The sequence below is a fragment of the Salmo trutta genome, chromosome 31 (genome assembly GCF_901001165.1).
Source record: "Salmo trutta chromosome 31, fSalTru1.1, whole genome shotgun sequence".
Classification (NCBI taxonomy): domain Eukaryota; kingdom Metazoa; phylum Chordata; class Actinopteri; order Salmoniformes; family Salmonidae; genus Salmo; species Salmo trutta.
In genome coordinates, this window is record NC_042987.1 from 4926090 (window position 1) to 5058131 (window position 132042).

Genomic DNA, 132042 nt, shown 5'->3' on the forward strand with positions numbered 1-132042 from the left:
TCCTTAGATATCGTGCACCAGCTGTTGTTTACATAAATGCATAGGCCCCCGCCCTGTGTCTTACCAGAGGCCGCTGTTCTGTCCTGCCGATAAGAGTGTATAACCCGCCAGCTGTATGTTCTTAATGTCGTCATTCAGCCACGACTCGGTGAAACATAATATATTACAGTTTTTAATGTCACATTTATTTTCCAGGGATTGAACGTTAGCTAGCAGGATGGACGGCAAGGGCAGATTAGCCACTCGTCACCTGATGCTCACAAGGCACCCTGATCTCTTTCCGCGAAGTCTCCGTTTCGTTCTCCAGCGATTAATGGGGATCTGGGCCTGGTCCGGTGTCTGTATTATATCCCTCACGTCCGACTCATTGAAGAAGAACTCTTGGTCCAGTTTGAGGTGAGCAATCTCAGTTCTGATGTCCAGAATCTCTTTTCGGTCATAAGAGACGGTAGCAGCAACATTATGTACAAAACAAGTTACAAACAATGCAAAAAAACAAACAAAGTAGCATGGTTGGTTAAGAGCCGATAAGATGGCAGCCTTCCCCTTCATCCATGCTACTGTTCTTTGATGAAGAGAGCCATCACAGTGCTCTCTTCATCAAAGAACAGTAGCATGGATGAAGTGAACTTCTTTCCTCCGTCCACCATACAGACGTTAAACGGATTTCCCAAGTAGCATTCACCCAAAACCCTGACTCCAACCAAAAACAAGTCTAGTGGTTTCCTATTTTCCAACATAGCTTTACTTCTCTTGTTTCCCTTTTTCTTCACCACTGTAAGCCACTCATTCTCACTTTCTGTACTCTTAGTTTTACTCGACTCACTAGCAGTTTCAATCAAAACCTCAGTTTCCGCCATCTTCCATCCACAGCCAGTACGCAAAAATGTACTGTACACCCAGTGACAAGTTATGGAAAGTGTATGAATATGTAGCCCTCTGCAAAACATGTGTGATACATGACAATGAGGGGCAATAATTTCAATAAATAGTTAAATGTTGCTGTTGTTGTGATAGACACCAAGACAGCGACAGGAGTCACATTCAGACACTGGCAATGTTCCTTCTAATTTGCCTGCATGAGCGGGTGTGCAGCCCCCCCACGGACTGTCGCAAAGATGCGCGAGATTGCACTTCACTCAAATTTCTACAGTTTTCCTGTTTAGTTAACACTATCAATGTTTCACTCTACTGTGGGAAATGTGATCAAATCAACGCAATATTAGCCACTTTCAATGTGATATACCAAAACAAAACGAACTATGCAAGATGGCAGAGCACATTGGAGTAAGATTCTATTGCATTGACAGGCACGACTCAGACCCGTACTCTACACAAACCGGTGCACCATAACCAATCAGAGCTGCAGTAGGCCTACGTATATGCATAGCCATAGCCATATATGGATCTGTGCCATTTACTTTGAACTGGGAAACAAATATGGCGGAAGTGGACGATGAAGTGGATTCTGAATCCAACAGCAGTAGAATCAAGGAGAATTGGAGAATTGTCCAAAAGAATGGAAAATGGAGCAAAGTAGTGTACAGTGATGAGAATGACCCTTCGTATCTAGTAGGAGTATGGTTTGTTAATGAGGAGCAGCTGAGCAGAGTACCAATCTGGAAGAAACAATTTGAGTTATCCAAACTGGTGGAGAAAATACTGGGTAAGATGAAAGCTGTGAAGATCACGAGAGCCGGGCTTGTTTAGAATGTTTTATGCAGCTGAAGTCGGAAGTTAACATAGACGTTAGCCAAATACATTTAAACTCAGTTTTTCACAATTCCTGACATTTAATCCTAGTAACAATTCCTTGTCTTAGGTCAGTTAGGATCACCACTTTATTTTAAGAATGTGAAATGTCAGAATAATTGTTGAGAGAATGATTTATTTCAGCTTTTATTTCTTTCATCACATTCCCAGTGGGTCAGAAGGTTACATACACTCAATTAGTGTTTGGTAGCATTGCCTTTAAATTGTTTGACTTGGGTCAAACGTTTCGGGTAGCCTTCCACAAGCTTCCTGACAAAACTGGTGTAACTGACTCAGGTTTGTAGGCCTCCTTGCTTGCACAAGCTTTTTCTGTTCTGCACACAAATTTCCCATAGGATTGAGGTCAGGGCTTTATGATGGCCACTCCAATACCTTGACTTTGTTGTCCTTAAGCCAAGGTTTTGCTTCCTGACTGATGTCTTGAGATGTTGCTTCAATATATCCACATCATTTTCCTACCTTATGATACCATCTATCTTGTGAAGTGCACTAGTCCCTCCTGCAGCAAAGCACCCCCACAACATGATGCTGCCACCCCAGTGCTGGTGATGGTCATTATGGCCAAACAGTTCTATTTTTGTTTCATCAGACCAGAGGACATTTCTCCAAAAAGTACGATCTTTGTCCCCACGTGCAGTTGCAAACCGTATTCTGGCTTTTTTATGGCAGTTTTGGAGCAGTGGCTTCTTCCTTGCTGAGCGGCCTTTCGGGTTATGTTGATATAGGACTCGTTTTACTGTGGATATAGATACTTTTGTACCTGTTTCCTCCAGCATCTTCACAAGGTCCTTTGCTGTTTTTCTGGGATTGGCCTGCACTTTTCGCACCAAAGTACGTTCATCTCTGGGAGACAGAACACGTCTCCTTCCTGAGCGGTATGACGGCTGCGTGGTCCCATGGTGTTTATACTTAGTATTGTTTGTAGAAATGAACGTGGTACCTTCAGGCGTTTGGATATTGCTCCCAAGGATGAACCAGAGTTGTGGAGGTCTACAATTTTTTTCTGAGGTTTTGGCTGATTTCTTTTGATTTTCCAATAATGTCAAGCAAAGAGGCACTGAGTTTGAAGGTAGGCCTTGAAATACATCCACAGGTACACCTCCAATTGACACACACACTCTCATTCAAATAAACACATACAAGAACACACACATACATGTAATAGTGCCAGACATGCACACAAACATATACAGTTGGCATTGCTGTTATGATTTTAGTTGTCCTTGATGTCCTCTGTTTTTTATTTATTGTTTTGTAGTTTTTTAATATTTATTTTTTTCATTGATGTTTGCTGTTTTCTTCTGTCTTTTTCTTTAGTGTTGAATTCAATGTTGAATGTTTATCCTTTTAAGCTTGGAAAAGAGACACTAAAACCCAGACTTGGACCACACACCCTCTCCACCGAATAGCAGGGTAGTGATTGCTTCACAATGCTTGCAGTTAGCCACTGATTCCTTCCAAACCACTCATTGTTGAATTTGCGATTTCCAACTTCTTGTGTAATGTTTATATCCAATGGCTGATGAGCACTGATACGTTTTATCTATAATTTCTCTTCATTAATTATCTTCATATGACAAGGATTAAAAAGGACTTGCCAGTACATTGTCGACTTGATTTAATATGATGACTGCTAGCATGCTAGCTAAGATCAGTCCAATCAAAGCTGCTGTAGTTATAATTTGATTTGACATCATTTTATCTGTGGCCAACGACCTTGAGCCTTCTTGGATGAGCACTTCTAATATAACTCTATGGCAGCACCCAAGGGGCTTGAATTTTCGACCCTTAGATTTGGTGGTGACGTAGTGTGCCCATGAGTGACAGAACACTGAGCCAATCACAGCGCAACTAGAGAACATTACCCCTATCCTCCTTATTTTCCACTGGCTGCCCCACCACCACAGAAAGCACTGAGCTAGGCTGAAACACCTACATTTTGGAGCTGCCTTATGCAAGAAAGCAAAAAAGAGACTAAGTTTGTATGTGGCTTTATAAACTACATTTTTTTAAAACAATGTTTGCAAGCTGATATGTGACACGTATCAATGCCAGAATAACATGCAAAACAGGCATCCCCCACCCCAAAAATAAGTCTAGTAAGCAACACAGTTCTGGGCGTGGCTGGTGCTGAATCGAGGTGAACGCTTTGCTCCATGATGGATCGCATAGCTGTCCATTTGTGCGCTCTGTTCACAACGGTCTATTCCTAGGCAGCGAGTGAGTTTCAAGTTTGTGAGTTTCAAGTTTGGGGAAGCTTACAATTTATCCTACCATTTCTACCGATCTGCGTGATAGTTATGATTTTCCTATGCACATTTCCATGGAACAGTTTAATTTCAATAATCACGTTTTTGTTTCTCAAAATCATTTTCATGTGGTTAATGATACAAATCAGAATTAAAATGATAAAAATCTAGAAGTAAAAATTTCACTGATGCGAGAGCACCAGCCTCTGCCATATGGACCACCACATTGATTCACCGTAAGCCATTGTTGGCTAAAGAAATGAGCCCATGGAACTAAGACAAATCTTAGGCCAATGTAGCAGTAGGCCTATAACTTCCGTTGTCAACTAAGTAAAAATACACGAAGTTGACAAATTAAAACAGAAAATATCCTGATGAAAATGCAGGTTATTTCAGTCACATTGATCTCATTACTCCGCCTGCCTCCCTCTTTCTATCGCTATCGCAAGTGAAGTGCAACATTGTATCAAGTCAATCAACTGGGTCTGTATACTGTATATGAAGGTCAGGTCTGAAGCTGTTGTAGCCTATTCTGTGCCCTCAGAGTTTACCACACCAGCTTGGGACCGACACAGCTGTTTTTGCGCAAAGGGAAACGTGTTCAGGTTTCCACCTGATATATGGGATCCTCAGAGCATGAGATTTTGCTCTTTCACACCGAGGCCTGCTGATCATCGAGGAGGAGTGTTGGAAAGAGGAACTACTGTGAGGAACTATTATCATTCACATGGAATACAAAAAAATGATTTTGTTGACTTATTGTGTGAGTTGAAGAAAAATTCAACTTTAAAGTTTATTAGTGGTGGTGATACGTGCAGCAGGCCAGTTAGTCTACTTGCATGCGTGCTCATGTGCGTGCACCCCGTCAACATTAGGAGGACAGAGAAACCAGACACGTTTATTGCTCACATGGAGTGCTCCAAACAAAATACAATGACAAAATAAACAAATTATGGTAGGAAATACACCAAAACTTGTTTCTCACAAGTGTAGCAGGTTGTGAACCAACTTTCCACTCAGAGAATGAGAACATAAATGACTGTAGGCCTAATTAATCCATGCATGAACAGAAATGTATGTAACCAAATGATGGGGATTAACGGTAAATGTACTACTGGTGACAAATGTAATGGGGAGTTGATCAAAATAAAGAATCAATGGGCAAACAATTAGTACAATAAAACACTGAATCTGCAAGAATTGGCGAGAGACAGCTGAGCACATTAAGGAGAGTTAACTGGAAAGAGACATGCCAATATCCTCCCCTTGTTCTTATCTCTGTTAGCCACCTAGCTTACATTAGCATTAGCCACCTAGCCACCTAGCTAACGTTAGCGTTTGCCACCTAGCTAACGTTAGCCACAACAAATTGGAATTCGTAACACTGCCTAAAAAAATAAAGGGAACACTTAAACAACACAATGTAACTCCAAGTCAATCACACTTCTGTGAAATCAAACTGTCCACTTAGGAAGCAACACTGATTGACAATAAATTTCACATGCTGTTGTGCAAACGGAATAGACAACAGGTGGAAATTATAGGCAATAAGCAAGACACCCCCAATAAAGGAGTGGTTCTGCAGGTAGAGACCACATACCACTTCTCAGTTCCTATGCTTCCTGGCTGATGTTTTGGTCACTTTTGAATGCTGGCGGTGCTTTCACTCTAGTGGTAGCATGAGACGGAGTCTACAACCCACACAAGTGGCTCAGGTAGTGCAGCTCATCCAGGATGGCACATCAATGCGAGCTGTGGCAAGAAGGTTTGCTGTGTCTGTCAGCGTAGTGTCCAGAGCATGGAGGCGCTACCAGGAGACAGGCCAGTACATCAGGAGACGTGGAGGAGGTTGTAGGAGGGCAACAACCCAGCAGCAGGACCGCTACCTCCGCCTTTGTGCAAGGAGGAGCACTGCCAGAGCCCTGCAAAATGACCTCCAACAGGCCACAAATGTGCATGTGTCTGCTCAAACGGTCAGAAACAGACTCCATGAGGGTGGTATGAGGGCCCGACGTCCACAGGTGGGGGTTGTGCTTACAGCCCAACACCGTGCAGGACGTTTGGCATTTGCCAGAGAACACCAAGATTGGCAAATTCGCCACTGGTGCCCTGTGCTCTTCACAGATGAAAGCAGGTTCACACTGAGCACATGTGACAGACGTGACAGAGTCTGGAGACGCCGTGGAGAACGTTCTGCTGCCTGCAACATCCTCCAGCATGACCGGTTTGGCGGTGGGTCAGTCATGGTGTGGGGTGGCATTTCTTTGGGGGGCCGCACAGCCCTCCATGTGCTCGCCAGAGGTAGCTTTTCTGCCATTAGGTACCGAGATGAGATCCTCAGACCCCTTGTGAGACCATATGCTGGTGCGGTTGGCCCTGGGTTCCTACTAATGCAAGACAATGCTAGACCTCATGTGGCTGGAGTGTGTCAGCAGTTCCTGCAAGAGGAAGGCATTGATGCTATGGACTGGCCCGCCCGTTCCCCAGACATGAATCCAATTGAGCACATCTGGGACATCATGTCTCGCTCCATCCACCAACGCCACGTTGCATCATAGACTGTCCAGGAGTTGGCGGATGCTTTAGTCCAGGTCTGGGAGGAGATCCCTCAGGAGACCATCCGCCACCTCATCAGGAGCATGCCCAGGCATTGTAGGGAGGTCATACAGGCACGTGGAGGCCACACACACTACTGAGCCTAATTTTGACTTGTTTTAAGGACATTACATCAAAGTTGGATCAGCCTGTAGTGTGGTTTTCCACTTTAATTTTGAGTGTGACTCCAAATCCAGACCTCCATGGGTTGATAAATTGGATTTCCATTGATTATTTTTGTGTGATTTTGTTGTCAGCACATTCAACTATGTAAAGAAAAAAGTATTTCATAAGGTTATTTCTTTCATTCAGATCTAGGATGTGTTGTTTAAGTGTTCCCTTTATTTTTTTGAGCAGTGTACATTTTGCAAATTCGTAACATACGGTATGAATTGCAATTTGTAACATATTGTACAAATTGCAATTCGTAACATATCATACGAAATGTTTGATGGACATCTATAAATGAATACATACCATACAAAACGTAACATATCATACGAAATGTATGATGGACATCTATAAATTAATACATACCATACAAAACGTAACATATCATACGAAATGTATGATGGACATCTATAAATTAATACATACCATACGAAATGTAACATATCATACTAATTGGAGTGTTTCAGATTTACATTTACTACATCATGTCTACCCATGAGTACAGATTGCAGCTGCGAGGTTTGACCGCATGGGACTGACTGCTTTCTGGCATCTGTTGAGTGAGTTCTGGAACGCTGCCCGATGTGCCTTACTGCGCAATCCCTTCATACAGCTGCAGGGAATATATGTCCAGCACTGTGCGCTCTGCGCTTCCACACGCACAGTCCACTATGGAACAGAAAGGGGATGACTGGCACAGGACCGAAGGAAAAAGAAGACACCACAAGTCCCAGGATGACGGGTTACAGGAGCGAGATGCTTTATATTCTGGAGAAGCCCCAGATGCGAGGCGAAGAGGAGCGGCTTCGAACTTTTGAAAACTGGCGGAGGGACACACCAGTCACCGCGGGGAACCTGGCCAGAGCGGGATTCTATTTTCTGGGGCCCGAGGATAAGGTCCAGTGCTTCTGTTGCGGAGGGATCCTGAGGTACTGGGTCCATGGGGACAGTCCGATCGTCGAACACAAGAGGCACTTCCCCACCTGTAGTTTTGTGCAGGGTAGAGCTGTTGGGAATATCCCGCTGTTTGTCGTTTCCGGGTCCCCTTCTGACTCCGTGGACGGCCAGCTGTTGAGCCAGCTCCAGAGGATGACCGTGGACGACCAGGGAACGGCCGGGCAGGCTGTCTACCCTGAGATGGAGTTAGAGGAATCCCGGCTCACCACCTTCCACAACTGGCCCATGGGTGCTGCGGTCCAGCCCGATATTCTGGCGAGGGCAGGATTCTTCTACACAGGTACGCAATAGTCATTGTTGATGGTGACAGTGTGTGTTGTGAATTGTTTCTGAATTTCTGAACTTTTCTGAATTATGTTGGGTACGTTTAAAAACTTACTTCTTGCTTTTGGTTACCTGTAAAGTCCCATTAATGTTTGTTGAAGCTTTGCTTTTGGATAAAGTTAAGCACACCTTGGCAATTACGCATTTGCTATTTTATATTCAGAAATAGCAGGGTAGTGGAACAGTGGTCACTACGAGTTTCCAGTCTTTGTGTGTGAGTTCATGTGACAATAGTGACGCTGAGTCATGTATTTGTGGACAGAAAAAGCTGGACAGGACTCGGACTGCGTAAAGGAGAAAATACCATCGCTGTAATGCTTAGACTGTTGTGGTATTTAAAGCTTTTGAAATTAAAGCGACTATGAGAGAGAATTAGAGAAACTACTTTTCCTTTGTTTGGAATTCAGTTTTGGAAATACAATAATACAATCCACATCCTCACAGCAGGAATGTTTTGGGTGTGTATCATTGTGAACATTTGTCTCATTGTGTTTGTGTACACATGGACAGCAAACACATACTGTTTTCTGTCTGTGTGTATTGTATGCATATGTGTGTATGTTTGTGTGGGTGTGAGTGTATTTGTATGTATATGTCCATGTGTTTGTTTATTTGTTTGTTTGTGTGTGTGTGTGAAAAAGAGAGCGAGGTAGAGGGAGGGAGAGAGGAAGAGAGAGAGAAAATGTGTTCCTTTAGTGTGTGTCTAATATTCAGGTAAACTCTTTGTGTCAGTGATAATGATACGTAAAGTGCTGTGATAATACTTGGTCTGTGTCCCTCACACTCCCAGGCCACGGTGACAACGTGAAATGCTTTTACTGTGACGGAGGGCTGAGGAACTGGGAACCTGGAGATGACCCCTGGCAGGAGCACGCCAAGTGGTTCCCACGGTAACACACAACAGCACCAACACACACAACCTGTACAAAGGCATTCTGTAATGCCTTTGACCCTGTGTCCACGGTGCGGCTGGGTCAATAGGCTACTTCTTTCTTTCCTCAGATGTGACTTCCTGATCCAGACGAGAGGACGTGACTATGTCAGCAATATCCAGGCTACCCACTTCCACAGAGAGACTGTGGTAACTACCTTTATCCCTCAGTGTTGTCCTTCACTCTCATACATTGATATACCAAAATTAAAAAATCATTTGCATATTCATAATGTGCCATCATAACCGTTGTGGTCGCTGCAGTGTGTTAGGGCACTTACAGAATAGATCCTGAGGGCGGATTTGTTTTCCAGGGTGGATCACAGACACCGGTGTCCCAAGAAATTACTTCAGAAAATGGTGAGTCCCAGAATACAAATTAAACATTGAAACTTACATTACATCCACTTCATTCTCTTGACCACCCACAAATGAAATTACAGGGTAATCCGCCCCATGTGTTAACCTGTGCTGAACAAACACAATAAATATGGATTGCCTTGGAAACGAATACGCTGCTTCCCCTTGGCTGCAGACTAAGAGGATGTAGTATTTCATAAGTGGGACCTTAATCATGTGAATGTAGCTGGATAATCACAAATACTGCTTGTTTCAGCTGTTTTAGAGAACAGGCAGAAGAACAGATGCATCCCTCAGTGGTGCTTTTCAATTTAGCTATTAGAGCATCATTGAAAAGTGAATTTCTTCCTGTGGATAAATGTGTGTCAGAGAGGTGATGTGGGGCCCTGGATCGCCTACTCTATCAAGTCACACACCCTGGGGTACTGCTCTCTCTACTGGGCTGTTTATCAAATGATAGAATGCTCACACTTGTCATCACATCCTTTTGCTGAATCTGCACTGCTATCCATCTTTTTTTTACAGGAGTGGGAAAAGGTAATTGCTTTTGCTTGAACACACATATCTCTTTAGGTTTTCTCATGGAGAGAGATTGCCTCGGTTAGAAATATTTTTTTTCAGCGCTATTTGTTTTCAGTGAAACTCTCTCTATATACACTGCTCAAAAAAAAGGGAACACTTAAACAACACATCCTAGATCTGAATGAAAGAAATAATCTTATGAAATACTTTTTTCTTTACATAGTTGAATGTGCTGACAACAAAATCACACAAAAATAATCAATGGAAATCCAATTTATCAACCCATGGAGGTCTGGATTTGGAGTCACACTCAAAATTAAAGTGGAAAACCACACTACAGGCTGATCCAACTTTGATGTAATGTCCTTAAAACAAGTCACAATGAGGCTCAGTAGTGTGTGTGGCCTCCACGTGCCTGTATGACCTCCCTACAACGCCTGGGCATGCTCCTGATGAGGTGGCGGATGGTCTCCTGAGGGATCTCCTCCCAGACCTGGACTAAAGCATCCGCCAACTCCTGGACAGTCTGTGGTGCAACGTGGCGTTGGTGGATGGAGCGAGACATGATGTCCCAGATGTGCTCAATTGGATTCAGGTCTGGGGAACGGGCGGGCCAGTCCATAGCATCAATGCCTTCCTCTTGCAGGAACTGCTGACACACTCCAGCCACATGAGGTCTAGCATTGTCTTGCATTAAGAGGAACCCAGGGCCAACCGCACCAGCATATGGTCTCACAAGGGGTCTGAGGATCTCATCTCGGTACCTAATGGCAGTCAGGCTACCTCTGGCGAGCACATGGAGGGCTGTGCGGCCCCCCAAAGAAATGCCACCCCACACCATGACTGACCCACCGTCAAACCGGTCATGCTGGAGGATGTTGCAGGCAGCAGAACGTTCTCCACGGCGTCTCCAGACTCTGTCACGTCTGTCACGTGCTCAGTGTGAACCTGCTTTCATCTGTGAAGAGCACAGGGCGCCAGTGGCGAATTTGCCAATCTTGGTGTTCTCTGGCAAATGCCAAACCTCCTGCACGGTGTTGGGCTGTAAGCACAACCCCCACCTGTGGACGTCGGGCCCTCATACCACCCTCATGGAGTCTGTTTCTGACCGTTTGAGCAGACACATGCACATTTGTGGCCTGTTGGAGGTCATTTTGCAGGGCTCTGGCAGTGCTCCTCCTTGCACAAAGGCGGAGGTAGTGGTCCTGCTGCTGGGTTGTTGCCCTCCTACGGCCTCCTCCACGTCTCCTGATGTACTGGCCTGTCTCCTGGTAGCACCTCCATGCTCTGGACACTACGCTGACAGACACAGCAAACCTTCTTGCCACAGCTCGCATTGGTGTGCCATCCTGGATGAGCTGCACTACCTGAGCCACTTGTGTGGGTTGTAGACTCCGTCTCATGCTACCACTAGAGTGAAAGCACCGCCAGCATTCAAAAGTGACCAAAACATCAACCAGGAAGCATAGGAACTGAGAAGTGGTCTGTGGTCTCCACCTGCAGAACCACTCCTTTATTGGGGGTGTCTTGCTTATTGCCTATAATTTCCACCTGTTGTCTATTCAATTTGCACAACAGCATGTGGAATTTATTGTCAATCAGTGTTGCTTCCTAAGTGGACAGTTTGATTTCACATAAGTGTGATTGACTTGGAGTTACATTGTGTTGTTTAAGTGTTCCCTTTATTTTTTTGAGCAGTATATATTACTCTATCTTTTTCCCCACTTCCCACCTAACACCTGTCTTCTTTTTTCTCTCCCCCACCCTCTATTCCTCTCTTCCCTCTTTCTTTTGATCCCTCTCCCGGCATCTCCTCCCCTCTGTCAGACGTGGTGGGTGGTCTGGGCACACCCTCAGTCATGCTGTCTCCTGTGGTCCAGACCGTGCTCCAGATGGGGTTTGAGGCTGGCCTGGTGGAGAGTCTGGTCCAGACCAAGTACCTGCTGACCGGCCAGCACTACACCTCCGTGTCTGACCTGGTCACTGACGTACTGGCTGCTGAGGAGGAGGACAGGACCAGGGGGCTGCAGAGCAGAGTCCAGGGTGAGGATGGTGATCATGGTAATGATTATATTAAGAATGATGGATTGGATTTACATAGAGCTTCCTGATGCTCAAAGCACATGGTAAGGCAATTACAGAAAAACTGCATAGTCACTTTCACGTGGAAACTTGTTTTTGGAACCCTTCGCATGTGATCACGTGTTCACATGTGTAGTTTCATGTTATCACATGTTGTTCTACATGTTGTCACGTTATCACATCAACTTCACATAAGATCACCTGTGATCACATTAAATCATGTTCTTGAAACACTTCACGTGATCACATGTGAAATTCATGTATTTTTTCCATATGGGTGGCAATGGGTTCTTTTAGATAGGGCAAATGTCTAGGGATTGACCCTTACAAACCCCTGTGAGCTATACCAAGGCAGGTGCTGCTAATATATACCCTGGTAGTGGATGAAGTACTTGTCTTGAGGTAGGGACCAGCAGATGGTTATGGGCTGGGTAGAGTCCAGGGACCCACAGAGCTGGGGTAAAGGCCATAACTTTAATAAACAGCCTAAACCTTTGTAATTACACTTTTACCCTAAAAATAGCCTGCTGAGACCAATGTTGGTATTTTCAACTCTGATGTTGACCACATTCATATTTTTACACAACCCTTTGATATTCTCGTGCATCTGAATTGATTGGATTGACACAGAGAAACAACAAATGGAGACTCTTGTTAACAATATAAATAGGTCATGTTACCGTGTGTAACCATGTGTCTCACCCTTGTTTACTGTTTGTGTTTTCTGTCCCATCAGAGCCGGTGGAGAGACAGGGGCCCAGTGCAGGAGGGGTCAGGACACAGACACCCATCAGAGAAAAAGGTCAGAGGTCATATTACACACACACACACACACACACACACACACACACACACACGTAAATTCATATTTGTATTTCAGCAGTGGGAGACCCCACCCCTGAGGAGCTCCTGCGTCAGCTGCAGGAGGAGCGGACATGTAAGGTGTGTATGGACAAGCTGGTATCCATCGTCTTCATCCCCTGTGGTCACCTGGTGGTGTGTAGCGACTGTGCTGCCAGCCTGCGTCACTGCCCCATCTGCAGAGCCACCATCAGAGGCAGCGTCCGAGCATTCATGTCCTGAGAGCCACATTCAAGTACAAGACCCTTGTGTGAGTCGGAGTGTGCATGTGTGTATATTTGTATGACAAGATTGCCCTAAAGTATACCTAATACACCAACACACAATATCCTTGTTTCACTTTTAGGCTTTTGTTTGCCTTTGACAAATGAAGAAAGATTCTACAACCCCTCGGGGCGGCTCATCTTTCTATAGGTGCTGTGAGAATTGTGTGAAAATGTCCCCTGTATTTTAGATGCCTGACAGACCCATTCTCCTAACCTCAACACTGCTCCGCTGTTGATTTGCCCTGCTTAAAATAACCTCCAAAATCAAAATGGCTTCTTTTTGGCTGGAATAGAAGAATATATTTATTTTTATACAGTAAACACATTTCCAATCTCATTATTGGTGTTTACAGAGATCAACTAGGAGAGCAAACGTATCAGTCCAACTGCACATCAGATTACAGTTAGTATTTGTACAAAATATGAATAATCCCTAAAACAAATGACCCAGAATCGGTTTATTAAAAGTACACATAATTTGGCCTCCCGAGTGGCGCAGCGGTCTTAAGCATCGCAGTGCTTAAGGCGTCACTACAGATCCGGGTTCGATCCTGGGATGTGTCGCAGCCGGCCGCGACCGGGAGACCCATGAGGTGGCACACAATTGGCCCAGCATCGTCCGGGTTAGGGGAGGGTTTGGCTGGCCGTGATGTCCTTGTCCCATCGCACTCTAGCGACTCTGGGCCGGGTGCATACACGCTGACACAGTCGCCGGTTGTACAGTGTTTCCTCCGACACATTGGTGCGGCTGGCTTCCGGGTTGGGCGAGCAGTGTGTCAAGAAGCAATGAGGCATGGCAGGGTCGTGTTTCGAAGGACGCATGGCTCTCGACCTTTGCCTCTCCCAAGTTGGTACGGGAGTTGCAGCGATGGGACAAGACTAACTATCAATTGGAAACCACAAAGTTGGGGAGAAAAAGTACATTTTTTTATTAACAAACTGCTATTTACACAATTGAACACAGCACAGGTTTGGACAAATATGATTACATAATTGAGTCACATGAAGAGGGCTACAGAGGACACAAAATAAAGAGAAATACAAAAAGCTTTCCCCCTCACTCTCCTATACAAAGAAAAACAATTATCTACAAAGTGGACTTTTTTTTCAGTGGTATCCATTACACGACCACAATAGGCTCTGACTAACTAATGCCAGGTATGGCTCTTCCATTCCCTGTTGCAGGGGCTGTATTGCATTGAAAGGAAAAAACTGTTCCTATAAATTAAGTTATTTTAGGTGTCTAAACATATTTTCTTTTATCAAGACAATGTGCAGTGTGTGTTCACTGTTGGTAATGATCCTGGTTACAGTTAATAAAGTGTATCTGGTCCTTTGTTCATAAGTATTGACAGGCAGCCATGGCTTGGTATTGATAAGCTTGGGGTTTATTCATTGGAGTGCAACAGAGTATTATAGATAGAAATGTAATGCATAGAGTTGGCATTATCTATGACAGAATGATGTCTATTGCACAATACATCTATATCTGAATCTTCTGTAACGTTGCACTGTCCTGAAATGTTACATTTACATCTCAAATTAAACCTTATTCCCTATATAGTGCACTACTTCAGGATATCATTTGGAACAAGGTCCATAGTTTACCATCATTATTTTTGCACCATCACTGAAGCCACTACCACTGTTCTGCAAAAGCATTCATATGAAGCCAATATCAGTTGAGAGACAGCTGTGATTTGAATATCATCAGCTCAGAAGCCTGTCTATCAAGCCCACAAGGGGATAAGGTGTGGATCAGGTACTGGAAACATGAGACCGAACCAAATTCCAGTCTTCATATGTGCTGTGTTCAAGGCTCTTTTGATTAAGTAGAAAACAAGCTTTGATTTAACAAGGGTATTCATCACATTCATGCCACAGCAGATTGCATCAAGACAAATGATGCAAATAAATGTAGAGGCTTCAGTTGGAACAAAGAAATACATTTGTTCTTCTGAACGGCGTCAAGTATAAGACTGAGTGGATAACATAGAGATAAAGAAGTATACAGTGAGATATAGGCATACACACATGCAGGGTAGTACACTGGACCTTCCTATGGGGTCCAGTAGGCCAATGGAACATAACCTAAATGGTTTATTATATCTTATCAATCAATAGTATGCCATGAAACCCTAAATGACAAAGCAGAGGGCTTTGTCCAGAACAGAAACCTATTCAGTACATGACTACATTCAACAGCAGGGGGCAGTAGTGGTACACAGGAAGATTAAGGCAGAAGGTGGACAGTCCAGGTAGATTAGGTGCTCTTAGGCACAGATCTAGGATCACTTGCCCCTTCTCAAATCTTAATGAGGGATGAAACACAAAACACACCTTAGATTAGTGTCTAGTGGCAACTCCATTCTACTCATAAATTGACACAGCCAAAGACCCTGGCAGTTACACACTCTGTAACAGAAAGTCCAAATACTCAAGAAATATCCCCCATCTTAAAGTTTGGACAAAATAGTTTATGTCTATTGGAATTGTGGGATAACTGCTCCCCAAACCCACAGAGACCCGAACATACAATAGATTATTACCGTATAATACAGAATATCCACGGTTATCATACAAAACCCATTCAAACATGCTATGGAAAAAAAACGATTAAAATGTATCACAGTTTAATCATCGATCTATAGATGGATTGATAGAGAAAACAAGTGGTGTACAGTACAGCTCGGTCTTCTTGCTTTGCTATATTTGTGCTACTTAAAACCATTTACACTCCATTCAATACCTTTGTATGCCATGGAGGGGAAATGTAGACAAACTACCTCTCATATCGCATACTATTTTGGATAAGAAGTACAGTTGGCCACAGTGTATGACTTATGATCAAACCCCTACCGTCACAGCAGTTGGAGGCAGTTGGGTTTTTGGACAGGGGCTTCAAGACACATCTAAATCCTGACACAAACCTCAAAGCTCCACACCAATAACTGTAAAACAATGGTTACAGATAAACAGTTTTTCCTTTCATTCCATCCCTCTCCACAGTTTTAAGATTCAGTCTACTGAAACACGGTATATCAAGACCAGTCACATCACTGTAAGTAAGACTAGATTAACAAAAACTTTGACTCAAACATTATTGCCTGTGTAATACCTTAAGCTATCTCTGTTATGAGGTTGTTGTTGTTTAGTTTGCATTTCAAAACCCTGACTCAAACTCATTTTCCATCTTGTGTTCTATGATTCTTTTTTTTTCTGGTTCTATTTTTGACTGAAGCCCCTGTAGGTTTGGTTGCTTTGTTTCCCTACCTCCCACCCCCGTCTCCCACTCCTTCCCCCCCTTCCCTCCCTACCTCTTACTGCTTTGCCTGTGTATTTATGTGCACAGATCCTGGCCTCAAGTAAACAGCAGAACACAATAGTTCATTCCATTCCACAGGCTTAACTGTAATTCAGCCTAAGAGTGAGGATCTGAGACCAAGCCATAAAAACACTCCAAACCACAAAGCCACAGACAGAGAGGCCTTTCAGACCAGAGAACAGGAGGAAGGCTGAACTGTCGGGTTCACACAAGTTTATATGTGTGTGTATATACATATATACAGTTCAAGTCAAAAATTTGGACACACCTACTGATTCCAGGGTTTTCCTTTATTTTTACAGTTTTGTACATTGTAGAATAATAGTGAAGACATCAAAACAATGAAATAACACATATGGAATCATGTAGTAACCAAAAAAAAGTGTTAAACAAATCAAAATCTATTTTATATTTGAGATTCTTCAAAGTAACTTTGCCTTGATGACAGCTTTGCACACTCTTGGCATTCTCTCAACCAGCTTCATGAGGTAGTCACCTGGAATGCATTTCAATTAACAGGTGAGCCTTTTTAAAAGTTAATTTGTGGAATTTCTTTCCTTCTTAATGAGTTTGAGCCAGTTGTGTTGTGACAAGGTAGGGGTGGTATACAGAAGATAGCTCTATTTGGTAAAAGACCAAGTCCATATTATGCCAAGAACAGCTCAAATAACCAAAGAGAAACGACAGTGGAGGTAGGTCAATCTGGAAAATGTCTATAACTTTTAGATTCTTCAAGTGCAGTCGCAAAATCCATCAAGCAATATGCTAAACTGGCTCTCACATGGACCGCCACAGGAAAGGAAGACCCAGAGTTACCTCTGCTGCAGAGGATAGGTTCATTAGAGTTAACTGCCTCAGAAATTTCAGCCCAAATAAATGCTTCACAGAGTTCAAGTAATAGACACATCTCAACATCAACTGTTCAGAGGAGACTGCGTGAATCAGGTCTTCATGGTTGAATTGCTGTAAATAAACCACTACTAAAGGACACCAATAAGAAGAAGAGACTTGCTTGGGCCAAGAATCACAAGCAATCGACATTAGACCGGTGGAAATCTGTCCTTTGGTCTGATGAGACCAAATTAGAGATTTTTGGTTCCAACCGCCATGTCTTTGTGAGATGCAGAGTAGGTGAATGGAATATCTCCACATGTGTGGTTTCCACCGTGAAGCATGGAGGAGGAGATGTGATGGTGCTTTGCTGGTGACACTGTCAGTGATTTATTTAGGATTCAAGGCACTCTTAACCAGCATGGCTACCACAGCATTCTGCAGCAATACGCCATCCCATCTGGTTGAAGCTTATTGGGACTATAATTTGTTTTTCAACAGGACAATGACCCAACACACCTCCAGGCTGTGTAAGGGCTATTTTACCAAGAAGCAGAGTGATGGAGTGGTGCATCAGATGACCTGGCCTCCAAGATCACCTGACCTCAACCCAATTGAGATGGTTTGGCATGAGTTGGACTGCAGAGTGATGGAAAAGCAGCTAACAAGTGCTCAGCATATGTGGGAACTCCTTCAAGACTGTTAGAAAAGCATTCCAGGTAAAGCTGGTTGAGAGAATGTGAGAGTGTGCAAAGCTGTCATCAAGGCAAAGGGTGGCTACTACATGATTCCATATGTGTTAATTCATAGCATCAATATTTTCACTATTATGCTGCAATGTAGAAAATAGTAAAAATAAAGAAAACCCCTCGAATGAGTAGGTGTCCAAACTTTTGACTGGTACTGTATATATAGCTATGATCTATAGATAGATCACTAGTTCTGATAGAACAATGGACAGAAATACAGCCATTGACAGCAGGTACTGTACGTCTCTGTTGTCGGATGCCGTTTGTAGTTCTAGATAAATAATTTATATTTGAGTACACAGTAAGAGATCAGGCCCATGTTACACTGTAATTACCCCTTCCTCTCCATCCCTCCCACTAACAACAGAACAGAACTGGGAAGTACAGTCATTATTAAGCAGAGCACCAGTAATGTACATGCTTAAAGTACTGAAGAGATGTAGAGAATCAGAGGAATGTCTGGCCTGCCCCAGTGAATTCTCGGACTGTTGTTGTGTCAGTCAGAGCAGCCACTTTGTTTCCATCGGAACCTGGAATGTTGTCTTCTGCCCTATTTACGTAGACCTGGAGGTGATAGAACACAGAAGACAGTGAGTGGGTGAGGAACACACATGATTTCCAGTACATTTACTATCTAGGCTTTATTTCCCTAGTGCTGGAGGAGGGGATTCCTTCTGTCTCATTTGCAACAGAGATGATGACGCTATCAGGAGAGATGTCCTGCAGGCTAATAACACTTCCATTTGGGCTAAGGGAAATTAAAAGACTGACGCCACTGCCCACATTGTTATTAAGTTTCCTGCATAATTGAATAGATCATTCCAATGGAAGCTGTGATGGTGGCTAAAAGGCAGAGAACCTCCAATCCATGGTATTTCTACAGGTAACTGCCAAAATAAAGGAAACACTTGACTAAATGAGGTACACAAAGTATTTTGAAAGCAGGTGCTTGCACACAGGTGTGGAATTTACATCCCATCATGCTTAGGGTCATGTATAAAATGCCCAGTTGCCCATTATTTAGGCTACCATGACTAGAAGAAGAGATCTCGGGGACTTAGAAAGAGGGGTGATTGTTGGGGCAAGTTTAGCAGGAGCTTCAGTGATGAAGACTGCTCAACTTGCTGATGTGTCATGATATGTCATGGCCGTCGCAGCCACCAGATCTCAACCCAATTGAACACCTATGGGAGATTCTGGAGTGGCACCTAAGGAAGCGTTTTCTACCACCATCAACAAAACACCTAATCATGGAATTTATCATGGAAGAATAGTGTTGCATCCATCCTATAGGGTTCCAGACACGGAGCGTTGAAGCTCGTCTGGCGGCTTGTGGTGGCCCTATTAAAAAATATGTTTCTGTTTCCTTTATTTGGCAGTTACCTGTATGTCTATATGCATAAATGCACACACACACACACGCGCACGCACGCACGCACGCACGCACGCACGCACGCACGCACGCACACACACACACACACACACACACACACACACACACACACACACACACACAATGACATGACAAACCTACACATTCCCCTAAGCCTTCAGACAAGATATAGCAGGTTTAATAGTGTTGTTTACTCTAGTCAGGCTTATTCCTTCTCCCACACAGCTAGCAGAACCAGAAAGAACGTTTATACGAGTCACAGAAGAATAGTCTGCCATGATACGGTTGTTATGTTCTTAATCCCAATAACAAAATCTGTACAATTCAAATATTTATGAATTTGATATTGGCTAATCTTTAATGAAAACACACTGGGTTGATGTGTTGAGGTATTGAAGTGTATGGTTAACTGGATCAGACAGGAACCCCAACTCTAGACTCCCACACACTAGCCTATTTCTCGTTCCCGTGTGGCTCAGTTGGTAGAGCCTGGTGTTTGCAACGCCAGGGTTGTGGGTTCGATTCCCACGGGGGACCAGTACGGGAAAAAAAATGTATGAAATGTATGAAATGTATGCATTCACTACTGTAAGTTGCTCTGGATAAGAGCGTCTGCTAAATGACTAAAATGTAAAAAAAAAATGTAAATATTTCACGCACCCAGAACGGGAGCCTAACTGGGCATACAGTAGCAGATGTGTTGGTGAGGAAAAAGTATTAACACTTACCAACATGTCCCAAATGACACCCTATTCCCTATAAACTTTTTTTGCCAGAGCCACATACCTTTATCACTGGCCAAAAGTAGTGTACTATATACAGTAGGAACATGTCCAAAGTTCTGTCCTGTTTTCTCTGGGACCATATAAAATACCCCTATGACATCACACCATGGAACCATTTATCTACTGTCATTTTTAATGACGTGCTTGTTAGGTGAAAACGGACTATTAGACAGGTGTAATTAAGGGCTTATTCCAATTAACACTGTGTTAACGAAGAATAAGTTACATCTTAATTAATCTCAAAGACTAGCCGCCGAGAAACAAAGTCACGCAAGAGAGAGTTCTCAGCACAATGGTAAAAGTCCTAGCTCAGAGAAACATGAGAAGAGCTATTAGAATACATAACACTGTATGTACTGCCTAGACTCCCTTTGTTAATATAATGAAAACTAAGACAAAAATAATAGCTGACACATACATAAAAAACACACAGACAAGAACAAATGCATACACACACACACACATACATAAAAAACACACAGACAAGAACAAATGCATACACACACACACACACACACACACACACACACACTACTTACAGGTACATGGGCTTTAAGAGGAGATGGGATGGTTTCTCATTGACATGGTAGAGAGGGAATGGGTCAAATCCACCAACAAAATCAACTGCAAACAAAAGGATCAAATGCTACAATGACAAATGAAATCAGAAGATAACAGACAGGCAGACATTGATAGGCAGAAATAAATAATAATAAAACAACATCCAATGACAAATATGGATTCACAAAATAAAAACAATATTGATTATGGCAAATGAAAGTAAAGAGAAAACAGCCCAATGCTACAAAACACAGAGTTAGACCTACAGTATGAGAGGGGTCAAGTGTTGGCATTCCAAATACATCCAACATCCAAAAATGAACTTTCCATATTTGTATAGACTATCTGAGGTAGCGGTACACTTCTGTGAGCCCAGGGCACGAGGCGAGAGTCAGGCAGCTGTCAAAATAAGCTCTTTATCGCTGAAAAACAGAGGGTGACCTTCACTAAGTGACAGACCAACTCTCTGTTTACTTACTCCGAAAAAAAGTACAGAGCGCTGCAAACAGTCAGAGAGAGGGAGAGAGAGAAATAGGGGAAAGGACTTTTAGACTTTTCACTGACACAGAGTCAATGAGATTAGGTTAAAGGAGTGTGTGTGAAAACAGCATGCACATGTATTATCACAATGGATATGTAAACACCGTAGAGGACAGGGTGCAGTGAAACTGGCTCGTTACAACAGGACAGTCATTTGGTGGTGGATCTTGAAGATAACTAATCCTGACAGAAGTGGTTCCACTTCAATAAAAACACACTGAGTAGTGGCCAGAAAACGGCTCCACTTGGAACAGTTGTTTTATGAGAGATTCAAATAGACAAATATAATATTTAAAGTAAATTGTAGGGACTAGAGTTCCTGATAGGGCAACTTATCTGTAGATAAACAATAAAGAGGAGTGACAAGCTAACATGTCCCTCTCCTCTGGCTCCATTCCGGCTCCTTGAGATTCTCAGTTTCCTCTCAGCCTCTTCCTGAGTTATCAGGAAGTGGCAGCTCCAGTAAGGTGATTGACACGAACAAAGGTTAAACACACACTTGATCTGGACAGCAAACACACACAGTTGGCCTGGACTTTTCTGTACCAGTGATTTTCTCATTGCAAACAGGCAGTGAGGGTTCCATCTCCTGCCTTGACAAGCCGTGCGAGGTAAAACACGGTTAGGAGATAATGATGGATATAATCTTCTCCACCCTTGACCTCCCACATAGCAGAACAGGAAGACACAGAGCGAGAGAAAGAAAAGGGAGAGAGAGAGATTGACACGCCTTGATCTGTTTCACCTGTCTTTGTGATTGTCTCCACCCACCTCCAGGTGTCTCCTGTTTTCCCCATTAGACCCCGGTGTATTTATCCCTGTTTCCTGTCTCTCTGTGCTAGTTCCTCTTGTTTTGCCAAGTCAACCAGCATTTCTCCTAGCTCCTATTTTCCCCCAGTCTCTGTTTTTTCCTAGCCCTCCTGGTTTTTGAACCTTGCCTGTCCTGATGCCGAATCCGCCTGCCTGACCACTCTGCCTGTCCTGACCTCGAGCCTGCCTATCGCCTGGTACTGTTTGGACTCTGACCTGGTTTATGAACTCTCGCCTGTCCTGACCTCGAGCCTGCCTATCTCCTGGTACTGTTTGGACTCTGACCTGGTTTATGAACTCTCGCCTGTCCTGACCTCAAGCCTGCCTATCCCCTGGTACTGTTTGGACTCTGACCTGGTTTATGAACTCTCACCTGTCCTGGCCTCGAGCCTGCCTATCTCCTGGTACTGTTTGGACTCTGACCTGGTTTATGAACTCTCGCCTGTCCTGACCTCGAACTTGCCTATCCCCTTGTACTGTTTGGACTCGGACCTGATCATTGAACCCCTGCCTGTTCTGACCTCGAGCCTGCCTATCCCCTTCTACTGTTTGGACTCTGACCTGTTCACTGAACTCCTGCCTGACCACTCTGCCTGTCCTGACCTCGAGCCTGCCTATCTCCTGGTACTGTTTGGACTCTGACCTGGTTTATGAACTCTCGCCTGTCCTGACCTCGAGCCTGCCTATCTCCTGGTACTGTTTGGACTCTGACCTGGTTTATGAACTCTCGCCTGTCCTGACCTGACCTGCCTTTTGCCTTTTGGTATAATAGATATTGGAGCTCAACCATCTGCCTCCTGTGTCTGCATTTGGGCCTCACCTTGTGCCCTTATACAGATAAAGAGTTGGGGAAGATTGAGAGAAATAGTGACTGGGAAAAATCACACTGTGCGAGACATGGGTTGTGATATAACTGTAATGTATTAATGTACCAAACTGAATATGGCAAAACTACAGCTGATGTTGTGCTGTTCCAGTGGTACATGTACTAACCTATGTTCCAGTGGTACATGTCCTAACCTATGTTCCAGTGGTACATGTACTAACCTATGTGGCAGTGTAGAGTAGTGGCCAGGAAATGTACGTTTTCATCGTATTAGAGAGGCAATTTCTCCCAGTGGAGTATATCTTTAAATCAAGTAAAGGTGCTCACCTTCTCCAAATTTAGTGTGGAGTGCAGCACAGTATTGAGAAATTAACTTATCCCAACGTTAAAGACTAGGTATTAAACCTGCGTTGTCCAAACCACTCAGATGTTATTCCACTGAGCTAAAGCCAAAGATTAGCTCTGGGAGCAAACACAAGTCTTCAGGTCTCAAGCAAGGTTACCCATCATGCAAGCAGCGTTGACTGAACCACCTTGACATGAAAGCATGCCAGATATGACAGGTATGTGGGTCAATGTGTTCATGTGGAGTAAATAACTACGCAGAGCAATATAAGGAGATTAGTTTCACTACGGAAGGGAAATGTTTAACGTCACAGGGGCTATTCTTAACTAACAGAGACAAAGACCATCTATCTGTCACAATAACATCCTACATTTTACATTTTAGTCATTTAGCAGACGCTCTTATCCAGAGCGACTTGCATACATTTCATACATCATTTTTTATTTTTTTGTACTGGCCCCCCGTGGGAATCGAACCCTCATCCTAAGAGAGGGGGAGGCAGACTGACAGCGTGGAAAAAGAAAAACAACAGGGAAAGAGAGGGATGGATGGGGAGCAAGAAAGAAGAGAAACAACAGGGAAGGAGAGAGATGGATGGGGAGCAAGAAAGAAGAGAAACAACACAGAAGGAGAGAGATGGATGGGGAGCCAGAAAGAAGAGAAACAACACAGAAGGAGAGAGATGGATGGGGAGCAAGAAAGAAGAGAAACAACAGGGAAGGAGAGAGATGGATGGGGAGCAAGAAAGAAGAGAAACAACAGGGAAGGAGAGAGATGGATGGGGAGCCAGAAAGAAGAGAAACAACAGGGAAGGAGAGAGATGGATGGGGAGCAAGAAAGAAGAGAAACAACACAGAAGGAGAGAGATGGATGGGGAGCCAGAAAGAAGAGAAACAACACAGAAGGAGAGAGATGGATGGGGAGCCAGAAAGAAGAGAAACAACAGGGAAGGAGAGAGATGGATGGGGAGCAAGAAAGAAGAGAAACAACACAGAAGGAGAGAGATGGATGGGGAGCCAGAAAGAAGAGAAACAACAGGGAAGGAGAGAGATGGATGGGGAGCAAGAAAGAAGAGAAACAACAGGGAAGGAGAGAGATGGATGGGGAGCCAGAAAGAAGAAAAAACAACACGGAAGGAGAGAGATGGATGGGGAGCCAGAAAGAAGAAAGTGTGAGAGGGAAAGAGTGGAACAAAAGAGAAACAGGGGAGACAATGACAGTGGCTAGGCTACTGAGTCTTTCTGTGGATCTTGTCATGGTAAGAATCACAGCCATGGCAGGAGCCCTGACACACACATTTACACACACACATATTATTTGTTATTTTCAGTTTTCTTATTTTTTATATATTTTTTACAATATTTTTTATTATACTTCAGTTTATTTTAGTAAATACTTTCTTAACACTTATTTTTCTTAAAACTGCATTGTTGGTTTAGGGGCTTGTAAGTCAGCATTTCACTGTCAGGTCTATTTGGCGCATGGGACAAATACAATTTGATTTGATACACCCATGACAGGCTCACTGTCTGACTGAGGCAGAGAGCGAGAGAGAGATAGTGTGTGTGTGTGTATGTGTTTAACTTTGTCACCGGCACAAAGAGTGACTGAGGGAATGAAGCTGTCCATCACATCACCATGGTAACATAGTGACCAGCATTCATTGGGACGAATGATGGGGAAGACTAACAAAGAATCTTATGGAATCAAGCTCCTGCCAATACAGTTCCTATCAATGGAAATTGGCCGTGTGCCAATAAAGTTCATACAAATGTAAACCGGACAATAAACTAATGATGAGCTGGATACTGCATTACAGACCATTGGCTTCAAACACAATTCATCATAAGCATGTGTGGATGTGAGGGTCCCAATTTATCCATCTCATTTTCTTTCTATTTGCACATTGCTCCCCCTACCTCCATTGCCTGATGTCTGTTACTCCACCCCCAAACTATTTCTCTTTCTGGCTCTGTTACCCTCATCCATCCATCTAACTCTTAATTACTTTCACCCCATGCCATCTCTCCCACTTTCTTTCCTCCTTTCTCTCTTCCTTTCTTTCTTTCTTTCTTTCTTTCTTTCTTTCTTTCTTTCTTTCTTTCTTTCTTTCTTTCTTTCTTTCTTTCTTTCTTTCTTTCTTTCTTTCTTTCTTTCTTTCATTCTTTTTGTCTTTCTGTCACTCCCTTCCTCCTTCGCACCCTCCTTGCCCAGACAGATCTCATTGTGATGGTGATGAGTATGGTCTTTACTGAGACAGTGACTAAGCACAGTGGGGCGGTGGCCCATGCTAACACCATGGGTGTGTTCGTAAATTCAATCTGGAGTGCCAGAGTGTGCTCTGGGCACACGTAAATTCAGAGCGTTGTCAAATTGTCCGTTGGTAAATTCAGAGCGTTATGCTCTGGGAGCATTCAGAGAGCACACTGTACGCTCTGGCCGAGGAGTAGGGTTGATCCGAGAGTTCTGACCTCACAAGGGCAGTCAAGCACCCAAGATAACTGGCTAATGTTGGCTAGCTTGCTAGCTACTTCCACACACAAATGAGAGAACATTTCATACTGATCATTTTAACCCCCTTAGCAAAGCTGGTTAGCCTGTTTTCATGTTATCCAGAGCGTTGGTGACTGTAACTGTGCTGCTGGAAACAATTTAATTACGTTTTTTTTTGCCAACGTTTAATGACACCGGCCATATTCAACAGGTGTTGAGAGTTGGTAAATTCATCAGTTATTCTGCGCTCTGTCACACTCAGACGAGAGGGCTCTGAAATCGGAGTGGATAGCCAGAGAGAATTTACGAACGCACCCTACGTCTCTACCTATCAGAGTTACACATCCATTCACCTCTCCTTCCTCCCTTCCTCTCCCTCCCTCCCTCCCTCCCTCCCTCCCTCCCTCCAGGGGATTTACTGAAACAGTGAGTCAGCACAGAGGAGCGCCACAGTTAGCCGTCACGCTAACACTAGGATAACTCTCTGACCTACTTTCCAGAGAGGCTTTTCCTCTCCACTCGCTCTGCCTGGATGTCTGCTTCATACTGATAACTGGACGCGCACACATGTATGCCTGCAGTTACATACACATGCACACGCACGTGCACACCCACTCCAGCTTATGTTAATAGGAACATAAGGCCTGAGAGACATGAAGCTGATCCTTGAGAGGAGTGTGATGCTCACTGATCTGTTCTTCCTGGTTTCCCTTAGCCGGAGAGAGAGTGTTTGTGTGTCTGAGTGTGAGTTTTATCCTAACTGTCTTAAAGCAAGCTTGTATATTCTACTCTAAACCTACATTGGTCCACTGAGTCTTTGTTGTGAGGCTTTTTGCGTGAAAGGAATGTATGTCTCATCTAAATTACATATTCAGGAGCTTAGTCTTTGAACTCTCTCTTCCCACAGCAGGCTTCTCCCCCCCCCCCTTTCTCTACCTCCCTCCCTTCCTAACGCATCTCTTCAGGTGCTATCTCTCTATTTCTGCTCTTTCACTCTTCCATTCATCTTCACATCCCTCCTTTCCTCAGGTGATGGGGGTATTCCGGAAGATATCGAACAGAGTCTGGCCTAACGAGGCAGCAAGGAATGACCAGACACCTCCTAACTTATACACCTTCATGAACTACATACAGAGAGGGAGAGAGAGAGTTCCTTTTACATTTACAGATATAAAATGGAGCCTGACACAATCATTCCCTGTACTTGCTTAGAGAATGAGAGGGGGAAAGATGCAAGAGAGAAGAGCGAGGAGAAGGATGGAGAGAAAATAAAGGGAAAGCCGAGCGGGCGAACAGATGCTGATGAAGTGTGGGGAGCTCACTGAAGGAACAGTCTAATATGGCACTTCAAATGAGTGTGTAAATTATAGGAGCATGGTACATGGTCTGTGTGTGTGTGGGGGGGGGGGGGGGGCATTGAAAATAAAAGAAGACACGTACATATGCACAGGGCTGATTACAATAACAAGGATGGGCATGGAAGCTGTGCTTCAAAACAGCTGTCCATTTACACGACCAGCCAGCCAGCAAGGATCAGACTATAACTACTAAATAATTAAAAGTAGGAAAGAATCGACCACTTCTCTTTTTTACTTTTCTTTCCCCCTTTTGTATTCAGTCATGTTGTTCTCAGCAATCTATTTGTACAAAGATATATGCATGTGGCTCCCGAGTGGTGCAGCGGTCTAGGGCACTGCATCTCAGTGCTAGAGGAGTCACTACAGACCCTGGTGCAGCGGTCTAAGGCACTGCATCTCAGTGCTAGAGGAGTCACTACAGACCCTGGTGCAGCGGTCTAAGGCACTGCATCTCAGTGCTAGAGGAGTCACTACAGACCCTGGTGCAGCGGTCTAAGGCACTGCATCTCAGTGCTAGAGGAGTCACTACAGACCCTGGTGCAGCGGTCTAAGGCTCTGCATCTCAGTGCTAGAGGAGTCACTACAGACCCTGGTTCAGTGGTCTAAGGCACTGCATCTCAGTGCTGGAGGCGTCACTACAGACCCTGGTTCAGTGGTCTAAGGCACTGCATCTCAGTGCTAGAGGCGTCACTACAGACGCCCTGGTTCCAATCCAGGCTGTATCACAACCCGGATTGGAAGTCCCATAGTGTGGCGCACAATTGACCCAGCATCGTCCGGGTTTGGCCGGTGTAGGCCGTCATTGTAAATAAAAATGTGTTGTTAACTGACTTGCCTAGTTAAATAAAGGTTCAATAAAATATATATATATATTAAATGTAGCACTCACTCACACACAGACACTTTCTCTCTCTGTGATTGTGTGCTTTTCAAAGTGAACGCCTGTCACCTGCGCCCTTACACAGACAGTATCTGTACCAACTGTCCACACAACGGATGGATGGGCCGCCGAGGTCAGCAAAACAAAGGCAAAAGGGAAACAGCAGTGAGGGAAAAGTCAATGACTCATTTTGAAGTTGACTCCTCCTCACCCTCTGGGGATGACTTAGGGGTGATTGATTATGAGACGCTCAGAGCTGATGGGCTAAACATTCACAGCAACTGAATCTCCACCAAAGAAGTGGTTGTACTGCGACACCAACCGCCCCAAACACACACAATTTCCTCTCACTCACTAAACTTGTGTGTACAACCGTTGTAAATGTGCATTATACTAACCGTTGTCACCACACTCAAATGTTTCCTGCGACCTGATTAGTTAACCGTCAATGTGACCTTTGACCTCGAGGTTATGAGGTCACTGCTACCATGAGCTGTTCTTCAGATGTGTGCCCCTCTCTCTAGTCTCGAAAACAAAAAAAAAATATTACCCACTGGGCACACACTGGTTGAATCAACATTGTTTCCACGTAATTTCAATAAAATGACGTTGACCCAACGTGGAATAGACGTTGAATTGACTGACATCTGTTCCTAGTGGGTAGGGTCTGGTTTCAATGATGGACTCTTTTGGCATAGAGGAACTACATCACTGCCTAGGTCGAGAAGGGAAAACATTTCCGGGGACTCTTCCAACAAATTACGAGTCAGACATGCCAGAACGTTGCGATTCAAAACCGTTGCGATTCAAGTTTGCAGGCAAAACCTTTGCATGGGGTTTTAGTTAAAACCTCTTTTAAAACCTCTTTGGGCTATGTCCAGATGTCCGGAAAATCATGCCCAAAGTAAAGTGCCTTTTACTCAGGCCCAGGATATGCATATAATTGGTTGGATAGAAAACACACTAAAGTTTCCAAAACTGTTAAAATAATGTATGTGAGTATAACAGAACTGATATGGCAGGCGAAAACCTGAGGAAAATCCATCCAGGAAGTGCCATTATTTTGAAATGGGTGTTTTTCCATTGAAAGCCTATCCACCATATAAAGGGATATGACCCAGATTGCGTTCCCTATGGCTTCCACTAGATGTGAACAGTCTTTAGACATTGTTTCAGGTTTTTATTCTGAAAAATGAGGGAGAATGACCACTTTCAATGAGTGGACAGTGGAAAGTCCCAGAGCTGTTTGGTGCACGCTATCGAGAGTGCGCCTTTCGTTGTTTTTCCTTTATATTGACGACGCTATTGTCCGGTTGAAATATTATTGATTATTTAGACAAAAAACAACCTGAGAATTGATTATAAACATCGTTTGACATGTTTCTACGAACTTTACTGGTACTATTTGGATTTTTTGTCTGCCTTTGAGCCAATGGAACAAAAAGCTTTTTGGACATAAAGGGACTTTATCGAACAAAACTAACATTTATTGTCTAACATGGAGTCTTGTGAGTGCAACCATATGAAAATCATTAAAGGTAAGTGATTAATTTTATTGCTATTTCTGACTTTTGTTACTCCTTTACTTGCCCGGAAAATGTTTGTATGGTTTTGTGTGCTGGGCGCTGTCCTCAGATAATCGCATGGTATGCTTTCACCGTAAAGCCTTTTTGAAATCTGACACGGCGGCTGGATTAATCAGGAGTTAAGCTTTTTTTTGATGTATTACACTTATATTTTCGTGAATGTTGAATATTGATATTCCTGTAGTTTGAATTTGGCGCTCTGCAATTTCACTGAATGTTGTCAAATCGATCCCGTTAAAGGGATTGGCGCGTGAAGGGATCACTAAGAGGTTATCTTCTTGGTGACAGGGGGCAGTATTCAGAAATTCAGATGAATACGTGCCCAAATTAAACTGCCTGCTTCTCGGGCCCAGAAGGTAGGATATGCATATTATTAGTGGATTTGGATAGAAAACACTCTGTAGTTTCTAATACTGTTTGAATGATGTCTGTGAGTATAACAGAACTCATATGGCAGGCAAAAACCTGAGAAAAAATCCAACCAGGAAGTGACTTGTAGTTTTTCTATCTAATCCCTAATCAAACTACAGTGTCTGTGGGGTCATTTTGCACTTCCTAAGGCTTGTTTCATGCGTCTACTGTTACTGGGCAGAGAATAGGAGCTCAGTCAATCAGTGGACTGCCTGGGACCAGTGAGTTGTTTACTGCGTGGGCACGCAAGAGCACCCTTCCTTCTTTTTCCTCTGTAATGAATACGCTATTGTCCGGTTGGAATATTATCGAAGTTCTATGTTAAAAAGACCCGAAGGATTGACCGTAAACATCGTTTGACATGTTTCTACGAACGGGAATGGAACTATTTGACTTTTCGTCTCTGGTTTTGCGCTCTCACGTTATGCCTTTGGATTAGTGATCTGAACGCGTGAACAAAACGGAGGTATTTGGACATAAATATTTCTTGTGGAAGTGGGAGTCCTGGGAGTGCATTCTGACGAAGATCAGCAAAGGTAAGGGAATATTTATAATACTAATTCTGAGTTTAGTTGACTCCAGAACTTGGCAGGTAAGTGTATAGCTTGCTTTGATGACTGAGCTCTGTACTCAGAATATTGAAAAATGTGCTTTCGCCGTAAAGCTATTTTAAAATCTGACACAGCGGTTGCATTAAGGAGAAGTATATCTATAATTCTTTCAATAACTGTTGTAAATTTTATCAACGTTTATGATGAGTATTTTTGTAAATTGATGTGCTCATTCACCGGAAGTTTTTGGTGGGAATACATTTTCTGAACATCACGCGCCAACTTAAAATGGGGTTTATGGATATAAATATGAACTTTATCGAACAAAACATACATGTATTTTGTAACTTTGAGTCCTAGGAGTGTCATCTGATGAAGATCATCAAAGGTTAGTGATTAATTTTAGCTGTATTTCTGGTTTTTGTGACGCCTCTCCTTGCTTGGAAAATGGCTGTGTGGTTTTTCTTGTCTAGGCGCTGTCCTAACATAATCTAATGTTATGCTTTCGCCGTAAAGCCTTTTTGAAATCAGACACTGTGGTTAGATTAAGGAGAATATTATCTTTAAAATGGTGTATAATACTTGTATGTTTGAGAAATTAGAATTATGAGATTTTTGTTGTTTTGAATTTGCTGCCCTGCTATTTCACTGGCTGTTGATAGTGTGTACCGCGGGTGGGACGCTAGCGTCCCAGATGTCCCAGAAAGGTTAAAAATAACCTCTGTGATCTCCATCTTGCTAGCTTCTATTTTGTATTTTATTGAAGTGGATAAAGTAGTGTCCTAGGCAGTGATGTAGTTCCTCTATGCCAAAAGAGACCATAATTGAAACCAGACCATCTCATAATCAATCACCCGACCCTGAGTTGCCTAGGGTCAGGTTTTCAAGACAACTCTCTCTCTACCCCTTCTCGCTCCCTCTCTCTAATCCACTCTTTTGTCTTTTCTCTCTTTCTCCACACCTTTCACCAGTTTCTTTTCTCTCGATCTCTCCCTTCAATCCCCCCTCTACTAGCCAACCATATAGGTACTTCTAAAAAAGATAGACGTGTTGCAGAAGTGGGTGGGAGAAAAGAAGGAAAGAGGCATGACGTGTGTGGAGGTGTGAACAGTACTGAGCTGTAGATGACTAAAACACACTCTCTTTTTCACACTACCAACCCCCGAATACCAGCATGAGAACTAACAGCTGGGGAGGCGGATGACAGACATGGAAAGAGAGAATGAAAAAGAGAGATGGAAAGTGGAGATTAGCCAGGTGTTCGATAATGAAGGTAAAGGGAGGACACTGTAGGGAAAGAAAATTGGGTCAAGGGTGTGAAATGGGTGAGAGAGAGAGAGAGAGAGAGAGAGAGAGAGAGAGAGAGAGAGAGAGAGAGAGAGAGAGAGAGAGAGAGAGAGAGAGAGAGAGAGAGAGAGAGAATGGAATGGAATGGTTGGATGGGTGTGAGAGAATGAAGAGAACGGAATGGTTGGATGGGTGTGGAATGGTGAGAGAGAGAGAGAATGGAATGGTTGGATGGGTGTAGAATGGGAAGGGGACACAGAGTGAAGGAGACCAGCCGGTAGGGTGAGGGAAGGTGGAGAGGGGGAGTAAGGGAGGAGACGACAAGGTGGAGGAGGGATTGAGGAAGGTTTTAATGAGCTAAAGGCCCCCCTCTCCTCTTCCTCCTTTCCTGTCTTGCTATGTGGTTAGGTTGTGGTTCATTTAGGGGGAGTGCTGGTGTGTGTGTGTGTAGTTAAGTCGTTGTACTCACAGCTGTCTTCCTCCTCAGTGATGGCGCTGATGACGTAGCAGGCGTACACGAAGCCCAGGAGCTGAGAAAACACACACACTGAGTTAGAACACACAGAGGAGTGTGTGTGTGCGCAAACATATGAAGTACAACTATAGGATATAGAGAAAAGAGCAAACATACAGTACCCTAGGGGATAAACACCTCCATTCAGAAATAGCGACTGGGGACGTGAGTGTATGTACAGGGAGTAGCTGGTTGGGGGATGGCACAACAGGTTGCAATCAACATCACTGATCAGTACATAAATAAGCATGTGCAGTATGAGTCTATGAGCTCATCTATATTCCTCTCTATCTAAATAATGTGTTCTGCAATACACACATCAACAACATGTCCAGAGACATTTCCTCAGAAAACAAACACTGCACTTAAACAAGCTGGTATAACCATTAGATAACCAAATCAAGAACACTATTCTGGGCTCAGCAGCCTGAATCTAGGCAAAGTGACGATAGGCTGTACTGTTGGCAGATGGCTGTCATCTATTCTGGGACACACACACTGGGGCTAAGAAAAAGAGACAGACACTCTCTACCTCCAATGACTTGGCACACTGCCATGCCAATTAAACCAGCATTGGGCACAATGCCCTCAAAACACACACTGGGCAACCGCAGACTGTGTGTGTCTGTTTATGGGGCATGCATGTTTTCATGCACAAGTGAGCCTAGTGATGGTACAGGCTATACAGTATGTGAGTGTGTGTCTGTGTGATCTTGAAGGGTAATGACTAGTCCTATAATCACACCTCAGACAACATTAGCAGCCTAAATTAGTTTTAAGAGAGAAAATTGAGTCCATCCTGCCTTCTCTCTGCTAATACCCTCTGACAGGCAGGCCAGCCATTACAGTAGTAGGGAATTAACATACACATAAAGCCTGGACCACACACACAAGATGGTGTTGGCAGCAGGGGCCAGACAATGTTTGGTTTGCATTAACGGTGTGTGTGTGTTTGATATGCCCTAATTAAAGTGTCTGGAGGGATCAGCCAACAACACAGTCAGCAAATACAGACTGTCAGGGTGGGAGGATAGGGTATAGGTGGTGGTTGATAGGGAGGTTGTATGTGGGGGGGGGGGATAAGAGTGTCTTCTAAATGACAAAAGAATGTACATAGACATTGCTATTTGTTCCTCTCTCCCCTTAGCTTTGTCTTCATCCTCGTCTCTCTCTACGTCTGTGGGGGTCTCTGTTCTAACAGCACTAATGGAAAGTGTCTCCTCTGACAGCTCCCCTCGTCTCTCTCTACGTCTGTGGGGATCTCTGTTTTAACAGCACTAATGGAAAGTGTCTCCCCTTGTCTCTCTTGGCCGTCTGTGGGGGTCTCTCTGTTCTAACAGCACTAATGGAAAGTGTCTCCTCTGACAGCTCCCCTCGTCTCTCTCTACGTCTGTGGGAGTCTCTGTTCTAACAGCACTAATGGAAAGTGTCTCCCCTTGTCTCTCTTGGCCGTCTGTGGGGGTCTCTCTGTTCTAACAGCACTAATGGAAAGTGTCTCCTCTGACAGCTCCCCTCGTCTCTCTCGGCCGTCTGTGGGGGTCTCTGTTCTATTAGCACAAATGGAAAGTGTCTCCTCTGACAGCTCCCCTCGTCTCTCTCGGCCGTCTGTGGGGGTCTCTGTTCTAACAGCACTAATGGAAAGTGACTCCTCTGACAGCTCCCCTCGGCTCTGTCTAAGGTGGTATGTCTGTGTGTGTTATGTGTAGGTGTGTGACCGCATCTTAAGCGGAGTGGTCAGGGGTCTTGACCGAGGAAAACGTAGGGTGGAGAATGGAAAATGGGATTGAGGGATGGAAAAATGCGGCTGAGATGAGAAGAGTACAGAATGATTGGATGACTTCAAACCCAGGATTTATTCAATTTGCTGTTCATCTATAGCAAACAGTGGAGGTTGCTGAGGGGAGGACGGCTTATAATGGCTGGTACCGAGCCAATGGAATGGCATCAACACACATGGAAACCTTGTGTTTGATGTATTTAATGACATTACCCCCATTCTGCTCCAGCCAGTACCATGCGCCCATCCTCCCCAATTAAGGTGCCACCAACCTCCTGTGATAGCAAAGCTTATCAGAGGAAACAGGCTTTGGGAGAAAACATGATATTCCACACTCATCCTCTCAGGATAACATCAGCCCCCACACACTCATCCTCTCAGGATAACATCAGCCCCCACACACTCATCCTCTCAGGATAACATCAGCCCCCACACACACACACTCATCCTCTCAGGATAACATCAGCCCCCGCACACACACTCATCCTCTCAGGATAACATCAGCCCCGACACACACTCATCCTCTCAGGATAACATCAGCCCCCACACACTCATCCTCTCAGGATAACATCAGCCCCCACACACTCATCCTCTCAGGATAACATCAGCCCCCCCACACACACACACTCATCCTCTCAGGATAACATCAGTCCCCACACACTCATCCTCTCAGGATAACATCAGCCCCCACACACACTCATCCTCTCAGGATAACATCAGCCCCCACACACACTCATCCTCTCAGGATAACATCAGCCCCCACACACTCATCTTCTCAGGATAACATCAGCCCCCACACACTCATCCTCTCAGGATAACATCAGCCCCCACACACTCATCCTCTCAGGATAACATCAGCCCCCACACACTCATCCTCTCAGGATAACATCAGCCCCCACACACTCATCCTCTCAGGATAACATCAGTCCCCACACACTCATCCTCTCAGGATAACATCAGCCCACACTACTCACTACTGCCATTGAGCAGCAGTGTAGATTTGAAGGACACACAGCTGCTCAGCTAGGGGAGACAGACATTTGCATGCGTTAATTAAGCACACTGTCAAAGCTGCAATATTATCCCAGGTAGAGAAAGACAACCAGATTCCACACACACGCGCACACACACACAAACGCACACACACAGAGGAAATGACGACAATTAAAATGTTTTGCATATCTGACATTTTGGGGAATTGAGGCCTTCATCAGGGTGCTCAGTCCAGTAACACGTATTGTATTTCTTTCAATAATTTGACTTTGGCAGTAGTTCTTTTTCAGTCAGTCCTTTGCATGTGTGAGATAGGAGGGGGATTTCCATTGATCGGCTGGCTAATTAACACACTATTGATCTGGCTCACTGTCCTTGGAGAAAAGCACAATGTAGCCATTTTTTATATACATTTCAAATCATTTCTGGGTAACAATTAAGTACCTTACTGTAATAGTTTTCCAATAAAATGGTTGAAAATAAAACAATATATAGCTTTTGAGCAAAAAAATATTTCTCAAGCAAGAGTTTAGTTAGTACTGTCTGGGAATGGTCTTAATGGGGAGGTGATAACTGAAATCCAGCTGTTATTGGCAGAGAGTTTTGGAACTCTGTTATTTGTCAATTAGCTAATTTACCGCTAGGTGATGTCACCAGGCAATCCTAAACTCCACCCATGCAAAACCTGCTGATTAAAAAGGCTTGTGTAGATTGTCTTTTCAACCAGCAACTATCAGGAAATAACAAAAACAACAGAAATTCACACTTTTACAGTGATAGTTTCATCAGCTGTTGTACAATATGATACAAAACACAGGGAAAACTGAACGTTAACTGCACTGGGCCTTTAAGTGTTCTTTAATGAAGGGAATTCATGTAGATCTGTCTGTCACAATTGAGAGAGGGAGAGAAAGAGAGAGAGAATTAGAAAGATGAGTTCTACTGTTCAGGTGAGGAACACTGGATTCAGACCCTGAAGAGTAACAATGCTCATAACGGTAGCTAAAAGGGGGACAAACAAGAATGTATTCTAAATACATAGTTCATCTTCACAGATTTCCGGCCCCATTGGGCATACACTTGCAAAAATAGAAAAAGTAGACAAGTAGCCTACTCCACAGACATTTTGATTTGTTCCTTTTTCAAGACCAGATACAATTGGAATGGAGTTAAGATAGATACATGTTTTACTCGTAATGGTAGATGACAGCAATAGAAAAATGGTAAATGGTGTATAAAACAACCAACAGCAGAACCATGGTGTGAGAGAGAGAGAGAGAGAGAGAGAGAGAGAGAGAGAGAGACCACTGGCTCGAAGTATCCAATCACACAGCGTCTGTTGGAGACAGACAGGTCAAGTGGCAAATGAGGGGCCACAGGCCCGTCCCCTGGTAATTCTCACCTCTCTTCCTTGTGGAAGAGACTACACTCACTGATGCTCTCCACAGCACGACTAGATTCCTGTCTTCATACTGAACTGTTCTCAGATGAACCATGACGCTACCGAATGTAGGACCTCAGTTCCTGTCGATAGTGTTGAGTACTGACCGAAAGGAACATTTTGTTTTGAGTGGAATGTATTTTCTATTCTTTAGTCTCCAGGGATAGCTAGCGTCACACGGCTAGCTACCTAGATTAGCACACGCCACAAGGCTTTAGGTAACTAGGTTAGCCCACGCCACAAGGCTTTAGCCAACTTGGCTAGCTAGATTTAAAGCTAGCTAACCACACCAGCATTACTACCTACAACATGGTAACATTGCTAGCTCCCTTCTCTCATCAAGACATGTTTACCAATATTTTTTAAACATTTTAAATTGAACCTTTATTTAACTAGGCAAGTCAGTTAAGAACAAATTCTTATTTACAATGACGGCCTACCCCAGCCAAACCTGGATGACACTGGGCCAATTGTGCGACGCCCTATGGGACTCCCAATCACGGCCGGATGGGATGCAGCCTGAATTCGAACCAGGGACTACAGTGACACCTCTTGCACTGAGATGCAACGCCTTAGACCCCTGTGCCACTCGGGAGCCCAATAACAGGAGAAGTTAGCATGTCTTGGGGGTATGATCTTTGACCCTGTAACTTTCTCACTTATCATTATTCACGATTCATTCAGGATTATCCGTAATCATGGTAACATTCACGTTAAGGTAGAAGTGTTTAGAAACATGTTATATTCTTATTTACAATAAAAGTGACTCCAAAATGACACAATTCATTATTTACCATTCATTATTTACCATTCATTATTTACCATTCGTTATTTACCATGCATAAACCGGTTAAGTAATGTGTTTGCCCCTGAGTTATTATAGGCCTCTGTACCCCATGGGAAACAAACATGCTCAGTTAGCTTTGGAATGAGTCCTGCGAGTGTTGTAAGGTTTTATGAGTACTGGCCTGTGCTAAGCTTAAGCCACACTACTAGTCGGCACGGCTATCTTATTTCGTATTTAGCTCTCGTATTTAGTTCACCTAGCATTGAGTTGCTTTGTGCCTACTAACTGAGCCGGCCCCACTATGCTGTGGTCCGGTCCACGTGATGGCATGAAACAGGCTAGCTAACGCGGCAAGGCTGGCTGGTACTGCTAACCTAGGCTAGGCGTAATGCTCATGTGGCTTTCCTCAACTAACACACTGCTAGCTTGGCTTGTAGGCTCTGCCCTAATCTGTCACCTGGGGCTGCATGGCAAATGGCCCAGGAACACAAGGAAAACACAAAGGACTATGATTTAAGGACCAGTCTCTATCTCTCTCAATTCAAAGTACTTTATTGACATGGGAAACATATGTTTACATTGCCAGACCAAGTGAAATAGATAAACAAAAGTGAAATAAACAATAAAAAATGAACAGTTAACATTACACACAAAAGTTCCAAAGGAATAGAGACATTTAAAATGTCAATTTATGGCTATATACAGTGTTGTAACGATATACACATAGTTAAAGTACACAAGGGTTCAGAAATATCTAAAAATAAATATGTATTTACAATGGTGTTTGTTTTTCACTGGTTGCCATTTTCTTGCTGCTGTGATGGCACACTGTGGTTTTTCACCCAATAGATATGGGAGTTTATCAAAATTGGATTTGTTTTTGAATTCTTTGTGGGTCTGTGTAATCTGAGGGAAATATGCGTCTCTAATTGGGTCATACATTTTTGCAGGAGGATAGGAAGTACAGCTCAGTTTCAACTTCATTTTGTGGGCAGTGTGCACATAGCCTGTCTTCTCTTGAGAGCCAGATTTGCCCTACGGCGGCCTTTCTCAATAGCAAGGCTATGCTCACTGAGTCTGTACATAGTCAAAGCTTTCCTTAATTTTGGGTCAGTCACAGTGGTCAGGTATTCTGCCACTGTGTACTCTCTGTTTAGGGCCAAATAGCAACCTAGTTTGCTCTGTTTTTTTGTTAATTCTTTCCAATATGTCAAGTAATTATCTTTTTGTTTTCTGATGATTTGATTGGGTCTAATTGTGTTGCTAACCTGGGGCTCTGTTTGTGTTTGTGAACAGAGCCCCAGGACCAGCTTACTTAGGGGACTCTTCTCCAGGTTCATCTCTCTGTAGCTGATGGCTTAGTTATGGAAGATTTGGGAATGACTTCCTTTTAGGTGGTTGTAGAATTTAATTAGCGGGTATCGGCCTAACTCTGCTCTGCATGCATTATTTGGTGTTTTACGTTGTACACAGATGATATTTTGGAAGAATTTTGCATGCAGTCTCAATTTGGTGTTTGTCCCATTTTGTGACCCCAGACCTCACAACCATAAAAGGCAATGGGTTCTATAACTGATTCAAGTATTTTTTTGCCAAATCCTAATTGGAATGTCGAATATGATGTTCCTTTTGTTGGCGTAGAAGGCACTTCTTGCCTTTCTCAGATCGTTCACAACTTTGTGGAAGTTACCTATGGTGCTGATGTTTAGGCCAAGGTACATACCGTTTTTTTGTGTGGTCTAGGGCAATGGTGTCTAGATGGAATTTGTATTTGTGGTCCTGGCGACTGGACATTTTTTGGAACACCATTATTTTTGTCTTACTGAGATTTACTGTCAGAGCCCAGGTCTCACAGAATCTGTGCAGAAGATCTAGGTGCTGCTGTAGGCCCTCCTTGGTTGGGAACAGAAGCCACAGATCCTCAGCAAACAGTAGACATTTGACTTCAGATTCTAGTATTTTGTGGTCTGTATATTTTATCATTTCATTTAGGATACCATCAATACCACAGGACTTTTTGGGTTGGAGGGTTTGTATTTTGTCCTGTAGATCATTCACTGTAATAGGAAAATCCAGTGGTTTCTGGTAGTCTTTAATAGTTGATTCTAAGATTTGTATTGACCATGTATATGTTTTTGCTGTTAGTTCTTTGTTATAGAGCTAAAAAGATTGGAGAAGTGGTTTATCCATACATCTTCGTTTTGGATAGATAATTCATGTTGTTTGTTTAGTGTTTTCCAATTTTCTGAGAAGTGGTTAGATTCTATGGATTCTTCAATTACATTTAGCTGATTTCTGATGTGCTGTTCCTTCTTTTTCCGTAGTGTACTTCTGTATTATTTTAGTGATTCACCATAGTGAAGGCTCAGGTTTTCTGGGTCTCTGTGTTTTTGGTTGGATAGGTTTCTCAATTTATTTCTTCGATTTTTGCATTCTTCATCAAACCATTTGTCACTGTTGTTAATTTTCTAAGGTTGTCTGCTTGAAATGCTTTGATTTGATAGGGAAGCTAAGAAGTCAAATATACTGTTTAGGTTTTCTACTGCCAAGTTTACACCTTCACTATTCGAGGGAAACATTTTGTCCCGGAAGTTGTGTAGAAGGGATTGAATTTGTTGTTGCCTAATTGTTTTTTGGTAGGTTTCTACAACTACTTTCCATCCATCTATAGTATTTCTTAATATTACGCAGTTCCTTTGGCTTTGATGCCTCATGATTGAGTATTGCTCTGTTCAAGTAGACTGTGATTTTGCTGTGATCTGATAGGGATGTCAGTGGGCTGACTGAACGCTCTGAGAGACTCTGGGTTGACGTCAGTGATGAAATAATCTACAGTACTACTGCCAAATCAAATCAAAAATCAAATCAAACTTTGTCACATGCGTCGAATACAACATGTGTAGACTTTACCGTGAAATGCTTACTGTAGTAACTTGACAAGGAATGCCCACACGCATTTCAATATTACTTTCCTTTACTTTCAACCCAACAACTAAAAGGTGTACAGCCAGGTACAAACGGTACAAATATAGCAGAACTATATAGCCCACTCAACCGGTGGTAGAATCACATTGCACAGAACTCACTCTTAGTGATGACATCATCAAAGGGGAAAGGTCACGGTCAATGCCAATAATAACCATGTAATTATTTATATAATGTCCACACTATAACACTTACTTACTAAAATAAAAAGTAATAATTTACATTTTAGTCATTTAGCAGACGCTCTTATCCAGAGCAACTTACAGTAGTGAATGCATACATTTCATAATTTTTTTAATATTTTTTTTTGTACTGGCCCCCCGTGGGAATCGAACCCACAACCCTGGCGTTGCACACACCATGCTGGCGTTGCAAACACCATGCTCTACCAACTGAGCCACAGGGAAGACGTATAAAAAAGTAACACAATAACAATAAGGCTATATACAGGGGGTACCGGTACCAAGTCAGTGTGAGGGGGTACAGGTTCGTTGAGGTAATTTGTACATGTAGGTGGGGTGAAGTAACTATGTATAGATAATAAACAGCGAGTAGCAGCAGTGTACAAAAGGGAGGGGGAGGGGATCAATGTAAATAGTCCGGTGGCCATTTTATTAATTGTTCAGCAGTCTTATGGCTTGGGGGTAGAAGCTGTTAAGGAGCCTTTTGGTCCTAGACTTGGCGCTCCGGTACCGCTTGCCGTGTGGTAGCAGAGAAAAGTCTATAACTTGGGTGACTGGAGTCTGACAATTTTATGGGCTTTCCTCTGACACCGCCTATTATATAGGTCCTGGATTCCAGGAAGCTTGGCCCCAGTGATGTACTGGGCCGTTCGCAGTACCCTCTGCAGCGCCTTACGGTCAGATGCCGAGCAGTTACCATACCAGGCGGTGATGCAACTGGTCAGGAAGCTCTCGATGGTGCAGCTGTAGAACCTTTTGAAGATATGGGGACCCATGCCAAATCTTTCAGTCTCCTGAGGGGGAAAAGGCTTTGTCGTGCCCTCTTCACAACTGTCTTGGTATGTTTGGACCATGATAGCTTGTTGGTGATGTGGACACCAAGGAACTTGAAACTCTCGACCCGCTCCACTACAGCCCTGTCGATGAGAATGGGGGCCTGTTCAGCCTGCCTTTTCCTGTAGTCCACGATCAGCTCCTTAGTCCTGCTCACATTGAGGGAGACGTTGTTGTCCTGGCACCACACTGCCAGTTCTCTGACCTCCTCCCTATAGGCTGTCCCATCGTTGTCGGTGATCAGGCCTACCACTGTTGTGCCGTCAGCAAACTTAATGATGGTGTTGGAGTCGTGTTTGGCCACGCAGTCGTGGGTGAACAGGGAATACAGGAGGGGACTAAGTACACACCCTTGAGGGGCCCCAATGTTATGGATCAGCGTGGCAGATGTGTTGTTGCCTACTCTTACCACCTGGGGCGGCCCGTCAGGAAGTCCAGGATCCAGTTGTAGAGGGAGGTGTTTAGTCCCGGAGTCCTTAGCTTAGTGATGAGCTTTGTGGCCACTATGGTGTTGAACGCTGAGCTGTAGTCAATGAATAGCATTCTCACATAGGTGTTCCTTTTGTCCAGGTGGGAAAGGGCAGTGTGGACTGCAATAGAGAATGCATCATCTGTGGATCTGTTGGGCGGTATGCAAATTGGAGTGGGTCTAGGGTTTCTGGGATGATGGTGTGAGCCATGACCAGCCTTTCAAAGCACTTCATGGCTACAGACGTGAGTGATACAGGTCGGTAGTCATTTAGGCAGATTACCTTAGTGTTCATGGGCACAGGGACTATGGTGGTCTGCTTGAAACATGTTGGTATTACAGACTCGGACAGGGAGAGGTTGTAATCCGTTTGGCCTTGCGGCCTTGTGAATGTTGATCTGTCTAAAGGTCTTACTCACATTAGCTGCGGAGAGCGTGATCACACAGTCGTCCGGTACAGCTGGTGCTCTCATGCATGTTTCAGTGTTATTTGCCTCGAAGCGAGCATAGAAGTAGTTTAGCTTGTCTGGTAGGCTCGTGTCACTGGGCAGCTCTCGGCTGTGCTCCCATTTGTAGTCTGTAATGATTTGCGAGCCCTGCCACATCCGACGAGCGTCAGAGTCAGTGTAGTACAACTCGATCTTAGTCCTGTATTGATGCTTGCCTGTTTGATGGTTCATCAAAGGGCATAGCGGGATTTCTTATAAGCTTCCGGGTTAGAGTCCCGCTCCTTGAAAGCGGCAATACAGGACTAAGATCGAGTTGTACTACACTTATTGATGAAGCTAATGACAGATGTGGTGTACTCCTCAATGCCATTGGAGGAATCCCGGAACATATTCCAGTCTGTGCTAGCAAAACAGTCCTGTAGCTTAGCATCTGCTTCATCTGACCACTTTTTTATTGATCTAGGCACTGGTGCTTCCTGCTTACATGTTTTCTTGTAAGCAGGAATCAGGAGAAATGCAGTATATTGACGTTTAATTGTACAACAAAGCTAATTTAGAGAAAACATTAAAAAAAATATTTGCCAAAGACTTGCTACCCTCACCCAGTAGCCATGGCCCTCTGGGAGGATAAATATGAATGCGACAAGCTTGCCACTCAAGATCATTGACCCATGCCCCTTTTACACACTCGTTTTTTGAGAAGTGCTGTGACCTAAACAGATCATTCCTTAAATGCTTTGTATCCAAGGTTTCTATGCTTCATTGCAGGACCTTTTTTGGCCAGAGGGAATCTCCACTGCAAGGCCCGTTTAGCTGCTATCTCGACCTGTCATACAGGCCTTGGCACTTACACAGTAGGGTAACAAGCTCTTATGTCATTGATGACGGGTGCACGTCGCTTACGTCCAGTCTCCAAGCCTTTAGTCCCATCACTGGGACCTGTCTATTGTGCTTGAGGCTTCCTCTCGGCAGCCTCGAGCCGCTGGAAAGGGTGAAGATGTAATACTTATTCTAAACCGCTTTACCATCTGCACTACGCCTGCATAGCGAGTGAGTGGGCTGCACGCGCTGTAGGGCCGCCGTTCGTGTCTTCAGTAGGCCCTGAGGTCTTCTTAGGTATCTTGTTACCCAAAACCCGCCTTTATGCCTATAGTGAGTGGCAACTGTGTTGTCGCACCCTAGAGCTTGTGTTTCCACCCACCACTCTTCCCGTTTACGGAAGAGCGTCTCCAACGTTTGTGTCCAGTATGCATCTTGCGCATTTGCTTGGATGAAGCGAGAGTAATGCAGCAACAACCTCTGCATTTTTTGGGCAACTCCCTGCAAAGGGGGTCCCATACCTCGTTAACGGCTATCCCTTGGGTTAGTGGAGGCTATTGTACTGGAAAATATAGTAGCAAGGGTTACAGTCCGGAAGGGCTTATTGCACCAGAGGCATGGCTACCTCTTGGGCACTGTTCTAAGGCATCTCCTTACAGGAGATTTGCTTTATGGCATGTTGGGCCACCACTCATACATTTATGAGGTCTTTATTGGCTGGATGTCACTGCACCTTCATTGGTGCATACTTCTTTAGTGTTGGAGCCTCTGAGGGGTGATGCTTTTGGGACAAACTACCCTGGCTTCGGAGAGCATGTCTGCGATACTACATCCTATAGTGACACATCGAAACGAGTATTAGAAATACTCGCTGCTCGCAAGAGCGCAAGGAAGAGAAGCATGCTTGAGAATGACCAGTAGATGGGCGAGTGGCACCTTATAGGGAGTAGAGGGGCTCACCTCATTCACGACTCGACCTGTCTGTCTCCAACAGAGGCTCTGTGATTGAATACTTTGAGCCTGGCACTGTCTATTTGACGATGAGTAAACAGCTTCCCCACCGAGTATGAAAATGAGATCACCTCTCTCTCTCTCTCTCCCTCTCTGTGTGTGTGGTGTGGTGTGGTGTGGTGTGTGTGACTGGAGTGATGAACAGGAAAATATCAGGTGCAGGTAGTCCCTGCTGCCTCGATCTCATCATATCATATTCTGCCTGTCATTAATCCCACTAAACAAATTCAACACGAACTCAGACAATGCACACATGCATGCACTCACATAGAGTTCTAACCACGCTATAAAGAAAAATAATAAATACATCTAGAGGTCAGCGGTTTTTCCCTTAGAGCTGCAATATGTAACTTTTTGGGCGACCTGATCAAATTCATATAGAAATCTGTGTTATAGATCTGTCATTCTCATTGGAAGCAAATCTAAGAAGCTGTATAGCTGTTCTATGTGCACTATTTCTATGTTTCCCAGTCTTAAGTTGAATTTTTGCATTTTTTACTTTTGGTTTTGTACACCAGCTTCAAACAGCTGAAAATACAATATTTTGGTAATGGAAATTATTTGATTTGATTTATTAGGGTCCCCATTAGCCAATGATAATGGAAGCAGCTAGTCTTACTGTGGTCCATATAACGAAAAATACCTTACAGACAAAAAACTACAATTGACATACATTTAAAAACATTAACATGTAGTGTGTGTGTGTGCATCTATCAGTAACACATATGTCAGTATATACAAACAACAAGAAGGTCACATGGGGGAGAGGCGTTGTGCTGTGAGGTGTTGCTTTATTTGTTTTTTGAAAACAGGTTTTATTGTTCACTTGTGCTACATAAGATGGAAGGGAGTTCCATGCACGCAAAGCTCTGTATAATACTGTACGTTTCCTTGAATGTGTTCTGGACCTGGGGACTGCGAAAAGACCCCTGGTGGCATGTCTGGTGGGGTAAGTGTGTTTGTCAGTGTTGTGTGTAAGTTGACTATGCAAACAACTTGGAATTTCCAACACTATGTTTCTTATAAAACAAGAAGTGACGCAGTCAGCATTTCCTCAACTCTTAACCAAGAGAGACAGGCATGCATAGTGTCACACCCTGATCTGTTTCACCTGTCTTTGTGCTTGTCTCCACCCCCTCCAGGTGTCACCCATCTTCCCCATTATCCCCAGTGTATTTATACCTGTGTTCTCTGTTTGTCTGTTGCCAGTTAATTTTGTTTGTTAAGCCTACCAGATGTTTCCCCTTGCTACTGTCTTTTTCTAGTTCCTGTTTTCTCAGTTTTGACCATTCTGCCTGCCCTGACCCTGCCTGCCGTTCTGTACCTTATGGACTCTGATCCGGATTACTGACCTCTGCCTGCCCTTGACCTGTCATTTTGCCTGTCCCCTGTTCTAGTAATAAACTTTTGTTACTTCGACACTGTCTGCATCTGGGTCTTCTCCTGAAACGTGATGCATGATATTAGTATTAGCCCTCTGATTACAATGAAGAGAAAGATGTGCTGCTCTGTTTCTTGGAGATTAACTAGGTCTTTCTTTGCTCAACTTGACCATATGACAGGACAATAATCAATCTAAGATAAAACTAGAGCCTGTAGTTGCAAAGGTAACTGAGCATCTCTTTACTACGGACAGACCTATATTTACAACTACTGAATCTATATGTTTTGACCATGACAGTTTACAGTCTAAGGTAACACCAAATAATTTCCTCAACTTGTTTAACAGCAACACCATTCATTAGCAGATTCAGCTGAGGTCTAGAACTAGAAATGAAATGCTCTTACTTTTAGAGATGTTCAGGACCCGTTTATTACTGGCCACCCATTCCAAAACAGACTGCAACTCTTTGTTTAGGGCTTCAGTAACTTCATTAGCTGTGGTTGCTGACGGGTATATGGTTGAATCATCAGCATACATACACACACATAATTTGTTTAATGCCAGTGGCAGGTTATTGGTAAAAAATAAAAAAGACTAGAGGGCCTAGAGACCTGCCCTGCAGTACCCCACACATTACATGTTTGACATTAGAGAATTTTCCATTAAAGAAAACCCTCTGAGTTCTATGGATAGATAGCTCTGAAGCCAAGAAATGGCAGAGGTTGAAAATACATAACACATACGTTTTCTCAACAACAGGTTATGGTCAATAATATCAAAGGCTGCACTGAAGTCTAACAGTACAGCTCCCACAATCAACTACTTTTCTAAAATCTTTTGTGTGTAATTTTTTAACCCCTTTTTCGCCCCAATTTCGTTATTAAGATCTTGTCTCATCGCTGCAACTCCCCAAAGGGCTCGGGAGAGGCAAAGGTTGAGCCATGCGTCCTCCGAAACATGATCCAAAAAGCCACAATTCTTAACACCCGCCTGCTTAACCCGGAAGCCAGCTGCACCAATGTGTTGGAGGAAAAACTGTTCAACTGATGACCAAAGTCAGCATGCAGGCGCCCGGCCCGCCACAAGGAGTTGCTAGAGCGTGATGAACCAAGTAAAGCACCCCCGGCCAAACCCTCCCCTAACCAGGGTGACAGTGGGCCAATTGTGCGCCGCCTTGTGGGACTCCCGGTCACGGCCGGTAATGACACAGCCTGGGCTCAAACCCCAGGCTGTAGTGACGCCGCAACATTGCGATTTATTTGACCTTTATTTAACCAAGTCGGCTAGTTGAGAACAAGTTCTCATTTACAACTGCGACCTGGCCAAGATAAAGCAAAGCAGTTCGACACATACAACAACACAGAGTTACACATGGCATAAACAAACATACAATCAATAATACAGTAGAAAAATCTATATATAGCATGTGCAAATGAGGTAGGATAAGAGAGGTAAGGCAATACATAGGCCATGGTGGCAAAGTAATTACAGTATAGCAATTAAACACTGGAATGGTAGGATGTGCAGATGCAGTGCCTTAGACCGCTGCGCCACTCGGGTGCCCCCCACAATCTTCTTATTATCAATTTCTTTCAACCAATCATCAGTCATTTGTGTCAGCGCAGTACATATTGAGTACCCTTCTCTACAAGCATGCTGATAGGTCTGCTGTTAGCGGAATGACTTTGGCTTCCCTCCAGGCCTGAGGCCTTTCCTCTAGGCTCAGATTAAAGATATGACAGATAGGAGTGGCTATACAGGAGTGGCTATACAGGAGTGGCTATAGAGTCAGCTACTATCCTCAGCAGCTTTCCATCTAAGTTGTCAATGCCAGGAGGTTTGTTATTATTGATCGATAACAATAATTCTTCCACCTCTCCCACACTAACTTTACCAAATTAAAACTTGCATTGCTTTTCTTTCATTATTTACTTTTTTATGCATGAATAAAATGGCTGATTGTTCATTGTTGGCATTTCCTGCCTAAGTTTGCCAAGGTTAAATAAGGTAAAATAATTGGCAACATCAAATGTTTCTTGTGATGAATAAGCCATTTGATTAGATTTTTCCATCATTCTTAATATCATTGATCTTGAGTTCATAATACAGTTTCTTCTTCTTTTTCTTGAGTTTCGTGGCATAATTTCTCAGCCAGTCAGATGTGCAGCCAGCCACTCCCTTTGCCTCATTACTTTCAACCATACAGTTTTTCAATTCCTCATCAACCCATGAAGCCTTAACAGTTCTAACAGTCAGTTTCTTAACAGGTGCATGTTTATCAATAATTGGAAGAAGCAATTTCATAAATTCATCAAGTGCAGCGTCTGGATGCTCCTCATTAATCACATCAGACTATCAAACATTTTTAACGTCATCCACATAAGAGTCATAGCTAAATCTTTTGTATAATCTCTTATACACTACTTTGGCATTCCTGGATATAGCCACTATATTGTGATCACTGCATCCAGTGGGTACGGATACAGCTTTAGAACTATACATGTGGATGATCTTGTTCCTGTAGTGTTTGTTAACACCCTGGTAGGTTGATTATTAACCTGAACCAGATTACAGGCACTGGTTACAGTGAGAAGCTTTCTTTCTTGAGCGGACAGCTTGATGAAAACAAATCAGGTCCCCAAGAAAGTAGAACGTTCTGTTTACATCGCATACGCTATTTCACAGCGGTTTAGGTGATATGATTCTTTACACTATACTTGTTTGTTTTTTTCACATAAACTGAAATCAGGCTAGCTATTACATTTTTAGCAACCAGGAAATGGCGGAGTGGTTTCTGCATAGTGCATCTTTAATGTGGCCCTTTTTCCCCACATAGGCAGCAGCAGCAACTCCACTTCACCTCACTCACAACCACCCCCAGTCTCTGTTGTTTAACTGAAAAATCCTCAGTTTCACCTAAAACAGATTAACAGTTAAAGCTGTGGAGACTCTTCGTGGTTTAATATGCCAATGTTTTTATTATGCTCCGTGAATAGCCTGTCACTGACTCTCCAATGCCCATCTACCCCAGCCATTGCCAGCTACAGACCAAATTCTCTCTCCTCCTTTTCCATCTAATCTCCCCCTCCCTTCTCTCTCCGCATTGCCGCTTTTCCCCTTCACCCCTCTCTCTATTCTTTTCTCTCTAGCCAGCCAGACTAAGCGGATGTACAAGTTTTCATACTGATCTTTAATACTGGTTTTAAGGCAGCATTCTTTATCAACAGTGTATTACTGCTTCATAGCGGTGTAACAAGCATAACTTGATAGAACTTGATAGAATAAGAACAGTAGCTAGTGTTTCACACTCGTGTTTCATTAGTGGTTGAAAGCTTCCTTATACGACTGTATCTTCTACATAAAACAAACCCATGCAACACACACCTAACACAAGTGGCTTATAACACACACAGCACCCATAACACACAGAATTGCACACACACACATAACAAATTCCTTCAGAATAGCTGCCCTTCCAACTTCCAGACTAAGTGTCGCAATGTACGACGCAGTCACAGGCCTCCAGACAGATACACAGCAGCTGTCACACTGACTCCCAACAGCTTCTCTCACTATTTCACTTCTTCGTACAGCTGGCGTTTTTCTGCAGACATCCCAGTTAAGGGCCTCACACATGCGCACCCACCCACTCACTCACGTACACACACACAAACACAGCCTAGAGCAGTAATCATAGGGGTCACTCTATAGTGGGCCTCTTGTGGAGACCCCTCAATCATCCAGTGGCAACCATTCATCACTCAGCCACACAGGGAAGGAGAGAAGGTTTCCATCTCTTGAAACACCAACAGCATTGTTCCAGTGGGAAAGCAGAGAGAGGCATAACACACAGCTCAGCATGTCCAAAGGGCAGCAAACTACAGTTATATTAGTTTAATATTTCCTCTGTGCCTGTGTCTCTGTGTGTGTGTGTGTGTGTGTGTGTGTGTGTGTGTGTGTGTGTGTGTGTGTGTGTGTGTGTGTGTGTGTGTGTGTGTGTATACATTGTGAGATTGTGAGAGGGAGGGAGTGTGAGACAGCTCTCTGGTGGTGTATTCTGAACACGAAGGAGATGGGGTGTTTCTAGCTGGTGTAAACTGAAACAGGCTATTCCAGTATTCCCCTGTTGCACATCAGTCCCACACTGCCAAGGTGATAGCCCACCACAATCTTATACCAATAAATTTATAGAAGCTTTATAAAAATGACACGTACCCACTAGTGGTGCGTGAGTCAGCTGTTTGTTCACCTGCACTTGCCCGCAATTGCTAATAACCCATCTGCAACTGCCTGATTATACTGTATGTGATAAGGGACTGTACATTACTTATAATGAGGGATACCTAGAGAAAATTGGAACTCTCTGAAATGGAAATGGATGGCCCTCCCTTAAGTAAAATATATTTTTACCCAAGCCTCCCTAAACACTTGTGTGACCCTCCCCTACACCCACAATGAATAATTAAAACAAAGTGGATAGCAGAGAACATGACTATCGTTTACCCTCACTCCTCACTCCTAGGACAGACCCGAGTCTTGTGAAAGTATTCACCCCCTTAGCATTTTTCCTATTTTGTTGCTTTACAACCTGGAATTAAAATTGATTTTTTGGGGGGTTTGTATCATTTCATTTACACAACACGCCTACCACTTTGAAGATGCAAAATATTTTTTTCTTGTGAAACAAACAAGAAATAAAACAAAAACGGAAAACTTGAGCGTGCATAACTATTCACCCCTCCAAAGTCAATACTTTGTAGCAATTACAGCTGCAAGACTCTTGGGGTGTCTCTATACACTTGGCACATCTAGCCACTGGGATTTTTTCCCATTCAAGGCAAAACTGCTCCAGTTCCTTCAAGTTGGATGGGTTTCACTGGTGTAAAGCAATCTTTAAGTCACACCACAGATTCTCAATTGGATTGAGGTCTGGGCTTTGACTAGGCCATTCCAAGACATTTAAATGTTTCCCCTTAAACCACTCGAGTGTTGCTTTAGCAGCATGCTTAGGGTCAATATCATGCTGGAAGGTGAACCTCCGTCCCAGTCTCAAATCTCTTGAAGACAAACAGGTTTCCCTCAAGAATTTTGCTGTATTTAGCGCCATCCATCATTCCTTCAATTGTGACCCGTTTCCCAGTCCCTGCCAATAAAAAAAACATACTCACAGCATGATGCTGCCACCACCATGCTTCACAGTGGGGATGGTATTCTCGGGGTGATGAGAGGTGTTGGGTTTGTGCCAGACATAGCATTTCCCTTGATGGCCAAAAAGCTCAAATTTAGTCTCATCTAACCAGTGTACCTTCTTCCATATGTTTGGGGAGTCTCCCACATGCCTTTTGGCAAACACCAAATGTGTTTGCTTATTTTTTTCCTGAAGCAATGGCTTTTTTCTGTCCACTCTTCCGTAAAGCCCAGCTCTGTGGAGTGTACGGCTTAAAGTGGTCCAATGGACAGATACTCCAATCTCCGCTGTGGAGCTTTGCAGCTCCTTCAGGGTTATCTTTGGTCTCTTTGTTGCCCCTCTGATTAATGCCCTCCTTGCCTGGTCCGTGAGTTTTGGTGGGCGGCCCTCTCTTGGCAGGTTTGTTGTGTTGCCATTATCTTTCAATTTTTTAATAGTGGATTTAATGGTGCTCCGTGGGATGTTCAAAGTTTAGGATATTTTGTATAACACAACGCTGATCTTTACTTCTCCACAACTTTGTCCCTGACCAGTTTGGAGAGCCCCTTGCTTAGTGGTGTTGCAGACTCTGTGGCCTTTCAGAACTGGTGTATATATACACTGAGATCATGTGACACTTAAATAAAGTCCGCCTGTGTGCAATCTAACTAATTATGTGTCTTCTGAAGGTAATTGGTTGCACCAGAACTTATTTTGGGACTTCATAGCAAAGGGGGTGAATACATATGCACGCACCACTTTCAGTTTTTAATTTGTAGGAATTTTTTGAAACAAGTAACTTTTTTCATTTCACTTCACCAATTTGAATTATTTTGAGTATGTCCATCACATGAAATCCAAATAAAAATCTATTTAAATTACAGGTTGTAATTAGGAAAAGTGCCAAGGGGGTGAATACTTTTGCAAGGCACTGTAGATATGCAGTTTTAGAAACTGTTCTTTGTTTTGTAAGCATTACATGGCAAAGTAGCCAGAAGGTTGTGGATTCGCAGACCACCGTGACAAGGGTAGGGATGAACATATATCCATTATAATAAAAGCACTGCATGAATCTATCATTTTATTTCGGTCTGACATGCAATTCTACATGACTGGAGACAAGCAAAAAAATGTTTAATACCACAACAGAACATGATAACGAATGAGCCCATGCTGCAGCACCAAAGACGTTTTGATTTCTATTCAGGACATTGTTAAAAAATAGTATGGATTAAGTTTGGAACAGTGTTAAGTTGTCTATCAACTGTAAATATTGAGTGCAACAGAACCAGTTACAACTGAAGAATCTGGCCATCAATGAATTTGAGAAAAAGCCATTAACTGTTTTACATAGCAGCTGCATATCATCAGCTAGGCTTATATGCACTTTTTTTTGGGGGGGGGGGGACTATAATTTTCTAATTTATTCTATTTCATTTCATGATATTGTTGTTACAAAATATATTTGCGTAGACTGTGAATAGGGCATGGGAAAATAAGAGCATCTGCTAGGCTAAATAAACAAATTAGGCATTCATAGCTCACCACATTATCCTCAAACAAAACTGGCCAAACTCCTGTTTGTCAATTCAAAGGCACTGTGTAATATTGAATCATTTTTAGTTTCATTATTATTTAATTCTAAGGCATGTTGTTGAAATGCTTTTGTTGATGTGTTGTAGAAATCCTGAATGCTCCTGCCAGCCTGTAGCGTGTAAGAAATGCTTCACAATTGATTTCTTAAATGGCTGGCTATAACTTTGAAATAATAATAATAATAATAATAATAATAAATAATAATAATAATAATAATAATAATAATAATAATAATATAGCCCAAATAATAGATTATTGTTCCTTCTTGGCTACCTGGCTTGCTTCTCACTTAGTATGTTATTTAATAGCCTGTTCAAATGTCTAACGTCAATTGATAGTGACAGAATTATACATTTGTGTCACCTATAGAAGGTTGTAGCTGTCACGTCCTGACCATAGAAAGAGCCAACACCACAGCCACTGCTAGCTAGTCAGCTTTACCAACTAGCAGTACAGTAGAAACTAAATACATTACAACGGAACGTTTTGATTATAATGTTAGCTAGCTACATAGTTGTCTTTGCTGTCTTTGCATCAAAGATAAAGGTGTAGCTTTGAGAAACTAACAAGGTTAGCTAGCCAGCTGTACTCGTTCGCAGCGACGCCGTTTTACAAACAAAGCCAACACCACAGCCACTGCTAGCTAGCCAGCTTTACCAACTAGCAGTACAGTAGAAACTAAATACATTACAACGGAACGATTTGATTAGTGTAATGTTAGCTAGCTACATAGTTGTCTTTGTATCATAGATAAAGGTGTCGTACAGAGTAGCTATCGAGGTTAGCTAGCCAGCTACATTTTCAAACAAAGTCAACAGCGCAGCCACTGCTAGCTATCCAACTCTACCAGCGAGCAGTACTGTATCATTTTAGTCAACAAGATTTTTGCAACGTAAGCTTAACTTTCTGAACATTTGAGATGTATAGTCCACTTGTGTAGCTAGCAGGACTGACTTTGTGTTAGCTAGCCAACGTTTAATCACTTCTGCGTTATGAAAGGTACTAGACACGGACACGAATGATCCATTGGTAGTTTGTTGTAACCAAGTATTGGTGCTAACCGTGTGTTATTAGCTACGACGTCATAGGATATGGTGCACTGGAAGAAGCTGGAAGAATACTGTACCAAGTTATCTAGCTGAATAAACTAAGTTTGAGCCTATTCCTGGTAACATTGAACCACTGTAGCTTACATCAATTATAATTTCTAAAGTGGAAGTTGGAAAGTTATATTTGAGTGTCATTGGGTGTTCATTCCAATCTCCTTTGCATTAGCGTAGCCTCTCCTGTAGCTTGTCAACCATGTGTCTGCCTATCCCTGTTCTCTCCTCTCTGCACAGGCCACACAAACGCTTCACACCGCGTGGCCGCTGCCACTCTAACTTGGTGGTCCCAGCGCGCACGACCCACGTGGAGTTCCAGGTCTCCGGCAGCCTCTGGAACTGCCGGTCTGCGGCCAACAAGGCAGAGTTCATCTCAGCCTATGCTACCCTCCAGTCCCTCGACTTCTTGGCGCTGACGGAAACATGGATTACCACAGAAAACACTGCTACTCCTACTGCTCTCTCCTCGTCTGACCACATGTTCTCGCATACCCCGAGAGCATCTGGTCAGCGGGGTGGTGGCACTGGAATCCTCATCTCTCCCAAGTGGACATTCTCTCTTTCTCCCCTGACCCATCTGTGTATCTCCTCATTTGAATTCCATGCTGTCACAGTCACTAGCCCATTCAACCTTAACATCCTTATCATTTATCGCCCTCCAGGTTCCCTTGGAGAGTTCATCAATGAGCTTGACGCCTTGATAAGTTCCTTTCCTGAGGATGGCTCACCCCTCACAGTTCTGGGTGACTTTAACCTCCCTTCGTCTACCCTTGACTCAATTCTCTCTGCCTCCTTCGTTCCACTCCTCTTTTGACCTCACCCTCTCACCGTCACCCCCTACTCACAAGGCAGGCAATACGCTTGATCTCATCTTTACTAGATGCTGTTCTTTTACTAATCTCACTGCAACTCCCCTCCAAGTCTCCGACCACTACCTTGTATCCTTTTCCCTCTCGCTCTCCTCCAACACTACTCACTCCGACCCTACTCAGATGGTATTGCGCCGTCGCAACCTTCGCTCTCTCTCTCTCTCTCCTGCTACTCTCTCCTCTTCCATCCTATCATCTCTTCCCTCTGCTCAATCCTTCTCCAACCAATCTCCTGATTCTGCTTCCTCAACCCTCCTCTCCTCCCTTTCTGCATCCTTTGACTCTCTATGTCCCCTATCCTCCCGGCCGGCTCGGTCCTCCCCTCCTGCTCCGTGGCTTGATGACTCATTGCGAGCTCACAGAACAGGGCTCCGGGCAGCCGAGTGGAAATGGAGGAAAACTAGCCTCCCTGCGGACCTGGCATCTTTTCACTCCCTCCTCTCTACATTTTCTTCCTCTGTTTCTGCTGCTAAAGCCACTTTCTACCACTCTAAATTCCAAGCATCTGCCTCTAACCCTAGGAAGCTCTTTGCCACCTTCTCCTCCCTCCTGAATCCTCCTCCCCCCTTCTTGATCCAAATCAGTCAGGTTTCAAGACTGGCCATTCAATTGAGACCGCTCTTCTCTGTGTCACGGAGGCTCTCCGCACTGCTAAAGCTAACTCTCTCTCCTCTGCTCTCATCCTTCCAGACCCATCTGCTGCCTTTGATACTGTGAACCATCAGATCCTCCTCTCCACCCTCTCCGAGTTGGGCATCTCCGGCGCGGCTCACTCTTGGATTGCGTCCTACCTGACAGGTCGCTCCTACCAGGTGGCGTGGCGAGAATCCGTCTCCGCACCACGTGCTCTCACCACTGGTGTCCCCCAGGGCTCAGTTGTAGGCCCTCTCCTATTCTCGCTATACACCAAGTCACTTGGCTCTTTCATATCCTCACATGGTCTCTCCTATCATTGCTACGCAGACAACACACAATTAATCTTCTCCTTTCCCCCTTCTGATAACCAGGTGGTGAATCGCATCTCTGCATGTCTGGCAGACATATCAGTGTGGATGACGGATCACCGCCTCAAGCTGAACCTCGGCAAGACGGAGCTGCTCTTCCTCCCGGGGAAGGACTGCCCATTCCATGATCTCGCCATCACGGTTGACAACTCCATTGTGTCCTCCTCCCAGAGTGCTAAGAGGCTTGGCGTGACTCTGGACAACACCCTGTCGTTCTCAGCTAACATCAAGGCGGTGACCCGATCCTGTAGGTTCATGCTCTACAACATTCGCAGAGTACGACCCTGCCTTACACAGGAAGCGGCGCAGGTCCTAATCCAGGCACTTGTCATCTCCCGTCTGGATTACTGCAACTCGCTGCTGGCGGGGCTCCCTGCCTGTGCCATTAAACCCTTACAACTCATCCAGAACGCCGCAGCCCGTCTGGTGTTCAACCTTCCCAAGTTCTCGCACATCACCCCGCTCCTCCGCACACTCCACTGGCTTCCAGTTGAAGCTCGCATCTGCTACAAGACCATGGTGCTTGCCTATGGAGCTGTGAGGGGAACGGCACCTCCGTACCTGCAGGCTCTGATCAGTCCCTACACCCAAAGAAGGGCACTGCGTTCATCCACCTCTGGCCTGCTCGCCTCCCTACCTCTGAGGAAGCACAGTTCCTGCTCAGCCCAGTCAAAACTGTTCGCTGCTCTGGCACCCCAATGGTGGAACAAGCTCCCTCACGACGCCAGGACAGCGGAGTCAATCACCACCTTCCGGAGACACCTGAAACCCCACCTCTTTAAGGAATACCTGGGATAGGATAAAGTAATCCTTCTATCCCCCCCCCAAAAAAAATATATAGATGTACTATTGTAAAGTGGTTGTTCCACTGGATATCATAAGGTGAATGCACCAATTTGTAAGTCGCTCTGGATAAGAGCGTCTGCTAAATGACGTAAATGTAAATGTTATTTTCTATGGTAGAGTAGGTCAGGGCATGACAGGGGGGAGTTCTATGTTTTCTACGTTGTCAGGGTTTAGTTTTGTATTTCTATGTTGGGGTTTTGTTTGGGATGATCTCCAATTAGAGGCAGTTGGTCCTCGTTGTCTCTAATTGGACATCATACTTAAGTAGGTTTTTTTTCCCACTTGGGTTTGTGGGAGATTATCTTCGAGTCAGTGTATGTTTCACCTCTGCGTCACGGTTTGTTGTTTTTGTCATTCAGTTTATTTATGTATTGCATAGTTTCACAGTGTAAATAAAATGTGGAATGACACACACGCTGCACTTTGGTACGCTCATTCTTACGACAACCGTGACAGTAGCGCAGCCACTGAATATCATAGATACATACCAAAGATATCCCATATGCATCCGTCACGTCTTTCCCCGGCATTTTACGGCTTGTTTCTAGCATAAAGCATTGCAGACTAAATCATCGTTATAGATCGCTTTATATAATCAGGTACATACATTTTGTCTTAAATCTTAAGCTAACAAGGGATAGGCCTATGCCTTTAGCCATTTTATTAAACAAAAGCCACAAAACCCTCACATACCTCCTCAATTTGAGCCATGGTTTTAACTTAAAACACCAAACACTTCACTGACACAGATATTTAATTAAGGAGTGCATGGTGACTGGGGTTGAATTGCGGGAACCAGGTTACCGAGATTTATAGAGATTTCCCGCCCAAACCAACTCCCTTTTCCAGAAATAAATATCTGCCAGAAATCGGTAAAGTATAATACATTATTTATATGAACAGACTGACGTAAAATGGAACTGTTAAATTATATTTGATGTCTAAATCTGGCTTCTGTACGGCCCGCTCTCTGCATGATTAATCATCAACGATCAGGTTAGGGACTGACAGCACATCTTAGTATGGAGCGCAGTACACAATGCATGTAGACCTATCATCTCATCATGGTCATTTTTTGCTGTTGCGAAAGGAAGGCCTACATTTGCTGCAGCATAATCTATGCTACAGTAATACAAAGACTGAATGCGTGTCTACACATTTACACATGTCCATCTGGCTTTCGGGGGTCACCATATTTTTTTCTTGAAGAATATATATATTTTTTAAATAGCATATCACTAGAATATCTTGCTTTAAATCAGTGCACATACGAGCAATCTCTCACAGTCTTTCACTCTCTCCATCAATTCCATTCAAATTGCATCCAAATAGATAATCTGGTTCAAGGTTGATATGTACAGTGCTTTCAGAAAGTATTCAGACCCCTTGACTTTTTACACATTTTGTTACATTACAACCTTATTCTAAAATTGATTAAACAAAATAAAATCCTCAGCAATCTACACACAATACTCCTATAATGACAAAGCGAAAACAGGTTTTTAGAAAATGTTGCTAATTTATTACAAATAAAAAACAGTAATACCTTATTTGCATAAGTATTCAGACCCTTTGCTATGAGACTCGAAATTGAGCGCAGGTGCATCCTGTTGCCATTGATCATCCTTGAGATGTTTCTACAACTTGATTGGAGTCCACCTGTGGTAAATTCAATTGACTGGCCATGACTTGGAAAGGCACACACCTGTCTATACAAGGTCCCACAGTTGACAGCGCAGGTCATAGCAAAAACCAAGTCATGAGGTCGAAGGAATTGTCCGTAGCGCTCCGAGACAGGATTGTGTCGCGTCACAGATCTGGGGAAGGGTACAAAAACAATTCTGCAGCATTGAATGGAAGAAGTTTGGAACCACCAAGACTCTTCCTAGAGCTGGCCGCGCGGCCAAACTGAGCAATAGGGGGAGACGGGCCTTGGTCAGGGAGGTGACCAAGAACCCGACAGAGCTCCACAGTTCCTCTGTGGAGATGGGAGAACCTTCCAGAAGGACAACAATCTCTGCAGCACTCCAACAATCAGGCCTTTATGGTAAAGTGGCCAGACAGAAGCCACTCCACAGTAAAAGGCACATGACAGCCCGCTTGGAGTTTGACAAAAGTTACCTGAAGACTCTCCAACCATGAGAAACAAGACTTTCTGGTTTGATGAAACCAGGAATGAACTTTGGCCTGAATGCCAAGTGTCACGTCTTGAGGAAACCTGGCACCATCTCTACGGTGAAACATGGTGGTGGCTTCATCATGCTGTGGGGATGCTTTTCAGTGGCAGGGACTTGAATACTAGTCAGGGTTGAGGCAAAGATGAATGGCGCAAAGTACAGTTGTGGCCAAAAGTTTTGAGAATGACAAATATTAATTTCCACAAAGTTTGCTGCTTCAGTGTCTTTAGATATTTTTGTCAGATGTTACTATGGAATACTGAAATATAATTATAAGCATTTCATAAGTGTCAAAGGCTTTTATTGACAATTACATGAAGTTGATGCAGAGTCAATATTTGCAGTGTTGACCCTTCTTTTTCAAGACCTCTGCAATCCGCCCTGGCATGCTGTCAATTAACTTCTGGGCCACATCCTGACTGATGGCAGCCCATTCTTGCATAATCAATGCTTGGAGTTTGTCAGAATTTGTGGGTTTTTGTTTGTCCACCCGCCTCTTGAGGATTGACCACAAGTTCTCAGTGGGATTATGGTCTGGGGAGTCCTGGCCATGGACCCAAAATATCGATGTTTTGTTCCCCGAGCCACTTAGTTATCACATTTGCCTAATGGCAAGGTGCTCCATCATGCTGGAAAAGGCATTGTTCGTCACTAAACTTTTCCTGGATGGTTGGGAGAAGTTGCTCTTGGAGGATGTGTTGGTACCATTCTTTATTCATGGCTGTGTTCTTAGGCAAAATTGTGAGTGAGCCCACTCCCTTGGCTGAGAATGGTCTCAGGATGCTTTACTGTTGGCATGACACAGGACTGATGGTAGCGCTCACCTTGTCTTCTCCGGACAAGCTTTTTTCCAGATGCCCCAAACAATCGGAAAGGGGATTCATAAGAGAAAATGACTTTACTTTGGTCGCAGGAGTGTCAGGCAAGGTGTCTTGCGGTGTCTGTCTACACCACTACAGTGGAAAGTCCGGACTGTGCTCCTCAAGTGGATTTACCGGAGGAGTACAAGGATCCGCACCAGGTATTCTCAAAGACATAGGCTACATGCCTGCCTCCCCATTGCCCCTGGGACTGTGTCATTAACCTGTTGTCTGATGCAGCCCTCCCGAGAGGACATGTCTATCCCCTCTCCTATGCGGAGACCGAGGCCATGGAGACCTATGTACAGGAGAGTCTCCAGCAGAGTTTTATCCGCAAGTCACCAGCCTCCTCAAGCTTATTTTTTGTCAAGAAGAAAGATGGGGGACTGCGCCCCTGCATTGATTATCGAACACTAAACAAGGCCACCGTCAAGTTCAGCTACCCTTTACCCTTCATCCCAACCATCATCGAACAAATGTACAGGGCACAGTACTTCACAAAGCTGGACTTGAGGAGCGCCTACAATCTGGTGCGCATTTGTGCAGGCGACAAATGGAATGGCTTTCTCCATGACAACGGGTCATTTCAAGTATCTCTTTCTAATGCTTCTTCAGTCTTCCAGGCCTTCATCAACAAAGTGTTTTGGGACATGCTGGGATGGGGCATGGTGCTCTATAGACTGCATTTTGGTCTATTCTGCTGACCGCGTCCAGTATGTCTCGTTAGTCAGGTCTGTGCTGAGAAGACTGTTGGAGCATGATCTATATGTTAAACAGGAGAAATGTTTGTTTTTCCAGCGGTCCATGTCCTTTTTGGGCTATCTCCACAGAGGGAGTGGAGATGGAGGAGCAATATGTCAGGTCATGGCCCATCCCTAACAGGCAGTTTACTATGGGCACGCTTTTCATCCGGACGTCAAAATACTGCCCCCTACCCCGATGAAGTTAAGTACGTCTTCCGGCACTACGGGATCCCAGGGGATATAGTGTCAGATCGTGGCCCTCAGTTCACCTCACGGGTATGGAAGGCATTCATGGAATGCCTGGGGGTCACAGTCAGTCTCACCTCTGGGTATCGGCCTCAAGAAAATGGGAAAATGGGCAGGTGAAGAGGGTCAACCTTTGGTGTTACTGTCAGGATCGGCCGGGGGAGTGGGCCGATTTTCAACCTTGGGCGGAGAACGCGCAGAGCTAGACCGAGGCTCCTGCGGTGGAAGAGTGGTTTTGGCGTGCTGAGGAGATCTGGAACGCTGCACACACTCGTCTCTAGCATACCGCGCGTCGCCACAAGGAGCAGGCCCGACCGCCACCACAGTGAGACGCCTGTCTTCTTCCCAGGTGACCGGTTCTGACTCTCCACCCACCGCCTGCCCTGTCGGAAACTGAACCCGTGGTTTGTGGGACCATTTAAAGTCCTGAGGAGGGTTAATGAGGTAATGTCCCGTTTACAACTCCCTGTTGATTACCGCATTAACCCGACCTTTCATGTGTCTCTTCTCAGGCCAGTGGTGCCTGGTCTCCTCGCTGAGGCTGGACCAAGTGATGCCCCGCCTCTTCCTTTGGATATCGAGGGAGGTCCGGCGTACTCGGTCCAGCATACTCGGTCCGACATACTCGGTCCGACATACGAGGCGTCTTGGGTGTGTCTCCATTACCTCATCAACTGGGAGGGGTACGGCCCAAAGAAGCAGTGCTGGGTTCCTGTGGTGGACATCCTGGATGCGTCGCTGACCAGGGATTTTCACCGCCCTGACCGACCCGCACTGTGCCCCTGTGGTCATCCCCGAGGCCGGTGTCGTCCCACACCTGGTTCCCATTTCCCCTGATTAGTATGTGCCCTCTGTTCCCTCTGTCGTTGTCGGTTATTGTTTCCATGTCCATTGGTCGTGTGAGTGCCTATGCGTTGGTGCAGCTGTTATGCTGTGTGCTTTATATATTGTGTATTACGGGTATCGTCCCGTGTCGTTCAACGAGGTTTACCCTCACTCTTTTGTTTGGGTACAGCCCAGTGTTTTTCTATTCGTGTTTGTTTTGGGTGTACTAAAAACCCCTATTGTGTATTCCTGCGCCTGTCTCCAAATCCCTTATACCAGTGTGACAGATTGGTTTGCCTTCAGAATAATTGCCTTCTCCTGTGCCTCCCGGCTGTGCCACCAGAGATTCTGGGTTCAAGCCCAGGCTCTGCCGCAGCCGGCCGCACAATTGGCCCAGCGTCGTCCAGGTTAGGGAGGGTTTGGCCTGGCAGGGATATCCTTGTCTCATTGCGCACTAGTGACTCCTGTGGTGGGCCGGGCGCAGTGCACGCTGACCAGGTTGCTAGGTGTACGGTGTTTCCTCTGACACATTGGTGCGGCTGGCTTCCAGGTTGGATGTGCGCTGTGTCAAAAAGCAGTGCGGCTTGGTTGGGTTGTGTTTCGGAGGACGCATGGCTCGCAACCTTCGCCTCTCCCGAGTCCGTATGGGAGTTGCAGCGATGAGACAAGACAGTAACTACTACCAATTGGATACCACGAAAAAGGGGTAAAAATTATTTTTAAAAAATAAGAAAATAAATAAAAATGTGCTTTCTCCTGGTCGCGTGCTCTGAAGCACCTCTCACTCACATGGCTCTCCGTTAGGTGATGCGGTCTTTTCCACAGGCTACAAGTGAAGACAGACACATCGGGGATGCAACTGTGCTCGTCCTTATCCAGTTCCGAGGTGGAAGAACTGTCCACATTTACTTTTCGTCAGGCAACAAGATGAGTAGGCCTAATGAACAGCAAAAGCACTAGCCTATGTCGATTAGCCTATCCTCCATAGTACAAAAGTTGACCTATTCTGTGCGAGAAATAAATATTTGAAACATAGTTGTGGGTATAAGCGCAATGTTCCATTAGCAGGAAAAACCCATTCTCAAAAGTGACCGCAAATGCAATTATGCATGTAATGATTTTATTTTAAAGGAGCATTTTTATGGTGAAAATTATCCCAAACTTAAAACTCACGTGCTGCTTATGTATGCCAGTTAGGTTCTACACTCGCTGTAAAGTGGATTAATGTGCTTAATTAAGATTTTTTTGGGCCACTTTGTTGTGATAAAAACCTTATCAAAACATATAGGCCTATGGCCAAGCTACACGAGGTGTTCGATTTGAAAAAGTCGCCAAAAAAGGCATGCGTTGTTTCTTGGCTTAAATCTGGGCATCATTCACAAGTGATAGGCTAATATTGTCACCCATGAGACTATTCTTGATATAATATTTTCTTTACATATACAAAATAATATACTGTATGTGTGAAATGTGTTTTGATTTAGAATAGAATGGAATTTAGAATAGAATGGTCTCAAAACAGGGGCGGGGGAAAAATTACATGTCATCTATGCACTTAAATAGCGAATGGAGGGCGCTTTTCCCGTGGTTCATTTTCATGCCAGCCGGTAGGCTATTCTCCTGTTTTAAAGAGAAGCAATGTGCTTAATATTAGGAAAGTTGAGAAATAAGTATAATAGGCCTACAAAGCTGATGGGATCCTCCTCTTTTTAATAGAGGCCATCACTCTGTTTTCTCACACAATTGCATAGCCCATAGAAATATTGTGCAACATGAGCTCATGGGCTCTCATGAAGTGTTTGATTAGATTTTGGATTACATTTGCATTGATGTCAGAGTGTTTAGAGGGACAATAGAGTGCTGAGTACCAGGCAGTTAGCAAGTTTGGTAGGCTACTAATGACCATCAGCAGCATCAGAGCTTGGAGAAGCCTAATTGCCGGACTAAACGGTCACATGGAATTTGACTGCCATCATGACTTGTGACCGCTGGTGTGGCAGTAATAAGGTCTCCGTAACAGACCCGCCACCCACCTACCCTTCATCCACACAATATTTAATGACCCTAAACCTGCCCGCCCTGTGGATATAACCATGGGACTGCGGGTTATGATTCAACACTGGCGTGTTATCATGGATGCCAAGCCAGACTTCCCCCCAAAAAATTATCAAGTAAAAAAGGAAAATCGTTAGTCTCTCTGAGTTATAATTTTCCTTCAGTTTGCATAACGCTGAATGTATTTCACTGGAGAAAGCACCCGAACAAGCGAAGCAGCACCCCTCTCTCTGTATGTGTAGGCCATCTATCTGATGCTGTTTGGTCAAAAATAGTATGACATTGTTGCCACCTGTAGAATTGAATGCAAGTGAAGCTAGCGAGCATTTGGCCTCCCTTGATAAAAAAAAAGTATAAAATAATATCCAATCAGCGTTGAGCTAAACCGAGTGTGCTCAATTCTAAATAGTCCTGGCGCACCAAAAACCAAAAAGTGTCAAGGGAGGCCAGTTTGGATTTGGCTTCACTCCTATCACATCGCATCGAGAGCATGCTTCATTGACAGAAACAACTTGAATTGCTGCATCTCGTTGAGTTGTCATCCGATGGTTAGCTAGCTAGCTAAAATTGTCCCTTTCCTAAATTAGCCATGGATGGAGGTATGGATTTGGCCTTGTGGTTTTACTTAATTCTCTGTACTGGCCATATAACTATAACGCAGACTCTGATCCAACAACCATACATTTATACATTGTTGTGCCCCTGGCCTGAGAGGATGGAAGTTCAATATGTGCGATAGCTAGATGTAGAAGGCTGATGTTAACTAGCTAACATTGCTCATGAAAGGAAGTTAGTCTAGCAAGCAAACATTTTAGCCAGGTAGCCTAGGGAAACAAATCATTTAAGTATGTACTGTATGACATAGTCATAGACCATTTTGTCAACATGAAAGAGAGGAGGATAGCAAGTAGGGTGAGTCAATATGTTTTTATACTTGCACGAACGTATACACACACACACACACACATCATAACCATGGACAGCCACATCAAATTTAGCTTATGTTGATTGGACTAAATTGTTTTTTGTATCTTTTAGTTGTCACTATGTTAGACTAAGCAGAGGTGATTTGATGATGTTGAAATGGTGCTGGAATAGTGGAGGCATCTCCTGTTTTCATTGCGACTTGCGGTAACTTTGTGGTTCTAAATCAATAGCCGTTTAGTAGTACGAAAATGTCGGAAACATTAACTTGCTTGACCATGCTGTAGGTCATGTAACTGTTTGTTACATGCAATAAGCTTTGTGGACTTCAAAGGACAGAGGTTGCTCTCCCGTTTTGTGATGAAACAAAGGTGTGGTTGAATTTACTCAGCCACTGTGTCTTCGTATTGTCTCAGGCTTTGGCCTATACAATTGAAGTCAGAAGTTTACATGCACCTTAGCCAAATACATTTAAAGTCAGTTTTTCACAATTCCTTATCACATTCCCAGTGGGTCAGAAGATTACATACATATAAAGCCTTCCACAAGTTTCGCACAAGAATTTGCTTGAATTTTGGCCCATTCCTCCTGACAGAGCTGGTGTAACTGAGTCAGGTTTGCAGGCCTCCTCGTTCGCACACGCTTTTTCAGTTCTGCCCACACATTTTCTATAGGATTGAGATCAGGACTTTGTGATGGCCACTCCAATACCTTGACTTTGTTGTCCCTAAGCCATTTTGCCACAGCTATGGAAGTATGCTTCGGGTCATTGTCTATTTGGAAGACCCATTTGCGACCAATCTTTAACTTCCTGACTGATGTCTTGAGATGTTGCTTCAATATATCCACCTAATTTTCCTACCTCATGATGCCATTATTTTGTGAAGTGCACCAGTCCCTCCCGCAGAAAAGCACCCCCACAACATGATGCTGCCCCCCCCCAGTGCTTCACGGTTGGGATGGTGTTCTTCGGCTTGCAAGCCTCCCCCTATTCCCTCCAAACATAACAATGGTGATTATGGCCAAACAGTTCTATTTTTGTTTCATCAGATAACAGGACATTTCTCCAAAAAATACAAACTTTGTCTCCATGTGCAGTTGCAAACCGTAGTCTGGCTTTTTTATGGTGGTTTTGGAGCAGAGGCTTCTTCTTTGCTGAGCGGCCTTTCAGGTTATGTCAACATAGGACTCGTTTTACTGTGGATATAGATACTTTGTACCTGTTTCCTCCAGCATCTTCACAAAGTCCTTTGCTGTTGTTCTGAAATCGATTTGCACTTTTCGCACCAAAGTACGTTCATCTCCAGGAGACAGAACGCGTCTCCTTCCTGAGCGGAGGACGGCTGCGTGGTCCCATGGTGTTTATACTTGTGTACTATTGTTTGTACAGATGAACGTTGTACCTTCAGGCCTTTGGAAATTGCTCCCAAGGATGTGCAGATCTACAATTTTTTTCTGAGGTCTTGGCTGATTTCTTTAGATTTTCCCATGATGTCAAGCAAAGAGGCACTGAGTTTGAAGGTAGGCCTTGAAATGCATCCACAGGTATACCTCCAATTGACTCAAATGATGTCAATTAGCCTATCAGAAGCTTCTAAAGCCATGACATAATTTTCTGGTATTTTCCAAGCTGTTTAAAGGCACAGTCAACTTAGCGTTTGTAAACTTCTGACTCACTGGAATTGTGATACAGTGAGTAATAATTGAAATAATCTGTCTGTAAACAATTGTTGGAAAAATTACTTGTGTCATGCACAAAGTAGATGTCGTAACCGACTTGCCAAAACTATAGTTTGTTAACAAGAAATTTGTGGAGTGGTTGAAAAACGAATGTATGTAAACTTCCGACTTCTGTATATGTACTGTATATCACAGTCGCAAGGCATATGAACTAACAGGTTATAGAGCAAACAAGCTTGGCTTCCCCAGTGATTTTATCCATACACTGCTACTGTAATTCAACCCACACATCACTAGTACACACACCCAAAGTCCTACATGTTCCCTCACATTCCAGAGAGTGACATTTTTGTCTCTCGCATTCTCCATTTCTTCTACATCTCCTACCTACCCTGACATTTTCTCTCCCATCTCTGGAGGAGAGCCACCTTCTCATATCCATGTTTTATGTAACAGATGATGTATGGATATAGCGGGAGGACAACAGGAGGAGAGAAAGAGACTGGCAATGACAGGAAAATCAGTCGAGATTGGATTTACTAATCATGTATAAGAATCCCAGAGAGAGAGAGAGAGAGAGAGAGCGAGAGTACACAGTATACACCTTCTTACTGTACAGTAGCCTATATCCTCCACCTCCCCCAGTCAAACATGAACAATATATACATATTTATTTACATTTTTGATTGAACCTTTATTTAACAAGGCAAGTCAGTTAAGAACAAATTCTAATTTACAACAACGGCTTACCCCGGCCAAACCCAGACAAAGCTGGGCAATTGTTCGCCGCTCTATAGGACTCCCAATCACGGCCGGAAGTGATACAGCCTGGAATTGAACCAGGGACTGTAGTGACACCTCTTGTGAGATGCAGTGCCTTAGACCGCTGCACCACTCAGGAAGCCAAATGTAACTGAGGAGACAACAGCACTAACTGCCCCCAGTATTGGACAGAACTCTAATTTCTCATCATAATAAACCATTCTCCTCCCAGCCTAAATATTTAATTGGCTTTCCAGGGTGACCTTGTACAGTCCACACAAAGACAAAGGGACAGTCGCCCCTATCCATCACTTCCCTCCTCTTTAACAATATAGGAAAGAGAGCTGTACCAACAGTGTTGTGATGCCAGGAGGACAATACCATCTCAGTACATAGTGCGAGGGGATTTGGGTGGTAAATGGTAGAGTCAGGGCCTGGGGTCCAGCATGAGATAAAGAAGGATTAGACAGAGTTTCGGTCATAAAAGACAAAGGGACAACATTTCCAAATCTTTCATTCAGGTCCATTCACTGAAAGTTGTTTTCATTTGCCTCCCAGTGCAAACGGTTAGACATCACTGTCTAACCCTTCTTCATCTGGTTCTAGCCTGAGGTGAGGAGCAGTATACCAGAACACCATCACAGGGCTCTACACTGATTTATTTTCCAAGTAGCTTTAGTGGGAGGAGAAAGTACCAGTTACCCCAATCACTCATATGGAGTCACCCCCCTAGTAGTTATGGTTAGGATTGGGAGATTGAGGGTAATCTGATCCTACACCTGTGGTGGAGGGCAAATGCTGTGTGTGTGTGTGTGTGTGTGTGTGTGTGTGTGTGTGTGTGTGTGTGTGGTGCGATTATTTTTAGGTGAGCGAGCACACATAAAATAATATATAAAACAGTTGTCATGAGTTTGTACTGACAGATGTAGGCAATTGAATATCACTGTAGAATAGGCCTATGCATAAAATGCATCATCCATTTGCAACCTCTGCCCACACATATCGTCTCAAGACGTTTTTATCCATTTCAGCACTCTCAAACACCGAGTTAGGCATAGGCTTACGTAATTTAAAAATATACCATCATCACTGTCAATCATGAATGATAATTCTTCATGTTTTACCGGTGAAATGTCCAAACTGCATCTGTATGCCAATCATTTGATCTCAATGAGTTTCATGGGAATATGCATTTAGATCGTCTTGAATTACTGTTTTGTAAGCGAATAAAAGCAGATGGTGTTAACAAACTGTTGTATTAGCCTTTCTTGTAGGCTTATTTTGCGTTAATCAAAGCATATATCCTACTAGGTGTGTTTTGGACGCATTAAGATTTTTTTTACTATTCAGCTTCAGATAAGAAATGACTGAGGTGCTTTTGATGTAAAATATTAGAGGCCTATTTGCTCAGCTATTATATTCGGTGCCGTTTTGTAAAATACTAATACATCCTTATGTGATCTTGCGAAACATTGATTCAGCTTTGATCTAACTTTACTAAACAAGCACCATTGTGAGAAGTTATCATTTTCTATTTGTAATAATAATAATAATAATAATAATAATAATAATAATAATAATAACAATAATAATACATAATGAGCAGGACTATTAGGTGTAGGCAACAGATCTTGATGAGGGTTATTTTAAGCGATTTAAATGATGGTGCTGAAAGGACAGCAGCCTAACCAAGTGGTCACATATCATTTTGGGTTCCACTGAGCAAAAGGGGGTTGTTAGAGTTTTCTGTCTCTGGCTGTTCTAGTTATATCAGATTTATTTGGCCCATTCAAAATGGTAAAGCCTCTGACCGACTGGCCTCTACACACACGCCTACAGTTATTCATCATACACACCACCGCCAGAGAGTGAGAAGACAGGGAAGAAACCACAATTTACCTACCTATAGGCTGCTATAGCCTACAGTTATTCAACATATAAGATGGCGCCGAAGAAGATGGCTGATGTTCTACATGCTCCTAACCTGTTGGGTCTAGGGGGCAGTATTGAGAAATTTTGAAAAAAATGTGCCCATTTTTAACTGCCTCCTACACCAACTCAGAAGCTAGGATATGCATATTATTAACACATTCGGATAGAAAACACTCTGAATTTTCTAAAACAGTTTGAATGGTGTCTGTAAGTATAACAAAACTCATATTGCAGGCAAAAACCTGTGAAAAATAGATTAAAAAAAATGTGACTGTTCAATAGCCAGCCTCCACCCAGGACCCTGCCCTGAACTTAGTCACTGTCACTAGCTGGCCTCCACCCAGGACCCTGCCCTGAACCTGCCATGAACTTAGTTACTGTCACTAGCCGGCCTCCACCCAGGACCCTGCCCTGAACTTAGTCACTGTCACTAGCCGGCCTCCACCCAGGACCCTGCCCTGAACCTGCCATGAACTTAGTTATTGTCACTAGCCGGCCTCCACCCAGGACCCTGCCCTGAACTTAGTCACTGTCACTAGCCGGCCTCCACCCAAGACCCTGCCCTGAACTTAGTCACTGTCACTAGCCGGCCTCCACCCAGTACCCTGCCCTGAACTTAGTCACTGTCACTAGCCGGCCTCCACCCAGTACCCTGCCCTGAACTTAGTCACTGTCACTAGCCGGCCTCCACCCAGTACCCTGCCCTGAACTTAGTCACTGTCACTAGCCAGCCTCCACCCAGGACCCTGCCCTGAACTTAGTCACTGTCACTAGCCGGCTACCACCTGGTTACTCAACCCTACAGCTTAGAAGCTGCTGCCCTATGTACATGGACATGGAATCACTGGTCACTTTAATAATGTTTACATACTGTTTTACTCATCTTAGAAGCTGCTGCCCTATGTACATGGAATCACTGGTCACTTTAATAATGTTTACATACTGTTTTACTCATCTCATTTGTATAATTATTTACATTTTATTTAAGACTTTTTTTAACCAAGAAGGACTCATTGAGATTTGAAATCTCCTTTTCAAGAGCGTCCCGGCCAAGATAGGCAGCACCAAGTCATTACACAATTACAGACAGACATGAAAAACTCCAAGTAATCTAGTAAAAAACATAAATCACAGGAGTATAATGAAATCATAAAACAGCAAATTAAAAACATTTTCAGGTCAAGGAATCCTCAAAATCCTTCATCAATGATTTAAAAACACTAATCGACACAAGTTCATCCAGTTTAAAACTATTTTGTAAGGCATTCCAAGCAGATGGCGTAGAGTACATAAAATCCCTTTACCAAATTCAGTTCGGACATTGGAACTGTTAGCAGGATAAAGTCCTGTGAACAAAGAGAGTACCCACCACATTTCTGAAGAATAAAAATGGCCAAATAAAATGGCTTTGTAAATAAAAGTATACCAGTGACAGCCTTGGAGTGACTAGAGTTGGCCAGCCAACCCTGGTATATAAAGTGCAGTGGTGCGTAAGGGTTTTGCAGTTTAAAATAAATCTCAATGCTCCATGGTAAAGGGTGTCAACTGATCTCAAACACTGAGCGGAAGCTTTAATATATAAAATATCACCATAGTCCAGTATAGGTATAAATGTAGCTGATGCTAGCCTCCTTCTGGCTTCAAAATCGAAATAAAATCCCAACCTCAGCTCAAATTTTTTGTAAGTTGTTGAATATGCAATTTAGGCCGTCATCAATTAAAATTCCAAGATATTTATATGAGGTTACAGTCTCAATCTCATTGCCCTGACAGGTAATAGGTGAAAGGTTCAGAGGTCTATTTCTTGCTTTAGAAAACACCATTAGTTTAGTTTTGTCAGCATTGAGGATAAGCTTCAATTGACACAAGGTATGTTGAACAGTATAAATAGAACACAGTATATAACAAATATACTGTATTCCAGTCAATGCCATCCTATTCAACTATTGATGAATATATACTATCAAACGTATTCTACAGATACACTAAATATTCTATCCACATACTGTCTATAAAGTCTATACATCCCATCACATATACAGTACCAGTCAAAAATTTGGACACACCAACTCATTCAAGAGTTTTACAATTGTCTACATTGTAGAATAATAGTGAAGACATCAACACTATGAAATAACACATATGGAATCATGTAGAAACCAAAAAAGTAGATTTTATATTTGAGATTCTTCAAAAATAGTCACCCTTTGACTTGACAGCTTTACACACTCTTGGCATTCTCTCAACCAGCTTCACCTGGAATGCTTTTCCAGTCTTGAAGGAGTTCCCACATATGCTGAGTACTTGTTGGCTGCTTTTACTTCACTCTGCATTCCAACTCATCCCAAACCATCTCAATTGGGTTTAGGTCAGGGGATTGTGGAGGCCAGGTCATCTGATTCAGCACCATCACTCTCCTTCTTGGTCAAATAGACCTTACACAGCCTGAAGGTGTGTTGGGCCACTGTCCTGTTGAAAAACAAATTATTGTCCCACTAAGCACAAACCAGATGGGTTGGTGTATCGCTGCAGAATGATGTCATAGCCAAGCTGGTTAAGAGTGCCTTGAAATCTAAATAAATCACCAACACTGTCACCAGCAAAGCACCCCCACACCATCACACCTCCTCCTCCATGCTTCACAGTGGGAACCACAGATGCGGAGATCATAAATTCACCTACTCTGCATTTCACAAAGACACAGCTGTTAGAACCAAATATCTCAAATTTGGACTCATCAGACCAAAGGACAGATTTCCACCGGTCTAATGTCCATTGCTCACGTTTCTTGGCCCAAGCAAGTCTCTTCTTATTATTGGTGTCCTTTAGTAGTGGTTTCTTTACAGCAATTCATCCATGATGGCCTGATTCACACAGTCTCCTCTAAACAGTTGATGTTGAGATGTGTCTCAGTTGAACTCAGTGAAGCATTTATTTGGGCTGCAATCTGAGGTAGAGGTAACTCTAATGAACTTATCCTCTGCAGCAGAGGTAACTCTGGGTCATCCTTGCTGTGGTGGTCCTCGGGAGAGCCAGTTCCATCATAGCGATTGATGTTTTTTGCAACTGCACTTGAAGAAACTTTGAAAGTTCTTGACATTTTCCAGATTGACTGACCTTCATGTCTTAAGGTAATGATGGACTGTCATTTCTCTTTGCTTATTTGAGCTGTTCTTGCCATAATAGGTACTTGGCCTTTTACCAAATAGGGCTATCTCCTGTATACCACCTCTACCTTGTCACAACACTGATTGGCTCAAACGGATTAAGAAGGAAAGAAATTCCACAAATTCACAAGGCACACCTATTAATTGAAAAGCATTTCAGGTGACGACCTCATGAAGCTGGTTGAGAGAATACCAAGAGTGGTGGTTACTTTGAAGAATCAAATATAAAATATATTTTGATTTGTTGAACACTTTTTTGTTTACTACATCATTCCATATGTGTTATTTCATAGTTTTGATGTCTTCACTATTATTCTACAATGTAGAAAATAGTAAAAATAAAGAAAAACCATGGAATGAGTTGGTGTGTCCAAACTTTTGACTGGTACTGTGAGCATGCGTACGTGTGTACGTACGTTCTTAATTTCATTCTTTTACTTTTAGATCTGTGTGTATTGTTGTGAATTGTTAGATTTTACTGCACTGTTGAAGCTAGGAACACAAGCATATCGCTACAACCGCAATAACATCTGTTAAATATGTGTATGCGACCAATTACATTTGATTTGATGTATAAAGATATAATACTCACAGCGATGAGGATCTGTGTTCCACTGTGTAGGACCTCTATGTACTGGTACTCCATGAGACAGCCCATGACGGAGATGTAGGACTGGCTGTCCACAGTGCCCACCCTTGGCTGGGTCATCTCTCTCCTCACACACCCTGGACCGCGCTCACTCCACCACGAGTGGTGAGCCGAGATGTTAAACGTCAGCAGGTCACTTTCCTGTAACAAGAAACAAACACACATATTAACATGTACGAAAGGACACACAGACAAACATACACACATACACAAGGACCAGCACAAACACATATATATAGTATTTATACACACACACAGAAACACTCACAAACGTCAATCAATACCCCAATACAGCAATCTAACCCCACAGTTGCCCCGCAGCGACAATACATGCATTATTAACAGAGGACAATGGGTTGCTGTCAGGAATAGTTCATTTGAAGTCTCTCCCTCTCTCTCTCTTTAGAGGCAATGGGAAACATATATTTACACTGCAAAAGCAAATTAAATAGACAAACAAAAGGCAAATAAACAAGGGAACCATTAGTAAACATTAAACTCACAAACGTTTTAAAAGAATATAGACATTTAAAATGTTACATTATTGGCTATGTACAGCGTTGTAACAATGTGCAAGTAGTTGAAGTATGAAAGACAAAATAAATAGACAGATAAATATAGGTTGTATTTACAATTTGTGCTCCACTGTTTTCCCTTTTCTCATGGCAATGGGTCACATATATTGCTGCTGTGATTACACACTGCGGTATTTTGACTAACAGTGGAAATATTTGTGGGTCTGTGTGATCTGTGGGAAATATGCGTCTCTAATGTGTTCATACATTTGGCAGGAGGTTAGGAAGTGTAGTTCAGTTTCCACCTCATTTTGTGGGCAGTGGGTTCACAGACTGTCTTCTCTCTCTTTAAGTATAACTCTGACCTGTGTGATAAGCTTGTCTCTCCTCATTTGATAAAGAAATTAACCACCACAATAGGTTCAACAATTTCTTTCTTCGGTTTTTACATTCTTCATCAAATCATTTAAAATTGTTGTCTTGGGTTTTCTGCTGGAATTTAAATTGTATATGTTAGCTGATAGGTGAAATATAGTGCTCAAAAAAATAAAGGGAACACTTAAACACATCCTAGATCTGAATGAAAGAAATAATCTTATGAAATACTTTTTTCTTTACATAGTTGAAAGTGCTGACAACAAAATCACACAAAAATAATCAATGGAAATCCAATTTATCAACCCATGGAGGTCTGGATTTGGAGTCACACTCAAAATTAAAGTGGAAAACCACACTACAGGCTGATCCAACTTTGATGTAATGTCCTTAAAACAAGTCAAAATGAGGCTCAGTAGTGTGTGTGGCCTCCACGTGCCTGTATGACCTCCCTACAACGCCTGGGCATGCTCCTGATGAGGTGGCGGATGGTCTCCTGAAGGATCTCCTCCCAGACTTGGACTAAAGCATCCGCCAACTCCTGGACAGTCTGTGGTGCAACGTGGTGTTGGTGGATGGAGCGAGACATGATGTCCCAGATGTGCTCAATTGGATTCAGGTCTGGGGAACGGGCGGGCCAGTCCATAGCATCAATGCCTTCCTCTTGCAGGAACTGCTGACACACTCCAGCCACATGAGGTCTAGCATTGTCTTGCATTAGGAGGAACCCAGGGCCAACCGCACCAGCATATGGTCTCACAAGGGGTCTGAGGATCTCATCTCGGTACCTAATGGCAGTCAGGCTACCTCTGGCGAGCACATGGAGGGCTGTGCGGCCCCCCAAAGAAATGCCACCCCACACCATGACTGACCCACCGCCAAACCGGTCATGCTGGAGGATGTTGCAGGCAGCAGAACGTTCTCCACGGCGTCTCCAGACTGTCACGTCTGTCACATGTGCTCAGTGTGAACCTGCTTTCATCTGTGAAGAGCACAGGGCGCCAGTGGCAAATTTGCCAATCTTGGTGTTCTCTGGCAAATGCCAAACGTCCTGCACGGTGTTGGGCTGTAAGCACAACCCCCACCTGTGGACGTCGGGCCCTCATACCACCCTCATGGAGTCTGTTTCTGACCGTTTGGCATTTCTGAACGCGGAGGTAGCGGTCCTGCTGCTGGGTTGTTGCCCTCCTACGGCCTCCTCCACGTCTCCTGATGTACTGGCCTGTCTCCTGGTAGCGCCTCCATGCTCTGGACACTACGCTGACAGACACAGCAAACCTTCTTGCCACAGCTCGCATTGATGTGCCATCCTGGATGAGCTGCACTACCTGAGCCACGTGTGTGGTTTGTAGACTCCGTGTCATGCGACCACTAGAGTGAAAGCACCGCCAGCATTCAAAAGTGACCAAAACATCAGCCAGGAAGCATAGGAACTGAGAAGTGGTCTGTGGTCCCCACCTGCAGAACCACTCCTTTATTGGGGGTGTCTTGCTAATTGCCTATAAATTTCCACCTGTTGTCTATTCCATTTGCACAACAGCATGTGAAATGTATTGTCAATCAGTGTTGCTTCCTAAGTGGACAGTTTGATTTCACAGAAGTGTGATTGACTTGGAGTTACATTGTGTTGTTTAAGTGTTCCCTTTATTTTTTTGAGCAGTGTATATTGTTCAGGTGAAAGATATTGTTCAGGCTTCCTACTGCTAAGTTTACACCTTCACTTTTGGTAATTTTCTACACTACCCTCCATGCATCTATAGCATTTCTTAATAGTATGCAGTTTGTTCAGCTTCAATGCCTCCTCATGGTTGATTATCACTCCTTTAACCTCTCTAGGGTAGGGGGCAGTATTTTCACGGCCGGATAAAAAACGTACCCAAATTAAACGGCCTACTACTCGGGCCCAGGAACTAGAATATGCATATTCTAGTTCCTGGGCCTTTTTGAAAGGTTTTTCAAGACATTGCAATCGTCCAGTTGGAATATTATTGAAGTTCTAAGTGATAAAGGCCCTAAAGATTGATGCTATACAACATTTGACATGTTTGAACGAACGTAAATATAACTTTTTTGACTTTTCGTCGTGACATTTTCCGCGCGCTTTCTATATTTGGAGTAGCTAACTGAACGCGCTAACAACAAGGAGATATTTGGACATAAATGATGGACTTTATCATACAAAGCAACATTTATTGTGGACCTGGGATGCCTGGAAGTGCCTTCTGATGAAGATCATCAAAGGTAAGTGAATATTTCTAATGCTATTTATGATTTTAGATGACTCCAAAATGGCGGGTATCTGTATTGCCTGAGTGCAGTACTCAGATTATTGCAAAGTGTGCTTTCCTCGTGAAGCTTTTTTGAAATCTGTCACAGCGTTTTCATAAAGGAGATGTTCATCTATAATTCTTTGAATAACAGTTTAATATTTTATCAACATTTATTGTGAGTATTTTTGTAAATTGTTGTGCTGATTCACCGGCAGTATTGGAGGCAAAATATTTTCTGAACATCACGCACCAATGTAAAAGGCTGTTTGTGGATATAAATATGAACTTTATCGAACAAAAAAAGCATGTATTGTGTAACATGATGTCATAGGAGTGTCATCTGATGAAGATCGTCAAAGGTTAGTGCATCATTTTAGCTGGTTTTCTGGTTTTTGTGACGCCTGTCCTTGCTAGGAAAATAGCTGTGTGCTTTTTCTTGTGTTGGAACTGTCCTAACATAATCTAACTTTATGCTTTCGCCATAAAGCCTTTTTGAAATCGGACAATGTGGTTACATTAAGGAGACGTGTATCTTTAAAATGGTGTAAAATAGTCCTTTGTTTGAGAATTTTGAATTATGACATTTTGTGGTTTTGAATTTGGCGCTCTGATTTTTCACTGGCTGTTGAATAGTGTGAACCGTGGGCACTAGCCTCCCACCTTCCCAAGAGAGGTTAAAGTAGACTGTGATTTTCCTGTGATCGGGGGTGTCAGTGGGCTGACTGAACGCTCTGAGAGACTCTGGGTTGAGGTCGGTGATAAAGTAATCGACGGTAATACTACCAGGAAATGAACTATAGGTCTACCTACTGTAGGAGTCCCCTCAAAGCTTACTATTGACTTTGTACAGACCCAGCATGCGACAGAGCTGTATGAGTTGTGACCCGTTTTTGTTGGTTATGTTGTCATAGTTGTGTCTAGGGGAGCATATGGGGGAGGGAATGCTGTCACCTCCAGGTAGGTGTTTGTCCTGCTGTGTACTGAGGGTATCAGGTTATTGTCCAGTTCTGGCATTTAGGTCACCACAGACTAGCACATGTCCCTGGACATTTTGATTTCCCCCTCCAGGATGGAGATGCTGTCTTCATTAAAGTATGGGGATTCTAGTGGGGGATATAGGTAGCACACATGAGGACATTTTTCTCTGTGGAGATAATTTCCTTATTAATTTCTAGCCAAATGTAAAATGTTCCTGTTTTGATTAACTTAATAGAGTGAGTTAGGTTTTCTCTATACCAAATTAGCATATCGCCTGTGTCCCTTCCCTGTTTTACTCCTGGTCGTTTGGTTTGGTCTCACTCTCACGTCGCTGAAGGGAGGTGGTAAGGGGTGCATAGAGGGTTTGGTTGGGGCCTGAATCAGGATCAGTATGTGTGTGTGTGTTGTCCATTAGCGGTCTCCCCTCCTGGCTACCATATGCATTTTGGGAGGCCAGGCTATTTCCCTCTTGTGTTACAGCCCAGCCCCAGCCCCCAGCTGCTGGCCTCTACACAGCTCATTAGAACAGCTGAGACCAGGCAGAGCTGGGGCTCGCTATGAGTACACTCGCACACACACACACAAACACAACCAATCACCAATCCAACTATGTTAGGCTTGAGTATTCATCTTCACTGAGAGATCAATGTAGATCCCCATCACTGACGGAGTCCATCTGAGTCTGATGGAGAGAAACAGAGCTGATCAACAGAGGACAGGGAAGACAAAGCAGAGGAGTGGAGCAGAAAGAAATGGAGGTGGATGGATCAGGCCAGGGTGTGACAGGAAAGAAGGGAGAAAGAAAAAAGGAGGGGGAGAATGTGAAGATAGTGGAGGAAAAATGTTTGATGAACGAGACGAGAAGAGTAGCTGCTGCTGCTAATGGGGATCCCAATAAACCTAAATCCACACTTAACCTGCTAAAAGGAACCCCGGGGGGGCAGTGGAGATTTGGAGAAACCAGACTGGAGTGTGCTAAGTGCAGTCATAGTGTGGGCCCGTGTGAACTCCCTATATAGTGAAGTTGACAGAAGGAAAATCACTCACAACTTCTGTCATGTTTTATTACAATGTCATTATCTCTTCTTACCAGTGTGAGCTTTGGCAGAATAAAACCCAAGATTCTAACTGGATAAATATTTGTGTATACCAGACAAAGCCACATTTCCAAAGACACACACATGCACACAGGCACAGACTGTCCATTTGTGTGTTAGTCCTCTAATTGGATGAGGAGCTCATTTAACCCCACATAGCCTAACTGTGACTCCACAACAGACAGAGGACCCCAGGGTTAAGCCACTGTCATGAGAACTAGGACATATGCAGTATACCTGACTAGTGTCAGTCTAACCTATGGCACATATGATAGCTCCCTAAAAGCAGAATGAGCAGTTAACTACAGCCTAGCTTCCCATCTCTAGCTCCCTCCATTTTTCTTTTTCTCTCTCACACACACACTGAGAACAGTCTTAGCACTCAGATAAAACTGCTCAAATTGGGAGCAGAGAAGGGAAATTATCATAATCCCAAATGTAACACTTTCTGTCGGCACGGAAACAGAGACTCAGGAGACCTGTCAGGGTGTGTGTTTGTGTGTGTGTGTCTGGCAGTCCGTCAGGGGCTATAGAGTGGTAAGTGTGTGTGTGTAGAACAGAGACTCCACAGAGCGAAGACCTGTCAGCACATGCTGTTCGAACAGTGACAAGAATGATGGGTGGGATGGGTATTTAGGTACGGTGTGCGTGTGTGTGGGATGGGTATTTACGTACGGTGTGTGTGTGTGTGGGATGGGTATTTAGGTACGGTGTGCGTGTGTGTGGGATGGGTATTTAGGTACGGTGTGTGTGTGTGTGGGATGGGTATTTAGGTACGGTGTGCGGGATGGGTATTTAGGTACGGTGTGCGGGATGGGTATTTAGGTACGGTGTGCGGGATGGGTATTTAGGTACGGTGTGCGGGATGGGTATTTAGGTACGGTGTGCGGGATGGGTATTTAGGTACGGTGTGCGGGATGGGCATTTAGGTACGGTGTGAGGGATGGGCATTTAGGTACGGTGTGTGGGATGGGTATTTAGGTACGGTGTGTGGGATGGGCATTTAGGTACGGTGTGTGGGATGGGCATTTAGGTACGGTGTGTGGGATGGGTATTTAGGTACGGTGTGTGGGATGGGTATTTAGGTACGGTGTGTGGGATGGGTATTTAGGTACGGTGTGTGGGATGGGCATTTAGGTACGGTGTGTGGGATGGGCATTTAGGTACGTTGTGTGGGATGGGTATTTAGGTACGGTGTGTGGGATGGGTATTTAGGTACGGTGTGTGGGATGGGTATTTAGGTACGGTGTGTGGGATGGGCATTTAGGTACGGTGTGTGGGATGGGCATTTAGGTACGGTGTGTGGGATGGGTATTTAGGTACGGTGTGTGTGTGGGATGGGTATTTAGGTACGGTGTGTGTGTGGGATGGGTATTTAGGTACGGTGTGTGGGATGGGTATTTAGGTACGGTGTGTGGGATGGGTATTTAGGTACGGTGTGTGGGATGGGTATTTAGGTACGGTGTGTGTGTGTCTGTGCTTGTGGCAGGGGTCAGCGGGCATCCTCCTGGAGTTGAGCCCTCTACTCTCTGAACGCTGACACTGAAAGTCTTGGAATACATTTTCCACCACCTGGTTCCCACCTCTCTAGGATGACTACATGTTTTATTCAATGTCTCTCAAGCACCAAGGAGAGAACCCATGAACATAACGACAGAGAGAAACACACTGCATCTTAAATGGTGGAAGATACACACAAGATGGAGGACAGTTGCTCTGTAGTTGCCATGTAGTTGACCTATGAGTCAGAGAGAATAGCGCCTACCTTGGTCAGGCCTCCCACATCCAGGTAGAAACAGATGATGAAGACATTCCAGGTCACCCAGAGAGCTGTCCACACTATGTACTGTATAGGACGGACACACACACACACACTTCAAAAAACACATCGTACGGTTGGAAATGAAAGATCTGTCTGTGAATGGTGTTATGGGACACACTCTACACCGCACTAGACTGTTTATTTATTTATGTGTACTACCCGCTCTAGCCCACATGCCAAAGCTGCGGTAAGTCCATTAAGACTTAAAGGAGTTGCTTTTTAAACCAGCTGAGTGTTTAATGGAGGGGCATAAACAGGTCTTACGATGGAATTCAATTTGCAACATTTACAAAGGGTCTATTTTACAAAAACAAACTTCAGTTTGTCTGCTTACAGGCACTTTGAGCGATACACAAATCCAATCCATAATCATGCATCAATATGGTCTTTCTGACAGGAAGTTGCTAACCAAACTTCCACTCAAGGCTGAACTTCTTCCAATGGAGATGTTTTTCACCATGTGAACATGTCAACGCTCATTGAGACAGTAGAGGACTTACCCTCCCTTATTATCCTAACCTAAAGACGTTGAGTCATACTGTTGAACCATACTTTTTCCAAGAAAGCTGACACACAAGTATTCCTCCCACTATCCGCTCTTGCCTTTGGTTACTCTCTCCACTCCACTCATCTCCCTCCTTTTCCCCAAGAAAGCTGACACTATTGTTTCCTTATTACTTCTCAACCTTCTATCCTCTTTTGCCTTTGATTATTCTCCCCTTTCCCTTCCCTCAGCCATTCCTTCCAATCTCTCCCTCTTCTCTCTCCCTCGCCCTTTGACTTTCTTTCCACATTAACACCCAAACTGAACATTGCTAATACATTTTTTATGTATTTGTGAATATGTTATCATTACTTAGCTTCATCCATCCCGTGTTAACTGAATAAAAGAGAACACTTCCTGTAATGATCTTCTAACTCCAAACGACACCAGAGTGGAATAACACTTCAAATATTCAAACCCTGTCTGGGAGCTGTGTGTTCTTCAATCTAGAACATTCTAGTATTCTTCAATCTGCAACCTTCTAGTGTGCTTCAATCTTGAATGTTCTAGGACATTCCATTAGGTTTTTCAATCTTGGTTCTGGAGTGATACAAGATGGCCAGGCTTTTGTTCTTGCCCAGTACTAACACACCTAATTCAACTAATCTAATCCCCCTTTCCCCCACCCCTAACCCCTCAGATTTAACCAAATCCTAAATCCTGGGATTCGTCCTGAGGTGGGCCCTAGGGTACACTCTGTTCGAGTGTGAAATGAATGGAAGTTGAGTCATTAATTAAATGTAATTACTGATGGATTTAAAATGATTAAGACAACAAACAATGTGTTCAGAGAGAGGGCCAGGGATCTTGGGAGTTTAGATAAATGGAAAAATAACAAATGACACCCAAATGTAATGTGTGCATCTGTGTGAGTGTTTGTACTCACCACTACAATGTAGCGTGGTCGGTACTGTATAGTGCCGAAGAGGCCGAGGATGACAATGATGATGTGGAAGAAGTTGACCAGAATGGGCGCCCATTGGTACCCCAGGAAGTCAAAAACCTGTCTCTCCAACGCCACGGTCTGCAGGGGGGTGAGAAAGAGGGGAAGGGGGGGTTAGGAAGACTGAATTTGGGGAATGAAGGTCAATAACATCCTTTTTGGTCGCATTTCAACGTGCAAGGAAACTCAAAGGTACAGTATAGGCTAGGTGCATTACCCAGCCAACCATAATGTACAACAAGAGTATAAACCATCCATCCATATCTTAATGAAAGCATAAAATCAGTGTAATGGTCCATTCTACGTTTGATTAGTGTCATTACCACACACAGACACTTACATCTTCTTAACGTGGTGGAAATGTTTAGATGGGACTTGTGAAGCAGGTGCAGCTGTGACAACAAAGATAGAGACAGAGAGAAGGAGAGCTTTTTACAAAACACAGATGACTAACTACACTAACAGGGAGATAAAAACTAAAAGAGGAGGGGAATAACAGACTGGGCTCAACATTATGTTAGAACCACAGACCAACACACAGGACTATAGAGGGAAAGAGGGGGTTCTCACAGACTACGCTCTCTGCATCATGATGCATCAACCCTCACCACCTCCCATCCTCATCCCTGGACTAGAGGTGGGTCTGCTTCGATCTGATCTGTCCCTCTCAGCATGGCACTGTAAGCCTCTGCTATATACATCCAGCCTCACACACACACACACACAGCATGGCACTGTAAGCCCCAGCTAGATACATCCAGCCTCACACACACACACACACACACACACAGCATGGCACTGTAAGCCTCAGCTATATACATCCAGCCTCACACACACACACACAGCATGGCACTGTAAGCCCCAGCTATATACATCCAGCCTCACACACACACAGCATGGCACTGTAAGCCCCAGCTATATACATCCAGCATCACACACACACAGCATGGCACTGTAAGCCCCAGCCATATACATCCAGCATCACACACACACACAGCATGGCACTGTAAGCCCCAGCTATATACATCCAGCATCACACACACACAGCATGGCACTGTAAGCCCCAGCTAGATACATCCAGCCTCACACACACACAGCATGGCACTGTAAGCCCCAGCTAGATACATCCAGCCTCACACACACACAGCATGGCACTGTAAGCCCCAGCTAGATACATCCAGCCTCACACACACACATGCATGCAGGTGCACACACACACACACACACAGAGCTGTGTCTAGGCATAAGCGACATAAGAAACCACTTACAGGACAGAATTAAAAATACATTTTGGACTGACGAATGCAGATATTTTCAAATACATGGAACTTAAAAGTTTCATAGAACGAAATTTTGATTTGAAATCTTTTGGACATCAGAGCGATCTTGAGGGAATCTGATTTGAGTCAGAAAAGGATGATCATATGATAGGTAAAATATACAAAACCATTCAGAGAGTCTATCCAACTGACAATCTCTTAGAGAAAAATATAAACTTAAAGATTTAAAAATAACTGATATTGGCACTAGATGAAGGGAATGTTGTAACATAACTAACAAAATTGTAGTTAACGAATATGTAATCCAGTATAAACTAATGTGTATAATTTATTATACAAGAGAACATTTTCACAAATTCTATTGCACAACGACAGAGTCATGTCTTAAGTGTAAAACTAACAATGACTCAATAATCCATGCCTTCTGGGAATGTTATAAAGTCCAAAAGTTATGGGCGGAATTACAAAGTTGACTGTCAGAAGTATTACAATGTAAAATGACTGCATATTTCAAGACGTCATATGAGGGTGCAGTGAAATACCAGATGGGTTGGACGATCTCCGTTCGTCAATTATTTTGAAAAAACTAATACTTAAATCAACCAATCCTCCATTGTTAATAAGACAATGGAAAAATCATATGCTTCATTACCTAAATATTGAAAGACTGGATGATGGAGAGGAACAAAATGGTGGCGGAGAGTAATGCAGGCACTAGAGATAGGGGTGAGAGCAGGTGTGATGTCGTTGATGTTTGTCTGCGTCTGTATGTGTCACGTCCTGACCATATTAAGTTGTTTGTTGTTTTTCTATTTCTATGTTCAGTTTCTAGTTTTGTATTTCTATGTTGGTTTTTGTTTGGCATGACCTCCAATTAGAGGCATCCGGTTGTCGTTGTCTCTAATTGGAGGTCAAATTTAAGTTGATGTTTGTCCCACCTGTTTTTGTGGGTGATTATATTTTGTGAGTAGTGTTTGTTTCTCCTGCGTCATGGTTTGTTGTTTTGTGTTATTTCTGGTATTTGGTGTTTTGCATTACGTTTCACGGATTAATAAAATATGTGGAACTACAAACATGCTGCATTTTGGTCCGATCCTTCAAACAGCCGTGACAGAATCACCCACACCAAAGAAGGACCAAGCAGCGTGCCCAGGAGGAGCAGGGATCCTGGGCCAGGGAGAGGAGTGAATGGAGGACGTCCTGGACATGGGAGGGGGTAATGGCAGGGGACAAGACCCTGCCATGGAAGCAGGTGGAGACAGCGAGGGAGGAACGGTGACATTACGAGGAGCTAGCCCAACGAAGGAAGCACGAGAGGCAGCACCAAAAAAGTTTTTTTGGGGGGGGCACACGGGCAGATTGGCTAAGGCAGTTTTAAGACCTGAGCCAACTCCCCGTGCTTACCGTGGGGAGCGAGTGACCGAGCAAGCACCGTGTCATGCGGTGATGCACACTGTGTCGCCAGTGCGCACTCACAGCCCGGTGAATACATATGCACGCACCACTTTTCCGTTTTTGGATTTTTTGAAACAAGTAATTTTTGTTCATTTCACTTATCCAATTTGGACGATTTTGTGTATGTCTATTACATGAAATACAAATTAAAATCAATTAAATTTCAAGTTGTAACGCAACAAAATAGGAAAATTCCAAGGGGGTGAATAGTTTCACAAACCACTGTATAGAGAGATGATAGGATCCTCCTCATTTTAATAGAGGCCATCACTCCCAGTGTCATTCGGTTCTGGAAGGTTCTCCCATCTCCACAGAGGAACTCTACAGCTCTGTGAAAGAACCATCGGGTTCTTGGTCACCTCCCTGACCAAGGCCCTTCTCCCCCTATTGTTCAGTTTGGCCGGGCGGCCAGCTCTAAGAAGAGTCTTGGTGGTTCCAAACTTCTTCCATTTAAGAATGATGGAGGCTATAGTTCTTGGGGACCTTCAATGCTGCAGACATTTTTTTGTACGTTTCCCCACATCTGTGCCTCGACACAATCCTGACTCTGATTCTTTTGACCTCATGGCTTGGTTTTTGCTCTGACATGCACTGTCAACTGTGGGACCTTATATAGACGTATTTCTATTTTTACATTTTAAGAAATTTGCAAACATTTCTAAAAACCTGTTTCCGCTTTGTCATTATGGGGTATTTTGTGTAGATTGCTGCAGATTTTAATTTGTTTTATCCATTTTAGAATAAGGCTGTAATGTAACAAAATGTGGATAAAGTCAAGTGGCCTGAATACTTTCCGAAGACACTGTACCTGTCTGATTGTTGAAAACCTGTTGGGTAAGGAGGGGCAGCAGTATGTGTGTAGGGCGTGACCTTTTTATCTCTAGGTAGTTTTATTGAGGTCATCGTTTGTAGAACCTGGTGTCCCAGGTATAAATCACCTGTTAGTATCAACAGAGGACACACGGGGGACAGAGAGAGATCTTTGTTAAATTAGACGGGTCATTCCTACAATGCGGTGCCTTTTCTGTCCCCAGGAAGTATCACTTCTTATTTAGTGTAAAATATGGATTCCAAAAGGCTTTAAATGTAAGGTCAGGTATCCTTTACCTTAAACACTTTTTTTCAGTGGATGTAGGCATTTTTGCCATGTCCCTTGGTGTTATTCATCAACTTTCACGAGAAAAATAAACCATAAATTAGTAAAATATTATAAAAATGTATTTTATAGTGCTAGTTAAAGTCCCTCTCATCAATAATGTTTTTTTATTTCACTCAACAGAGAAAGACAAGAGAAAGAGCAGACAAGTCAGCGAGGGGGAGAGAGAGGATCGGGGCAGGCAGACAGTCAGGACTGTGCGCATAGGCTATATCTTGGTAATCTGTATCTCGCAATGTCTTGTCTTGCAATGCCTAGTAAATACACCAGAAGTATATTAAAGTATATTAGGCTATTAATGAGTATGGATAGGCTTTTCTTCATAGTGCCAGTGAATTGAAGTTGAATATCGCCAAATGCATCAGTTTAATTAGTCCTAAATGTGCAATAAAAAGTATTGTGCCTATAGCTTATTTAATGAAACCCTGGCTGGCTGTTGATGTCCTAGGTCAGGACTCTCCAACCCTGTTCCTGGAGAGCTACCTTCCAGCAGGTTTTCGCTCCAACCCCAGTTTTAAACAAACCTGATTCAATTTATCAACCAGCTAATTATTGAATCAGATGTGCTAGATTAGGGTTGGAGTTAAAACCTACAAGATGGTAGCTCTCCACGAAAAGGATTGGACAGCCCTTCCCTAGGCAATAGATTGCAAAGCAGGGCATCCCCACTAAACTTTTGGAAATGGCAAGTTCACTTTCTCCTCCATAAACACCTCTCAAGTGCAAATATGGTTCAGCAGCTCAAATCAGCAGGATGGGGGGGCATTGGTATTAGGAATGATGTTTAAGGGCCTCCTGAGTGACACAGGTCTCTGATAGAGGTGTCACTACAGACACGAGTTCGATCCCGATATCAAACCAGTGTGATCGGGAGTCCCAAAGGGCGGCGCACAATGGGCCCAGCGTGTGTCACTCTAAGGCACTGCAATGCAGTGATAGAGGTGTCACTACAGACACGAGTTCGATCCCGATATCAAACCAGTGTGATCGGGAGTCCCAAAGGGCGGCGCACAATGGGCCCAGCGTCGTTTGGTTGCAGCGATGAGACAAGATTGAAATTGGGGAGAAAAAAGGAGGACCTCTACCATTGATCGCTAAAATAATGATTATGATCACACTTCATCAATTTAAATATTAATGGGGACACATACAGCCGAGTGGCTACTCCTGGCTAATGTCTCTGTCCAGTTAGCCTGGAGCTAGCCTCATGCTAGGCCCATCTCCCAGCTAGCTGAAGAGGTCCATCAGCCACTCCTTGGGCTACAATACCCATTTTGCCAATTGCCCTGGAGTCTTTTACTGCCGACACGGAGCTTCGCAGATCCATCACGACTGGTCTACTGACGTAATCCGCCCGAGGGGGTTTTCAACAGGCACCTCCGTCGCGACGTCCCCTGCTAGCCGCGGCCCGCTATCTGTCTAGGGCAAATCAGACTGCTTTTTCTCTACCACATCTCCAGATTCCTACCGCAAGCTCTGAACCTTAACACCGGATCATCGCAGCTAGCTAGCTGCTATCCGAGTGGCTACTCCTGGCTAACGTCTCTGTCCCGAAGCAAGCACCAGTTAGCCTGGAGCTAGCCCCGAACTAGGCCCACCTCACGGCTAGCTGAAGAGGTCCATCAGCCAATTCTTTGGCTACAATACCTATTTTGCCAATTGATCTGGAACTTTTTACTGCCTACAAGGAGCCCCACCGATCCATCACGACTGGTCTGCCGACTTAACCATCTGAGGGGGTTTCAACAGACTCATCCATCGCGACGTCCCCTTAAGGCCCTTCTGCTAGCCTGCTAGCCCCGGCCCGCTAGATATCTAAATCGCCGTGTCTCCAACTCGCATAGCTACTCACTGGACCCTATGATCACTCGGCTACGCATGCATCTCCCTAATGTCAATATGCTTGTCCATTGCTGTTTTGGTTAATGATTGTCTTATTTCACAGTATTTATTTCCAGCCCTGCTCTATATGCCTTAGCTAGCCCTTTTGTTCCACCTCCCACACATGCGGTGACCTCACCTGGTTTAAATGGTGTCTCTAGAGACAAAACCTCTCTCATCGTCACTCAATGCCTAGGTTTACCTCCACTGTATTCACATCCTACCATACCCTTATCTGTACATTATGCCTTGAATCTATTCTTCTGCGCCTAGAAACCTGTCCCTTCTACTCTCTGTTCCGAACATACTAGACGACCAGTTCTTATAGCCTTTATCCGTACCCTTATCCCACTCCACCTCTGTTCCTCTGGTGATGTAGAGGTTAATCCAGGCCCTGCAGTGCCTAACTCCACTCCCATTCCCCAGGCGCTCTCATTTGTTGACTTCTGTAACCGTAAAAGCCTTGGTTTCATGCATGTTAACATTAGAAGCCTCCTCCCTAAGTTTTTTTTCTTCACTTCTTTAGCACACTCCACCATCCCGGATGTCCTAGCCGTGTCTGAATCCTGGCTTAGGAAGGTCACCAAAAATCCTGAAATTTCCATCTCTAACTAAAACACTTTCCGACAAGATAGAACTGCCAAAGGGGGCGGAGTTGCAATCTACTGCAGAGATAGCCTGCAGAGTTCTGTCATACTATCCAGGTCTGTGCCCAAACAATTCAAGCCTCTATTTTTAAAAATCCACCTTTCCAGAAACAAGTCTCTCACCGTTGCCGCTTATTATAGACCACCTTCAGCCCCCAGCTGTGCCCTGGACACCATATGTGAATTGATTGCCACCCCATCCATCTTCAGAGCTCGAACTGTTAGGTGACCTAAACTGGGACATACATAACACCCCGGCCATCCTACAACCTAAGCTAGATGCCCTCAATCTCACACAAACTATCAAGGAACCTACCAGGTACAACTCTAAATCCGTAACCATGGGCACCCTCTTAGATATCATCCTGACCAACTTGCCCTCTAAATACACCTTTGCTGTCTTCAACCAGGATCTCAGCGATCATTGCCTCATTGCCTGAGTGCGTAATTGGTCCACGGTCAAACGATCACCCCTCATCAATGTCAAACGCTCCCTAAAACACTTCAGCGAGCAGGCCTTTCTAATCGACCTTGCCCGGGTATCCTGGAAGGATATTGACCTCATCCCCTCAGTAGAGGATGCCTGGTTGCTCTTCAAAAGTGCTTTCCTCTCCATCTTCAATAAGCATGCCCCATTCAAAAAATGTTGAACTAAGAACAGATATAGCCCTTGGTTCACCCCAGACTTGACTGCCCTTGACCAGCACAAAAACATCCTGTGGCATTCTGTGGCATCGAATAGCCCCTGCGATATGCAACTTTTCAGGGAAGTCAGGAACCAATATACTCAGTCAGTTAGGAAAGTTAAGGCTAGCTTTTTCAGAAAATAAATTTGCATCCTGTAGCAGTAATTCCAAAAAGTTTTGGGACACTGTAAAGTCCATGGAGAATAAGAGCACCTCCTCCCAGCTGCCCACTGCACTGAGGATAGGAAACATTGTCACCACCGATAAATCTACAATAATTAATCATTTCAATAAAAAAAATTCTACAGCCGGCCATGCTTTCCATCTGGCTACCCCTACCCTGGCTAACTTCTCAGCACCCCCTGCAGAAACTTGCCAAAGCCCCCCACCCCCCCACCGCTTGTCCTTCACTCAAATCCAGACAGCTGATGTTCTGAAATAGCTAAAAAAATCTGGATCCCTACAAAACAGCTGGGCTAGACAATCTGGACCCTCTCTTTCTAAAATGATCCGCCAAAATTGTTGCAGCCCCTATTACTAGTCTATTCAACCTCTTTCGTATCGTGTGAGATCCCCAAAGATTGGAAAGCTGCCATGGTCATCCCCCTCTTCAAAGGGGGAGACACTCTAGACCCAAACTGTTATAGACCTATATCCATCCTGCCCTGCCTTTCTAAAATCTTTGAAAGTCAGGTTAACAAACAGATCACCGACCATTTTGAATCCCACCGTACCTACTCCACTATGCAATCTGGTTTCCGAGCTGGCCATGGGTGCACCTCAGCCACGCTCAAGGTCCTAAACGATATCATAATCGCCATCGATAAAAGACAGTATTGTGCAGCCGTCTTCATTGATCTAGCCAAGGCTTGACTCTGTCAATCACCGCATTCTTATTGGCAGACTCAATAGCCTTGGCTACTCAAATGACTGCCTCGCCTGGTACACCAACTACTTCTCAGATAGAGTTCAGTGTGTCAAATCGGAGGGCCTGTTGTCTGGACCTCTGGCAGTCTCTATGGGCGTGCCACAGGGTTCAATTCTCGGGCCGACTCTTTTCTCTGTATATATCAATGATATCGCTCTTGCTGCTGGTGATTCTCTGATCCACCTCCACGCAGACGACACCATTCTGTATACATCTGGCCCTTCTTTGGACACTGTGCTGACAAACCTCCAAACAAGCTTCAATGCCATACAACACTCCTTCCGAGGCCTCCAACTGCTTTTAAATGCAAGTAAAACTAAGTGCATGCTCTTCAACCAATTTCTGCCTGCACACTCCCGCCCGACTAGCATCACTACTCTGGACGGTTCTGACCTAGAATATGTGGACAACTACAAATACCTAGGTGTCTGGTTAGACTGTAAACTCTCCTTCCAGACTCACATTAAGCATCTCCAATCCAAAATTAAATCTAGAATCGGCTTCCTATTTCGCAACAAAGCCTCCTTCCCTCATGCTGCCAATTATACTCTCGTAAAACTGACTATCCTACTGATCCTTGACTTCGGCGATTTCATTTACAAAATAGCCTCTAACACTCTACTCAGCAAATTGGATGTAGTCTCACAGTGCCATCAGTTTTGTCACCAAAGCCCCATATATTACCCACCACTTTGACCTGAATGCTCTCGTTTGTCTGGCCCTCTGTACATATTCGTCGCCAAACTCACTGGCTCCAGGTCATCTATAAATCTGTGCTAAGTAAAGCCCCGCCTTATCTCAGCTCACTGGTCACCATAGCAACACCCACCCATAGCACGCGCTCCAGCAGGTATATTTCACTGGTTATCCCCAAAGCCAACACTTCCTTTGGCTGCCTTTCCTTCCAGTTCTCTGCTGCCAATGACTGGAACGAATTGCAAAAATCACTAAAGCTGGAGTCTTATATCTCCCTCTCTAATGTTAAGCATCAGCTGTCAGAGCAGCTTACCGAGCACTGCACCCGTTCACAGCCAATCAGTAAGTAGCACACCCAACTACCTCATCCCCATATTGTTTTTATCCTCTTATCAACCCCAGTATCTCTACTTGCACATCATCATCTGCACACCCATCACTCCAGTGTTAATGCTAAATTGTAATTTTTTCGCCTTCATGGCCTATTTATTGCCTACCTCCCTACTCTTCTACATTCGCACACACTGTACATAGATTTTTTTCTATTGTGTTATTGACTGTACGTTTGTTTATGTGTAACTCTGTGTTGTTTGTTTTCGTCACACTGCTTTGCTTTATCTTGGCCAGGTCGCAGTTGTAAATGAGAACTTGTTCTCAACTGGCCTACCTGGTTAAATAAAGGTGAATTTAAAATAAAAAAAAGATCCCATGTCACTTATCGTAAGAGTAGTGGTGTTAACTCCGCTGTCCTGGCTAAATTCCCCATCTGGCCTTCATACCATCATGGCCACCTAATCATCCCCAGCTTCCAATTGGCTCCTTTCCCCTGTAACTATTCCACAGGTCAACAAAAATAATCTGGGAGGTGGCTTTTCACACAGGTCTCCATATCTCTCTCACTAACCCTCAGTTTCACCCTTTCCCTCCCTCTCTCTCTCCCCCAGTACACCCAGTGACTTAGCCATGTTTTCCCCACTGACTGACTGAACCTCCCATCCCACTGGTGTCCAGCCACAGACCCATTACAGTCACAACCTAGCCTACATCAGAACATTACACACACAGATACAGCACAACATCACAAGCCAAAATAAAGGCCAAGTCAGAGACAAGCAACTTCCTTCCTCTGACTTCCCATTCTGGATATTGGTATCTTTTTCTTATCTCTTCCTCTCTCTTTTCTCTCTCCTTTCCCAAACCTGAGTATCCTGGTCCATCATGGTCATCATCATTATAAAGGTTATCTACAGAGACAGCTACAGTTGTGTTATTAGAGACCATTTCAGATTCTGACTCAACTACTTGGCTAAGCTGGGAAGAATAGACTAGGTTTTCAAAGAGATTTCAAGGCTAACAAAAGTAGAGGATTAAGTTTCATCTTCTCTGGCACTTGTAGGCTTCTTTCCCTGGTTCTATTGGAATCACACTCACAATTTAATCAGCTTCTCTGACATGGGAATGAGAAAATGCGCTGGAACACACACACACACACAGTGCGCTTTGATTCATCAGAGAAGATGACAGAACAAAACCAGGCCAGGGAGAATGAGAGAATGAGAGATAGAGGTTGCAATCCCTTTAAGTGAAAAAAGAACGATGGATGGATGATAGGCAAAGTGACAAAACAAGAGCAGCTTAATAAACCCTTCCTCTCCTCCTTAAACAGTTTAGATTTAACCCTAATTAGCGAGATGGTAATTCAGCAACTTCAGAGGGATTTAGCAGGAAGGAACACGTAAGCAGGAAGTAAGCCCTCCCCAAAAGCTGTCAGCAGTTTTATATACCCCCATTCTCTTCTCCATAATTGACTCAGTACTCAGCTCTTTTCCTCTCCATACTAGGGTTTAATATTTTCCAGAGAACCTACCAATTTTCTTTACCAAGCAAATTGCAAGAAATTACTGTGCTTCCCAGTATTCCCGTTCAAACCGGAAGCATATAATACCATTGCTTAACATTGACAACATGGTCAGACTAGCCACATTATGCCTATTGAGAATGTTGTAATCATCAAAAATGTATTTGTTGTAATCTTTTGGTTGAAAAGGTAAAAGGTCAGTGGTGAAACGTCACAACTCGGCAACTCAGGTAACAACTTTTTTCTCAGAGTTTCCCACTTGTAAATCTGACTTGGAGGGTCATTCAATTGACATTTTCAACTGGGAACAAGGATCTTCCGATAACTCAAATAGCACGTGAACACGGCAGTAACCTATATAGTTTTAATAACAGACCAATGAAGCATTGGAAAATTCCAGAAAATGATGTCATGGCTTTAGAAGCTTCTGATGGGCAAATTGACATAATTTGATTAAATTGGATCCACTTAATTTGATATAGGACTCGTTTTACTGTGGAAATAGATACCTTTGTACCCGTTTCCTCCAGCATCTTCACCAGGTCCTTAGCTGTTGTTCTGAAATTGATTTGCACTTTTCGCACCAAAGTACGTTCATCTCTAGGAGACAGAATGCGTCTCCTTCCTGAGAGGTGTGACGGCTGCGTGGTCCCATGGTGTTTATACTTGTGCACCATTGTTTGTACAGATGAATGTGGTACCTTCAGGCGTTTGGAAATTGCTCCCAAGGATGAACCAGACTTGTGGGAGGTCTACATTTATTTTCTGAGGTCTTGGCTGATTTCTTCTGATTTTCCAATGATGTCAAGCAAAGACGAACTGAGTTTGAAGGTAGGCCTTGAAATACATCCATAGGGACACCTCCAATTGACTCAAATTATGTCAATTAGCCTATAAGAAGCTTGTAAAGCCATTACATCATTTTCTGGAATTTTCCAAGCTGTTTAAAGACACAGTCAACTTAGTGTATGCAAACTTCTGACCCACTGGAATTGTGATACAGTGAATTATAAGTGAAATAATCTGTCTGTAAACAATTCTTGGAAAAATCACTTGTGTTATGCACAAAGTAGATGTTCTAACCGAATTGCCAAAACTATAGTTTGTTGACAAGAAATTTGTGGAATGGTTGAAAGAGAGGAGTTTTAATGACTCCAACCTAAGTGTATATATACACAGTCCAAGTCGGAAGTTATATATACACTGCTCAAAAAAATAAAGGGAACACTAAAATAACACATCCTAGATCTGAATGAATGAAATAATCTTATTAAATACTTTTTTCTTTACATAGTTGAATGTGCTGACAACAAAATCACACAAAAATAATAAATGGAAATCCAATTTATCAACCCATGGAGGTCTGGATTTGGAGTCACACTCAAAATTAAAGTGGAAAACCACACTACAGGCTGATCCAACTTTGATGCAATGTCCTTAAAACAAGTCAAAATGAGGCTCAGTAGTGTGTGTGGCCTCCACGTGCCTGTATGACCTCCCTACAACGCCTGGGCATGCTCCTGATGAGGTGGCGGATGGTCTCCTGAGGGATCTCCTCCCAGACCTGGACTAAAGCATCTGCCAACTCCTGGACAGTCTGTGGTGCAACGTGGTGTTGGTGGATGGAGCGAGACATGATGTCCCAGATGTGCTGAATTGGATTCAGGTCTGGGGAACGGGCAGGCCAGTCCATAGCATCAATGCCTTCCTCTTGCAGGAACTGCTGACACACTCCAGCCACATGAGGTCTAGCATTGTCTTGCATTAGGAGGAACCCAGGGCCAACCGCACCAGCATATGGTCTCACAAGGGGTCTGAGGATCTCATCTCGGTACCTAATGGCAGTCAGGCTACCTCTGGTGAGCACATGGAGGGCTGTACGGCCCCCCAAAGAAATGCCACCCCACACCATGACTGACCACCGCCAAACCGGTCATGCTGGAGGATGTTGCAGGCAGCAGAACTTTCTCCACAGCGTCTCCAGACTCTGTCACGTCTGTCACATGTGCTCAGTGTGAACCTGCTTTCATCTGTGAAGAGCACAGGGCGCCAGTGGCGAATTTGCCAATCTTGGTGTTCTCTGGCAAATGCCAAACCTCCTGCACGGTGTTGGGCTGTAAGCACAACCCCCACCTGTGGACGTCGGGCCCTCATACCACCCTCATGGAGTCTGTTTCTGACCGTTTGAGCAGACACATGCACATTTGTGGCCTGCTGGAGGTCATTTTGCAGGGCTCTGGCAGTGCTCCTCCTGCTCCTCCTTGCACAAAGGCGGAGGTAGCGGTCCTGCTGCTGGGTTGTTGCCCTCCTACGGCCTCCTCCACGTCTCCTGATGTACTGACTTGTCTCCTGGTAGCGCCTCCATGCTCTGGACACTACGCTGACAGACACAGCAAACCTTCTTGCCACAGCTCGCATTGATGTGCCATCCTGGATGAGCTGCACTACCTGAGCCACTTGTGTGGGTTGTAGACTCCGTCTCATGCTACCACTAGAGTGAAAGCCACGCCAGCATTCAAAAGTGACCAAAACATTAGCCAGGAAGCATAGGAACTGAGAAGTGGTCTGTGGTCACCACCTGCAGAACCACTCCTTTATTGGGGGTGTCTTGCTAATTGCCTATCATTTCCACCTGTTGTCTATTCCATTTGCACAACAGCATGTGAAATGTATTGTCAATCAGTGTTGCTTCCTAAGTGGACAGTTTGATTTCACAGAAGTGTGATTGACTTGGAGTTACATTGTGTTATTTAAGTGTTCCCTTTATTTTTTTGAGCAGTATATATATATATATATATGTATGTGTATATATATATATATATATATATATGTGTATATATATATGTGTATATATATATATATATATATATATATATATATATATATATATATATATATGTGTATATATATATATATATACATATATATACATACATATATATATATATATATATATATATATATACACATACACATACATATATATATACACATATATATACATACATACATACATACATACATATATATATATATATACACACACACACACACACACACACACACACACACATATATATATATATATATATACATATATACATATATATATATATATATATATATATACATATATATATACATATACATATATATATATACACACACTGAACAAAAATATAAACATAACATGTAAAGTGTTGGTCCCATGTTTCATTACCTGAAATAAAAGATCCTAGAAATGTTCCATACGCACAAAAAGCGTATTTCACTCAAATTTTGAGCACAAATTTGTTTATATCCCTGTTAGTGACTTCTCATTTGCCAAGATAATCCATCCACCTGACAGGTGTGGCATATCAAGAAGCTGATTAAACAGAATGATCATTACACAGGTGCACCTTGTGCTGGGTCAATAAAAGGCCACCTTAAAATGTGCAGTTTTGTAACACAAAACAATGCCACAGATGTTTCAAGTTTTGAGGGAGCGTGCAATTGGCACGCTGATTGCAGGAATGTCAACCAGAGCTCTTGCTAAAGAATTGAATGTTCATTTCTCTACCATAAGCTGCCTCCAACGTTGTTTTAGAGAAGTTAGTAATACGTCCAACCGGCCTCACAACCGCAGACCACATGTAACCTCCACATCTGGCTTCTCACCTGCGGATCATCTGAGACCAGCCAGATGATGAAACTGAGGAGTATTTCTGTCTGTAATTCCCTTTTGTGGTAAAAAAAAAAATTCTGATTGGCTTGGCCTGGCTTCCCAGTAGGTAGGCCTGGCTCCCAGGCCCACCCATGGCTGCGCCCATTTCCAGTCATGTGAAATCCATAGATTAGGGCCTAATGAATGCATTTCAATTGACTGGTTTCCTATTATGAACTGTAACTCAGTAAAATTGTTGAAATTGTTGCATATTCCGTTTCTATTTTTGTTCAGTATACTATTACATCTGCTCCTGCCACGCCCTCTACTGCTCATCCTGTGTCTTCTTGACCTGCCGCCACTCCCCCAGTGCTCTCTCCCTCTCCCTCTCTCTGTGTGTGTGATTGTGTGGGAGGAGACAGGTGTGCTGGAGTCTGAGCAGATCCCCACCAGCTGCAACCTGCTCCATAATCAAGACCTCTACAAATACTCAGTCCTGCCACTTCCACACTGCCAGATCGTAATCTCTGCTCAGTCAGTCTACGTTTCTAGCCATTTGGTAATATTTAGATCCTGTTATCCTGTTGTGCCTGTTTTCCTTGCCTGACAGAGTTTTCCTCTCCGCTACAGTTCTGCCCGCTCTGACTCTGGTCCCTGTCTAAAGTCCCACATCTGCTCATCCTGCTACTCTGCCCTGGATTCCCCTCCGGACCTGCTTACCCTGTCCCAACCCCTCTCGCTCCAGCCTCAGCCTCCGCACCTGGTTTCCAGCAACCCGCCCGAGCTTCCCCTGGCCTGCACTCCATCTTCCCCCTGTGTTTCAATAAATACCTTGGTTACTTCATCCCAGTCTCCTCGTCTGAGTCTGCTCTTGGGTTTCCCTGTTCCACTTCACCTAACATACAATATACTTGAAGTTCAATCCCCTTTTCCTCAATTAATGTTTGAAGACCATATATGACGCAAAACATTTCTGGTTCATGGTTATTGTCCATAATTGTCAGTTACAAGATAATTGTGCCAGTCATACTATCCGCTATCCCCTACCCCTACATTCTAACCCCTACACCATCCACTCTGTTCCACCCCCTCCACCCTTTCCCTGATGTCAGGTTATTGCTTTCTCCCTACACTAAAGCTTCTGTCTGTATATCTTAGGGTTGCCGAGGTAATGCCTGGTTAGACCAGGAGCGTCAGGGAGAGAGAGTGGGGGGTGGGATAGAGAGAGGTTGGTTGGTTATTATTACCCTCTCCCTGACCTCTAACCTTGGACCAATTATGACTGTGACCCCATAGACCTGGGGTCTCTATCTTCTCTAAAACATTCCCCCCTTTCCTCTCTCTCTCCCTGTCCTTCTCTTACTCTCTCTCTCTCCAACTCTAATTCACTTTCCCTCTATCTGCCTTTCATCATCCCCCTCTCTCTCTCTCATACACATATATACATACACATACACATACACATACACACACACACACATACACACACACACACACACACACACACACACACACACACACACACACACACACACACACACACACATACATCTCTCGAGGCTTTGGCCCAAATGATAAATCAAGCAGTGATCAATAATTCAAACACTTTCAAGCTTTGTCTCCTCTACCACTCACAGCGTAAACGAGAGGGAGAGGGGGAAGGAAGGAACGTTAGACTAGAGACACAAACAGAGAGCGAGAGAGGCTCTGTTAAACCAGGCAGCTATCAATAATTCAAACACTTTCAAGCATCTCCTCTACCACTCAAAGCCTAAACGAGAGGGAAAGGGGGAAGGAATGATAGACTAGAGAGAAAAAACAAGAGAGAGAGAGGCTCTGTTAAACCAGGGATCTAACACAGAACAACTAAACGAGACTCGAGTCCTCATAAAAAATGTAAGCAATGCTCTTCAACCATGAATACACTGGAAGCATTAGCTCATCAGGTGAGAGAGAATGACACCATTCTTTTCAGGTATGAAGATTCTGGCCTGCTCTTGTGGACTCTGTAGGTTTCCTAGCTTCCTGAGACTGTTGGTCATTAAGGGTGGAAAGTCATCTTCCACCAGACCCCCTAAGTCAACACACACTGATAGATTTCCCTCTCCTTTCATGTCCTGGGTCAGACAGAATCTTTCCCTTAAAATCATACAGCAGTGGGCACCACGATCTAGCCTGACGACTCATGCTAAGTTCTTCCACTGCTCTGTCGTTCGCAACATACTTTAGTTTAAGATTGAGGTTGAAGTTGTTTGTGGTGATGAGGGGTAGGAGGGGTGTTGTACAAAACAAAGTAATCAGTGATTGGACCGTCTTGAACCAATCAGAGTATCAAAGCCAAAGTGTGTTCTGGCTCTGGTCCAACCCATCAGTTTCTGGACCAATCAGACTGCCCCGAATGTGTTGGCACTCGTTGAAGGGTCAGGGAGGTACTCAGATCGACTCATTGTGGAGAAGAAACTAACGTCCGTGGGCGTGGCATAGCATTTGGCCAGAGCAAGAAGTCTTGGTTACCAGGCAAACCACGGTCCTCCTGATCACCAAATATCGACCACTCTGTACAGGCTGCATTTTCTCCCTTACCCTTATCTCTCTCCACACACACACACACACACACACACACACACACACACACACACACACACACACACACACACACACACACACACACACACACACACACACACACACACTTTAAAACTCAAGGTACAAACTCACCTGATTTACCCAGCTGAAGACATGACAATGTTATTAACCTAAACAAACACACACACAGGTCTGTAGGCAGGCTGTGCTGTGTTTTACTGCTGTCGCATTCGCTCCAGCTGCAGTAATTATACCTAACGATGCATTAATAATAAAGCTATGCCGAGGGACAGGACAGATTGTGTGTGTATGCATGTGAATATGGGGGAGGGGTAGCCAGCAAATCGGGGTGACATCCAGCAACAAATAGCTCATGATTATTCATTGTCAAATTTGAATGTTTAATACTCTGGCATACACCAAGTGAACCGGCAAGGAACGCACATCATTACTAAAAACCAGCCTAAATCCTTTGTCATGTGTTGGAAATAATGTGATACACGCCAAATACAGAAGTCAGTGTTTTGAGGATAAAAGAAGCAAGTCTATTCTAATATTCTAACAACCATATAGCCTAGAATTTCTCTAGAATATTTCACTTTTCTCAGTAAAACTTTACTGGAACCCTGTCATAAGGCCTATACATGAAAACACAGGCTATATTCCTTATAAACAATGCACTTGAGCACCAGGTTCTTTATGCGTTTTCATAATGCACTCATCCGACACACACCGACGCCAACACAGACACCTTTTCTAGAGGATGGGAACGAGAGTAGCACAGAACCATGACTCCTCCTCTCCTCCTCCCATCTCATCTCCTCCCTCCCTCCTCTCATCTCCTCCTTCCCTCTCTCTCTTTTCTTTCAAAATAACACCTCACAGACACAGACTAATTAGAATTGCAGATAGTCTCCACTATCTCTGCCTCTGACTGTATCAGGGCTCTCGATCTGGCTGGTTGTTCTCCCCCTCAGAGCTGGCTAGCCAGCACTCCTCCTAGCCAAGTACATTATTGCTGAGTAGGGTGTTGTGCTTTTGTTTTTCTTTAGTACACATTATTCAAGGGTCATAGTTGAAGGGACTGATTTCCATCAGTGACCTCATACACTATGCAAGTGATGAGGCAAGTAGGTTTGTAGTTTTTAATTGTGTAGTCTTTTTCAATGAAAACCTAATGAAAGGCATCTGGCAGAAGCTAATTCATCCACAAACATGAATATAATGTTTTGTATATCTTATATGGACGCGTTTTCATGAATTTGATGATATAATCGTCAAGCCCATTCAAAATAGCAGGGACATGAACACGGAAGCTTAAATAGAAGAATGCGTCATTTGCACAAGGTATTACTCCAGACCAGTGTGTGCATATGTGTGCGCGTGACTGCATGTGTGTTTGTGCACTTCAGGGATTGGGCACACAAAGCCACCGTAGCCAATTGGGGGCCTCAGTCATCAATCACCCACTGTCCATGGAGCCACATTCACCATCACCATGATCACTGGGGAGAGGTAATTTTGGAATTCTATTACATTTTGGTCGATGCACCTGTTCTGAGCTCAGTGGTCACACAAACTTTCACTGGGGAAAGGCTCTCATTACTATAGACCTTTGTGTGTATGTGTGTGCCTGCCTGTGTGTCTGAGGAAGACCCGGAAGGTCGTCAAGGACTCCAGTCAGCCGAGCCATGTACTGTTCACTCTGTAAGCATCTGGCAAGCAGACTAACAGGCTCCGAGACATCTTCTGCCACCAGACCACCAGCTAACCCTAGCTGTCTCCCTGCACCTCAGAGATTCTCTGCACTTTAGACATTTTTGCACTCACTACCCACCCATCCAACCCTTACACACACACACACACACACACACATATAACTCACACACACAGCTGCAGTTCTATGATATACTATTTATTCCACTGCGTGACCAAGTCACTACCCACTTTATTTTTGTAAGTGTAAACACAGACCCTTATTGCTATGCGTATTATCTCTTTTATTACTTCGGAATTGTTCCATGTCATTTCAACAAGCCATGACACCCACCATCTCAGATTGTTCTGAAATCGTTTCTGTAGTTAGAAACAGATAACATTAGCATTCCTGAAACGTTATTTTGCTGAAATATAATTTGATCTCGGATAAATTAAACGAATTGATTGCACCCAAATTGGCAATTTTAAGTGATAGGATTCAGATAATATTGTCATGTCCTGACCATAGAAAGCTTTTATTTTCTATGGTAGAGTAGGTCAGGGCATGACAGGGGGTTTTCTAGTTGTTATTTTCTATGTGGGGTTCTAGTTTGGTGATTGGTATGATTCCCAATTAGAGGCAGCTGGTAATTATTGTCTCTAATTGGGGATCATACTTAAGTAGCTTGTTTTTCACTTGGGGGTTATGGGATATTGTTTATGTATAGTTGCATTACTGTCACGGTTCGTCTATTCTTTATTTGTTTTGTAATTGCATTTACGTTTCACTTTATAATAAATTATGTGGAACGCTACTTACGCTGCGCCTTGGTCCGATCCTTCATCTAACGAACGTGACAAATATTCAATAAATATAGTACCCAACATCCAATTTGTACCAAACTTCTTCTTTCCAGTGCCAATGAGTAAGACATGAGTAATAATTGTTTTGGTTCAAAAGCCCCCCACAAGCCCCCCACACCCCACGCCAATCCCACCCTAACAACGAGAAATCAGTTTTCTATGATTTTAAAACAATCTTGAGATGGTGGCTGTCTAAATTCTCTTTCTTGTGCTTTTTGACGTGGAATGACCATTATAGTACTTGCTATTTTTTATTGACTCTGTTATTATTGTATTGATGAATGTACTGTGTTGTTGAGGGAGCTAGCACATAAGCATTTCGCTGCACCTTTCATACCCGCTGTAAACTATGTATGTGATTTCATTTTGTGCGCCTGTCTGCCTATGTGTATGTTTCGCACGTTGGTGTAGCCTGCCCTCATATTTCACCACGTAAGACTCCACACAACAGGTCATCTTGGGGACAACAGACATTAAAAAACAAAACCGTAACTAAATGTCGTAAAACAACAATCATAAAAATGTTTGATGACCAAACAAGTACAGTAGATGGAAGACTGCCAAACCAGCCATTACTCTGAGGCAGTGCTATACAGAGACATCCCATCTGTCCAGAAAGGTCAGTCAGTGTAGAGGAACAAGAGGATTCCCAATCAATAGAAACTCATTATCCGCCTTCAGAGAGAAATCACCACTCGCTACTCCCTGCCTGGCCACGATGCAGCGGATCACAATTTAATTAGGGATGACAATGATGCCATTGTGGTTTGATCAATCCAGAAAGACATTACAAAGCACTTACTACATGCCGTATTATCATCACACAGTCTGTGCCTATAGCTGTTCTATTTTTAGCACAAAGCATTGTTTATGGTGTGCTATTTATGGTCATGGTCAAATTATACGTTGCAGTGCTTTCATAAACTATTCAGACCCCTTCACTTTTTCCACATTTTGTTACATTACAGCCTTATTCTAAAATTGATTACATGTTTTTTGTTGGAACTAAGCAAAAACAGGTTTTTAGAAATGTTTTCTAATTTATTCAAAATAAAAACCTGAAATATCACATTTACATAATTATTCAGACCATTTACTCAGTACTTTTTTGAAGCACCTTTGGCAGCGATTACAGACTCGAGTCTTCTTGGGTATGATGCTACATGCTTGGCACACCTGTATTTGGGGAGTTTCTCCCATTCTTCTCTGCAGATCCTCTCAAGCTCTGTCAGGTTGGATGGGGAGCATCACTGCACAGATATTTTCAGGTCTCTCCAGAGATGTTCGATCGGCTTCAAGTCCGGGCTCTGGCTGGGCCACTCACGGACATTCAGACACTTTTCCGGAAGCCACTCCTGCGTTGTCTTGGCTGTGTACTTAGGGTTGTTGTCTTGTTGGAAGGTGAACCTTCGCCCCAGTCTGAGGTCCTGAGCGCTCTGGAGCAGGTTTTCATCAAGGATGTCTCTGTACTGTGCTCCGTTCATCAATGCCTCGATCCTGACAAGTCTCCCAGTCCCTGTCGCTGAAAAACATCCACACAGCATGATGATGCCACCACCATGCTTCACTGTAGAGATGGTGCCAGGTTTCCTCCAGACTTGACGCTTGGCATTCAGGCCAAAGAGTTAATTCCTGGTTTCATCAGACCAGAGAATCTTGTTTCTCATGGTCTGAGAGTCTTTAGGTGCCTTTTGGCAAACTCCAAGCGGGCTGTCATGTGCCTTTTACTGAGGAGTGGCGTCCGTCTGGTCACTCTACCATAAAGGCCTGATTGTTGGAGTGCTGCAGAGATTGTTGTCCTTCTGGAAGTTTCTCCTTTCTCCACAGAGGAACTCTAGAGCTCTGTCAGAGTGACCATCGGGTTCTTGGTCACTTCCCTGACCAAGACCCTTCTCCTCTGATTGCTCTGTTTGGCCAGGTGGCCAGATCTAGGAAGAGTCTTGGTGGTTCCAAACATCTTCCATTTAAGAATGATGGAGGCCACTGTGTTCTTGGGGACCTTCAATGCTGCAGACATTTTTTTTATACCCTTCCCCAGATCTGTGCCTCCACACATTCCTGTCTCTGAAAAAAACCTAAGTCTCTGTGAGGGCCTGTATGGTCAGAGGTTTTTCCTGACCACACATGACCTAGCCTAAGCAGGAAAAACTCTGGGCCTTTACAGAGAGAGCCCTTATAGTTGTGCCTTGGTTTTCATAGATCACTCCACTCCAACCCCTGAGCACTCCTCCTCCCTCCCTTTTCTACAGGCCGGATCAAACTAATCAAAACAGAGCGAGGAGGTGTGCCTGACCTGACCCAACACAGGAAGTGTTTGGGGCATCCAGAAATAGCGCTGAGTAGAATAAGGCTGTTCCAGTGGTCTTCAGGGAGTCTTTAGGAAGGCTGTTGACAGCTTTATACACCTCTTAACAAATTCCCTTACTACTTCTCTCTAATGAGGAAAAAAGGTCAGGGCAGAGGGGAGGGGAGGAGGAGAAACAGGGACGCGGGAGTGTGTGAGTGTGTTATGTGTGTGTGCGCATTTCTGTCTATGTGCATACGGGGAGGAAAGTACTGTGTTGTCATAGTATTTCATAAATGTGTGATTAGTGTGTTGCATGTATGAAAATAGGTGTGAGTATAGGGATATTGTTATCCACGTCGGCACCAACAATGTTAGGATGAAACAGTCAGACGTCACCAAGAGCAACATAGCTTCAGCGTGTAAATCAGCTAGAAAGATGTGTCGGCATCGAGTAATTGTCTCTGGCCCCCTCCCAGTTAGGGGGAGTGATGAGCTCTACAGCAGACTCAATCGCTGGATGAAAGCTGTTTTCTGCCCCTCCCAAAAGATAGGGGCAGATAATTGGCCCTCTTTCTGGGACTCACTCACAAACGGGACCAAGCCTGGCCTGCTGAGGAGTGACAGACTCCATCCTAGCTGAAGGGGTGCTCTCATCTTATCTACGAACATAGACAGGGCTTTAACTCCTCTAGCTCCACAATGAGATAGCCTGCTGCCTAGCCTGCTGCCTGACCTGCACCCTGTTAGCCACCCTGCCAGCTTAGTGGAGACTGCCACTAGCACAGTCAGTGTAGTCAGCTCAGCTATCCCCATTGAGACCGTGTCTGTGCCTCGATTGAGGTTTGCCAAAACTAAACATGGCGGTGTTCGCCTTAGCAATCTCACTGGAATAAAGACCTCCTCCATTCCTGTCATTTTTGAAAGAGATTGTGAAACCTCACATCTCAAAATAGGGCTACTTAATGTTAGATCCCTCACTTCCAAGGCAGTTATAGTCAATGAACTAATCACTGATCATAATCTTGATGTGATTGGCCTGACTGAAACATGGCTTAGCCTGATGAATTTACTGTGTTATACAATAAGACACTATCCGAAAGGGTAAAGAAGGGTGACGCGCCCGACGCGTTTCGTGACAAAAAAATTCTAAATATTCCATTACCGTACTTCGAAGCATGTCAACCGCTGTTTAAAATCAATTTTTATGCCATTTTTCTCGTAAAAAAGCGATAATATTCCGACCGGGAATCTGTGTTTTAGTACAAAGAGAGAGAAAATAAAAACATGGGGTCGCCTCGTGCACACGCCTCAGTCTCATTGTCCTCTGATAGACCACTTACCAAAGGCGCTAATGTTTTTCAGCCAGGGGCTGCCTCGACATCATCCAGCTTTTCCCGGGTTCTGAGAGCCTATGGGAGCCGTAGGAAGTGTCACGTTACAGCAAAGATCCTAAGTTTTCAATAAAAAGAGTCAAGAAGCCCAAGGAATGGTCAGAGAGGGCACTTCCTGTACAGAATCTTCTCAGGTTTTTGCCTGCCATATGAGTTCTGTTATACTCACAGACACCATTCAAACAGTTTTAGAAACTTTAGGGTGTTTTCTATCCAAAGCCAATAATTTTATGCATATTCTAGTTTCTGGGCAGTAGTAATAACCAGATTAAATCGGGTACGTTTTTTTATCCGGCCGTGTAAATACTGCACCTAGCCCTAACAGGATAACCTCTTACATCTAGATGTTCCGCTAGCGGAACACCTGCTCCAATATCCAATGACGGGCGTGGCGCGAAATACAAACTCCTCTAAAATCCGAAAACTTCCATTTTTCAAACATATGACTATTTTCAGCATTTTAAAGACAAGACTCTCGTTAATCTAACCACACTGTCCGATTTCAAAAAGGCTTTACAGCGAAAGGAAAACATTAGATTATGTCAGCAGAGTACCCAGCCAGAAATAATCAGACACCCATTTTTCAAGCTAGCATATAATGTCACATAAACCCAAACCACAGCTAAATGCAGCACCAACCTTTGATGATCTTCATCAGATGACAACCCTAGGACATTATGTTATACAATGCATGCATGTTTTGTTCAATCAAGTTCATATTTATATCAAAAACCAGCTTTTTTACATTAGCATGTGATGTTCAGAACTAGCATACCCCCCGCAAACCTCCGGTGAATTTACTAAATTACTCACGATAAACGTTCACAAAAAACATAACAATTATTTTAAGAATTATAGATACAGAACTCCTCTATGCACTCGATATGTCCGATTTTAAAATAGCTTTTCGGTGAAAGCACATTTTGCAATATTCTCAGTAGATAGCCCGGCATCACAGGGCTAGCTATTTAGACACCCAGCAAGTTTAGCCTTCACCAAACTCCGATTTACTATTAGAAAAGTTTGATTACCTTTGGTGTTCTTCGTCAGAATGCACTCCCAGGACTTCTACTTCAATAACAAATGTTGGTTTGGTCCAAAATAATCCATAGTTATATCCAAACGGCGGCGTTTTGTTCGTGCGTTCAAGACACTATCCGAAGTGTAAATAAGAGTCACGAGCATGGCGCATTTCGTGACAAAAGATTTCTAAATATTTCATTACCGTACTTCGAAGCATGTCAACCGCTGTTTAAAATCAATTTTTATGCCATTTTTCTCGTAAAAAAGCGATAATATTCTGACCGGGAAAGCATGTAAACGTACAAAGAGAGAGAAAATAAAAGCATGCTATCCTCTCGTGCACGAGCCTGAGTCTCATAGTACTGTTACTGGCCACTATCCAAACGCGCTAATGTTTTTCAGCCAGAGCCTGCAAAGCCACGATTCAGCTTTTTGCCGCCTTCTGAGATCCCATGGGAGCCGTAGGAAGTGTCACGTAACAGCAGAGATCCTCTGTAATGGATAGAGATAATCAAGAAGGGCAAGAAATGGTCAGACAGGGTACTTCCTGTACAGAATCTTCTCAGGTTTTGGCCTGCCAAATGAGTTCTGTTATACTCACAGACACCATTCAAACAGTTTTAGAAACTTTGGAGTGTTTTCTATCCAAAGCTAATAATTATATGCATATTCTAGTTTCTGGGCAGGAGTAATAATCAGATTAAATCGGGTACGTTTTTTATCCAGCCGTGAAAATACTGCCCCCTAGCCATAACAGGATAACATAATGTCCTAGGAGTGTCATCTGATGAAGATCAAAGGTTAGTGCTGCATTTAGCTGTGGTTTGGGTTTATGTGACATATATGCTTGCTTGGAAAATGGCTGTGTGATTATTTGTGTCTATGTACTCTCCTAACATAATCTAATGTTTTGCTTTCGCTGTAAAGCCTTTTTGAAATCGGACAATGTGGTTAGGTTAACGAGAGTCTTATCTTTAAAATGGTGTAAAATAGTTGATTGTTTGAGAAAATTGAATTGTGGTAATTTAGTTGGTTTTGTATTTCGCGCCGTGCGATGCCATTGGCTGTTGGCTAGGGGTTCCGCAGGTGGAACGGGGTTCCGCTAGCGGAACGTCTGTCCTCAACAGGTTAAATGAGGTTTCACCTCCTGGTTACACTAGTGACCATATCCCCCGCGCATCCCGCAAAGGCATAGGTGTTGCTAACATTTCCGATAGCAAATTTCAATTTACAAAAAAAAAGACTGGGTTTTCATCTTTTGAGCTTCTAGTCATGAAATCTATGCAGCCTACTCAATCACTTTTTTAGCTACTGTTTACAGTCCTCCTGGGCCATATGCAACGTTCCTCACTGAGTTCCCTGAATTCCTATCGGACCTTGTAGTCATGGCAGATAATATTCTAATTTTTGGTGACATTAATATTCACATGGAAAAGTCCTCAGACCCACTCCAAAAGGCTTTTGGATCCATCATCAACTCAGTGGGTTTTGTCCAAAATGTCTCTGGACCTACTCACTGCCACAGTCATACTCTGGACCTAGTTTTGTTTCATGGAATATATATTGTGGATCTTAATGTTTTTCCTCATAATCCTGGACTATCGGACCACCATTTTATTACATTTGCAATCGCCAACAAATAGTCTACTCAGACCACAACCAAGGATCATCAAAAGCTGTGCTATAAATTCTCGAACAACCCAAATATTCCTAGATGCCCTCCCAGACTCCCTCCATCTACCCAAGGACGTCAGCGTACCAAAATCGGTTAACCACCTAACTGAGGAACTAAATGTAACCTTGCGTAATACCCTAGATGCTGTCGCACACCTAAAAACAAAAAACATTTGTCATAAGGAACTAGCTCCCTGGTATACAGAAAATACACGAGCTCTGAAGCAAGCTTCCAGAAAATTGGAACGGAAATGGCGCTACACCAAACTGGAAGTCTCCCGACTAGCTTGGAAAGACAGTACCGTGCAGTATCGAAGAGCCCTCACTGCTGCTCGATCGTCCTATTTTTGCAACTTAATTGAGGACAATAAGAACAATCCAAAATGTATTTTTGATACTGTCGCAAAGCTAACTAAAAAGCAGCATTCCCCAAGAGAGGATGGCTTTCACTTCAGCAGTGCTAAATTCATGAACTTCTTTGAGGAAAAGATCATGATCATTAGAAAGCAAATTACGGACTCCTCTTTAAATCTGTGTATTTCTCCAAAGCTCAGTTGTCCTGAGTCTGCACAACACTGCCAGAACCTAGGATAAAGTGAGACACTCAAGTGTTTTAGTACTACATCTCTTGACACATTGATGAAAATAATCATGGCCTCTAAACCTTCAAGCTGCATACTGGACCCTATTCCAACTAAACTACTGAAAGAGCTGCTTCCTGTGCTTGGCCCTCCTATGTTGAATATAATAAACGGCTCACTATCTACCAGATGTTTACCAAACTCACTAAAAGTGGCAGTAATAAAGCCTCTCTTGAAAAAGCCAAACCTTGACGCATAAAATATTTAAAAAACTAATCAGCCTATATCGAATCTCCCATTCCTCTCAAACATTTTACAAAAAACTGTTGCGCTGCAACTTACTGCCTTCCTGAAGACAATGTATACAAAACGCTTCAGTCTGGTTTTAGACCCCATCATAGCACTAAGACTGCAGTTGTGAAGGTGGTAAATTACCTTTAAATGACGTTAGACCAAGGCTCTGCATCTGTCCTCGTGCTCCTAGACCTTAGTGCCGCTTTTGACACCATCGATCACCACATTCTTTTGGAGAGATTTGAAACCCTAATTGGTCTACACGGACAAGTTCTGGCCTGGTTTAGATCTTATCTGTCAGAAAGATATCAGTTTGTCTCTGTGGATGGTTTGTTTTCACTATATTTTTTACCTCTTGGCGATATCATTCGGAAACATTTCACTGCTATGCGGACGATACACAGCTGTACACTTCGATGATACATGGTGAAGCCCCAAAATTGCCCTCCCTGGAAGTCTGTGTTTCACTTTTAAACTCGGACATAACAGAGATGCTAGTTCCAGGTCCCAAGAAACAAAGAGATCTTCTGATGGATCTGACAATTAATCTTGATGGTTGTACAGTAATTTCAAATAAAACTGTGAAGGATGTCGGCGTTACTCTTTACCCCGATCTCTCTTTTGATGAACATATAAAGAATATTTCAAGGACAGCTTTTTTCCATCTTCGTAACATTGCAAAAATCCGAACTTTCTGTCCAAAAATGATGCAGAAAAATGTATCCATGCGTTTGTCACTTCTAGATTAGACTACTGCAATGCTCTACTTTCCGGCTACCTGGATAAAGCACTAAATAAACTTCAGTTAGTGCTAAATACGGCTGCTAGAATCCTGACTAGAACCAAAACATTTCATCATTATACTCCAGTGCTAGCCTCCCTACACTGGCTTTCTGTTAAGCCTAGGAGCTGATTTCAGGGTTTTACTGCTCACCTACAAAGCATTACATGGGCTTGCTCCTACCCATCTTTCCGATTTGGTCCTGCCGTACATACCTGCCGTACATACCTACACGTACGCTACGGTCACAAGACGCAGGCCTCCTTACTGTCCCTAGAATTTCTAAGCAAAGAGCTGGAGGCAGGGCTTTCTCCTATAGAGCAACATTTTTATGGAATGGTCTGCCTATCCATGTGACAGACGCAGACTCGGTCTCGACCTTTAAGTCTTTATTGAAGACTCATCTCTTCAGTAGGTCTTATGATTGGCCCAGGGGTGTGAAGGTGAACGGAAAGGCACTGGAGTGACAAACTACCCTTGCTGTCTCTGCCTGGCCGTTCCCCTCTCTCCCCTGGGATTCTCTGACTCTAACCCTATTACGGGGGCTTAGTCACTGGCTTACTGGTGCTCTTCCATGCCGTCCCTAGGAGGGGTACGTCACTTAAGTGGGTTGAGTCACTGACGTGATCGTCCTGTCCGGGTTGGCGCCCCCTCGGGTTCGTGCCGTGGGGGAGATCTTCGTGGGCTATACTCGGCCTTGTCTCAGGGTAGTAAGTTGGTGGTTTGACGATATCCCTCTAGTGGTATGGGGGCTGTGCTTTGACAATATCCTGCCTGTTTGGCCCTGTCCGGGGGTATCGTCGGACGGGGCCACAATGTCTCTCCTGTCTCAGCCTCCAGTATTTATTCTGCAATAGTTTATGTGTCGGGGGCTAGGGTCAGTCTGTCATATCTGGAGTATTTCTCCTGTCTCATCTGGTGTCCTGTGTGAATTTAAGTATGCTCCCTCTAATTCTCTCTCTCTCTTTTTCTCTCTTTCTCTCTCTCCTTCTCTCTCTCCTTCTCTCTCTCTTTCTCTCGGAGGACCTGAGCCCTAGGACCATGCCTCAGGACTACCTGGCCTGATGACTCCTTGCTGTCCCCAGTCCACCTTGTCATGCTGCTGCTCCAGTTTCAACTGTTCTGCCTGCGGCCCTAACCTGTTCACTGGACGTGCTACCTTGTCCCAGACCTGCTGTTTTGGACTCTCTCTCTACCGCACCTGCTGTCTCTAACTCTGAATGATCAGCTATGAAAAGCCAACTGACATTTACTCCTGAGGTGCTGACCTGTTGCACCCTCTACAACCACTGTGATTATTATTATCTGGCCCTGCTGGTCATCTATGAACGTTTGAACATCTTGGCCATGTTCTATTATAATCTCCACCCGGCACAGCCAGAAGAGGACTGGCCACCCCTCAGAGCCTGGTTCCTCTCTAGATTTCTTCCTAGGTTCTGGCCTTTCTAGGGAGTTTTTCCTAGCCACCGTGATTTTACATCTGCATTGCTTGCTGTTTGGGATTTTAGGCTGGGTTTCTGTACAGCACTTTGTGACATCGGCTGATGTAAAAAAGAGCTTTATAAATAAATGTGATTGATTTACACTCTCTCTAACCCCCCCCCCTCTCTCTCGCTGTGTCTCTTTCTAATCCTCTCTCTATTTTGTCCAGTACTTCGTGGTAGATTGAATTTCCAGGGCCGGACCCTGCTGGCTAAACAGGTGTTACCAAAAGGACAGCCCTTCCAGGCAGGGCTCTGAATTAAAAATGTAAATGCTTGCACTGGTGTTCCTTACTTTAAAAGTTAGGAGCACCACATCAAATTTAGTAAGACCAGAAAATACGATTTTGAAATCGATTGCGATACAGCCTATATTGGGCATTCATGAATTTCAGCTGCTTTTGAAGCACATGTTATGCTCTAGAAAGTAATATGTAACACTGTAAATACATTAGTTTATTATAAAAGTAGTGCTGAGAGATAAGTGCTTTTTGAGGTCAGGTTTGGTTCGATTATAAAAAAAGGATCAACATTTTTTGATAACGGTTTCGATAATTTGTTTAGACAGTTAAATGCACTATGCATTATGTGGGTTGAATGCTGTAACAACATAGAATAAAACAATTCATAAAAGTCCCATGATGGTAGTGACTGCCCATTACTGATTATCACTTATTAACCATCACACCAGCTCAGTTGGTAGAGCATGGCGCTTGCAACGCCAGGGTTGTGGGTTCGATTCCCATGGGGGGCCAGTATTTAAAAATGTAATAAAATGTATGCACCCTACTGTAAGTCGCTCTGGATAAGAGCGTCTGCTAAATGACTAAAATGTCAAAATTTATCAACATTACTTTATTTTAATAAAATATGTTTGTTTTTCTTGATGACCAAGAATTGAACCCTGTGGCACCCCCATAGAGACTGCCAGAGGTCCGGACAACAGGCCCTCCGATTTGACACACTGAACTCTATCAGCGAAGTAGTTGGTGAACCAGTCGAGGCAATCATTTGAGAAACCAAGGCTATTGAGTCTGCCGATGAGGATGTGGTGACTGACAGAGTCGACAGCCTTGGCCAGGTCAATGAATACGGCTGCACAGCATTGTTTCCTATCAATGGCTGTTAAGATATCGTTTAGGACCTTGAGCGTGGCTGAGGTGCACCCATGACCAAAACTGTTCGCTGCTCTGTCACCCCAATGGTGGAACAAGCTCCCTCACGACGCCAGGACATCGGAGTCAATCACCACCTTCCGGAGACACCTGAAACCCCACCTTTTTAAGGAATACCTGGGATAGGATAAAGTAATCCTTCTACCCCCCCTCAAAAAGATATAGATGTACTATTGTAAAGTGGTTGTTCCACTGGATATCATAAGGTGAATGCACCAATTTGTAAGTCGCTCTGGAAAAGAGCGTCTGCTAAATGACGTAAATGTAAATGTAAAATACTTAGGCAGCCTGTTTTCCTTTGGGGTTTGTGGGTAGATCATTTCTGTTTAGTGTTTTGCACCTGACGGGACTGTTCGGTTGTTCTTTTGTTTTGCTTGTCAGATTTAGTGTTCATCATTATCATTAAAAATGACCACGTTGCATTTTGGTCTGATTTCTCTTCCCCTTCATATGAGGATGACGAAGACCGTTACAGTCTCCATGTATGCTCGCACAGACAGGACATGTTTAAGTGTGTGCGCAATGGATTATGGTCATTGTAGTTAATTACCACGTTTCCTGCACTAAACTCATTGCTATGACCATTGATCTCCTGAAGAAGCTATACCGTTTCCTTTCTGTACCCCCAAATGTTTGGATATACTGGTAAAGTTACCAGGTTGTTAGCTAACTAGCCAATGAGGTAACGTGACTGAACAAAGTGTAAACAAATGGTTAAGGACAGGCAAGTATTTTTAGAATGGTCCACGACATGGTTTATGCGGTCCCAGCGATCCGCGGCTATAGGAAGATCAAAATGTTGCTCCGGTAATATGGGTCAGATCTTTTGACCTGGTTGGTCTAGAACCAAGCCTCACTCGCCGTAGTAATGGTGCAACCATGGCGCTAATGAATCTGCACTCACTTGTTTCACTAGGGCACTCGGAAACAACGGTACAGCCAAGCCGTATCATTACAGCAACAAAGAAATGTCATAGTCACACAGTGCTCCCAAAATCAAACTTCTGGTCACACAGCAAAATATTTCATTGCAGAGTCGACCAAATTGGTCGCACTTTAGAGCCCTGCTTCCAGGTATTCAGAAGAGGAGGAAGGAAGAGGAGGAGAGGAGGGGTGGAAAGTAAAAAGCTCAAGGAGGAGAAGAGGACAGGTAGCTAGTTGTGAATGGCCAGAGGTGTCTTCTTGACTTAGAGAAAACCTCTTCTCTCCTTTCCAATTCAGTGAGGTGTTAGCTTTCAACAATGGTTTCAACAGGATCAACGAGGAGCAAGTAAGCCTTACTGAGGAGAAAGGAAAAGCCTCAGAGGTCTTCAATATCATACAAACACACACACAAACCAGCCTAGCTCACATCAAAAAAATTGATCTGATAATGTACATATAGACATTGGTGAGTCATTTATGAGGTAAATAGAAACAAGTAGAAGTTCTCAGGTGGAAAAGGGCTCTAAAAACAGACAACATAATGTCTCTCTGTCTGCATGTATGTGTGTGCATGTGTTTGTGTGTGCACATGTGCGTGTCACATTCCTGCCCTGAGGTGACAGTTACCAGCAGCCCTGAAGCCCCCCTGTCACGTCGGAAGCAGAGAGCATTCTGGGAGGAGAGAGACAGATCTTCAGGAATCTCACAGCCAGCCAGGTAGCTACCCCTGGGGCATCAGGGGACAGAGAGGAGTGAAGCACCCTGGGAGAGTGGAGAGAGTGCTGCTGGATGATGATAATATTATATTTCCACAACCATCATTCACACTCAGAGGAACTATTTCTCACACAGTAACTGAGCTTTCTGGACTCCTGCTTAACTCAACAGTCTTGAGATTAGACAATATATGAGAGAAGAAATGGAGAAGCATATTGTTAGGGACAAAGACATGAGTATGGGTCCCATTGTAACTGTACTGTACATGGATTGAGGTTGTAAAGTGGTTGTTCCACTGGATATCATAAGGTGAACGCACCAATTTGTAAGTCGCTCTGGATAAGAGCGTCTGCTAAATGAGGTAAATGTAAATGTTGTGAATTGAAGGGTTTACATCACAATTACTTGAACCGCGTTGTCGTCTACATTTTACACAACACTGTCATAAACGCTAGCCACTCAAGTCAAGTAGAAATCGTTGCTACAAAACTGTGAAAGTGCTCGGAACGTGCCGAGAGATTGAGCAACCTGTTAATGGGAATAGGCAAGAGCCCAGCATGGTGACACATAGGATAACCAACCAATCTCAAGTGTCGAAGGTGTGACCTGGCAAGAGCCCAGCATGGTGACACATTGGTTGGTTATCCTATCTAAAGTGTCGAGGGTGTGACCTGATAGGACCTGGACGACATCACCATGGCCCCCTTGTGAGCTCTGACCACTATTCTGACCACGTCAATAGTCTCGAAATGTAATCAGAGTTCTAATCACAGAATGGGAATTTATTCCACAAATTCTATGGTTCTCACAGACAACCCAGCATAATGTTGCAGGATCATCACACACTAACAACAGAGTATTGTCTGTGTGAAAGAATGGTCTGGGCTGGCTGGGTAGATTAGAAATTAGTTCAGAAAGAAATCCCATGTGGTAATCTAGCTGGTCACTAGGAGAGGAATCGACCCAATCGTGACATGGTCTCAATGGGTCAAAAGACCAATTAGTGGAACAAATTTCAGAACATACACTACCGGTCAAAAGTTTTAGAACACCTACTCATTCAAGGGTTTTTCTTTATTTTTACTATTTTCTACATTGCAGAATAATAGTGAAGACATCCAAACTATGAAATAACATATATGGAATCAACTATTCTTCAACTAGCCACCCTTTGCCTTGATGACAGCTTTGCACACTCTTGGCATTCTCTCAACCAGCTTCACCTGGAATGCTTTTTCAACAGGAGTTCCCACTTATGCTGAACACTTGTTGGCTGCTTTTCCTTCACTCTGCGGTCCGACTCATCCCAAAGCATCTCAATTTGATTAAGGTTAGGGGATTGTGGAGGCCAGGTCATCTGATGCAGCACTCCATCACCCTCCTTCTTGGTAAAATAGATCTTACACAGCCTGGAGGTGTGTTGGGTCATTGTCCTGTTGAAAAACAAATGATAGTCCCACTAAGCACAAACCAGATGGGATGGCGTATCGCTGCAGAATACTGTGGTAGCCATGCTGGTAAAGTATGCCTTGAAATCTAAATAAATCACAGAGAGTGTCACCAGCAAAGCACCCCCACACCATCACACCTCCTCCTCCATGCGTTACGGTGGGAAATACACATGCAGAGATCATCCGTTCACCCACACTGCGTCTCACAAAGATATGGCAGTTGGAACCAAAAATCTCCAATTTGGACTCATCAGACCAAAGGACAGGTTTCCGTCAGTCTAATGTCCATTGCTCGTGTTTCTTCGCCCAAGCAAGTCTCTTCTTCTTATTGGTGTCCTTTAGTAGTGGTTTCTTTGCAGCAATTCGACCACGAAGGCCTGATTCAGACAGTCTCCTCTGAACAGTTGATGTTGAGATGTGTCTGTTACTTGAACTCTGTGAAGCATTTATTTGGCCAGCAATTTCTGAGGCTGGTAACTCTAATGAACTTATCCTCTGCAGCAGAGGTAACTCTGGGTCTTCCTTTCCTGTGGCGGTCTCTAGTCCGGTGAGACCTATTCCGGCTCCACGTACGAAGCCTCCAGTGATGATCCCATGGCCCGGAGCCTGTAGAGATGATCCATGGCACGAAGCCTCCAGTGATAATCCATGGCATGGAGCCTGTAGCGACGGTCCCCAGGTCGGAACCTCCTGAGACGGCCTGCAGCCCGGAACCTCCTGAGACGGCCTGCATCCCAGAGTCTCCAGCGGCGGTCGGCAGTCCAGAACCTCCAGCGGGGGTTTCCAGTTCTGAGCCTCCGGCGATGATCCACGGTCTGGTTCCTCCGGAGACACAAAAGCGGAGGGATCAGCGGGCGGAGTGGGGGCTACGCCCCGAACCAGAGCCGCCACCAAGAGTAGATGCCCACCCGGACCCTCCCCTATAGGTTTGCGGCCGGGAGTCCGCACCTTTGGGGGGGGTACTGTCACGCCCTGACCTTAGATTGCAGTTTATTTTCTCTACTTTCGTTAGGTCAGGGTGTGATTTGGGTGGGCATTCTAGATTTTGTATTTCTATGTTTATTCTATGTTTTCTATGTTGTTAGAAATACAAAAACTAGAACCTAACATAGAAATAGAAAACATAGAATAAACATAGAAATACAAAAACTAGAACCTATGTTGGTGTTTGGCATGATCTCCAATTAGAGGCAGCTGGTCCTTGTCTCTAACTGGAGATCATACTTAAGTAGGGGTTTTTTCCACCTGGGTTTGTGGGATCTTGTTTTTGCACAGCTCTGTAAAGCCTGCAGAACGTGACGTTCGTTTTCCGTTTGTTTGTTATTTTGCTTTTGTGTTCGGAGTTAAAAATAAATATTTATCATGAGCACTCAACACGCTGCACCTTGGTCTACTCCTTTTGACGACCGTCACAGCCCTCCAAGACCAGAGTGCTTAAAATGACTCGCTAACAAAATTTACATTAGACCTGGGGCCCTGACATTGAATCTCAGTAAGACAAATATAATGGTGTTCCAAAATAGGTCCAGTTGCCAGGACCACAAACACAAACTCCATCTAGACACCGTTGCCCTAGAGTACACAAAAAACGATACCTAACTCGGCCTGAACATCAGCACCACAGGTAATTTCCACAAAGCTATGAACGATCTGAGAGACAAAGCAAGAAGGACCTCCTAATCTACGCCATCAAAAGGAACATAGAATTCCAATTAGGATCTGGCAAAAAAATACTTGAATCAATTATAGAGCCCATTGTGCTCACTAACCAATAATTCACAAAATGTGACAAACACCAAATTAAGACCACAGAATTTAAACAAAAACGTCCTCTGTGTACAATGTAAAACACCAAATAATGCATGCAGAACAGAATTAAGACTAGGGCTGACCCCATTTAGTGGTCGATAGGCTGTTGGTCGCGCCTGTCTGAGTGGACTGATCCACTGTGGAGGCCGTGGGGATGGCACAGTCCATCAGTCTAAGACGTGCTACTGGAATTGTATATGGTTATACTATGTAAGAACAATGATGCAACACAAATAAAAATTATATTATTTTATAACAAATGCAATTTCTCCTGTGTTGGATAGTGATCGCTGTTTACAGTTCTGAAACGCATCAGTGCGCTGTTAAATTGGCGCCTTTTCTTAGACCATGTTGCTATGTGCATAATAGTAAAGTTAACCAGCATATTGGGTGTTGAGAACAATGCGGCGGAGGCAGCAGAAGAGTTAGGAGACGAGAAAACAGCACTTGCCTTAATTGTCTAAGAAAAGTGAGGAGAGAAGCAAAGCCCAACTTAATTAGGTCTATAATCAATAGCCTACTGTTAAATGTGCCTGGCTTTATAAATCCTCCATATACATCTACAGAAATAAGACAGATCCTGTTTCTGTTGCCTGTTTGAGTGTTTCTTTAATAGCCTACTGATTCCGTGAGCACCAAGCCTCACGCAACAATTTCACAAATGTGTCTATTTTTAATCTTTTCCATACTGTAATCAAGGCTGTACACTCCTCAATTAGATCAGCCTCTCTGGTATTCTTTATCATTTATTTAGTGTTGTTTACACTGTCCAAATTGTCAGAAAAATCATATTTATAATAATAATAATAACCCTTGATTTTCCTTGATCTCCTTCTTATTGTTATTATTATGATCATCATTATTATAATAAGTAATATCATTAGTAGACCTTAGTATAGCAGCCTTGTATAACCACCATCAAGCTGTAGGCCTTAGTATAGCAGCCTTGGATAACCACCATCGAGCTGTAGACCTTAGTATAGCAGCCTTGTATAACCACCATCGAGCTGTAGGCCTTAGTATAGCAGCCTTGTATAACCACCATCGAGCTGTAGACCTTAGTATAGCAGCCTTGTATAACCACCATCGAGCTGTAAGCCTTAGTATAGCAGCCTTGTATAACCACCATCGAGCTGTAGGCCTTAGTATAGCAGCCTTGTATAACCACCATCAAGCTGTAGGCCTTAGTATAGCAGCCTTGTATAACCACCATCGAGCTGTAGACCTTAGTATAGCAGCCTTGTATAACCACCATCGAGCTGTAGGCCTTAGTATAGCAGCCTTGGATAACCACCATCGAGCTGTAGACCTTAGTATAGCAGCCTTGTATCACCACCATCGAGCTGTAGGCCTTAGTATAGCAGCCTTGGATCACCACCATCGAGCTGTAGGCCTTAGTATAGCAGCCTTGTATAACCACCATCGAGCTGTAGACCTTAGTATAGCAGCCTTGTATAACCACCATCGTTTTTCCTAAACAAATGAGAGATTTTGGTAACATAACTTTTTAATCAGAAATGGCTGTAATTATGTTGCAGCTTCAGCAACACGGACAGCGCGATACACACTGTTAATGTTCTGTGGTGGTCGATGCAGCAGGGAGGAGAGAGAGACAGCGGGTGCTAATCACAAAGTCACTCGCTGTCTTTTTTTTTTTAAACACAGCACAGCAACTCAGAGCCAGGTCCGGCACAATCAAATCAATTACATGACACATGTATGCATTGAGTCATTTGTGTATCTTAATTATTTCATCAAACAGTTCGCTTAAAAAAGAAAAAAATCAGACAAGCTCAGTGCATATAGTTGATTTGATTAAAACACATATGATGTGTCTATATATGGAAAAATACACTTTTAGCCTTGCTATTGAGAGAGGCCGCCATAAGCAGACCTGGCTCTCAAGAGAAGACAGGCTATGTGAACACTGCCCACAAAATGAGGTGGAAACAGCTGCACTTCCTAACCTCCTGCCAAATGTATGACCATATTGTAGACACATACCTCTCTGATTACACAAATCCACAAAGAATTTGAAAACAAACCCAATTTTGATAAAATCACATATCTATTGGGTCAAATGCCACACTGTGCCATCACAGCAGCAAGATGTGTGACCTTTTGCCACAAGAAAAGGGCAACCAGTGAAGCACAAACACCATTGTAAATACAACCCATATTTATCTGTCTATTTATTTTCCCTTTTGTACTTCAACAATTTGCACATTGTTATAACAATGTACATAGCCATAATATAACATTTGAAATGTATATTCTTTTGAAACGTCTGTGAGTGTAATGTTTACTGTTCATTTCTGATTGTTTATTTAACTTTTGTTTATTATCTATTTCACTTGCTTTGGTAATGTAAACATGTTTCCCATGCCAATAAAGCCCTTTGAATTGATTTGAATTGAGATAGAGAGAGACAGCGAGAGAGAGAGATGACAAAATTCAGAATAGGGAGGGGGGCACTAACAACAAGTTCACAGCTACTATGTGTAAAATGTCACGTCTCACACTGATTACAACCTGGTAACAATCTCTTTCCAGCAGCTTTCAACTTGCTGATGCCCTTTTGCATTGTGGATCACAGGTTCTCATGGTGATTCTGGGACAGATGGAAGCTGGCCCTCAAAACTTCCATGTTGATTTATTTTCACTGAGATGGGATCACACACACCAACTCACTGTGTGAAAGTGGTTTGAGGGATGTACTCTGATGTGCCACACATTAATGACTTTAGCCGAGAAGACACAATGGTGCTAGTGTTGCACAAAACACCAACAGGCCACTGTGTCAATGGTCACAAACATTGGATCGCAGTACACACTTGTAGGCTACAGTAAAAATAAGCAGAAGTGTGAGAACACGTCTTTGAAAAAGTGTCATGTAATTTAACCTGGCGGCTGCCCACTGGGCGCAGATTTAAACTCAACGTCTTTTCCACGTTGGTTCAACTTAATTTCATTGAAATGACGTGGAAACAACGTTGATTCAACCAGTGTGTGGCCAGAGGGATAATGCATTTGTGATGAGTTGATCTGGCCATAGTGGTGCCAGATATATATACATTTTGTATCAACATGATCTGGCATTAGGACTAGCAGGACCACACCGTAGCTTGTGGTTGAGGGCGTGCAGTGCAGAATGCTCACACCACTCTTGAGTCTTGCCATATGTCCCACATAAATCGCAGAGTAGCCTATCCTCGTGTAACCGACAGGGTGAACCAACAAAACAGTGTGCTACAGGTGTAGGTTAGTTTGGGCACATAATACTTGACGCCAAATAGTTATGCGTATCCTCCATAAGTTAGCACTATAACTAGACTAATAAATCCACACACGAAAGCACCGGTGGTAAAATTGGCCAATGTTCGAAGTAAAATGACAAAAAAATGATTTAAAAGAAATGTGTGTTTCACCCAAAACCGATTTCCAATGTCTAAACAAACATAAGAAACAGGGCAAATTCCACTTGTAGTGTTAGGCTACAGAAGTAACGGGCCACCACTCACCAGCTGAATCGAGCAGAGAAAGATGAGCGTGCATCGGCCGCTGCAGCACCCCATTGTGTCAAAAACAAAATAGCACTCGAGAAACGGCAAGAAAATGTCCTTAGAACGGTCTACACTGGGTCACCGGATATCACGGATACCTTTAAATACAAGGAATGGCTTCAAGCTCGGTCCACTTTGAAAACTGCGTAGGTAAGCTGCGGGCTCCGGCATCCCATGGTTTTTCTGTCCCCCAATGATTGCTTTGTGTATGAAAGGGGTGGTTTGGGTTTATTCTACCGCTAGCTTTCGAGTTGAGTAGTTGGATTTCACGCTGGTGCGTGTGCATGTGTGTGTGTGTGGAGAGAGTATAAAAAGGGGGAGGTGGAAGGGGCTAGTCGAGGGCGTCAACAAACTAACGGTGCCCTGTGGCACTAATCTGTGTTCTCACCTGGTCCCTTTAGTGCTTTTTCCAGAGTTTAAAACCCAATTTTCAATCATTGTAACTGTTTTCAGAACCTGTTGAATTGAGTACACAAGTATGGCAAATATGTTGGATATTTTTTCATATAACCTACTACTTAACATTTGAAGAGCGGGATATTTTGCTTAAATCTTTCAACGATTTGTTTACAAAAATCATTATAAATTCTGGTATGGGTCAAACCTAAAAGTAAAGTATTAGCCGTGTCAGCTACTGAATTGCACCTCTCTCATGAGAGCAACTGAGAGACGAGACCAAAACCTTGATGACGGAACTTAGGCGCCACACTCTGGTCATTTGACGCAATTACACACTCACCAACAGCGCTATGAACGCCTTCCATCCTCTTCCTGTATTTCTTCTGATGACCTCTAATAAAATACTAGCCTATTGTGCCTTGTCTTATTCATTTTATTCTGTATTTTAAAGAAACTGCTGACTATTTACCAAACGTGTATAGGGTTAAACTCATGTGGGTTGATAAACAACTGACAAGTTACCCCACTCGAAAGGTACATGCAATCAAATGCATCATAAAATATTCAGTGATGAATGAAGCTATATACATCCACTGGTAGAAGACTAAGTGGTAATAGACTATATGACAATAGGCTCCATAGATTGTAGGACTCCGTCAGTGGTGTAAAGTACTTAAGTAAAAATACTTTAAAGTACAACTTAAGTAGTTTTGGGGGGTATCTATACTTTACTATTTATATTTTTGACAACTTTTACTTTTACTTCATTACATTCCTAAAGAAAATCATTTACTTTTTACTCCATACATTTTCCCTGACACCCAAAAGTACTCGTTACATTTATAATGCTTAGCAGGACAGGAAAAGGGTCCAATACACACACTTATCAAGACAACATCCCTGGTCATCCCAACTGTCTCTGATCTGGAGGACTCATTAAACAGAGAACATCCCTGGTCATCCCAACTGTTGCCTCTGATCTGGAGGACTCACCAAACACACATGCATTATTTGTAAATTATGAGTTTTGGAGTGTGCCCCAAAGCTTTCCGTTATTTAAAAAATATATATATGTCCCCATCTAGTTTGATTAATATAAGGAACTTGAAAGTATTTGTACTTTTACTTTTGATACTTAAGTATATTTAAAACCAAATACTTTTAGACTTTTACTCAAGTAGTATTTTACTGGGTGACTTGCACTTTTACTTGAGTCGTTTTCTATTAAGGTATCTTTACTTTTACTCAAATATGACTACTGGGTACTTTTTCCACCCCTGGGCTCTTTATAGACTGTATAGAGAAGAGAGTGAGAAGAGACGTGATAGAAAGCAACGTCTCCGTAGATTTCAATTTGGGTATATAAGTGAAATATTTTCACGTACAGTACATTCGGAAAGAATACAGACCCCTTGACTTTTTCCACATTTTGTTATGTTACAGCCTTATTCTAAAATTGATTAAATTGTTGTTTTTCCTCATCAATCTACACACAATACCCCATAATTACAAAGCTAAAACCGTTTTTAGGATTTTTGCTAATATATATAAAAACATAAATATCAGATTTACATAAGTATTCAGACCCTTTACTCAGTACTTTTATGCAGCACCTTTGGCAGCGATTACAGCCTCGAGTCTTCTCGGGTATGAAGCTACAACTTGGTCATCAAGGCAAATGTTAGCTACTAAGAAGAATCTCAAATATAAAATATACACTGCTCAAAAAAATAAAGGGAACACTTAAACAACACAATGTAACTCCAAGTCAATCACACTTCTGTGAAATCAAACTGTCCACTTAGGAAGCAACACTGATTGATAATAAATTTCACATGCTGTTGTGCAAATGGAATAGACAACAGGTGGAAATTATAGGCAATTAGCAAGACACCCCCAATAAAGGAGTGGTTCGGCAGGTGGTGACCACAGACCACTTCTCAGTTCCTATGCTTCCTGGCTGATGTTTTGGTCACTTTTGAATGCTGGCGGTGCTTTCACTCTAGTGGTAGCATGAGACGGAGTCTACAACCCACACAAGTGGCTCAGGTAGTGCAGCTCATCCAGGATGGCACATCAATGCGAGCTGTGGCAAGAAGGTTTGCTGTGTCTGTCAGCGTAGTGTCCAGAGCATGGAGGCGCTACCAGGAGACAGGCCAGTACATCAGGAGACGTGGAGGAGGCCGTAGGAGGGCAACAACCCAGCAGCAGGACCGCTACCTCCGCCTTTGTGCAAGGAGGAGCAGGAGGAGCACTGCCAAAGCCCTGCAAAATGACCTCCAGCAGGCCACAAATGTGCATGTGTCTGCTCAAACGGGCAGAAACAGACTCCATGAGGGTGGTATGAGGGCCCAACGTCCACAGGTGGGGGTTGTGCTTACAGCCCAACACCGTGCAGGACGTTTGGCATTTGCCAGAGAACACCAAGATTGGCAAATTCGCCACTGGCGCCCTGTGCTCTTCACAGATGAAAGCAGGTTCACACTGAGCACATGTGACAGACGTGACAGAGTCTGGAGACGCCGTGGAGAACGTTCTGCTGCCTGCAACATCCTCCAGCATGACCGGTTTGGCGGTGGGTCAGTCATGGTGTGGGGTGGCATTTCTTTGGTGGGCCGCACAGCCCTCCATGTGCTCGCCAGAGGTAGCCTGACTGCCATTAGGTACCGAGATGACATCCTCAGACCCCTTGTGAGACCATATGCTGGTGCGGTTGGCCCTGGGTTCCTCCTAATGCAAGACAATGCTAGACCTCATGTGGCTGGAGTGTGTCAGCAGTTCCTGCAAGAGGAAGGCATTGATGCTATGGACTGGCCCGCCCGTTCCCCAGACCTGAATCCAATTGAGCACATCTGGGACATCATGTCTCGCTCCATCCACCAACGCCACGTTGCACCACAGACTGTCCAGGAGTTGGCGGATGCTTTAGTCCAGGTCTGGGAGGAGATCCCTCAGGAGACCATCCGTCACCTCATCAGGAGCATGCCCAGGCATTGTAGGGAGGTCATACAGGCACGTGGAGGCCACACACACTACTGAGCCTCATTTTGATTTGTTTTAAGGACATTACATCAAAGTTGGATCAGCCTGTAGAGTGGTTTTCCACTTTAATTTTGAGCGTGTCTCCAAATCCAGACCTCCATGGGTTGATAAATTGGATTTCCATTGATTATTTTTGTGTGATTTTGTTGTCAGCACATTCAACTATGTAAAGGAAAAAGTATTTAATAAGATTATTTCATTCATTCAGATCTAGGATATGTTATTTTAGTGTTCCCTTTATTTTTTTGAGCAGTATATTTAGATTTGTTTAACAATTTTGGTTACTACACGATTCCATATGTGTTATTTCATAGTTTTGATGTATTCACTATTATTATACAATGTAAAAAAAAGTCAAAATAAAGAAAAACCCTAACTCTAAAATAATTTAATTGTATTTAGAGTAAGGCTTTAACGTAACAAAATTTGGAAAAATCAAGGGGTCTGAATACTTTCCGAATGCACTGTAGGTGCATTTAATGTTACTGATCATAAAAATAGACACTGTACAATTAAAGGCCTTTTTTACTGTGTTCACGAACATAGTCTCTAGGCCTTACCTCAGTGTTTCCTATACCAAGGGGTGCACATTTGGTTTTTTTCCCTAGCACTACACAGCTGAGTCAAATAATCAAAGCTTGATAATGAGGGCAAAAAACAACATGTGGATCCCTTGAGGACCCCAGGACAGAGTTTGGGAAACGCTGCCTTACCTTGTGAGGTAGAGCCGTTGCAGAGGATCTTGCAGTCAGGAGGCAGACAAGGCCTACCTCCGAGAGGATCAACACCGTTATGTGTAACAGCAAATTTGCTAGTGTGAAAATCTCAGTGTTAAGGTAAAAAGTGTTGATTCTGAGTGTTGATTCTAGTGGGCTTAACACAAGTTGGATTGACATTTCCATCACATGCCGTGTATAAATGAAGTGTTATTTGAATCACAGTGGAATCAACACTGCGTGGTGTTGTTGTTACTCAACTGTGTTGAGCTCATTTCCGTTAACTCGTTCATAGTGAGAAAGACATGGGAAGGGCCTTATTATCATTGTTCCCAGAATGCTTTGTTGTAGGCTGACTTTTAGAATATTTTTTTTTAAATATCAATGTTTCTGCATGCACATTGATTAATTAATCTTATACTATACAAAGATAAATAACTTGCATTTTTCATAACGAATCCAATCTGTAAGGGGTTGGATATATTGCACCCATTACTGAGATGGTTGTTGTGGTTTACATGGTTTAGGTGGTCTTGTTTGTATAGTTCTCCACCATAGCAGTTGTTCTGAATGCATGGTTGGTTATCCTCTCTCTGGCTGGATTCTGAAAGGAATAACTGATCACTTTCCAAACCAGCTTATTGTGACTTGCAATATGTTGCTGATGATCCCAGATTTTCAGACCTAGGCCATAACTAAAGGCCTTATGACGTTAATGCTGCCCTACAAAAGCAAAAACGACACTTTTGGTGAACATTTTGTTATGACTGAAATCAGGTTTTCTAGTATCTGTTTTATCTTGTGATAAAGTGTCCTCATTCAATTATATTCCTGATTGCACTTTGGATTTGTTCCACCTTGTTTTGACTGCAGGTACCCGCTCTGCCATACAAAGGCAAAGAGCTACGTAAACAGGGAAACTGAGAAAATGGCTTTAAAGTTTATTTGCTGTCCAGCCAAATAGCGAAATGATGCTTCAGGGTTACTACAATACAATATTCAAAACATGAAAACATAACCACATTAAACCATTAAATAAAGTTGGAATGTAGTTAGAAAAACAACAAGTTGGATAAACACATTGAGATTGTAGATACTGCACTTTGCCTTTGCATTACCCATATAGTTCTTTAAGGCCATACAAAGGCAGAGTGCAGTATCTGCATTTTAAGGGTCATATCAGTGGTTATGGTTGATATGCACACAAAAAAAAGTTAACACGCACAGCAAACTGCATTGCATAGCAGGGGTAAGAACATGGAAATGGTGTGAAAGTACAGAAAAAAAGAAATAATGAATAAACTATACATTAAATAACAGTGAATGTATAGAAATGGACTGTATAAATATGAAGAAACATGTTACCTGAACATGTAATATAACCCAGTAATAACATACAGAGAGTACTATGAGAAACTACTGCTAACAGTAATAGTAAACACACACACACACATCTCAGCCATAACAGGAATAGTCACTACTCACTTAGACCCACACACTCCATGAACACACTGCTGTAAATCCACCTCTTATCTGCACTGAAGGCAACGGCCATCAGGAGTGCGTCCATTTATAGGGATGCAAGAGCATGCATCGGACCTTATTAGCCAGTGCAGGACCAGCTAGTGGCTCTTAGCCAATCAGCTCATGTACAGCGTGTGGGGCATGTGGGCACCAGCTGATTGGCAGAGACCACAGGCTGTGAGCTGATCAATATCTCCTCATGTGAGTAGAGATAGACTCAGCGGAGACCCTGCAGCGCCCTCCACGGGGGGAATTCTCCAAAGCAGGGCCTGTGTTTTTCTGCCAAGTACTTAAAATATCTACAAAATAATAAACAGGATGAAGAACAACATAGACGAACTGAACTAAAATGAATAAATAAGACCAAATCCAATGCCTGATAGAGCAAATAACATGAGCTGCAGCAAAAAGGCCGGGTAGACTACAACCCCTGCTGTCCTCTTCCTCCTCCTCCAACTTAACCCTGACCCTTATCCTTCCATTCTCAATCTATACCCTGCTGTCCTCCTCCTCCTCCTCCATCTTAACCCTGACCCTTCTCCTTCCATTCTCAATCTATACCCCTATTGTCCTCTTCCTCCTCCTCCTCCATCTTAACCCTGACCCTCATCCTTCCATTCTCAATCTATACACCTATTGTCCTCTTCCTCCTCCTCCTCCTCCTTAACCCTGACCCTTATGCTTCCATTCTCAATCTATACTCCTGCTGTCCTCTTCCTCCTCCTCCTCCTCCTCCATCTTAACCCTGACCCTTCTCCTTCCATTCTCAATCTATACACCTATTGTCCTCTTCCTCCTCCTACTCCTCCACCTTAACCCTGACCCTCAACCTTCCATTCTCAATCTATACCCCTGCTGTCCAATTCCTCCTCCTCCAATTTAACCCTGACCCTCAACCTTCCATTCTCAATCTATACCCCTGCTGTCCACTTCCTCCTCCTCCACCTTAACCCTGACCCTCAAACTTCCATTCTCAATCTATTGTCCAGCTGTCCTCTTCCTCCTCCTCCTCATCCACCTTTACCCTGACCCTTATCCTTCAATTCTCAATCTGTACCCCTGCTGTCCTCCTCCTCCTCCTCTTCCTCCTCCTCCTCCACCTTAACCCTTTACCTTCCATTCTCAATCTACACCCGTGCTGTCCTCTTCCTCCTCCTCCACCTTAACCCTGACCCTTATCCTTCCATTCTCAATCTATACCCCTGCTGTCCTCTTCCTCCTCCACCACCTTAACCCTGACCATTATCCTTCCATTCTCAATCTATACTCCTGCTGTCCTCTTCCTCCTCCTCCTCCACCTTAACCCTTTACCTTCCATTCTCAATCTACACCCGTGCTGTCCTCTTCCTCCTCCTCCACCTTAACCCTGACCCTTATCCTTCCATTCTCAATCTATACCCCTGCTGTCCTCTTCCTCCTCCACCACCTTAACCCTGACCATTATCCTTCCATTCTCAATCTATACCCCTGCTGTCCTCTTCCTCCTCCACCACCTTAACCCTGACCATTATCCTTCCATTCTCAATCTATACTCCTGCTGTCCTCTTCCTCCTCCACCTTAACCCTGACCCTTATCCTTCCATTCTCAATCTATACTACAGCTGTCCTCCTCCTCCTCCTCCTCCTCCTCTTCCTCCTCCTCCTCCTCCACCTTAACCCTGACCCTTATCCTTCCATTCTCAATCTATACCCCCTACTGTCCTCTTCCTCCTCCCCCTGACCCTTATCCTTCCATTCTCAATCTATACTACAGCTGTCCTCCTCCTCCTCCTCCTCCTCCTCTTCCTCCTCCTCCTCCACCACCTTAACCCTGACCATTATCCTTCCATTCTCAATCTATACTCCCTAGTGTCCTCTTCCTCCTCCTCCACCTTAACCCTGACCCTTCTCCTTCTATTCTCAATCTATACTCCCTACTGTCCTCTTCCTCCTCCTCCTCCTCCTTAACCCTGACCCTTATCCTTCCATTCTCAATCTATACCCCTGCTGTCCTCTTCCTCCTCCTCCACCTTAACCCTGCCCCTTATCCTTCTATTCTCAATCTATACCCCTGCTGTCCTCTTCCTCCTCCTCCACCTTAACCCTGCCCCTTATCCTTCTATTCTCAATCTATACTCCTGCTGTCCTCTTCCTCCTCCTCTTCCTCCTCCTCCTCCTCCTTAAACCTGACCCTTATCCTTCCATTCTCAATCTATACTCCTGCTGTCCTCTTCCTCCTCCTCCTCCTCCTCCACCTTAACCCTGCCCCTTATCCTTCTATTCTCAATCTATACTCCTGCTGTCCTCTTCCTCCTCCTCCTCCTCCTCCTTAACCCTGACCCTTATCCTTCCATTCTCAATCTATACTTCTGCTGTCCTCTTCCTCCTCCTCCTCCTCCTTAACCCTGACCATTATCCTTCCATTCTCAATATATACCCCTGCTGTCATCTTCCTCCTCCTCCACCTTAACCCTGCCCCTTATCCATCTATTCTCAATCTATACTCCTGCTGTCCTCTTCCTCCTCCTCTTCCTCCTCCTCCTCCTTCTTAAACCTGACCCTTATCCTTCCATTCTCAATCTATACTCCTGCTGTCCTCTTCCTCCTCCTCCTCCTCCACCTTAACCCTGACCCTTATCCTTCTATTCTCAATCTATACTACTGCTCTGCTCTTCCTCCTCCTCCTCCACCTTAACCCTGACCCTTATCCTTCTATTCTCAATCTATACTCCTGCTGTCCTCTTCCTCCTCCTCTTCCTCCTCCTCCTCCTTCTTAAACCTGACCCTTATCCTTCCATTCTCAATCTATACTTCTGCTGTCCTCTTCCTCCTCCTCCTCCTCCTCCACCTTAACCCTGACCCTTATCCTTCTATTCTCAATCTATACATCTGCTGTCCTCTTCCTCCTCCTCCTCCTCCACCTTAACCCTGACCCTTATCCTTCCATTCTCAATCTATACTCCTGCTGTCCTCTTCCTCCTCCTCCTCCTCCTCCTTAACCCTGACCCTTATCCTTCCATTCTCAATCTATACTTCTGCTGTCCTCTTCCTCCTCCTCCTCCTCCTTAACCCTGACCCTTATCCTTCCATTCTCAATCTATACCCCTGCTGTCATCTTCCTCCTCCTCCACCTTAACCCTGACCCTTATCCTTCTATTCTCAATCTATACTCCTGCTGTCCTCTTCCTCCTCCTCCTCCTCCTCCTCCTCCTCCTTAACCCTGACCCTTATCCTTCCATTCTCAATCTATACTCCTGCTGTCCTCTTCCTCCTCCTCCTCCTTAACCCTGACCCTTATCCTTCCATTCTCAATCTATACTCCTGCTGTCCTCTTCCTCCTCCTCCTCCTCCACCTTAACCCTGACCCTTATCCTTCTATTCTCAATCTATACTCCTGCTGTCCTCTTCCTCCTCCTCCTCCTCCTCCTCCTCCTTAACCCTGACCCTTATCCTTCCATTCTCAATCTATACTCCTGCTGTCCTCTTCCTCCTCCTCCTCCTCCTCATCCTTCTCCTCCTCCTCCTCCTCCTCCACCTTAACCCTGACCCTTATCCTTCCATTCTCAATCTATACACCTATTGTCCTCTTCCTCCTCCTCTTCCTCCATCTTAACCCTGACCCTTCTCCTTCCATTCTCAATCTATACACCTGCTGTCCTCTTCATCTTCCTCCACCTTAACCCTGACCCTCAACCTTCCATTCTCAATCTATTGTCCAACTGTCCTCCTCCTCCTCCACCTTAACCCTGACCCTTATCATTTCATTCTCAATCAATACCCTGCTGTCCTCCTCCTCCTCTACCTTGGCGTTCTGTCCTGCTCTGTCTGGTTGTGGTCTGATCCATAATAGAAAATCTTTTAAGAGCGGTCTCTTTCAGAGGCCTTGCTGGCTGTTTCTGTATGCCATGGCAGGTTCCCACCTCGCCTCTGCACAAGCGTGATAAATATTTTACACCTCTGCCCACTGAGCGAGGGAACGTTTCACTTCTCATTTCATCACACACTCATTCTCTCAAATCCTTAAAAGCTCTCTCTCTCTGTCAATTCCACACAAAAAGGTTGAATAAAAATACATATTTATATATAAATAAATGGTGGGACCAACAACAATACAACAGCAATACAACAATTACAACAACAATGGTAGTAGACCAGTGTAACGCTTGGGCGTAGTGGGTGCAGAGTCAGGTGCAGGAAGCAGAGACTGCAGGGTAGTGTTTTTTAATAACACAAAACGGCAAAACACAAGCCGCCCCAACAGAGAACGAGTGCGCTCACAAAACCAAAGTGCCCAAACACATGGGACAGAACAGGTCGGCGCAAAATACGCACTCGCACCTCAAAATACAACTGAGCGTGCAATCACAAGCTACACACAGATCAAATAATCCCGCACACAGAGCAGGCGGGCCTCCTGGCTAAAATAGCCCGGCTAATCAGCCCAAACCAAAAACAGGTGCACACAATAAACGGAAAGGAAATGGCAGCTAGTAGGCCGGCGACGACCGCCGAGCGCCACCCGAACAGGAGGGGGAGCCACCTTCGTTAGGAGTCGTGACAACCAGTGTCAACATGATCTCTCTCTCTCTCTCTCTGTCTCTCTCTGTCTCTCTTTCTCTGTCTCTCTCTCACTCTCTCTCTCTCTCTGTCTCTCTCTCTCTCTCTCTGTCTCTCTCTGTCTCTCTCTCTCTCTCTCTCTCTCTCTCTCTCTCTCTCTCGGCCCAGCTTTGGCCCAGCAGCCTGCCTCTCTCTACAACTAATATATATGGTTGGTATTTTGGGGGCAGTGGGTGTTTTGTCTGTGTTTTCAGAATACTGAACAATACCAAAGATGGTCTATCTATCAATAAAATGAGTCAATACAATGACTACAAACATACATTACGATCCAGAACTCTGCTCATGTGCTAAACACATGTTTAGTTAAAAGCAAAGATGTGAAGTGTTTGTTTCTTTAGAAACCATGTTTCTTTAATAGCAGGCCTGTTGTGTGTGTGTGTGGTACTGGCTGCTGAGCCCAGCCTAGCATGGATAATTTCAGTGGCTGAGCTCTATTAGGATATTAAAGGGGCAGTGCAGTTAAAAACGTGATTTCCTGTTGTTTTTTTCATGATATTTCCACACCATGAGGTCAAAATAACACTGAAATTGTGAAAATGAGGATAATGCCTTTTTGAGTAAGAGCTGTTTGAAAGAAATGCCTGGAATTTCAGCCTATTCAGGTGGGATGGAACTTTTGGCTCACCTGAATAGTTTACCTGTTCATATCACAGATGTGCTGTTGAGGTTACGACGCCGAGCGCAGGGTTATAAGCTCTTGTCTGTGTTGGGTGACTTTACCGAAAGGAAAAGTTTTTGCTTCGGGTAAGAATTTGCTTCACGCTTTTCTTGATTCATCTCCTGTTGTAGCTAGCTTCACACGGCTAGCTGCAGAGACTTGCCTATCTTAGCTGCGCGGCTTAGCTAACCTGGCTAGTTCGCCGCAAGGCTAGCTATCCTACTGTCTACTTTTTCTACCTGGAAGGTTAGAATTACTAGTTCGTGCTCCCATTTAGTTCCACTCTATACAGGCTTGACTAGACTGACCGGCCCCTGGTCATGCATCCATTGTGTTTTTCTTTGCTGCTAACACCCTCCACCAGAGAGTGCACAGAGTATCCCAAAGTGGTTTGTCTCCCATTCTTAACTCATGGGCTAACATCATGGATGGCACAGCCTACGAATACATCGCTGTCCCATTCGGGCTAGCGCTAGCTCCTTGAACGTTCAGCAAGTGTGTTGTGGCAGCTCTTACACCTCTGAGAAACAAGGGGCTGAGAGGCTCCGCCAACATAGACGATTACCTGCTTTGCTCCCCATCCCAGGAGCAAGCGGTAGGAGACACAGCTTCCCTTGTAACCCACCTCTCCGAGTTCAATCTCAATCAGAAAAAGAGCTGTTTGGTGCCAACACAGAAAATAGAATACCTAGGTGTAATGCTGGATTTTCTCTCTCTAATCAAGCAACACTTTTGGGAAGACTGCATCGCGCCGTTCTAACAGTGCCTCTCCCTGTTCCACCGGGCACGCTCGGTCAATTTCAAGACGTGCCTCCGAGTGCGGAGGTTGATGGCGTCCACCATCTCAGTAGTACCTCTCAGCCTACTGAGGATGAGAGACTTCCAGCACTGGATTTTTGCACAACGTCTGTGTACACGGCATCACCTTAATTGCCAGATATAGTTGACTTCCGCTTTCAATTGGGTCTCCGTCACTGGAAGATCCCCTCAATCTTTATTTCTGGCTCTAGGGATAGTGGCATCAAGGAAAAATGGTGACGACAGATGCGCCACTCAAAGGCTGGGGCGCAGTTCACGAGGGAGATGCAATAAACGGAGCATGGGCTCCACAACTCTGCATTTCTCACATTAATTGCGTCAAACTGCTGACAGTGTTTCTTCCACTAAAACACTTTCTACCCTCCCTTTGGAATTGTCATAGCTTGATCAGAATGGACAATACGACTGTAGTGGCGTACATCAACCGCCAGGGTGGCACTCGCTTCCTGCTCTTACACCGACTATCTGTCAGGATTATTCTGTGGAGCAGAGAAAACCTACTGTCCCTACATGTACAACTCATGTCCCGGGGGCGTTTTGAATGTAGGAGCTGACTTATCGTTCAGAGGGAATCCCCATCAAGGGGACAGGAGACTCCTTCCCCAGGTGATGGAACAGATCTGGGTGTCACGTCCTGACCATAGTAAGATGTTATTTTCTATGGTAGAGTAGGTCAGGGCGTGACAGGGGGTGTTTTTCTATGTTTGTACTTCTATGTTCATGTTCTAGTTTTGTATTTCTATGTTGGTTTTGTTTGGGATGATCTCCAATTAGAGGCAGCTGGTCCTCGTTGTCTCTAATTGGAGATCATACTTAAGTAGGGGTTTTTTTCCATCTGGGTTTGTGGGAGATTATTTTTGAGTCAGTGTATGTTTCACCTCTGCGTCACGATTTGTTGTTTTGTCATTTCAGTTTATTTGTGTATTGCATTGTTTCACAGTGTTAATAAAATGTGGAACGACACACACGCTGCACTTTGGTCCGCTCATTCCTATGACAACCGTGACACTGGGAGATATACGGTCATTGCAAGAAAACGCGTACTGCCCGTTGTTCTTCATGCTAGCAGTAGAAGCACCACTGAGGGTTGACTCCCTGGCACACCCTTGGCCAAGGGTGTTGCTTTACGCTTTTCC

At 43.8% G+C, this 132042-nt stretch overlaps 2 protein-coding genes across 3 annotated transcripts; one reads left to right on the forward strand and one right to left on the reverse strand.

Annotated features, from left to right (window-relative positions):
- The first annotated feature begins 7463 nt into the window (after positions 1-7463).
- LOC115169235 (baculoviral IAP repeat-containing protein 7-like) lies at positions 7464-13633 on the forward strand. The gene is made up of 8 exons (XM_029724707.1): positions 7464-8025; positions 8860-8959; positions 9072-9150; positions 9315-9360; positions 11710-11925; positions 12701-12766; positions 12845-13075; positions 13172-13633. Exons 1-7 carry the CDS (start codon positions 7476-7478, stop codon positions 13045-13047), a joined length of 1260 nt encoding a protein of 419 aa, XP_029580567.1. The 5' UTR covers positions 7464-7475; the 3' UTR covers positions 13048-13075; positions 13172-13633.
- Positions 13634-17981: 4348 nt separating this feature from the next.
- LOC115169381 (sodium/potassium-transporting ATPase subunit beta-1-interacting protein 4) lies at positions 17982-119457 on the reverse strand. Of its 2 annotated transcripts, XM_029724947.1 has the most exons (7): positions 119108-119457; positions 80561-80698; positions 79074-79154; positions 72017-72214; positions 32293-32353; positions 20714-20798; positions 17982-18560 (listed from the first exon to the last, which is right to left on the reverse strand). In XM_029724947.1, exons 1-7 carry the CDS (start codon positions 119159-119161, stop codon positions 18551-18553), a joined length of 627 nt encoding a protein of 208 aa, XP_029580807.1. In that variant the 5' UTR covers positions 119162-119457; the 3' UTR covers positions 17982-18550. The 2 variants fall into 2 exon arrangements, with proteins under 2 accessions (XP_029580807.1, XP_029580808.1); XM_029724948.1 differs by lacking the exon at positions 17982-18560 and having other exon boundaries at positions 20710-20798.
- Positions 119458-132042: the final 12585 nt, after the last annotated feature.

Excerpts from the sequence above, each read along its gene's own strand:
- LOC115169235 (XM_029724707.1), top strand. The coding sequence starts at position 7,476 with ATGACTGGCACAGGACCGAAGGAAAAAGAAGACACCACAAGTCCCAGG. Across the intron at positions 8,026-8,859 it reads GGCAGGATTCTTCTACACAG|GCCACGGTGACAACGTGAAA; the intron begins GTACGCAATAGT and ends TCACACTCCCAG. Across the intron at positions 8,960-9,071 it reads CACGCCAAGTGGTTCCCACG|ATGTGACTTCCTGATCCAGA; the intron begins GTAACACACAAC and ends TTCTTTCCTCAG.
- LOC115169381 (XM_029724947.1), bottom strand. The coding sequence starts at position 119,161 with ATGGGGTGCTGCAGCGGCCGATGCACGCTCATCTTTCTCTGCTCGATT. Across the intron at positions 80,699-119,107 it reads TTCTCTGCTCGATTCAGCTG|ACCGTGGCGTTGGAGAGACA; the intron begins GTGAGTGGTGGC and ends ACCCCCCTGCAG. Across the intron at positions 32,354-72,016 it reads GAACACAGATCCTCATCGCT|CTCCTGGGCTTCGTGTACGC; the intron begins GTGAGTATTATA and ends GTGTTTTCTCAG.